The 144,179-nt window shown below is 37.3% G+C and overlaps 1 protein-coding gene and 5 non-coding genes across 6 annotated transcripts; 3 read left to right on the top strand and 3 right to left on the bottom strand.

The window, feature by feature from the left end:
• Positions 1 to 1,298: 1,298 nt before the first annotated feature.
• On the top strand, positions 1,299 to 1,370 carry TRNAQ-UUG (transfer RNA glutamine (anticodon UUG)). The gene has a single exon. It is a non-coding gene; the product is annotated as a tRNA-Gln (tRNA).
• Positions 1,371 to 3,896: 2,526 nt separating this feature from the next.
• On the bottom strand, positions 3,897 to 3,968 carry TRNAQ-CUG (transfer RNA glutamine (anticodon CUG)). Its single transcript has one exon. It is a non-coding gene; the product is annotated as a tRNA-Gln (tRNA).
• A 32,485-nt stretch (positions 3,969 to 36,453) lies between these two features.
• TRNAQ-UUG (transfer RNA glutamine (anticodon UUG)) lies at positions 36,454 to 36,525 on the top strand. Its single transcript has one exon. It is a non-coding gene; the product is annotated as a tRNA-Gln (tRNA).
• A 3,104-nt stretch (positions 36,526 to 39,629) lies between these two features.
• On the bottom strand, positions 39,630 to 39,701 carry TRNAQ-UUG (transfer RNA glutamine (anticodon UUG)). The gene has a single exon. It is a non-coding gene; the product is annotated as a tRNA-Gln (tRNA).
• Positions 39,702 to 43,343: 3,642 nt separating this feature from the next.
• On the top strand, positions 43,344 to 43,415 carry TRNAQ-UUG (transfer RNA glutamine (anticodon UUG)). The gene has a single exon. It is a non-coding gene; the product is annotated as a tRNA-Gln (tRNA).
• A 5,370-nt stretch (positions 43,416 to 48,785) lies between these two features.
• On the bottom strand, positions 48,786 to 137,515 carry sens-2 (zinc finger transcription factor senseless-2). Its single transcript, XM_028182607.2, has 6 exons — positions 137,112 to 137,515; positions 107,027 to 107,152; positions 87,438 to 88,083; positions 86,826 to 87,007; positions 54,010 to 54,267; positions 48,786 to 53,221 (listed from the first exon to the last, which is right to left on the bottom strand). The coding sequence occupies exons 1-6, from the start codon at positions 137,248 to 137,250 to the stop codon at positions 53,121 to 53,123; spliced, it is 1,452 nt and encodes a 483-aa protein (XP_028038408.1). The 5' UTR covers positions 137,251 to 137,515; the 3' UTR covers positions 48,786 to 53,120.
• Positions 137,516 to 144,179: the final 6,664 nt, after the last annotated feature.

Genomic DNA, 144,179 nt, shown 5'->3' with positions numbered 1-144,179 from the left:
AGCTTCGCAAGGCTATCAGCATAGTTAGGAAAAAAAAAGTTTCAATTCCTAGAAAAAACATCTGCCTACTCTCCGGTGAATCCCCTAATCAATCTCCACGACACTCACGGAAAAGGTGGAGTGGTATTATTCTAGACCACACGATATACATGGCTCTTATCTATACATATAAATAAAATTGGAGTGTCTGTATGCAATATTAAAATAACCGCTTTTTACAACATGCATATGAATATATATACGGTACACACCCTAAAATAACATTTATTACAATTTTTGACGAGACTTTCACTAATAGGTAGCTGATGATATAAGGAGTAATTTAGTCTTTTTTTTACTTTTTTTAGACTAGCTTCGCCCCACGGCCGCACCCGCGGTACGACAATAATGATAACCGCGGATAATATCGCGAGACTCAGTAATCTATATATATAAAAGAAAGTCGTGTTAGTTACACTATTTATAACTCAAGAACGGCTGAACTGATTTGTCTGAAAATTGGTGAGGATGTAGCTTAGAACCAGGAGAAGGACATAGGATACTTTTTATCACGTTTCCATTGGACGTGACATAAAACGTGGCATAACAAAACGCAACTGATATGGAATAAAAAAACGCAACTGACAGCTAAACGTAATATATTTTATGGTTAATTATAGTAGAATTTTGAAGTTGACCGGTTGATGTGTTTGAAACAAACCGTGTGGCGGAACAAAGTTTGCTGGGTCCACTAGTCTATACTAATATTATAAAGAGGAAAGATTTGTTTGTTTGTTTGTTTCGAATAGGCTCCGAAACTACTGGACCGATTTGAAAAATTCTTTTTCCATTAGAAGCCGACATTGTCCCTGATGAACATAGGCTACTTTTTTTTCTTTTTTTTTTGGTTTCATGTGTGTTTTAATGTTTCCGAAGCGAAGCGAGGGCGGGTCGCTAGTCTGTCATAAAATTAAGGTCAATTCTTGATGCTGCTAGTTCATTTCACAGTTATACTCGTAAAGTCCTTAAAGTATGCCCTTCGGTTTTCGCAGCAATAATTGAAATGTGGCAGACGTACGTAATTAAAATTATTTTTACGGCTTAACCATGCCTTTACTATTTTAATTTGATTATTTAATTACTGTATCACGGAAATCAGTTTCGGTTCTCGGTCGATCAGAATCTTTGTTGAAGACGTTCTGGGGTTCGGGATCTGTCAGGGACGTATAATCCAATACAATGTGTAGATTTTTTTATTATTTCTTTTTATTACTTGTGTAAATTTATTATGCTATATAGTATTGACATTCTGTATAGACGGTTCCATGGTGTAATGGTTAGCACTCTGGACTTTGAATCCAGCGATCCGAGTTCAAATCTCGGTGGAACCTTCTAATTTTGTTAACGAAATTTATTTTAAATTAAGGGTTTTTTTTTATTGTTCTAGCGTGTTCTCGTGTGCTTACTCAATTACGTAACACGCTTTTGCTGTTAAAACTTTAGTTAATTTGTCAGTTAATAAACGTACTTAATTTAATTTTCTTGACAAAATATACAGCTTACGTTACTTGCAACCGCTTTATTTATACAATTCAAGAACTAAACCTATGAAAATTAAACTATGTTTTTGTCATTCAAAATAAAACATTATGTAGCAATATGATTGTAATTTTCATTTAATTAAATTGTTATTTTTGCAATTTTAATGTGCGAGTGCATGCGGCAGAGATGCGAATATTGAGATGGATGTGTGGAGTGACAAGAATGGACAAGATAAAGAATGAGTATATCAGTGGAAGTGTGAAAGTGGCCCCGGTAATCAACAAATTAAGGAGCGGACGGTTAGCGTGGTATGGACATGTGATGCGTAGAGAGAAGATGCATGTGACTACGAGATGCATGGAAATGGTAGTGCAAGGTAGAGGGGGAAGAGGTCGACCGAAGAAGACATGGATGGAGTGTGTGAATGACGATATGAGAGAGAGAGGAGTGAGTGTTGAGATGACGGCTGATAGAAGAGAATGGAAGAGAAAAATTAGCTGTGCCGACCCTACCTACTGGGATAAGAAGAAAAAAAAAAATACAATTATGGTATTATGTATATTGATACAAAAATAAACTCAAATTTCGCTGACACACCTGGTGCAAACAGCCGTCGCTTAACCCAAATTTAAACCCTATTAAAAACCAACCTTAATAATTTAAACGCGAAATAAAATTCGGCCGCCTAACTAACCTAGCCCGCCCCACGTCCCGCGGGACCATTCGGCTGTAATGAAAAAGCATCAAATTCCATAATTGATGGGAGCGTGACATTACGATCTCATGGGACGTACAATTTATTAATCAGAAATAATAATTCACAGGTAACGTGTACGGCGCGTGAGTACTACGCTGATAAACATCGGTCGTTGAAGGGTTAACGTCGGGTTGTACTATATTTCGGAGCGTCGGTTAAATATGTGTGATTATACGAAGACCATCTGTTAAATAAATAATTGGTTGTCTGTAAATTCGGTTTACGGACGATAGTTTTACGTGATAACGTCAGTAGCAGAACATTCTGGTATCTACTGGCGGTAGGACCTCTTGTGAGTCCGCATGGGTATGTACCACCACCCTGCCTTTTTCTACCGTAAAGCAGTAATGCGTTTCGGTTTGAAGGGTAGGGCAGCCATTGTAACGTGGTTGTAACTATACTGAGACTTTAGAACTTATATCTCAAGGTGGGTAGTACATTTACGTTGTAGATGTCTATGGGCTCCAGTAACCACTTAACACCAGGTAGGCTGTGGGCTCGTCCACCCAAAGAAACAATAAAAAGAAAAAAAATCGATAAACGAAGATTAGAAGTAAGTATCGGCTAAATGTAATTATAAAATATGATTGTAAAGTATTAATGGCACATATACCAAATGAAACTTATTTAATTCGCCAACCGAAATGACAATATGTAGTTTTAAAAAATCCAAAAACTATATATAAATACGGTTTTGATAACATTATTTAACTACCGGTACTATATCGGTATCAGGTATATAGTGTAAATAATATTCTTTTATGTTTAAGTAGGCAATACAGAACAAATAGAGTTCGTTATTATTCAACGGGTTGTTATTTTGCACGACACCCGATATTTCGGCGTTGTTGCAAGCAATAAGGAGGTATCGGGTACTATTCAATAATTAATACTTTATCATTATATTCGTTATTCACTTTATTTTCTACCTATGCTGATAGTCTTAAGAGGCTTATCGGCTTTATCCTAGCGTCTAGGTGAGCTCTCGGGGCTCAAACCGAGCATGAATACTATTGTGTATAATATTAACGAAATTTACACTCTCACTGACATGTTCGCAGCGATTTGAATTTGTCACTAAGAGTTCCTCAGTAAGGAACTAGATGGCGCTGACTTAAATTTTATTTAACACTAGTTAAAAACTAAATGCACAGTGTAACCTGTTCAAAGAGACATAGATTTTTTTAATCCTCGTGTACACCCTCGATTCAGTCCCAAAGGCAAAAAGAGTTAGCTTTTTAATTAAACTAATCAGTTAATTCAGTTGGGTGTGGTCCTGGCGCTGTCTAAATGTACGGTAATCATTTTAGTGCTTATAATTTGGTTGTTAGATAATGTGGATTAAAAGTAAAACATATCGCAAATGGGCTAGCATTGGTTGTTTGTGGTTCCGTTATATGTTGTATTAGAAGTTAACTATTATTGTAGTGTTAATTTAGGAGACGACTTAAAGTGATATTACATAAGGTATTACGGTTTTATTTTACTTGATAGTGTGTACATTGAAATAAAAAAAAGTAAGCTAATGAAAATTGATGAATTATATTTACTACTACTTAATATAATATAATTAAATGAATGTAGTGTTTCGCAAAAAGGAAAAAAACACCAAAAGATCAGGTTCCACCGAGATTTGAACTCGGATCGCTGGATTCAGAGTCCAGAGTGCTAACCATTACACCATGGAACCGACTGAATGACTAGGGAAAATAATGGTATACATTCACAGTTTTATCTGACTAAATGACTTTTAATAATATTGTTTTTACCTTGAGGCTTTTTTAAATACATATATAAATAAAGTACTATTCACATAGCATCACTCAAAAAAGTCTTGACCGATTTTGTTAGTGTTAGCAACGTCGTCAGGTTTGAGACCCGTGAGCTCACCTACCTACTTGTAAGGTTACGCTGACATAGCCTCTCTAGCCTATCAGCTTAGGTAGGAAAAAAAAGACCGATTTCGCACTTACAATAATCGTAATAGATCAAGAGTCGTTATTTTGGAGCAACAAATAGAATTAGACAGGATAATGTCTGCTAGCTAGTTTTGAATTTGTATAGCTGTTGGAAATTCTACACGTGTAGAATAATACATAATTAATTTGGTTAGTATATTAACTTATAAAATTCAGTTGGTTTTACAATTACGAATATACCTATTAAATTACTTAGTGTTTGTTTTTTTATGGAGCTGATTAGACTACTTGATGTTCGTTTATCGATCAAAATTGAACCATAATAACTGACACCTTAACATCTTAATTCAATTGACATATTGTATTTTTTTGTTATGTTATTTGCCAAACAGGAAGCTACTAAACTATGTCAGCCTCGCTTCCCTATCTAATAAGAAATACATATAGACAATTTAACTAAGTTTAGTATTGGTGATTGGTAATTTTTACATAACGCCATTGAATTCACTAAAATATTCAAATATTTTCTGAATTGAATGCATTTAAATGATTTAATGATGAAAACCGAGCATTTTAAATGGTTTCACAATTATTTGAAGTACCCAGTTGTTTTTTTTAAACTTCTGTAAAGTATTTATTTTGAATTTATTCAGAATTTGCGTCAGATGTACCTACCTAATATATTGGACGAATATAGGATGGAAGAATATTGGACGCGCGAAAAATAGTTTTTTCGGGAACTGTTCTGGCTCGATCCCAATCTTGTCAATCTGTTCTCGGGACTCAATTCGATTCCAGCGAACGTTTATTTCTAATAACAAATATAAAAATAAATGTAACGTAGGTAACGCTATAACAACTAGGATTATTAGACAACAGACATTTTCTTGACACGTTCGGATTTAAGTTCTCTGTCAGAGTTGTCAGTCAAGTCAATTTAACGTAAATTCCGTGATCAGATTAGAATATTTTATTTAAATTGATACATACCCATTGTATTTTATCATTGGCTATCTATAAATAAGGCATATATCGTTGAAATAATAATATAATAAGTATAATATATAATTATTTATTTTAAATACAACTAGCTGACCCGGCAGACTTCGTGGTGCCTCAATCGATAAATAAAAGACCTAAACTTTTGTATAAAATAAACTTAAAACAAACAAAAGGAATCCGTCCGACGGGATACACATCAAAAGAAAAACAAAATTGATATTTTTATTTAATTCCGAGCATTTTCATATTTATCTTCCTTTCAAATCTTCTCTGGACTTCCGCAAATAATTCAAGACCAAAATTAGCCGAATCGATCCAGCCTTTTTCGAGTTTTAGCGAGACTAACGAACAGCAATTCATTTATATAGGTATATATATAGATAGATTGAAGCAATATGTCGTATTGGAACAAGCCTTCCATACATACTTATATGTTAGTTTTTGTCTATATTAGATCAATTGAGGCCGTCAGCGCAAAAGTGGCCTAAGCCTACCATAGTTATTATGGAGCAATGAGGTTTAAGTTTTCATGAATTTGAATTTGAGTAGGCAAAAAAACAATACGCGCAAAAATAATGTTTACAAAGCCATCTGACATCTGTCGGTGAAATTACGGATAGGCCGGTTTTGCATCAAAATTTATTATATAATAAATAAATTGCAATATACATAATTATTAGCATGATTATGAAAAATGTTAGGTTAGGCCACTTTTGCGCTGACGACCTCAATTAAACATACAAATGCGTATTTTTTGTGGAGAGTACTTAGCGAATTAGCTGCTCCTCCGGCGCTGGTGAGATTGATGGTAACCGAAGTTAACCAATCACCATCAGAAAGACCGTATGCTTGTCTACCTGCTGGAGTCATGGTCCAGGCGGCTGGCTGATCCTTCGGCTGGTCGTAGGACCGTCGAGGCGATTCGCCCGGTCCTTGTGGATTGGGTGAATCGTGACAGAGGACGCCTCACTTTCCGGCTCACGCAGGTGCTCACTGGGCATGGTTGTTTCGGTGAGTTCCTGCACCGGATCACAGCCGAGCCGACGGCAGAGTGCCACCATTGTGGTTGCGACTTGGACACGGCAGAGCATACGCTCGTCGCCTGCCCCGCATGGGAGGGGTGGCGCCGTGTCCTCGTCGCAAAAATAGGAACCGACTTGTCGTTGCCGAGTGTTGTGGCATCGATGCTCGGCGACGACGAGTCGTGGAAGGCGATGCTCGACTTCTGCGAGTGCACCATCTCGCAGAAGGAGGCGGCGGGGCGCGTGAGAGACGCACAATCCCGCCAAAATCTCTGCACGCGTTTTACGCAAGAGCATCCGGGTGATGGAAGGCCGGCTATCCTCGACCCACGCTGGTTCTGGCCCAGCGGGGTATTCCGTAGGGTAACACACTCTAACCGGCGCCATCTAGGCGGGCTTCGGACAGTCTGCCGACCGAGAGGGCTGGTGGTCGTGGCGCCGACGACCCGAGGGGGAGGGTGATGGGAGAGATGTGCTCCGCACTAAACGCTTCACTTTCCCCCCTTTGGCTTATCATGAGTTCTGTCTCATGCGAGGTTTGGACGTTGGCTGTTGAGCGACAGGAGGTTTTAGTCAGTTCGACTCTGACATACCCCGCCCAGTATCCCCAGAAAAGGGCGGAAGTCCGGCGATTTCCTCCTGAAAAAAAAAAAAAAAATTATGCTTCTCTACCTATGTTTTGAGAAAGTATATTATTTTTTTATTTCTTAAATGGGCTGATGAACTCGCGGCCCACCTGGTTTTAAGTGGCTACCGAAACCCATAGACATCTACAAGGTAAATGTTGCCACCCACCTTGAAATATAAGTTCTAAGATCACAGTTTTTACAGTAGAACGGTTGCCCCGCCCTTCAAACCGAAACGTATTACTGCTTCACGGTGGAAATAGGCGGGGCGGTGGTACCTACCCGTGCGGACTCCCGAGAGGTCCTACCAACAGTGATTACGCAAATTATAATTTTGCGGGTTTGATTTTTATAACACGATGTTATTCCTTCACCGCGGAAGTCAATTGTGAACATTTGTTGAGTACGTATTTCATTAGAAAAATTGGTACCCGCCTGCGGGATTCGAACACCGGTGCATCGCTACATACGAATGCACCGGACGTCTTATCCTTTAGGCCACAACGACTTCGAAATTATCTTCTTATTTTTTTATTTCTTAAATGGGTGGATGTACTCGCGGCCCACCTGGTTTTAAGTGGCTACCGAAACCCATAGACATCTACAACGCAAATGTCGCCACCCACCCCGAGACACTAGTTCTAAGTTTTATACAATACAATTTCGAAATCCGACTTTCTTGCTTTAATGCCGAGACTTATGTACCAACGTCCCTGGGGCGATGTCAGTTTATCCATCATAGTAAGTGAATAAGATATTTATTGGGCGTCCGTAATGGCGAGTCTCTCGGCGTGTCGAGCGTCGTTTTAAGCGCACACGTCCGTGGCAATGCTACATTTTTATTTTGTCAATATTTAATGTGATACAACCGAAAGAGGTGAGGGTGTAACGGGTAAGACTAACTATGGGAACGAATCTTTTGCATTTAAATTTCGAATGTCCGGTTCGATTTTTTATATTTATTTTTTATAAATAAATAAATAAATAATTTATAATAGGAGGATAGGGAAATAGGGGTGGTGTTACCTACCCGTGTGGACTCACAAAACGTCTTACCACCAGTAATGACGTTCATAGATTCCATTACATACAAACAAACGTACAAACATAACGAGCTAATAGAAGCGTTTTAAAGATCAGTAACTAACCCACAAACTATTTGTTTAAGATAACATACAGAAAACTGAAGACGTATCACAGAAGAAATGCAGCCTATTTAACATTATTTTCTTTTGTATGGGGGTAATTTGTAATTATTTCATATAGAAGAAATAAAAGCTCTTTAGCTCACTATTTATCTCATTGTCAAACACTTTACCCTTATAATATAATAAATAAAATTTATTTTTAAAACGATTAGATATCTTGAGATAGGTCCTACGATCGTAATCCCCATTTTCTTTAGTTCGAAACGTCCACAGGCGTACACATTGGGGAGGCGCTTAGCGACCGCTGTAAAATATTGTTTTTTACCAATATCCGATGTGGGAGAACATCTGAAACCTGTGTAGGCTAAGAGATAGGGCTAGGATGTTTAATGCTAACTGCGAAACCCAGGTTGAGGAAACAAGCACAGAAAAATATTAGAGTACCTCTAGACTTTACCGAAGTAATATATTTAGAAATAAATATCTATTTCGAATAGGTTCGTACTTATGTCACATAAATTTAATGATAATTATGAAAAAAATGATTGACCACACAATTATACTTCAACACGTGGATTACGATAAAACAAGATTAGATAAAACCTTTATTGCTTTGATGTCGCTCCTTTCAAACGGGTCTTTTCAAACCGGTGCTTGTTGTTAGATTGTCCCTTTAAACTCCATTCCACTTGCTGATGATGAAGCAATAATGTTAAAAATAACCTATTTTTGTCAGGAAATAAAATCGTAACAGAATTATCGTTGCGAAATACTAAACCAGTTATAGATAGATGGTTAAATCAGTCATAACATTAAACAAAGATGAAGCATAATTGTTAACAGTCCGCAAAAGATTCAAATGCCGACGCATGACGATACACGTACGTACGTGAACACAACTTATTCGTAACGCGAGAAATAACGAAATGGAAATAATAAACGCGTGATTTGATCATAACAGTGTCTTTAATTGTGTCTCGTGAAAACTGAAGGAATTACTATAATTCAAATTTTCAACCTACCGTGTTTTTACTTACGTTTTACTCCATATTCACAACTAGCTAGCGGCTCGCTCCGGCTCCGCTCGGGTCTTTAACAAAAATTTTAACGAATTTGACCTTTTATTTTTTTTAATAAAAGGACACTTATTGCCGTATAACTATAGTAGTTATACATATGCTGTCACGGCACTTTTTGTAAATAATAATGTGTTCTACAAAGTCTAGTACATTATTTTATTCTATCATCAATAGTTTTCGCAGGGCACGCGATGTAAAGAATATTTTAGGTATTTTTTTTACACCTTGGGTTACATTATTGTAGTTTTAGTAAGGATACCTATTTTTTTTTAAAAAAAGATTAAAATAATTTTTCAAATCGGTTCAGTAGTTTCGGAGCATATTCAATACAAACAAACTAATCTTTCCTCTTTTTAATATTAGTATAGATATGTGACTCGGTGACTAACCTAGGAAATAACAAAAAAACAAGTTTACGGTTAGACTGCTAACAGTCTGTTTGAGCAGTTTACTTAGCCGTATATTTCATTTTTAGAAAATGATTATAGAAACGATATTGAAGCCATCTCCTAGACAACAGAGAGCGGAGTCAATGTGGCAATATGAAATATGAAAACAGACCGAAGTCCCGGGGTCCGCATCCAGTTATATATTGATATCAATCAATATTTGGATACAACTCTTTCCGCCAGCCTTCCTCAGATACAATCGTGTTTAACTTTGTGGTTTGTTTGTTTGTTTGAATTTAATATTTAAGTGGGAGTTTTAGACAGATAGTATATTTCCGTTGTACTTAAGTTATCAAGCCGTGTGACTGCTAGGATAGTTACGAAAGACGATTTTAAATATTATTTTATTTTATTCTATAGAAGTTTTTTTGTTTATACTAATGCGTATTGTGGGAGTTTCTGGACGGGTCTTCTCAGTGGGTCGCGATTCCGATCCGGTAACAGATTCTGCGAAGCACTGCTCTTGCTAGGGCCAGTGTTAGCAACACTTCCGGTTTGAGCGCCGAGAGCTCACCTACATGCTAGGGTAAAGCTGAAATAGCCTCTCAAAGCTATCAGCATATATAGAAAAAAAAAGTGGGTGCTTGTGTTGTTACTAACATTCCTTTTTTTTGTGCTGTCCACGGACTTCGCCAGCCACGTAACGCTACGTGGACTCGTGATAATAATATTCTCTAATTAAGATAATTCAAAACTATTTACTGACCGGTAAAAAGCTTGCTTGTAGTCTAAACAAAACTAACCCCTCCATTAACATTGAAAAGAAAAAGAAACACAATTTTTCTTTTTTTAAATCATTCAAGGGTTGACACTCCTCGACGTCACTGAGACAAGTATTTACGATGCGCGAACGAAAAAAAAAAAAAAAAACTTCTTAAACAACCCACTTTTCATTTGAGACGCAATCTAAAGATGGGAACGACAAATGAGGTTCGGACATGACACCTCGACTATCTTTTGTCTCTTTTTCTTTATCTTTTTTAGGGTAGCTTCACTCTTTAATGCGCTTTTATTTAGCTTCATTAGTACAATATGTTAGTTTTTTTTTGTTTATTGCTTGGATCGGTGGACAAGCTCACAGCCCACCTGGTGTTAAGTGGTTACTGGAGCTCATAGACATCTACAACGTAAATGCGCCACCCACCTTGAGATATAAGTTCTAAGATCTCAGTATAGTCACAACGGCTGCCCCGCCCTTCAAGCCGAAACGCATTACTGCATCACGGCAGAAATAGGCAGGGTGGTGGTACCCACCCGCGCGGTCTCACAAGAGGTCCTACCACCAGTAATTACGCAAATTATAATTTTATGTATAGTATGTAACGGAATCTTTGAACTTGATTTTGACACCCTTCAAAACGTCGGATTAACTCGAAATTTGACGTACTTATCAAAGACCGATGACAATTCAATGCTTTTAAGCAGTTAGACCCGTTATTTACTTTCGGCAGTCAAAACAACAAACTTATTTAAGCGCCTTCTTTTTTTCACTTAGCAAATTGGAAACTGTTGTATTTGCCTGAATGTACATTAATGAATAATTTATGATACATAATGCTATTTAAACCAACAAATTTACAAAAAATAATAGATTACAAATAAACTAAAAAATAAACGCTTTTATAGAAAATCCAACATAAATAAAAAGATAGTAATAAACCGTGGGGTGCTTTTTAAGATATTATCAAAATGATAATTCTTCTCCTCATATCTGTAAGCAAAATATTTATAACTATTGACACATTTTTACTGGTGGTAGGACCTCTTAGGAGTCCGCGCGGGTAGGTACCACCGCCCTGCCTACCTCTGCCGTGAAGCAGTAATGCGTTTCGGTTTGAAGGGTTGGCAGCCGTTGTAACTATACTGAGACCTTAGAACTTATATCTCAAGGTGGGTGACGCATTTTACGTTGTAGATGTCTATGGCCTTCAGTCACCACTTAACACCAGGTGGGTTGTGAGCTCATTCAACCATCTTAGCAATAAAAAATAAAAAAAACTACGAAGTAAAAAACTAAACCAGTCTCTATCGGAATCGAATCCCAAGCCGCGTCTATCGTATGGCGGCACCCCTGAAGCGATTTGTTCAGTTGTCGCCGAAGCGTTATTGCGCGGCAAGAGTGATGGCCGCGGCGACTCCTTTAATAAAATATTTACCTCTTTACACAGACAGATTACAAGGGAACATCGCTTTAGGTTTTTTTTTATTTTTTATTTATTGCTTAGATGGGTGGACGAGCTCACAGCCCACTAGGTGTTAAGTGGTTACTGGAGCCCATAGACATCTACAACGTAAATGCGCCACCTACCTTGAGATATAAGTTCTAAGGTCTCAGTATAGTTACAACGGCTGCCCCACCCTTCAAGCCGAAACGCATCACTGCTTCACGGCAGAAATAGGCGGGGTGGTGGTACCTACCCATGCGAACTCATAAAAGATCCTACCACCAGTGATAAATTTCTTCGGGGGACACGCGTTTTATAGGCAACTAGCGACCCAACCTCGCTTCGCTTCGGAAACTGTAATTTATTATTGATTTCTCCACTATTTAATGGATGTTATTATACATATAAACCTTCCTCTTCAATCATTCTGTCTATTAAAAAAAACCGCATCAAAATCCGTTGCGTACTTTTAAAGATTTAGGCATACATAGGGATATAGAGACAGAGAAAGCGACTTTGTTTTATACTATGTAGTGAAAATACGATTGGTACTTCGAGCTAAGCTCATCTCTTTTATATAAGAATTTGAAGCCACAATTATCATTAGTTGGTTTTTAAATGGTAATTGATTTAAAGAGGTATGGTCCGTTTGCTTGAATATAATTTTGTACCAAATATTTTAATAGCCTATTCTCGCTCTCTTAATAAATATATGCAAGTCACGCGGCTTTGATAGCCTATCCATATATTAATACGTGAAGCAAAAACTTTATAGGTAGGTACACTTTTTTACGAAAATTGCCCGAACGGAGGAGTATGAAATTTCCCACACTTATAGAGAATATAGAGAAGGAGTGCAGAATGCTAATATTTTTTTTATTATACATAAAAATACTTTAAATCAATAAAAAAACATTACATACACTGCCATGTATTTGACACAACACATATATGTATTTATACTCTTTGCTTATTGTCAAACTTTTGTTTTATTGTTTAAGGTATGTGGTCAAATTGAGAATAGATTAATATTGTTTGTCTTTAATATTCTTTGTCTATAGATTAATCTTGACGAAGTTTGTTATTATAGAAGTCTTTGACAACAGAACCATAATAATGTTCAAACTTATAATTTCAATTAATTATAGTTGAATTTCGACAACTGGGGGACCACTAGTTAGTGATAAAATGGTAAAGTTGTTCTCAAAAAGTTGAAGGAAAATAATATGATAAAGATTGATGATTTCAGAAATCTATCATACCTTTAATATATTTCGTCAAATCTTCATATAAGCACCGTTATGTTTGGGTAGCGTCGCTTGCGAGATGGAATGAGAAAATCTTAATCCAATAGTGGATGACGCGACCGTCTGCATATGTGTACATTGGAGTACCTATGATGACGGTAGCGCTAAAATGTCGCTTTGAACCCTTTTCCTACGATTTGGCGTCGGAATATTATACATGAATTAATTTTGACATAAATTAGAACTAAAATACAAATTAACAAAATCTATTTCTGCCGTGAAGCAGTAAGGCGTTTCGGTTCGATGGTGGCGCAGCCGCTGTAACTATACTTGAGACCTTAGAACTTATATCTCAAGGTGGGTGGCGCATTTACGTCGTAGATGTCTATGGGCTTCAGTAACCACTTAACATCAGGTGGGTTGTGAGCTCGTCCAAGCATCTAAGCAATAAATAAATAAAATCTACTTTGGTTATTATTAGTTAAAGTCTTTGTTTTTATAATATTTACTAGTTGTGTTGTACAATTGTGACTTGGTACTCATGTCTTAAGCTAGGTGGCGGCTTTAACGTTGTTGATGTCCATGGGCTTCCATAGTTAACATCAGCTAGGCCGTGAGCTCGTTCATCTGAACCAAGTATTCACCAACGCAAACTCTTTAGTTATTCATATCAGTTAGCTGTATTAAAAGCTCGCGGTATTTTTTTTCTAAAACTTATTTTAGTTGCCTTGTATTTTGAAATCTAGATTTTCCATAAGTTTCCAGCGCCATTTTAGCGCCTCCTTAGACCCGCAATACACTCGGTGAGCACCTGATCGCAATCACATTATCTTTCGTCGCTGATGTGATAGGATTTTCTCTTCGAACATAACTCTTGTGACGGCTTAATTTTTTTTTTTCTGTGACCTTTTTATTTTTTCATTGACATTGTTACATGAAATAAAATTTTAAAATAAATCGGTGATGTCTGTCTGATTATACAGAGGAGTGAAAGGTTTAAGTGATATTTCGTTTAATACGCGACATTTATCTTTGTAATTAAACATTCGGCCTTATTTCATATTAGCATCAACAACTCGACGTTTTTAATTGAACTTCAATTAATTCTATGTAACCTCTATATGATTTATGAAATAAATTTTAATATGTTACAAAGGTGACATAAATGATAATTTGAATATTGAAACTCGAATATTAAGTGTATAATCTATGATTGAAACATTAGAAGAAGGAACATTAGGTATATTATAACATTTTTGAATATTGAAATATAAAAAAAAGTGCGTGCGTACAAAGTACACATGTCAGAAATAAAACTTCTTTGGCGAACTAATTTATAAGTCTTGCTTATATTTATACAAATCTAAAACTTTAGATTTCTGAGACTTAGAGGAAGGGAAAAAGGAAGATCTGTTCCCGCCAAAAGTCTGTCAAATATCAATCTCAAACCTCAGTGTTGGTAGTCACATTATGTTTAAATTTCTAAATTGTAAATGACTAATATTTTGCCAATTGAATTGACTAATTTAATTTCATGCTATTTGATGAATGTTCCAAATTATTTTCATTTCATTTAAATTCCTATTAACATTTTTCACAAAAAAAATATAAAATATTAGGCTGTATGGTATGATACATTTGCCTTTCCAGTTGGAAAAATACAACAACTACTACTACTACTGACATTTGACAAGTACCTACTTAAGACACTTCCGTTGCATACCTGCCTGACGTTACATCTGTAAAATTTTTACCCTCATGCGCCTAAATAAGGTTCACTTCAAAAACATAAAAACTGGTGAAGCAATAGCCTTAAATGTTGTTTCTCTTTATAGAGTAACTCAGTTTGTGCTATAGTTTTACTAGGCTAAACTTTATTTTGATGTGAATAAAATAATATATTATATATATTCCATTGAAATCGCTGAAGAAGTTTATTTGTTGTGATATTTTTTCTAAATGTTAAACTTTAAATAGCTCCTAAACTAAAAATATACTTTCATCCTTCGATTTTATATTTGAACTTTGACGAAGTAATAACAGTATTATTGGTTGACTTTATGTTTAGTGCTTGGTTTGTGATAGTTATTTTGTGTTATTTTGTTAGCCGTCGGAGGCTTATTGAATTTTGAACCTAATTTTAGTGATACTAAAGCAGAATGGGCTTGAATATATTTCTCAAACATTTCTCATTAGCAATATATATTTTTACGTACTCTTTGCTATGGCGTTTTTAGTAGGAATAATGTTAGGTCATAGTTTAAAAGTGAAAAAACGCGAAACGAAAATCTGATGATAAAGTTTATTTTATTACACAAAACAATACAATTAGTTGTTACAATATTGTAATCTTAAAACTTGAAAACAATATGTATACATAGAGTTCTTCAATTCAAGTTGTACTTGAAAATGTTGTCATATTTACTACGTAATACCAACATAGCTTTGACAAAAAAGAAAATCTACTTCAACAAAATAAGATGAGAAATATTATCAATGTATGTAGTTTAAGTTAGATATGCATTTTTAAAGATAGCTCAAAAACCAGTGGTCAGATCTTGATAAAATTTAACTGGGACAACAGGAGGAGCGCGATTCATCTGAAAATAGTTCCGAAGTAACACACATAAACAAATATTGAGAACCTCCTCTTTTTACGAAGTCAGTTAAAAATATACGAAAAATGCTAGTAGTTATAAATATCCATCATAATTAAGCGGATCTATTTTATAAAACTAATATACATTGGTCATTTGAGGAAACCTGACACAGAAAATCGATTCGGAATATCCTTATCGCGAAGTGAACTGATTGCTTTCATAGAGTTAGATTTTTCATTGTCGTATGTAACCACAGATTTTTCATTAAAGCTCGTGAAAGCGACGCTAACAAACAGAATTATCATTAAAAACCCCTACCGCGGTACCTACCGGGTCGGGAGGCGCAAGGCACGCACTAATTACCGAAGAGAATTCGATGCCATAAATCACGGGCATAATATAACACAGCGAGAGGCAGACGTCGCGTCGTTCGGGAATGCAAGCCGAATCGACTGGACCGGGGTCGGGCCTATTTGAATTCGGAATGGACTTTCGAAATTTGAATTCGGTCACGTTTAGTTCGTAGCGGTGGCCAGTATTCGAAGCTGACTAAGGTTTCTGCTTGAATTTTTTTTTTGTGAATAAAAATATTTTTCTTTTTGTAAGTAATATAAAAAAAAATGTAAAGCAAATCGAAAATGTTTGTTAATTTTTTTTTTAATAAAAATATGTTTCTATCATTATACATTACATAAGACCAAGATAAGCTTTGAGATATCATCAATGAAGCAGTAATGCGTTTCGGTTTGAAGGCTGCGACAACCGTTGTAACTATACTGAGACCTCAGCACTCATATTTCAAGGTAGGTGGAGGCATTTACGTTGTAGATGTCTATGGGCTCCGGTAATCATTTAACATCATGTGGGTCGTAAGCTCGTCCACCCATCTAAGCAATAAAAAAAAGATAGCATCAGTTTTAAATTTCCCTACCTAATCGCTAAGAGGCGATTCCAGTTACGCCCAAACTGGTCGATGAACGCACGGACCCAATCTAAGAGATTACTAACACTAGCCCTAAAAAGAGCAGTGCTTCGCAGAATCTACGCCCGGATCGGAAACGCGACCCACTAAGAGATCCGGCGAGAAACTCAGTGGGCTGTGTTTATGAAAAGCAACAGTATTCATCAAGAGTTGAAAGGAAAATTAGCAGATCGAGATATTTTCTCAACTGAAGCTATAATTAAACAAAATTCTAAATTTACAAATTTTATGTTAACTAATACCGACTCGTTAGATTACGAATTCGATTATATCTATGTAAAGAAAAAGCCATGTAAAGAAAAGCCTTTAAAACTTATTAGTTTTAAGTTCAATTTTGCATATTAAAATAATACTGTTTAAAATATTAATTTAAAAAAAGATTAAGTCTTTAAATATATTTTTCTTATTATATTACAGCAAACGAAATTAAATATTTTATTGTCGATTCATTCTGGAGTATTCCATATCTATATGAAATTTTGTAATCCAACTTCGCTGACGCGTTCGGAAAGCTCCCACCCTAGTCCCAGCGGGTTATTTATCAGTCGCTGAGCTATGTAATAATCTGAGGCAGGATTTAATTTGTCGGACTGATTTCACACTGGTGCGAGCGAGACGAACTTATGCGTTTTGTTTTATGTTCGAGTAGTAAAGCAGTACGAACGTTAGAGTCGTTAGTGGTGATATGGCGGAGCTTAATTGAAAATTGCAGCACCAGTTAAAGCGCACGTGGTTCGCTGTTTCGCGCGCTTTGTTGGAATGATATAATGTGGTTTGGAGTCGTTTTTTTTTATTGCTTAGATGGGTGGACGAGCTCACAACCCACCAGGTGTTAAGTGGCCCATAGACATCTACAACGTAAATGCGCCACCTACCTTGAGATATAAGTTCTAAGATCTCAGTATAGTTACAACGGCTGCCCTACTCTTCAAGCCGAAACGCATTACTGCCTCACGGCAGAAATAAGCTGGGCGGTGATACCTACCCGTGCGGACTCAAGAGGTCCTACCACCAGTCATCGCTTCGTATACGGTTCGCCTGCTAGTAAGCGGTCATGTTGCTGATGCCATTGGATCCGAGTCCACGTTGAACGTTTGGAGACCTTTAAAAAGTCTTCAAATTCCATGAGCTATGAGCTGACTGTAAGCAATTGAAGACATGAGTGGATGCAGGGGATATAATACAATTTGTTAATTTTGAGAAAACGGGAAACAGACTGTTACTAGTACTTTTTTTTCGTACACAACTCCTTTATCGCATGCAATTTCTAAAAGTAGCCTTTAAACCCTGACTGTTAAGATCTAATATGGTTTATAGGCATATAGCACCTTCATTCAGTGTAAATCTTAAAAATGGTACTTAACCCCTTCAAATAAGAGTCACCTAGTGGACAATCGTTCTTATGTCACATAAGATAATGGTTGAAATTGATACAACAATGAGTAGCTACGCGCATTCTCTTTATTGTTTCAAATAAATACGACTACTATAATCCGGCGGAAGAAAAAAGAAAGCGAAAAAAGCATCGAGGCTTTTATCTTATAACACTTGTATTTATTCCCTAGTAGGCAGAAGGTTTTAAAGGATAAGACGTCCGGTGCATTCGTATGTAGCGATGCACCGGTGTTCGAATCCCGCAGGCGGGTACCAATTTTTCTAATGAAATACGTACTCAACAAATGTTCACGATTGACTTCCACGGTGAAGGAATAACATCGTGTAATAAAAACCAAACCCGCAAAATTATAATTTGCGTAATCACTGGTGGTAGGACCTCTTGTGAGTCCGCACGGGTAGGTACCACCACCCCGCCTATTTCCACCGTGAAACAGTAATGCGTTTCTGTTCGAAGGGTGGGGTAGCCGTTGTAACTATACTGAGACCTTAGAACTTATATCTTGAGGTGGGTGGCGCATTTAGATGTCTATGGGCTCCAGTAACCACTAAACACCAGGTGGGCTGTGAGCTCGTCCATCCATCTAAGAGGCAGACGAGCATACGGTATACCTGATGGTGAGTGTTTACCGTCACCCATGGACCTCAGCAATGCCAGGGGCACAATCAAGCCACTGCCTATCACAAAAGGTTTCTTTATAACACACGGACCAAAACGGAACATATTGGATGTAGTTCCTCAAACCGAGAATCAGGGCAGACTTTTTTTTTCTTTTTTTTTCTACCTATGCTGATAGCCTTGGGAGGCTATTTCAGCTTCTCCTTGACGTGTAGGTGAGCTCACGGGACTCAGACCGGAGTGTTGCTAACTCTTGGCCCTAGCAAGAGCAGTGCTTCGCAGAATCTACCACCGGATCGGAAACGCGACCCGTTGAGAAGATCCCGCGAGAAACTCAGTGGGCTGTGTCTATGAGTTAATTCGCTGACCAGTGCTTGTGGTACCTAAAAGCACCTTTAATGGATCGAGAGGATCCGTAATGACCTGTAGGCTGTCTTGATGACTAAACGACCAATGAGGTGATAAATAAACTTATAAAAGCCGTAATTATTTTAACCGACTTATAAAAGATGAGTTTGTCAAATCGATTGTTTTTTATGTCCTCAGAATGTTTTTCTAAATGCACCGATTTTGATAACTTAATTTTTAATTTAAAAACCCCGATCGAGGTCTGATTACTGATTTTTTGTATAATAATGGATACCAATTTTAATTATCTTGAAGTCTGTTTTTATTATGTGTTGTTTGTCAAAGTCTAGTGTTGAAGTTCTAGTGGTAAGTTGTATTGTGGGCTTAAATGGCTAAATGCTGCTATTCTGCTTATAACCCGAAGCAGCTGTGTGCTACATTTTGAAGGGTGAGACATAATAGCTACTTCCGCCTCATGTTTCAAGGTATGCTATCTATCTTCTTTTGAGGTACGCTGATCAATACACGACGGACAATAAACAAACTTGTAAGACTTGTTTACTGGTGGTAGGACCTCTTGTGAGTCCGCACGTGTAGGTATCACCACCCTGCCTATTTCTGCCGTGAAGCAGTAATGCGTTTCGCTTTAAAGGGTGGGGCAGCCGTTGTAACTATTCGTGAGACCTTAGAACTTATATCTCAAGGTGGGTGGCGCTTTTGCGTTGTGGATGTCTATGGGCTCCAGTAGCCGCTTCACACCAGGTGGGCTGTGAGCTCGTCCATCTAAGCAATAAAAAAAAAAGTGGAAGGAAAGAGGCCTAGGGGGCGAAGTCCTATGCGCTGGGCCGATCAAATTAAGACGATATTGGACTCCAGCATCAATGTCGCTATCCACTGCGCAGTGGACAGGAATGTATGGAGGTACATAGTCCGAACAAAAGTGCTCCGAAAAGGTCACGACCCTCAGCATGATGCAAGGAGGAGGAGTACAGTTGATAAAACGAAGAGGTTTCCTATACAAATGTGTATCAAACCAAATACGACTTGAAGTGGTTAGCCGGGCTACACGGGGCTTCGGTCTGATTAATTAGTATGGGACGACAACGCTTAACCAGCGAAGGTTGATCTCCGGGAGGCGTTAATTGTTCTGTTTGGCGTATTAACGAGAAAACTCAGCTAATGCTTCCTCATCTTTAAATATGTAATGAAAAACTTCTTTAATTTTAAAAAGTTTATTTCTTAGACAAGTTCACTCACGTACGTCGTGGTATCTATGGGCTCCGGTAACCACTTAACACCAGATGGGCCGTGAGGTCGCTCGCCCATCTAAGCAATAAAAAAATTTAACATAAAACACCTCAAATACAATATTACTAAATTTCATCTTTGCCGTATTTATTACCAGCAACAATAACATCATTACGGATCGACCACATCGCATGACTTTATTTATTATAAATATTCAAAGGAAAAATTAAATTGTTGTATTTATTTAATTCTGAGCATTTTCATATTTATCTACCTTTTAAACCTTTTCTGGACTTCCACAGATAATTCAAGACCAAAATTAACCAAATCGGTTCAGCCTTTCTCGAGTTTTAGCGAGACTAACGAACAGCAATTCATTTATATATTTATATAGATTTTTATTTTAAAATTCATTCGAAATGACATTTAAAATTATCCTCATAATATTTTGACAATAATAATAAATTCATCATGTTCAGGACATCACTCAGGGTCTAAACAAGATGGCGGAGATTTGTGGATAATTCAGCCCGTCGTACAACTATTATGGTTGGTAATGTGTCCACAGATAATCGTCGTTTGCGAAATGATTAATTGTCTTAACACAAAACGGGAAGAATGCGGTAACCATGCTTTGTAATCCCGCAAATTACGTTAGAGAAATTTAAATGAAAAAAACTTAACTTAGCATATTCTTTATTGATTTAATGTATCTTTTATGCATTATTTAAAAAAAATATTAGCATTGTGCACTTATTCTCTATATTCTCTATAAGTGTGGAAAATTTCATACTCCTCCGTCTGCCCAATTTTCGTAAAAACGGATACAAAGTTTTTGCTTCACGTATTAATATATAGATACTCTTAAATGTGATTTAAGTACATTTTTGTTTTAGTAAATTTAGAACTTAGGTACATAATAATCTAACAATTTAGGTATGATCAACTCAATACTGGATTACAGAATTCAATTTAGATCAAAGGTCCACTTTCAATTTTGATTTCAATCAGCAGTGTACTACATGGCTGTTAAAAAAAACAATTTGAAATTCGAACACGCTATTAGTGACGCGGCAGTAGGTAGAACACTTGTTTCCCGCTCGTTAGTCCGACTCCATTTGTTTGCCGCAACGCGACCTAATCCCGGATTGTACTCGGATAATCCTGGATCACGAATCATGACACTATTGTTGTAAGTGTGAAACCGACACAAATAGGCCTAGGGCTTTTCGCGCCCTCCCAGTCCAAACATAAAATGGAAATACAAATTAAAGGCGTTCTATCTTTAACGACATAAGGTTTGTTTTACAAAAGCAGACTGGAACATTAATGTCTATGGCACAATAGATGCTCCTTTTTTGAAAATATGCTTTAGTTGCAGCGAAAATGAGTCTTTATTTCTTGACTGTTAGCGTATAAATTGATTTTGTTTTGATGAGTAGAACAGTTATTGAGCGAACTAATATTTTGCAGCGCGAAACGAAGTCAATAATTAAATTATTATTATGTATGTGCCCATTTTATTTGTATCCCCACGATACAAATGTTTTGTTCAAATATTGGTGTTTATTTGACAAACAGTACAGAAGATTTGGCTTACTGTGAACAAACCGGGCGTTTTTGGAAATGTCAATATGGCAGTTTCAGTTCTTTTTTTTTTTAACGCATTGATCGAAGCATTTTACTTCACTATAAGTATCATTTTAAATCTTCTTAATGTTTATATTGATTATTTAATGCAATAAAAGATACATTTAGGCCGTTTCGAAAGCAGATAAATAAATGTAGATACTATTACAAGTAACACGCTTCATCTTTTACGATGCATAAAAGATCGTAACCAAATCGAAAGCAATTCTCTTAATGGCCGTCGACATTTACAGAGTCGAGACAAATAAAAAGTAAATTTATACGTGTGTAGTTAAAGTGGGTCGTGTCGTGTCGTTTACGTAGCGTGCCCACGACGCCCGCGGGTGCCGTCAAATGTCGTACGACTGATAATTATCGAGCACTTACCGTGCTGTATGAATCCGGCTCGGGGTAAACACCGGGAGAAGCGGACGCGGACGATGAAGCGATAGATCTGTTTGCTCAAATTTGTATGGAGCTGGAACAGCGCCCCTAGCTAAGCAACAAAAAAAAAACGTAGGCAATGACGTAGGCAAACGTATGACTTGTCCTTCTTCAAACTAGGCTTGTGGAGAGTACTCAAACGGTAGGCAGTGGCTTGGCTCTGCCCCTGGCATTGCTGAAGTCCATGGGCGACGGTAACCACTCACCATCAGGTGGGTCGTATGCTCGTCTGCCTACAATGGAATTAAAAAAAAAGGCAAACGTTCCAATACCATACAAATTCGAGTTAATTTTTACGCGATCGAGAAATTAAAAACTCGCGCTAAGAACACAATGATTAACACCAGCTACGCCGTGAGCTCTTTCTTCCACCTGAACTCTTTAGCTATACCTTATTAGTTTGCTGAGTAACCTTGGGCTTTTTTCGAAAACTTTTTTATTTAAAATAATGCTCTTTTATAATTATTTCGAAGCCTAGGATTTTAATAATTATTTAGCGCCATTTTAGTGTCTTCTTAGACCCGATTAAAGCGTTTAGAGCCCAACGAGAAACTACCGTCATATCTATGTTAGTCTAGCGAATCTTCCTAGTAGATATGAGGTAATTTTTATCTATTTTTTATTAATTTATTATTATTCTAAATTTGAAAATGTTGATAACAAATACAGTAGTGTTCGATGACATATCCGATTGATTATCTATGACCTCTATCCATTACTCCTTGATTGTCTATGACCAATGAAACTGAAAAGCACAGTTTTGGAAATAGTAAAATGAAAATAATAATTATTAATTGATTTCAAAAAAAGCAGAAGGTTTTCAATTCGACTGATTTTTGTGTGTCTGTCACCTCATAATCGCTCTCTCCGATTTTGATGTCCGGCTTTTCATTTAAAAGCTAATTTCTCATGTGGTCCCCTTTAAAGCTTACAAAGATCCGATCAGTAAGTAGTCTTTTATTTAATGATTATTTACGTAAATATTGTTTTAGTACCATTATTTATCCAGTCTGGTCCAGTAGGTTTGCATGTACCGCGCGATGCGCTTTTTGGGGTTAAGTTTCATCTAACAAACGATACTCTATTCCAGTTAAGTCTTATCGATGCAAGGTTGCAGTGGTACTGTCTCGTTTTATATACGAGAACAGCCTACGAGCTTTCGAAGGACCGCGCCCACATAAACTTTTAATGACCTTCGGTATACTGCATCGTGGATCTGTGAAATGTATCGTGTAACTTTTTTGAAGGTAATCTAGAGAGAAAAATAATTGTCGGTCCAGAATTTCGCTAATGGCTTTTTTAGCGGTGTCTAAATGTACTTTAGTTGAAAAAAAATAAAAAAGTATTATTTGTTCGTGATCGTGTTTGTCTGAGTCTACCTCCTGAAATTGCCGTGTTGATTGTGACGAAAATTTATTTCCCAAATAGAGGACTTCACAGATTTGTAATAGGAAACTTTTAGGATTTCTCCATTAGACTTAAATTAATGAAAAAATAGAACTAAAGTCACCGCTGAGCTACTTCTATTGCAACTAATTAAAATTGGAACAGGATAAATCCTGTACGGAAGGAGAAGTTACGTGTTCTACAGAAGTTACTAGTCCTCTCCCTAAGGGGCTATTGCTGGGTACAGCGAAGTGTTGAGTGTGTACCAGGAAATATCTCGTAAGATTAGTAAGCATTTTGCCCTTTTTTTTTTCTTCTCACCTATGCTGATAGCCTCTCAAGGCTATATCAGCTTCTCCTTAACGTGTAGGTGAACTCACGGGGCTCAAACCGGGAGTGATGCTAACACTGGCCCTAGCAAGAGCAGTGCTTCGCAGAATATACCACCGGATCGGAAACGCGACTCACTGAGATGATCCGGCGAGAAACTCAGTGGGCTGTGTCTATGGGTGAGCTTGCCCAAAAGTACATCGTACTTATACTGATATGAGGAAACTCGTGGCATAGTAGCGTAAGGTGATGGCCCTAGGAAAGAGAATCAAATTTTATATTTGACAACAGAAAATACAATTCTAGAAAGTTCCTAAAAAAAGATTAACATGCTACATTAATTCAATTACAGCAGACCGGTATTTTGACAAATTCCGCGTTTAACACACTGTTAAACATCTCAAATAAAGTGGTATTTCTAATAGATCAAGCATTTTTAGTTTCTACTTTAGCAAGTAAAATAATTAAATTTAAAAATATAATATAAAAAAATATTAAAAAAAAATTGCTTCTGGGTAGAAGCAAATTATTTTATAATAAGAATACAGTAGAGGTAATTTTTTTCCTTAAAAATCCTCACGGCTCATGTGCTTCATCTGGCAAGACCTTAATAGTTTTTTAATTACAATTCAAGAATTTAAAGTGGGTATGGCTATTTGCTAGTCCTGTGCAATAGCTTTATAGCGTGTAAGTTAACCGTGAGTCGGCGTAGAAAAACTCTAAACGCATCCAGTGCTTGTTTCGACTTTCAAAGCAATAAAGAAAGCCATACAAAGCCATACATATCAATGTGGCCACCTGCTATTCGAACTAACCGCTACACTAAGTTCTTGTTAACAAGATGGCGCTGAGCACGCGATCAAAGCATCGGCATTAAGATTTTATATATCGCGCCATTAACCACTTTACCTAATGCAAAATACAACAACACAAAAAAATAATAATTAAGGGATGAGTGTGCCAAACGAGTTCGTGGCAAATTTGATGATAAGCAGTTACGCAAAATTCGTTGATACTTTAACCGTCAGCAAAGCAGGCTGGGACTGCAAGCAATTTGACATTACAATATAGCTGATGACATAAATGTAATTGAAGTTTTAAAACTTTGCGAGAACAAAAAAGACGAAGGCATCTTACTATCATGAGCACACGAGAAACTCCTGAGCATATGCTTTGAGCAAATTTCCAAGTAGATAGTTGACATATTCCGTTTATTATTCACCAACTATCTTTTTTGTGATCAACCGAGAAGAAGCGTGTTCTAATATAATAAATAATAGTTTAAAAAAACAAAAAGTACGCTTTTATAAAAAAAAATCAAGTAAAAAATGAAAAATCAATAATCCCTAAAAACACGCGTTTTATAGAATAACCAACAAAAAAAATTGAAAATAAATTTTAACAAATATGAATTAAAAATTAGTGTAAAATAAATAAATGTATTTGATTCATCCAAAGTTTGGATTCATGTTTGATTAATCTTAGATCTACCCTGTGTGATGCGGTACACTGCACCTTTCACCAATCATTGCTCTACCTATTTCTGCTGGAAGAAGGTTGCAGGAATTCTATTCGTCACGGACAAGGCAAGTCTAGAGCTTGTTGTGGACTCTGGAGGAGGTTTTTGCCTAGAAAATTCGGGTGATAATGTCGTTTCGTAGTCATCCGAACACACACACACAAATAGGAACCACTTCCAAACTATATATCAGAACACGCCTATATTTTCTTAGATGGGTGGACGAGCTCTCACAGCTTACAACAGGTGTTAAGTGGTTACGGGAGCCCATAGACATCTTTTTTTTTTTTTTGGTCAGGAGGAAATCGCCGGACTTCCGCCCTCCCCTGGGGATGAAGGGCGGGGCATGTCGGAGTCGAACTGACTAAAACCTCCTGTCGCTCAACAACCCGCGTCCGAACCTCGCATGAGACAGAACCCATGAAAAGGCAAAGAGGGGAAAGTGAAGCGTTTAGTGCGGAGCACATCTCTCCCATCACCCTCCCCCTCGGGACGCCGGACTGGCGATCGTCGGCGCCACGACCACCAGCCCTCTCGGTCGGCAGGCTATCCGGAGCCCGCCTAGATGGCGCCGGTTAGAATGGGTTATCCTACGGAAAGCCCATAGACATCTACAATGTAAATGCCGCCACCCACCTCGAGTTAAGAGTTCTAAGGTCTCAGTATAGTTACAACGACTGCCTCACCCTTCAAACCGAAACGCATTACTGCTTCACGGTAGAAATAAGCAGGGTGGTGGTAACCACCCGCGGGGACTCACAAGAAGTCCTACCACCAGTAATTAAGCAAATTATAATTTTGCGGGTTTCATTTATTGAAAAATATTCATTCAAATAATATTCATAAATATTCATATTATTAAAAAATAAAATTTTCAGTACTAATTGCATTCGTACTATAAAACCGAGCTATGATTATCTCAAATCGGGCATCGCGTGTAAACTCCACATCTAGTCTATCCCAGAGAGAATTCATCCCTCTCAATTATGCGTATTAATTGTTTAGTTTCAACACTGCACAGCTCTATGTGCCGAAATAATTTTCAATTTACGATAATTAAAGGAAATAAAAGTAAAATTTTCATTGGTTTCCCATTTCGTACTGAACATTAATGGATATGCTGAAGGTGTGTACATAAGTTTTTTTTTTGTTTTTTTTTTTTATTATATTTTTTATATTTTGTATTTTTTTATTTTTTATTTTATTTATGGTAAGTGGTTAACGTCGCTCATGGAGTTCAGCAATGCCAGAGGCAGAGCCAAGCCGCTGCCTACCGATAAGCACTCTCTCTACATGCTTTGTTTGAAGAAGTATATGTCATAGCGCTCGGGAAACACCGTGGAGGGGAGCTCATTCCAAAGCCGGATGGTACGTTCAAAAAAATATCTCTGGAAACGCACTGTGGATGAACGCAGTGGCTCCAGGTAGTATGGGTAGTATGTGGGTCTTATGTTTTATCAATTAAATTCCGTATCAGAAAGTAAACATTAATTTTGCACCAAAAAAAATGTTATTGAAATGATCTATCCCAAATGTGAATAGAACTCATTAAATTAAAATAATCTGTGGTCACAATTTAATTGAAGAACAAATGCCAACAATAAATACTTAATATGTCGTTTACAACTTTTTAGGATGTTTAGGTTTTTTGTGTTTTTAAGTCGTCATGGCCTAAAAGATAAATAAGACATCCGGTGCATTCGTGTGCAGTGATGCACCGGTGTTCGAATCCCGCAGGCGGGTACTAATTTTCGTAATGAAACACGTACTTAACAAATGTTCACGGTTGACTTCCACGGTGAAGGAGTAATACCGTGTAATAAAAATGAAACCTGCAAAATTATAATTTACGTAATTACTGATGATAGGACCTTTTGAGTCCGCACGGGTATGTACCACCGGCCTGCCTATTTCTGCCGTGAAGCAGTAATGCGTTTCGGTTTGAAGGGTGGGGCAGCCGTTATAACTATACTGAAACCTTAGAACTTATATCTCGAGGTGGGCGGCGCATTTACGTTGTAGATGTTTATGAGCTCTTAACACCAGGTGGGCTGAGAGCTCGTCCACCCATCTAAGCAATAAAAAAACAGGTTTATTATTGACAACTCAATAAATAAATTGTCAGAGTGTTGGTAGTCTGTCAATTAGTGTACGAATACAGACACCGATAGACACGAGTAGGTATACTTTCTGTCAACATTATGTGACTCTGAGGAAAATACTATCAAACTACAATGTTATCAAGGATCCGAAATAATCTAACAGCAAATGTATGGATCAACAATGAAGGAATTTATCACACTGTATCATGCTGTCATTTTTATGTCAAAAAAGGGAACTCAAATTTTTGAATATACTTTATTTGCTTGTACTTTCACAGAGATGTCCCCGAAAAGACTGCCTTAAGATATTCAATATCTTTGAATCGTTCGTAAATTTTGCATTACTATACGCTTCGGAAAGAATATGATAAAAAATACCACCTCTGAATACAGAATACATAAACTGAGGACTGTGTTGCCAAGGCAATGAATAGGAAAATCCAAACTCTAAGGTTAAAGCTGTAATCACGAAATTTATAAAAATTCTTGGTCGCCATACAATTGAAAGAGCGGGGGATCTTCTGATTTAATGTGGGAATGACTATGACAGATGACGGTACTTGATTTAAAAGATCTCTTCACTGAGAGATGTTTCATTTTCTATAATAAAGGCTTAAAATAATTATTTAGAATAAAGGACCTGGAAAGGCGTGCAGCTTTACATGTACGTACACGTGAATGAAGTGAAACTTCTTTTTTGATGTGTAGTATTGTGGTTTTCTTCATTTTTCATTCTTAAATCAGATTGCTCTTGTAATAGGGAATGCTGTGTATAAGAGATGCAACATCTTCAACATTTATATGATATATGTTTTAAATTATGGATAGAAAAAATAAATATATGTATTTTTTTAAATACTTCATTAAAATATTGGACGCTACTCGTTGCTAACGCTCGCGCTGTCATGTAACAGGTACATATATACTACGCGTATGCACTCGACTGCCACGCATTCACTCTCGCTCAAAGAGGTCGACGTGCAACCTAACCCATGCATCAGCCCGCTGAGTTTCTCGCCGGATCTTCTCAGTGGGTCGCGATTCCGATCCGGTAGTAGATTCATTCGCGAAGCAATTGCTCTTGAGTTGTTGGGTCTCCTTCGGAGGCGCTCGGGCAGTTGTTAGCAAATCCCACCCCTCCTGGCTGAGCCTTTGCTCGCCCATCTGTCCTGGTGAAGCTGGAAAGGCCTCCGGGCCACCAGTAATCTTTCAACCATAAAAAAAAACACTCTCGCTCTGTCTCTTTCTAGTATGGTAGCGTTAAACGTTTAACGCAACCTTGTTGGAAGCCGCATTAGAAGTTTTACTTCAATAACATACAAGTCTAAAAATAAAATTAAAAGTCCCAAAAAACTAATCATTAAGCCTGTTTTTCCTTATAGCTCCAAATAATTCGAGTTTCCTAGCAACACACGATGCGACCGTGAATGATTGATTCTATAGTCGGGGTGTCGCATAAAATATTGATGCTCTACGTCATAAACCTACCCTTTCGGAGGCGAATTGACCATCGTAGCTTTTTGCATAATTTTTTTGCTTCCACGCACCTTGATTCGGTTGAGTGTTCCGTAAATTTAAGACGTTTTTCACGACTTTGAATCGCTGGTATACATTTAAGCGACTTTTATCGAGAAATGTATCTTGTTCGACAACATTTTATATATCAAATATATAATAAATAATTTCTGTAATGGAACATTCTCGAAATTATTATGATTTCGCGGTAGTTCTGTCTTGTTGTAGTTTTTTTTTATTGCCATCTGGCCTCCATATTAATCTGTTTAAAAATATCTGGTTTACGGGTAATGTGGCGGGTAGCCATCATACAACGCAAGATATTTGACACATTCCTGAACCTCGCTTACGACATTTTCAAGGTAAGCTTGCATATATACCTACAAGTTCAGAACAACAACATTCGGACCGTCGGTTTACCGAGCAAATATCACCCGCTCGGTGGAAGATTTTCCTTTCGTCGTTTAATCCTCCCACAGGTAACGATCTAAGTGTGCGCGTGTGCTGTCCTTAGCACGAAATGTGTCCTTATATAAGCTATTGTTAAGCTATTGTTTCAACCATTAAGAACTTTCTTTTTCTGTGGGATGCCACAGACCTGTAACCTTAATCATATACGAGGGGTGAAAGGTTATTTGGTTTAAGCATTTTGTCACTTTACAGGAGAGTCATTTAAAGTTTGAAATTTCGAAAAAATATCATAACAAAAAACTTACTGGTCTTAGGACCTCTTGTGAGTCCGCACGGGTAGGTACCATCACCCCGCCTATTTCTACCGTGAAGCAGTAATGCGTTTCGGTTTGAAGGGCGGGGCAGCCGTTGTAACTATACTGATACCTTAGAACTTATATCTCAAAGTGGGTGTCGCATTTACGTTGTAGATGTCTATAGGCTCCAGTAACCACTTAACACCAGGTGGGCTGTGAGCTCGTGCATTCACCTAGGCAATAAAAAAAAAAACTTCTTCAGCCATTTCAATGGAGTAAACTTAATTCAAGTCTAATTAAAAACATCGAACTGTTAATGCTAATACCAAATAAATCACACCTTTAATTACAAAGATAAATTAATGTCGCTTATTAAGCGAAATGTCACTTACCTAAACCAAGCAGTCTTTCACGCCTCGATATTATAATCTTTTATATTGATTTTTAGTTTATTTCTACTCAATTACTAAAAGAGACAATTTTTTTTCGTGACTTTTACTACGAGATCCCTTAAACTAAAGAACTAACTCTGTTCTGTAATTCTAGTTATAGATAGAGAGAAAGGAACTCCCCTTTAAGCTTACGGACAGGCACGGACGTATAATTTAAACCCGGACGCATATTATAGGACGTCTCAACTTTTCATCAATTTCCCCGAGTTATTTTCCCATTACATATTTCCCAAATTTTCCCAATGACATTGCAATGTGCAGTTTGTCTAAAATTCATATCGACGGAAGAAAGCGGAATTGTCGTAACTTGAAAAAACACCAGAGCCCCATATGTATAATAATAATATAATATAGTAAAAAGAGATTTAGCATAAAATGCAAGTTACGACATTTTCGCTTTCTTCCGTCGATATAGTAGGCAGGGCTGTTTGAGCTCACAAGGTTTTCAAGCCAAAAAAATATCGTTCAGAACAAATAAAAGAAACAATATCAGTACACAGCGTGACTCCTATAAAATATAGCGTATATCGTATAAATTTACCGACCTATCACTTAGCAACGTATTGGCACTCGTAAATAATCGTATAACCAAGGTTCAGTCTGTCGTATTTATGACGATATAAAAATTCGATGCGACCGATCGTATTGTAAGTAATCACATTTCATTTAGATATTACGATGACGCGTTATTAGTTTATTATTGACGTTTAGTTTATGTTAGATACGTTCATCTGAAGGTTCTCGCGAACGAGAATCGTTGGTAATACACTGATGCTTATTAACTAAGTGAAACTTTCAGAGTATTACAATGAGATCGATGGTATTAATTTATTGCAATCGTTGTGTTCTGTAGGTAAACGTTCAAACTGTAATTATGCGGCTTTCATTTGAAGACGGCCCTCCAGTTGTCATTGTTTCACGGTAGGCACTGGCTTGGGTCTGCCCCTGGCATTGCTGAAGTCCATGGGCGACAGTAATCACTCACCATCAGGTGGGCCGTATGCTCGTCTGCCTACAAGGGCTTCGAGAAGGTTATCCCCATATAGCCTGCTGCTATATAGCCATAACCCCCATATTCCCAAATATGACGATAACCCGAAGATGATAATATTGTTATGCCGGTAAGAGTAACACCATCTAAGGCCGAATAGCCGGACGAATATCGAAGAATCTATTAACATCTAGAGCGATCGAGGAGTACAACGCCATCTATTGTCAGAGAGCGCAAACACAGATCGAATGTATTCGACTTGTGAGGAATATTCTCGACGATTCTAGGGATTTCGTTTCGACTATTTTTATAGTTCGTTGCAAATATGGCACGCAGTCAGTAATCGGAAGTGTTCGAAGCGAAACAGCGATGATCTTCTCAGAGGCTCGCAATTCCGATCCGGTAGTAGATTCTGCGAAGCACTGCTTTTGCTAGGGATAGTGCTAGCAAATGTGAGCTCACTTGCCCGTCAAGTCGTAGTTGGAACAGTCTCTTAGGCTACCGTAGAATAATAGGTTGGGAAAATAAAACTTCGCTCGCAAAGATCGCCTAGACCAGTCTTTCCCAAAGTGGGCGATAACGCCCCTTTGTGGGCGCTGCAGGCCTAAAGGGAGGCGGTAAGAGACTCAAAAAAATGGGTGCGTTGTGTGGAGGCTTGGGAGGCAATTTGTTATTTCATCTAGAAAGACTCTTAGACACCGACTGAGCTTTCGCTATAGTAGTTTTTAAGTAGGTGAAAAAGGGGGGTGCTAAAAAAGAATTTATTCTCAGTGTGGGCAGTAGACAAAATAAGTTTGGGATCCCCTGGTCTAGACGGTGGAATGGGCACGTGGAAACCATCGCACTAAAGCAAAGCCGGAGAACGTTCTGTAACATCCATCGGTTGTTCTTTGTTTTAATTATAACGTGTAGAACGAGAACGCAATGTCTTTTTCCTTTGCCAACCCGATGCGCCAATCGTACTTAGACTTAGACTATACAGAAAGCAAGACTAACCGATCGATATAAAAATCGATTTGTCCCAATTTAAAATTGTCTATTAAGGCCAAACAAAGATTACTTTAAACTAATGTATTAAAACAAAATAATGACGCTCGAGACATCAAAAGTTTCAGAGTCAGCCCTGACTAAGACGCTTTGCGACCGAACATTTCCGAAACAACACTAGTTATATACTCACACTTTGTGAAAACTTTATCCGCCGCAGATAATGCATTCACCGAAGGAAATTCACAACATCCACGTACATTTAATATATTGGTTCACATTTTATCACACACAAATTCTTCGTGTACATTTCTATCAGCCAGGAACGTTATTTGAATGCTCAGGCTGTAATTGATTCGTTGCTTTGCCTCTTGAATTTCAATGGACTCGATTAAATTGGTGTAAGCGGCTCTTCGAGGGCGCTGCAAATCAAATCTGGAGGGGAGATACGTTTTTAAGAGACATCTTCATCTATAGATTCAAACAAACAGCTAAAAATACCTGGTTGTTACAGCGTTACAGGTTTTGCATCAAATTAAAATTATCAGCCAGTAAACGAAAGTATCCAGTTGTTATATTCGTAAATGCAATTTGTGTCGTGAATTTAAGACATATTTATTTGCGCATAGCCTACCAAATAGTAATACATTTGAAATTACCCGAATATTCCGTAATAAATATATATACCTATATATATATATTTCTTTGCTTAGATGGGTAGACCTTCAACGACAAACGTTCAAATTGTTTAGGAACGCATAGACGACAAACATTCTAACATTAATTTTATATCGATAACTTTAATCCGTAGATGTGAAGTATGATAGTTGGAGGTCTTAATTCTATGATATAAGGGCTGTTAAAACTACTGCTACTAGCCAATGTAGGTTTTTGTCAAGGTGGAGTTACCTAATAATTGAGTACACTGCCGCTGCAGATGGAAGATTGAGAGAGAAGATTGATTGACTCGAACTATCTGTAGATTGAGGAGTCGAAGGTCATAAGCTGTATTTCCAGATTAAAATATTGAGAAATGTTTAAGTTTCATTACGATTCTCTGACTTATTTGTAGCTTAGTAAAATTATCTGGCTCCAATTAAGATCATTCATGATTTCAATTAATATTAAATGCTTCATAGTGATGCCAAAAGTTGCGAGAGTCTTATACATCATATTATGAAACTAAACTAGTTGTCAATGTGTATTGTATCACATGACATGAAGATTTGCGGATAATCTATCGAATTCAATAATCCCACCGCTAAATACCATTCAAACTCTTGAAAACTCTAAACGGATTCGACGTCTCAACTAAGCGACAGTTTTAAAGTACCCTCGCTTTTCTAACTCGATTTCTGGCTTGCTCCAACTTCATCGGTAGCCATCTTTATGTAAATGCGCCGACAAAGATGTTTTTCAGTTGAGGAGACAAGAAATATTGGTCGTGTTCCTTGTAGATAAGACGCGCCGAATGGTAAATTTAAGTTTGTTGGGGAATTCTCCCAAGACAGCTCTTTTCATTGGTGTCGTGACGGGTTTTTGAATGTCGAAGATACGCGTTTAAGTTGATTTGAAACATTGCGAGGGAATATGCACGTGTGTGTGTGTGTTAAGAATAATAACGTCTGTTGTAAATGCACGTGTTGGATGTAATAATGATCTAATGGTTTCTGTATTTACTCCAACTAGTCTTGGAATTAGGTTAATCTGAAATAATTGTTCGTAAAAAATAATTTTAAGTAAGTAAGTAATTTTATGGCTTTTATTATAGGCAGACGTGCAAATGTGCTGATTCTCCGTCAGCAATTAGGGGCACAGCCAAATTGCTGCCTAACTAGCCTACGCAAGCCTAGTTTGCAGAAGCATATTATGTCATAGCATACTGAAAACATCAGCAGCAGGGCACATTTAGAATCAATGATTCAAGACTTTTTTTTTGTTGACTAGGATTCTTTTTTAAGCGATTTGATCTGTAAACGAGTTCAAAGTCCAGTCGGATTTCATGCCCAGATATCCCCTGGAGTTCGCATTGATCTCAACCCAAAAATAATTATTTTTAATACATTAAATGTAAACCAGCCAATATTTTAACATTTTAAAACTCCCACCAATATATTTGTTTGAGGTTAAAGTCGTCACTTCTAAATTGATTATGTAATATCAGACTACACTGGCTATGCCGAAAACTCAATCTACATTATATTTAAGCGATTTTGAATTTTATTCTTAGTGGTTTTAGGATGAATTTTGTAGGAAAGCATCAAGATAGGGTTTTCGCTGTGACATAAGGTAATTTGAATTTTGATCGGGTATCGCTGGGGCGGTATTGGAAATTTATATAGCTGATGGAATTGAACGCGACTGTGGATTAAAGCTCCACAACGATGCGAAGTAAAGTTACCTATCTAAGCTAAGTTCGTTTTTTTTTAAAGAAAACTTTTAAGTTTTTAAGATTGCTTTTATTTATTTCATTGCAATAAACATTTTCATAGCTGTGTCTATTGTCATTGATGTAGGTAATGACATACAATCATTTTCAAAACACCTATAAACTAACTTTAAAGTTAAGTTTGTCGTAGAACATTTTTTTTGTTGTTGCTTAGATGGGTGGAAGAGCTCACAGCCCACCTGATGTTAAGTGGTTACTGAAGCCCATAGACATCTACAGCATAAATGCGCCACCCACCTTGAGATATAAATCCTAAGGTCTTAAGTATATGTAGTTAGTTACAACGGCTGCCCCGTTCTTTAAACCGAAACGCATTACTGCTTCACGGCAGAAATAGGTGGGGTGGTGGTACCTACCCGCGAGGACTCACAAGAGGTCCTAACCACCAGTAATTACGCAAATTATAATTTTGCGGGTTTGATTTTTAATAATACACGATGCTATTTCTTCACCGTGGAAGTCAACATGGATAGATTTATTTATATATATATGATCTGCAATCGATGGCTTTATATACTTTGGACACACACAGACAGACAGACACAGATACAAGACAAGAGAAACCAAAATCGTGAATACCAATTATCTTTAACAAATATTGGTTCTCTCTGGATATACAATAGACAGGATAAGTAACCAAGATTAAAGGGGCATTAAAGAGTCTACAGCCTCATTTAATCTTGCAGAGATGCTCCTCAGCATTGAACTGTCCAGTAAACGCTAGTTCATTTATAAAATATCTACGCGATTTCATTACGGATGACGTCATTTGGGTTTCAAATAAGACACCTAAGCCATGCCCCGCCGTGCCAAGCCACATCAGCCCGCCGAGTTTCTCGCCGGATCTTCTCAGTGGGTCACGATTCCGATCCGGCAGTAGATTAATTCCGAAGCAGTTGCTCTTGAGTTGTTAGGTCTCCTTCGGAGGCGCTCGGGAAGCTGTTAGCAAATCCCACCGTTCCTAGCCGAGCCAATGCTCACCCACCTGTCCTGGTGGAACTGGAAAGGCCTACGGGCCACCAGTAATTCTACAATCATAAAAAACAATAATAAAAAACACGAGCTTATCATAGTATGATGATACTTCCATGTTGATCTCAGCAACGATTAAGTACTGGTCATTATAATAAAAGTAAAAGTGATTTCAATATGGTAAATTAATCATATAGTGTGACCAGAAATTTCAACGCATGATGCGATTGAGTGAAATTAGTGGTAACAAATTATTGAAAAAATACGGTTCTATTAAACAATTTAGATAGGTGAATAATATGAACATCTTAAAAATAGAAAAGGACATGCTTTAATGCAATTAAAATGTATAGGGTTATTTTGTGTCTATTCCAGTTATTCTTGTGAACGCAATGAAATTAACTTATAGTGATGAATCCTAGATGTGTGTGCAAATTATAAAATTTACGGATGTTCTAAAGTTGGTGAATTACACTGGATGATTACGTTACATATTCAGGTCAAGCGTTTAGTAAAAGCGCTTTAAAATTTCATTAACGTTACACAAAAATGATGATAAAATGATTGTTTTGATTGATGTAACTTATAGCTTATGTTGAGATTATTGCTGACATAGCTGGCGTTGCTGACGTCCATGAGTGACGGTAACGACTTACCGTTAGGTGGACCGTACGCTCGTCTGCCTACAAAGTTCATAAAAAAAAAAATCGTGCCGATTAAGAGAAGCTGAATCTAAAGTGAAAACTGACGCAATAACGTGTTGTTAGATATTCCGTTACTTTCTTCTTGTGTGTGGCGTAACCACTTGGCTTTGCTTTGGTGATTTTAGTGTGATCACCAACTGGTTCCATGGTGTAATGGTTAGCACTCTGGACTTTGAATCCAGCGATCCGAGTTCAAATCTCGGTGGAACCTGAGTTTTTAGTATTTTTATTTGAGTTTTGAACGAACGAAACTCGATGGAAATTCTCGAAGCAGTCTCGTGACGCGTTATTGGTTTAATTTGATTTTTAAAAGTATTCCGTTTTACTATATTTTAATAGTCATTGATGAGCACGTGTCTGTAAGTGTGTTTATGTACGTTGATCCAAAAGAAAACGTTTGTAGTTATTAATTTTTATTTACCTGACAATTTAAATGAAATAAACTTAGATAATTCAGACGAGAACTGCTTATGAATAAAATATAGATTACTAGGAGCTATTAGCGGTTTCAACCGCGCAGATACGGAGGAGTTTCAGTATAGTTTCCCGTGCGAATGATTTTTTTTTTCGGGATAAAAGGTAGCGTAAATGACTCTCCTGACTTAATAATATTCAAACTTAAAAAAAATCACGTCAATCCGCTGCTTTGTGTCTCACGAATTCTCATGCTGGTATTTCTGGTGGTAGGTCCTCTTGTGAGTCCGCGCGAGTAGGTACCACCACCCTGCCTATTTCTGCCGTGAAGCAGTAATGCGTTTCGGTTTGAAGGGTTTGAAGGGCAGCCGTTGTAACTATACTGAGACCATAGAACTTATATCTCAACACACACATCTAAGCAATAAAAAAAACATATAGGTATATGGATAATATACTTTTACGTTAGCACTGATTCATTTAATCGATAGCATGATTTCAATAAATATTCGCAAGTACTATTTTTGTGTGCAAGAAAATTTTATAGCTACATTAACAAAACTATGAAAGTATACAGTTAATTGAGATAAACCATTTGAAGCCTCACAAGTCAGTGACCCATACAAACGAGTTCTGTAACTTGTTTGAGGTGACGTAATCTTTCTTAAAAGGTCTGAACTAGAATCGATATTATTATTGAAAAACACATTGACATTAAAATTTTAATGAAGCATTACATTTGTAAAATTATTTCTCTATGCAAATTATTTCAGGTGAAATAGTTATTATACTGAACGAATTACCAATTACGAATTAAATTAAATGTGTGTGTTTTTTTTTTTTTTTTTTTTTTTTTTTTTTTTTTTTTTTTTTTTTTTTTTTTTTTTTTTTTTTTTCACTTATTTTTATAGAAATAGTGTGAACATTTGGAAATAATTTTTTTTTTCCACAGGAGAAAATCGCCCCACCCGCATGGCAGGTGAGGTATGTGGGAGTCGAACCTCACTAAAAACTCCTGCCGCTCACAACCGGCGCCCTACCTCGGACCGGGCGGGAACCCAGTCGGAGCTATTGAGACGGCGGGACAGGGCTTACGCAGAGCACATTACATCCATCCCGCCGTCCCCCAGACGCCGGACCGGCGGCCGCCAGCAACATGACCGCCGGTTCTCTCGGTCGACGTCACCTTCCCCCGGAGCGGTCGGGGGAACGCGACCTATCACGCCGCTCCACGCCTAGGTTCCTCCCCGCACAAAGCGGGCGGAGCCCGAAGCTCTTAGGGGACCGGGTTACGGACGGGACCCCGATCCCGACCCCCTGCTCGGCGGCGGCGGGTTTCTGCATAGTGAGGAGAACTTTGCCTCACTCGCCCCGCCGCCTCCTTCTGCGAGATGGTGCACTCGCAGAAGTCGAGCATAGCCTTCCAAGACTCGTCGCCGCCAAGCATCGACGCCACGACGCCAGGCAGCGACAAGTCTGATCCTATCTTTGCGACAAGGACACGGCGCTGCACCTCCCAAGCGGGGCAGACAGCGAGCGTACGGGAAAGAATATAGGTTATCTTTTATCCTACTACCGAGCATGGGACTTCGCTCACGCTGCGTAAATTGTAGAACACCCGCCGAAGATGCGGACGGACAGTGACTTTATAAATATTACAAAAATTATTAGTTACTTAATGAACAAACTCTATTGACTGAAATCTTCGCGATCATTATAACGAACGAAGTATGAAATGTAAGAGGTTAATTTCTTCTGAAGTTCCATCAATAACAATGGCTTACGTAATACCAGTTTTTCACGTCAGTAAAAACAATAATGACATTATAAATCCTGGGGTGTACTCGAGGGCGGGGGTCAAAATCTCCGATCTCCCGGGGCCGCGCAATCATCGCGGGCTGGCGCATCAATTATTCACCATACTGATTGCGTCCGAGACGCACGTGGATGCTCCTGAATTATATATGCGCGGCGATTTTGGTTGGATGGACCGGATTTGGGGTATTTTTTTCGCTTAAATCATTAATTAAAAAAAAAAAACCAATGAATCATAATTTCGACTTTGCTCCACACCCCCTTTCAAATTCCTCTATGTGATTAAGGTTAACAAAAAAATTGCAATGTGTGTTTATCTATTTATCTGTTTTTGGTGATAAACGCAAAACAAAACCCATCTTGCATTTTTGGAGTTTATTTAAAATATGGAAAATGATCGCGATCGAGCCGCGTTCCCATCGGTCGACTGCACCCCTTGGTCTGCAAGCGAAATAAACTGTCCCTTAAGAAGGTGAAACCTTATAAACTTGTATACGTTCCGTTATGACGTGGCCCTGAAGAAAGAAGAACTGATACGCAAGTATCTTAAGAAAGCGTCAGAACGCTACTTTGATGAAATGGCATGACTCGACAACGCAAAGCCGCTATCGCCCAAAACATGTCTTTTCGGATCCCCCGGATCCTCTTTCAGTGCTTTTACGCTCTTCAAGCACCGGTCACCGTCCTCGTCGACTACAACGAAGAGTTCGCCATAGACGCAGCCCACTGAGTTTCTCGCCGGATTTTCTCATCGGGTTGCGATTCCGATGCGGTAGTTGATTCAGCGAAGCACTGCTCTTCTTAGGGCTAGTGCTAGCAATTCCCTCAAGTTGAGCCCGTGAGCTGTCCGACCGGTCCGCGCGAAGTTCGAATAACCCCTAAAGCTACCAACGATTAGGTAGGAAAAAAAAAGGAAAAGATCATAAAATTATTTCGTGAAACGTAAATAATTACAAAAACGCCATCAAAGAAATGAACACTTTTAAATAGTGTCTTCGTTGCATCGTGTATGACTTCGCATACGTTGAGACACGAGCTCGAAGAAGGTTGTAGGAAAAAAATATTATAATTTTATAAACAAAATTCAGGTTCCACCGAGATTTGAACTCGGATCGCTGGATTCAAAGTCCAGAGTGCTAACCATTACACCATGGAACCGATGATGATTAAAGCTAAATAAAAGTGTTTTTACTAACACAGTTTTCTCTTATAGGTACTATTATAAAAACAGTATTTTATGAGCCCAACCTTGCTTCTACGATTGAAACTGTATAGAGTCGTTAGACTGATAAGATCCGTCAAGAAACTCGGTGATCCATTTTTATTATTATTACGTTTCATTTAACTGCTAGTATAATCTTAGGCCGATTCTCTATTTTTTAACCCCTTAACTAATGGACTTTACAAGACCGCACCGATGGAAATTCTAATTTTGTAAATTTTTTGCCGTTGGGTAAACAGCGACCCGATTTGATGGGCATTGTTTGTAGCGGCGTAATAAAAATTTCAATGAATGTTCCAGTGAAGGCTTTCAAATATTCTGTGTATAGTTCTGTGTCCAGGGGCCCTAGTAAGCGCTTAAAGACTCTCTTGTCATTTTGAAATAACAGAAATAACCAATCAAGCATGTTACAGTTTTTGGTCTTATTACACGCTTTATATTAGCTTCACTTGTATGTATGTTATTGTATGTTTTTTATGATATTATTGAAATAATAATTCTTCTACTCATATCTGTCAGAAAAATATTTATAACTAATAACAATATGCACCCCACTCTTTTTTTACAATAAAATATCTATTTTTTTACACTATTTTCAATTTAAATTTATTAAAATTTATTTTCTATTTTTTGGTTGAATTTTATATAAAGCGTGTTTTTTTGTTTTTTTAAACTATTATTTATTTGTAAAACTGTTTTTGCCGGGAATTATTAACTTAATGCATCCCTGTAGTGCGTGATAACAGGCGTTTAGCGTCCACTCGGACCTCTGGGGACGAGCCTCCTTCGCGTTCCTCTTCTAAATCTAACAGTATTCAACAACGCACTGCTCTTGTATCTCGGGATCTTGTTGCTAAACGCGAAGAACATATTGTGGAATATTACTTACTTTCTATTGGGCTTATAAAGCCTATATACATATATACCTAGTCAGGTCATAAATTCTGTCACATGTTTAATGTAAAATAATTAAATCAAATTTATTCATTATGTAACCATTCATATACCAAAATGAACTTAACAAAACATAGATTCTTATGACACTAAAGTTTATTCAAAATGACCTCCGTGATTTTGAATACAGGTCTTCAATCTGCGCGGCCAGTCGTCTATCGCAGCACGAACGAGGTCCATGTCAATATCGGCGGCTGCCTTAATCAAGGATGTCTTGAGTGACTCCAAATTGGGATGAGGCTTTGAGCACGCCTTTTCCTCCAAGTGTTGTCATATCTTGTAATCTAACGGATTCAAATCTGGACTGGAGGAGGGCCAGTCTTCGTGCCGGATGAAGTCGATTTCACGCGCCGCCAGCCAGTCTTGTGTGCTCTTCGCTCTATGAGCTGGCGCCGAATCTTGTTGGAATACCCAGTGCCTGTTATTGAACATGGTATGAGAAACAGGTTCCACAAGGTTCGTCAGGACTGTATTTTGATACACAACTGCATTCGTTTTTACACCTTTCTCACAAAAATGTACCTCTGTTAAGCCCCAATAAGAAACTCCCAACCATACCATGAGCGAGGATGGAAAATGACCTCGTTGGACACGCGGAATACGGTTGCTCGCTTCTTCACTACTGTGTGCGTACACCTTATCATTTTGTTTGTTGTAGCTCTCTTCTACGGTAAAAATTTTTTCATCCGAAAAAAGAATTTCCCGATATTTTTTTCCCGCGTACCGCTTCAACAAAGCGCGGCATCTCTTCAGTCTCAGGTCCATTAGACGAGCATTCAAACGATGTCCTGTTTCTCTTCGATATGCCCGAAGCCCTAAGTCTTCATTTAACACCCTTTTCACCGTGGTTCTGCTTAACCCCAGCTGAAGGGCCAACAGTTTCTGCTTACGTTTGGGATTTCTTTGAATTCGCGCCTTCACAGCTTTTATCACTGCTGGAGTCCTAACAGACCGAGGGCGACCACTTCTTGACCTGTCATCTACACTAGAGTCTTCATTGTATCGTTTGATGGTACGATAAACGAATCTTATGGTTATATTCAAATTTTTCAGTATGTTAAAAATTTGAATTGGCGCGTAACCGCAATGATGCAACGCAATAACTGCAACACGGTCTTCTTTAAGCGTCCACTCCATATTTAAAAATGAGTAAAATTCGAAAAAGTATACATTTTTATTTTCATGAACAATTCGAAATTTGAATTCAATAAACTTTTTTATGGCCAGCATTCTAAAAGAAAAGTTTTTACTGTGTGACAATACTTATGACCTGACTAGGTATATATCAAAATACGACGACAAATATTTGAATATGGCCCTAAAAGGAGTGCGGTTGGTCTCTTCGTACTTTAATTCCCCTATTCAATTATAGCCTTTAAATTTCTTACCGGATTTGAATGTACCGCTAGAATGCTTACATCGTCTCGATTGATAAAAGCAATTGTTTTAATATCTATACTAATATATAAATCTACAGTGCTTTTTACGGATGTTCCGTTATAACTACTGAACCATGCATCCGATTGAACTTGAAACTTTGTATCCCTGTAGAAAATACATGTACTTAATGGGTAGACTAATATTTATATATGAGTGTTGGACTCCCTACATCAGTTGCGCCCCGCAATTATATGGGCACGCTGGTCTTGAGTAGCGGATACAACATAGTCACCATATAGATAATGACATCGCTCATCTTGGGATATTAATAATAATTGTAAATTACACTAGATTATTAATACTTCGCGGGAAAAACAGGTTTAAGAATAATTGTACAAAACTTTGCAAATGTACAGTATCAACAGCTTACCATACCATAGCATACCCTGAGATCATTTGACGGGTGGTGGTATAGAATTGCGAACCCTAATGGTAATAGGCACTACCGAAGTGCCTATTTTTTCGCCCCTAAATATATCAGGATTCATTTCATTTTGCTGAAATTCGCAAAAAACCCGTTTTGTGACCTTTGACCTCGGTTTTTTTTTCAAGTGTCGGATCAATGAGGACTTTTCAGATTTCATTTATAATAGTGTTTTTTTTTAATTGCCCTTGTAGGCAGACGATCGTACGACCCACCTGATGATGATTGGTAACCGTCGCCCATGGGCTTCAGCAATGTCAGGGACAGAGCCAAGCCGCTGGCTACCGCTTAATAATAGTGTTTTGAACAAACCTACCATTTTTCAGCCGAGTGTGAATTTTTGTAACCTCATCCCTATATTTTGGTCAAATTTGACCGGACTAAAAGCCAATTTCCATTACAATTGAGATTCTGACCTCATATCACAAGGTTAGATTACGGTATTTAGGTTGTAATATTTATGGCCCGGGCTGGTTAGGTAATGGACCATGATGTTATATGCTCTATAACATTAACACGGGCATTGCCGTTGTGATAAACTGCCAATAGTTGCACCAGTCAAGATGTCATTGTGTTTTATCAACAGTACATAAATTGTTTACGCAGTTTTCGTGTATTACTGGTAATTTGCACAAACACTAGCGTTTATTTAGTTTTATGGATCACGAAGATTCAAGTAAGTGTTTTACTTAAGCGTTTTACGATTTTTAAAAATACATGATTATCTATAGTATTTTAGCATTTATAAGCTACATTCATCGGTTCCATGGTGTAATAATTAGCACTCTGGACTTTGAATCCAGCGATCCGAGTTCAAATCTCGGTGGAACCTGATTTTTTTTTTTTATTTAAAAGAAGTTAACAAATAATTGATTGTGTTTCGATGAAAAAAGCTTTAAAAAAATGTTAGTCATATCTACAGCAGTATACATATGCTGTAGATTTGGTTAGTTTAGTGGCTTAAATATTTCTCATTCTCATTTTGTAAAGTTTCCTGATAAATATATTTTATTCATTTCATTTCATTTTCATTTACCCATAATATTTGGCATTTTCAATTGTTTTCTTAAAACATATTATAGTGTAAGATTTATGTACTGTTATCTATGTAACAGGGTAGCTATCACAATATCCTCTATATTTTCTGCGAAGCAGTCATGCGTTCCGCTCTGTAGGGATGGGTAATCGTCGGGATACTTAGGGGTTCCAGGTGGGTAATGAGAGCGTGCACCCATCTAGTGGGATAAAAAATCTTTGTCCATCCAAAGGGCTTGTCTGTGTTCAAAGATATAATTCGAATCTTCAGTCCTTGAATATACAGTTAAATATTAGATAAATAATTGAGGACAAATGAATGGCACTCGCTCATCTGACCCGAAACTAGAATTCCTTGTATTGTGAATCCAGAGGCTGATAATAATATACATACTAAGCAACGTTATACATAGTAAATATATGTATACATAACCAAACATAACCAAAGCCACAAAGATCAGGCTCATTAGAACACTAATATTCTCAATATTTCTATACGCTGCTGAGACGTCCTTCTCCTTCCCAATCCCATATCCTTCTCAATCGTGTCACTCTTGACACGATTGAGAAGGATATGTATACATATTAAACACCCAGGTGAAAGTAAGCCAACGCATTGGTCACAATTGCTTGCTGATTGCTTGCCTGAGTTCCATTCTCTTATTACTTTTGTTTGCAGATTATCATGCGGTCCGCCTAACAGTAAAATAATACTTATGAACGTCAATAATGTCCGGGGGAATAGCGACTACCTAGCGTTAAGGATTTTCAATAAACGTTATTTGAAGAAAGACATTTCATCCCAATCAGAAAACATCGTGGAACATGCCAGAGAAAACGTATATTCTAGCCTTATGGTATTGTTTTAAAATCTTGCTGCCCGTGGTCTTGAAAGACGATTGTGGCATCGCCACGACTGGTGAGCGAACTCACGGGGCTCAGCCCGAGAAGGGTTGCTAACACTAGCCGTAGCAAGAGTGGTGCTTCGTAAAATCTACCACCGCATCTGTATCGCGGTCCACTGAGAAGGTCTGGTGAGAGACTCAGTGGGTTGTGTTTTTTAGTTAAGGTGCACGTCGAAAGTCTGTCGACTGGTCTAAAAGACCTGAGAGTCGAGAGTGGATCGGAACGATCCGAGATATACTAGTTCCGAGCAAAAATATTCGAACTCATTGATCGACTCAAGATACCCGCACAGTGATAGATGTACCCTTCCTTCAGCAGTAAAGAGTGTACTACTTACTTCTACACGAAAATTGCAGTTTATTTTATGTATCTACCTACCATCTACGCGAAAATAGCAAACAGTTACCTATTTACAAAATGAGCGCTCATCAATAACTCGTGACCATTAAGTTAATGATCAATCGATCACAACAACAAACAAACCGATACCAAACAAACAGACGAGCCCCAATCAGTTTGATAGTTTAATTGGATTGGATTAAACGCAAGTGATTCTAAAAATAAATTTTAAAGGTTTCTCCTGCGGATTTTATATTGGTTTTGAAACCAATACTTAGATACGTTTTTGTCCTAAATGATACACCCGTGTTATATTTGACATACGTCACTAATACAAAGTTTTTATAAAGCTACCCGCAGCGCGGATCTCAAGCAAATTAACCCTCAGACACAGTCTACGGAGTTTTTCGTCGGATCTTCTCAGTGGGTCGCGTTTCCGATCCGGTGGTAGATTCTGCGAAGCACTGCTCTTGCTACGGCTAGTGTTAGCGACTCGTCAGGTTAGAGCCCCGTGAGCTTACCTACTCGCTCGGCGAATCTAGCATTACCCCTTTAAGTCACTAGATTAGCTAAGAAAAAAAAGCGGATTTCTCGTTGTGACATCACGAGTTCGCACTAATATTCTAAAGCTGTAATAAATACTGCATTAACATAATTCCATATACCCGGTCACCCTAAGGTAACTTGATCTATCCACGGATATTAAATCGTATCCCTTCCCGGGATAATGGTTAAATCGAATTAAGATCAACGTTACATTTCTGCATTTATTTACATAATTCACGTTAAAACATCTCTCGTTCGTGATGGCTTTCTTGCTTTGGTCACAGCTTAGGAAACTTGAAGCGATCACGATTCGGAATTTTTATTTATTCAATGTGCCACAAAAAACTTTTGTTATTGTTACACTACCATCGTATATAAGACAAGGTTACCAGAGCCCCTAGACATTTACAACGTAAATTCGCCATCCATCTTCCTTTCCCATGGAAGGCAATCGTGAACATTTGCTAAGTACGTATTTCATTAGAAAAATGTTGAAAATAAAGGCTAATTGAAAATGGGCCACAGCCAGTCAGTAGCTTTACAACATCTGGCCGACTACTATACTCCTTAAAATCTTGTAAAATGAACATTATACCTCCAAGGAAAAATATTTAATTATATTTTTCGCAAAATACCTAAAGTGTATCGTTTTATGTTATAGAAAAACATAAACGATACAGTAAACATACAATTTGGCATGGTAATTTGATCTGGAAAATGCTTTTTTGAATATACTTTAATTAGTTATCTCTAAAATTTACTTTGTGGATAAGCAAAAAATGAAAAAGGGTCCAGTGTATGCATCATACTAATCTCATAGGATATTTGCCTCTACTTGCTTAGACACTACGTTCCTTCTCCACTGTACAGGTACTGGCGAGTTGAAAAGCTGTTCAGTCGGTCTCTAAGACAAAAGTATCAAGTGTCCGTCACATTGAATTGCTTTAGAAGTTCGAATACATTTAGAGTACCTACCTACCTTACGTTCGGTGTTTCACAGAACATTTTAACTCGGGACGAAAATATGATGATTTTGTTTCATTGTTGTTATGTTTATTGTTGCGTTGAGTATTATTAGCATTGCAGTTTACTTGTCAAGCAATTTCATGATAGCCCTCGGAGTCTCTCGCCGGATCTTATCAGTGGGTCATGTTTCCGATCTGGTGTTAGATTCTGCAAAGCACTGCTCTTGCTAGGGCCAGTGTTGGCAACACCTCCGGTTTGAGCCCCGAGAGCTCATCTACACGCTAGGGTAACGCTGATATAGCCTCACAGGGCTATCAGCATAGGTAGGGATTAAAAATAAATCATAATTTATTTTAACAGTAGGTTTTTTTTTTCTATCACATAGGGCCTTTTTTTTTTTTTGGAAATGTTGCTGCGCGACCGAACTGAAAAAAAAGTGATAGTAAAAACCGTAAGATAAAGTCCGTGGAATAAGGCCTTGTTTTCCGCACAGCGATATTTCACCGCTCGATTTTTTTCTCGTAATTCTTTTTTATTTATTTATTTTTATATGGAACTTCGTTCACACATCTTTTTTTTGGCTTAGATGTGTGGACGAGCTCACAGCCCACCTGGTGTTAAGTGGTTACTGGAGCCCATAGACATCTACAACGTAAATGCGCCACACACCTTGAGATATAAGTTCTAAGATCTCAGTATAGTTACAACGTTTTGTTAGAGTATGTAGTATTAATTCTTCATTGTCTCTCAAATAATTCTGGCTTTGGTCGTTTTTTTTCCTCTACAATATGTTTTTCTCTGGATTGCGCTCCCTCTTGAGATTAGAACACTCACTGATCGTTTTGTGGTCAAATTGAGAGTTCCGTAAATGATTTTAGGTAAATTGACAGAACCGTCTCAAAGTTTCTCCTATCTAGAAAATATTGTTAGCGAGAATCAGGCATCTGTCAAATATCTTGTCATAATCATCATTCACCTGCCCTTCTCCCAGTCAGCTGGGGTCCGCGATGTTTTCTAGTTCATATCCTCAGAATATCATTCTTATCATTGAATGATATTCTCCATGGAAGAATGATATTCTCCAAGAGAAAGAGATTTCCGTTTTATGATAACTGCAAATTTATTAACAAAACATTTTTTTTAGTTCCAGCTATCACTGTTATTTGATTTAATAGGTTTTTTTCTCGATTTTTATTAACTCGCTTTCGGGACTGGATTCAAATTTCTGATTTTTTTGAAACTAGCTCACTGATGAGTTAGAGATATGGAATTTGAATGGGGATAAAAATCAGACGAGAAGAAAGCAGTGAAATTATTGAAATCCGTAGAGATGATATTCAAGTCTGATATACATACATATGTAAGATCAATTATATGTTTGCATTTTCCCATATTTAAACGTATGTATGTATACGGTATATATTTTTTGTAGATTTTAATTTCTTTTTTTTTTATTGCCCTTGTAGGCAGACGAGCACACGACCCACCTGATGGTGAGTGGTTACCGTCGCCCATGGACTTCAGCAATGCCGGGGGCAGAGCCAAGCCGCTGCCTACCGCAAAATTCCACGTCACTGTCTACACCAGCCTCGGTAAATTGGTAGAGAATGCCTTGGACATCAAGGTCGCTGCTATTTCTAACGCTACCCTTTGTTTTTTAAATTGAATCAACAAATATCTAAATTGGACGCTTTTTAAAAAAGTGCCTTTTTTAATTGCATGGATGGGTGAACGAGATTATGGTCTACCTCGAGTTAAATGTTTACAAGAGTCTAGATATCACACAGCGTGAATTTTGACATTAAGATTTGAGGTCTATGTCTTTATAATTACGTAAAATATTTTTTTGCGAGTTTCATTTTTATTACACGATATTATAAAGAATAGCATCGTGAAAGTCATTTGTGAGCTCATGCTCAATGCTGACATGAGAGAAGGGAGCATTTCATTACAAAAATATTCAAGTAAAACAATCAAATACTTTGCAGCTTAGTACAGAAGTATCAGACGTGTCTTATGAAGGATTTTTGTTTTTTCCTACCTAAGCTGATAGATAGACTTGAGAGGCTATTTCAGCATAACCTTAACTAGTAGATGAGCTCACGGGACTCAAACTGGAGTGATGCTAACTAACACTGACCCTAGCAAGAGCAGTGCTTCGCAGAATCTACCACCGGATCTGAAACGCGACCCACTGAGAAGATCCGGCGAGAAACTCAGTGGGCTGTGATGACTGTGGGATTTTTGTTATAATGATTGTATGATCCAACTGACTTTCTCGTTGTATCTTGTAAGCTGTAAGCTAGTATAGCCCCTTCATACTACTAGCATGGGTAGGCAAAAAAAAGGTTGTATGGTAAGCGTTTAAGATAGATAAGGTAGATTTACATATAGAAATGAAAACACTTAATTAATTTTCACGAGTGTTTATTGAGGTGACATATTTTAATACAATAATAATGATAATAATGTTTAATAATTCGTAAAATTACGACACATTCATTGCACGTTTCTTTGGATTTGTTTTATTATAAGATAATAATTATGATAGTTCTTATTATACATTATATACAAAACGATGTACAAAAGACATCCGAGAGGGAAAACAACAAGGGAAATTTCGAGATAAAAAGCCTTCATTTAACATCGTTTAATTATAACTAAATATTTACTGTGTGTTTCAAAACGTATCTTTAATTTAAAATATTGATCAAAATGTCATGTTAATTTTATGGTTTCAAGGTTTCGATGATATAAAATTAACACTTTTTTATTTTTATTGCCCTTGTAGGCAGACGAGCATTCCGCCCACCTGATGGCGAGTGGTTACCGTCGCCCATGGACTTCAGCAATTCCGGGGGCAGAGCCAAGCCGCTGCCTACCGGGCCAAGCTGCTGCCTACCGAACCATAACATATATAGCACATGAGAAATCTTTAATAAAACACTATTATACTATTAATTGTAAATTAATATTATAATTGATTGAAGGTTCGTTCTTAATAGCTTTTGTCGCAACGTTTATTTGTGTCACTTCTTGCAAAATAAACTTTCATAGAGCACCGAATATTTCTTACAAACTCAAAGGAAACTCAAATGATTCATATTAAGATCATGCAATTACAATATTATTATTGTTCTCAATCAATAAGAACCCTTTTATACATTGACAAGATCCTCTTTATAATATAATTTATGAACGTTTTTTTTTTCTATGAATTATGTAGATACCACAGATTAAATATTTTTACTATATACTCAGATGGCATCCGAAAATCCTTACAAAATAGTTACATGCCATTAATCCTATTTACAATTTTACTAATACAATTAATGATGAAATCGAAGAATGACTGTACATTATATAATAACAAGATGACTTTAAACTATACATAATTATTAATTTACTAATTAAACAGTTTTTTTTTTTGGTATTGACTTATTAGAACCTAAAATTTGTCTTAATTTTTTTAATACAAAAGCCTATTAATATCTATTATTTTATTTTAGTATACAATAACATGTATAAAAGCTGTGTTGCGTGTAAAATATTTAATTAAATTTATAGTACAAAAACATAATTTGTACTTTTTTCTTTCTTTGTCTTTTTTTCTTTGGAATGTTTGTTTTTTTGCTTGTGGTAACATTAACCAAATATTTGCTTTGCGTTTATGGCACCTGATTTCTTGGCGGGAACGCATGGCGTCAAGCCGTATCAATAGTCTTATTTCGGTAATTTAGTATTTCTTCAGGGTTAAATTCATAGTAAAGGCGACATATTAAAAATCGTGCGTTTCTGAAAATGCGGAAATGTGGGAAATCAAACCAATAGCAACATGGTTGCTCCGATTCCATAGAGTATATTCAACTCTGGGTTGTCTTTACCTGGTTGTCTTTACATACACAATGTGTTGACTTATCAAATTCCTCTAACTTCATTCTTAAACAAATAAATTCCGTTCCATTCCACTCTTCATCTGACAGTGATAGGGCCTTTGCTACAAATGTTGGCTATATCGGCTACGTTCCCATTGTCTATCTAATGCGCGAGCGACAAGTGAAAACTTAAAATAAAAAAAACATGTACAGTAAAATTATGGAATAAAAATAATTTGTCTTTTGTAATTGGAATGATAGTTTCGATAAAAGTGATTTAATCGAAGAGAGACGGGCGCGGTACTTCACTGCTTCATATTTTCGTAAAACATTGCCACTAGACACGCCTGAAGATTATATTTATACTTGTAGATACGAATTAACAACAGTATGCGCGGCAAACTTGATCATAGACGCTCAGTGTGCTTAGTACGAGTTTTTTAACGTGCTCGATAGCGTAAAAGTTAACTTAAATTTGTATGGAGTTGCAACGTTTGCCTACGTTTTCCCGCTAGGGACGCTGTTTCAACTGCACACAATTTTGAGTTAACTTTTACACTATCGAGAACGTTATAAAACTCGCACTCAGCACATAGAGCGTCATCACGAGTACCCGTAAATAGATTATAGATCTGTTTTTTTGTAGTTTAGTGTTAGAGGTCAGGTTGGGGGCGTTATTATTATTATCGCGATCTTAAAAAACACGCATGAAGTTCAAATCGGCCAAATCAGCTCGTAATACTGTCCTCGTTAACTCGAAAACCAAGTTATCATAATTCTTAGTAGTAAATAAATAGAGCTCAGTTTTATAACTCCCGGATTAAAAGTGGCGTGCAGTTGCGAGATGCAGAGGTCGTGTACACTCGAGATATATTCGTGGAAATTAAATTAATATTTTTATATTAAAGTTTTCGTCAAACAGAACGCGTAATTAGCGCGCGTCTATAAGCGCTATAGCGTTGGCGCTCTGTTTGACGGTATGTTACCATAGTAGTACAACACATCTCGGCGTCATAGCGCGCCGTCAGTTTAGCGCTTTGACGCGCGCTAATTACGCGTTTTGTTTGACGAAGCCTTAAGCAAAGCAAAGTTGAGTTGCTCCGTAAATTTAATAAAACCATTCTTAATTGTAATAGAATTGTAAGACAAATGAATGACTCGTGTATTTCTTTCATGACAAGTGATTTAAACGAAATTATATTATAAAATGAAAATTAAAATTATGTAATCTATCTAGATGACCTATACGAGTATACAGTTTTAAAGGATTTATTTCAGAGGTCACCGTGTGAGATCATATTAAAAAAATAAGATTTCTAATTTTAATTGTAAACATGACAAAATTACAGCGTCAAATTTTACGTAGTTACTGATTGATGCAACAACTAAATTATCCTACACTTTAAATCTCAATATATTGTTCTGCGTTAGATGAATGCTTTAATGAGTATTCGACATACTATATTTCCACCAGTGAATTAACCCATAGACACAGCCCATTGAGTTTCTCGCCGGATCTTCCCAGTGGGTCACGTTTCCGATCCGCTGGTAGATTCTGCGAAGTACTGCTCTTGCTAGAGCCAGTATTAGCAACACACCCGGTTTGAGCCTCGTGAGCTCACTTACACGTCAAGGAGAAGCTGATAAAGCCTCTCAGCCAGTAGAGAAAAAAAAATGTTGTGGTAAAGATTGGATCTAAATGATAACACGTACCTACGATGACACGAGAGCATTATAATTGTTACAGTCTTATACCAAAAATCGTTTTTGTTAAGCACAAAAACTTTACACCTATTTATTTCAACTAATCATACATTAAAGTTTTACAAACTCGATGCAACAGCGTATTTACAAAGTGGGCACCATTAAAAAAGATCGTGTATATATTCTTATATTATTTCTAACCAACTTTTTTCATTATCTAGTTTATATAGTGTTCTTTGCATGTCAATGTATCGATTTTGGTATGCAAGAACTATTAAAAAAAACAATCCTCATAATGCGTTTTGTCTTATATCAAATACCCTAGCAAAGTTATTTCACATTAGACGTCAATCGGATATAGGTAAGACATTATTTGAAGATTTGCAAAGTTTTAAAAGTTGTTTTTAATTAAGACGATCATCCGATTACTGCTGAAATTTTAATGGTTAGTAAATGAAACATTTGGGATATGTGAGGAGGGGGCGTTCTAAAAAGACTTGGATGGAATGTGTGGAAGAGGATATGTGAGAGAAGAGTTTGGCTGACAGAGATGACGTATATAGATGAGATACGTATAGGCCTGAATGGAGAAAGAGGACATGCAGTGCTGACCAATCGTAGAGGGATAAGAACAAGAAAAGATAATATTAAACAGTTTTTTAGACAACAGTTTTAAACACAACAGTTTTTTTTTACAGCACTGATAATGTAAGATGTCATACGAGGCTAATCAATGAGCTGTGGTGATGGCCGTCGCTTATTTTGATCACAAATAACGTCACTTGTAAAATAAAAGCCGTCTATTTTTTTGTATTTTTCAAGTTCCTTGAATCGTTACGGATTAAGTGCAATAAGTTATAATAACAGCAATTCTCCTCAAAGGACTAAGAACTAATATTATTAATAATTTTGGTACAGTACCTACTGTTTGTTTTCTTTTCGTTATCTAGAATAAAACTGTTGTCAGTTACATTGACTCTGTCCAATACTTAATTAGCGCACAAGAAGATTACATAAGCTATTAGAAGTACTATTGATTGTATATCCTGGAACATCATTTCCAGAATTAAACAATTTTCTTCTTTGGATTTATTTGGGATACAGTGATTAGTTATATCTTTGGTGATTTTGCCTTAACGCCAGTTGGGCGGAAAGGCGGTTGTAGTTCAGGACGGCAGCGGCTGGAGTGGTGGTACTGCGGTGGTCATGTGTGGCGGCGCTCCGAAGTCGGGGTGCGGAGGCCGCAACTCGGGATGAGGGCGGATATCTGAGGGCGAATAACAAATTACAACCGTTGGCTCATCATAACTTAATTAATGTTTTGTTTTTTTAATGCTACCTCTAAATTCATTATGTGCTTGAGATCTTATCTAGCCGACGAATAGTGACCAATGTCAAACGCCAAACAGTTTTAGTTTAAAATTCTTTAGAACGGTGAACCCAGTGGCCAGTACAACTCATAAATATTAAATCTTGAATAAGGCCATCTTGACACTTGAAAATAGATCTCAATTCTCTTCAATTGTATAGGAAATATGAAAAATTTCATTTTTTGCGGGTTTAATCGCGATTACACAATGTTATTCTTTCATCGTGGAAGACATCGTTCATCGCCAGTGCGTTTCCAAAGATCTTTTTTGCCACGTACCATCCGGCTTTGGAATGAACTCCCCTCCACGGTGTTCTCCGAGCGCTATGACATGTCCTTCTTCAAACGAGGCTTGCGGAGAGTACTTAATGGTAGGCAGCGGCTTGGCTCTGCCTCTGGCATTGCGTCCATGAGCGACGGTGACCACTTACCATCAGGTGGGTCGTAAGTTCGTCTGCTTAAAAAGGCAATAAAATAAAAAAAGACATTCGTGAGCATGATCTAAGCACGTGTTTCATTACATAGGTAGTTGCCTGCGGAATTTTTACTCCGGCATAGTTGCTTCGTTCGATATGAACACTCCAAGCGTATTATCCTTTAGGCCAAGATGACTTAAAAAAATCATTAGCAAAAGTACTCACTCACTCAAGAACTTGTAAGAAAATTGAGAATTGCAATGTCATTACCTATTCTATGGTCAGGTATTTGCATATCTGAGTGCATGGAGTGAACATCTGTATGCGAAGGTTGCATAGGCTGGGTCGCCCTCAAATTGGCATGCTGCGTCTCTTTATGCCGGCGAAGGTCGACTTTTCGTTGAAAAGCGCGTCCGCAAAGCTCACAAGCGAACGGCTTGAAGCCGGTGTGCTTGCGGGAATGTGTGATCAGATTCGAGCTTTGACTGAAAGCTTTGCCGCAGACCTGGCACTTGTGGGGCTTTTCACCTGTGGACAAAATGAGGTATTTAATTTGTGTTAAATTTGTATTAAATTTGGTACGATGCTCAAAAACAAAGGGACATTGGAGCCTGGTTTGAACTATGTATGTACCTATATATTTACCTACGTTGTGGACGTAATTATTCGCTAAACTAACTAAGGTATGTAGTAGAGTTATCAAAGAATTATTCCATGAACGATGGTGACCATTCAAAAATGATTAGGTACATTTCTATTATGTACTTTTTTATTCTCATTGTAGACAGAATATGACTGAATAATCAAACTAGAAATATCAAAGTTTCAAATTAACGTTGCGAAACAAATATAGTGTCTAATTCAACCTATTTATTTAGCTGATTTTGGAATTTTTGTTCTATTTAAGGGAGGTGAACTTAATCCCTGATCTAGCACAAAGAAAGTTCGATCCGCTCGTAGGAGACATGTGGGTGAACTCAAGAGCAAGCAGGGTTGACTGACATCTTAAAACTATTAAATTTTTATTGGAATTCTGTATGTAATTAATGTTATTTCGTTCCCAAAAAATTATAAAATGTCTAAATTTGGACGTCCATCGATTTACTTTCACTTTTCTATTACATTTATTTCTGCTTTTGTTCATTATTTCAAAACTTTTTGTATGGCTTTGTGTCTTTCGAGTCGCAGATTTCATTAAGAATACTACGGCTTATCTAGTATATATTAACCTCTATTTATAACTTAATAGCTGTTTATTAGATTTATAAGGAAATATTATTATTAATTTATTACCCAAAAATATATGATAGGATCTTTTAACACATAAACTTCATAGGAATGTAGCAAACTTATTGTTCATCTGGGTCACTAGACTTTTTTCCCGACCTATTGGCTGATAGCCTAATAATAGGTAGATAAATATGAAAATGCTCGGAATTAAATAAAAATAACAATTTTGGTTTTCCCTTTGATGTGTCCTCCGTCGGACTGATTCCTTTTGTTTGTTTTAAGTTTATTTTATACAAAAGCTTAGGTCTTTTATTTATCGATTGAGGCACTGCGAAGCCTGCCGGGTCAGCTAGTACTAACTATAAAATGAGATGTACAAATTGAACAGCCCTAAGTATCCGAAAGTGGCCAGTGCCACGTCCGAACATATATTAAATACACGTCCGCGTAATCTCTGCGTAGTCCGGCGTATTAAGGATTCGAAGCGCGGCTACTACGTGCTTCACTTATAATCTACAAAGCGCTCTTTCTTATTTTAGTAAGTTCGAATTAAATAGAATTCTAAATCTTTAAATTTGGAATCAGTTAAACAGTTTTTAATGTTTCGTGTTCAAATAAAACTAGTGATGTGATGACATTTTGATGGATATGTTTTACGATAAAACTGGATACCGATGAAATATAATTGAATCGTAATCGATTTTAACTTTCATTTCTCTCACTATTGATAACTTATATTAATAGTGCATAAGCAGTCGCGGAAATCGTGAGGAATTTAATAGCATTCTTGTGTGAGACGCTGCTTTGATGGAGCGAATGGAAATTTACAAATGCCTCGCTTTATTTGCGAGTTTTACAGTATACAGTGTAATTTAGAAGTTTTAAGTCATTATACATGCTTAGGGAGTATGTGGTATACTAGACAACTGCTTTTAATCTCAAAATATTAAATAAAGTATTCTTGGTTGAATGACCGAATTTCAACCATAATCATTGATACCTCAAGACTTAAACTCACTGTCTGTTTTATCTTGTAAAGTGAACACGAAATTAGTAGGCTAAACAAAAAGAAAATTAATATAGAAAATCGATTATCGAAATGGACTATTTATATATATTGCAAGTTCGCACATGTTAGGCATTTTAAATCTATTAAAAAACGTATATTTCAATCAAAAATACCCGACATTTAGCGTAATATAGTTGACAACATAAAACTGAAGCTACCTTTTTTTTTTTTTTTTTTTTTTATTGCCTAGATGGGTGGACGAGCTCACAGCCCACCTGATGTTAAGTAGTTACTGGAGCCCATAGACATCTACAACGTAGACGCGCCACCCACCTTGAGATACAAGTTCTAAAGTCTCAGTATAGTTACAACGGCTACCCCACCCTTCAAACCGAAACGCATTACTGCTTCACGGCAGAAATAAGCAGGGCGGTGGTACCTATCCGCGCGGACTCACAAGAGGTCCTACCACCAGTAATTACGCAAATTATAATTTTGCGGGTTTGATTTTTATTACACGATGTTATTCCTTCACCGTGGAAGTCAATCGTGAACATTTGTTGAGTACATATTTCATTAGAAAAATTGGTACCCGCCTGCGGGATTCGAACACCGGTGTATCGCTTCAACACGAATGCACCGGACGTCTTATCCTTTAGGCCACGACGACTACCTGATTAACTCTTTATACCTAACGTTCGATTTAAAGTATTTACTGATCAGGATCGCACTTTATATCACTTAGGGATGTACCAGCTTGTTGTAATAATCGAGTGATTAATTAATTATAATCGGTTTAATTTTCGTCAAAGTACCATTTAGATTTTGGAAAAACGAACACTAAACATTTAGGTATATGTTTGTACAATATTATTCGCACTGATTTTTAAATCAAACTTTTATCGCCTTTGAATCAGATTAAATACATAATGATATATTTCAAATAATACAGATTTATTTCATCTTAGCCGATTAATGCTTTTAAATACTAATTATAATTACCTAGTCAGGTCATAAATTCTGTCACATGTTTAATGTAAAATAATTGAAACAAGTTTATTCATTATGTAACCATTCATATACCAAAATGAACTTAACAAAACATAGATTCTTATGACACTAAAGTTTATTCAAAATGACCTCCGTGATTTTGAATACAGGCCTTCAATCTGCGCGGCCAGTCGTCTATCGCAGCACGAACGAGGTCCATGTCAATATCGGCGGCTGCCTTAATCAAAGATGTCTTGAGTGACTCCAAATTGGGATGAGGCTTTGAGCACGCCTTTTCCTCCAAGTGTTGCCATATCTTGTAATCTAACGGATTCAAATCTGGACTGGGGGAGGGCCAGTCTTCGTGCCGGATGAAGTCGATTTCACGCGCCGCCAGCCAGTCTTGTGTGCTCTTCGCTCTATGAGCTGGCGCCGAATCTTGTTGGAATACCCAGTGCCTGTTATTGAACATGGTATGAGAAACAGGTCCCACAAGGTTCGTCAGGACTGTATTTTGATACACAACTGCATTCGTTTTTACACCTTTCTCACAAAAATGTACCTCTGTTAAGCCCCAATAAGAAACTCCCAACCATACCATGAGCGAGGATGGAAAATGACCTCGTTGGACACGCGGAATACGGTTGCTCGCTTCTTCACTACTGTGTGCGTACACCTTATCATTTTGTTTGTTGTAGCTCTCTTCTACGGTAAAAATTTTTTCATCCGAAAAAATAATTTCCCGATATTTTTTTCCCGCGTACCGCTTCAACAAAGCGCGGCATCTCTTCAGTCTCAGGTCCATTAGACGAGCATTCAAACGATGTCCTGTTTTTCTTCGATATGCCCGAAGCCATAAGTCTTCATTTAACACCCTTTTCACCGTGGTTCTGCTTAACCCCATCTGAAGGGCCAACAGTTTCTGCTTACGTTGGGGATTTCTTTGAATTCGCGCCTTCACAGCTTTTATCACTGCTGGAGTCCTAACAGACCGAGGGCGACCACTTCTTGACCTGTCATCTACACTAGAGTCTTCATTGTATCGTTTGATGGTACGATAAACGAATCTTTTGGTTATATTCAAATTTTTCAGTATGTTAAAAATTTGAATTGGCGCGTAACCGCAACGATGCAACGCAATAACTGCAACACGGTCTTCTTTAAGCGTCCACTCCATATTTAAAAATGAGTAAAATTCTAAAAGTATACATTTTTATTTTCATGAACAATTCGAAATTCGAATTCAATAAACTTTTTTGTGACCAGCATTCTAAAAGAAAAGTTTTTACTGTGTGACAATACTTATGACCTGACTAGGTATGTCTCCACGAATCCACGCCTATTCACATTCAAAATTTACATATGTTTACAATTTTAAATTCCACGTGTCGAGAATTCGAATAATAATTATCAAGTATTCAACCTATGACTCATTTAATTTTATTCAAAAATATTTTTGTATTAAGCACCATATATCACCATTATACTATATAATGTTACTTGTTATTTGTCACTAAGCTATCGAGAAACATATCTGGCTTTAAATATACGTATATTGTCCAAGTGGAACGAAGGCCAATACGGTAGAGCGCGTAATTACGAACAAATCACGGCGCGCCTCCGATACCTAGCTTAGGTATAGCATTTCGAAAAAGGGCCGCTTTAGTCCGTCAATCAAGGGGTCTGGCGATTGGCGACTTCATTAGTGCGAGGGAGAGCGCCGCCGCGTCCCGCTCTAACACCAGTGTCGCGATGCGAGAGCAATTTATATCCGTCGTGCCATTGGGCCGTGATTGCGGGGACTCCTCCCTGCGTCGCGTAGCAACCAGGGGGAGGCTACCCACTCCACTCCCCCCCATCCCGTCCCACTTTATGGATCGCAATTTTCCTTTGAATTGGAAATCAGAGCGTTCGCCACGAGCCTCGCTCGTTAGCCGTCTCTCCATCTTCACGATACTTCCTTTTCTACAGATTTTTACTGCCGTACGTAGAGGAAGATGTTTCGTTTGCGGCCTCTCGCAAATTGTGATGTTTACTTTGGTCGGGCTTTTTTTTGCTTATCTCCCTTCGCTTCTCATTTCAACGGCCCTAGAATAACGGACAACCTTATCGCTTCAACATAACCTTATTATTATTACGTCGTTCGTAATTTGTTTTTGTGGTATTACGCGTATTAGTTTTGAGATAATTTATTAGGGCTTAACAGGAAATCGTAGAACAAAACTAATGAACGTTTTTTGTGAAGCCGGACTTGTGTTCTACATAACTGACCATCCCGATTATTTCATCAAACCTACTCTGATTTAGTCAAAGTTTTAAATTCAATTTCCTGTCGCACAACATCCCTAGATACAACATAAACAAAACCGCAAAACCGAGTGTGAAACATTACGCGAACTTATTACAAGCCGAAACGCGTAAAGTCCGCTCCGAGTTCGCGAAATCGTCTCTGGAGTGCGTAAAAGCGTAATTACACCGCGATATTACTCGGGGGGGAAGTCGGGGATAGGGGGAAGTATTGGCACTTAATTGTTTCGAGGGCCACGGCGATGAATGAATTGAAGTGCGGATCTCCGATGAATTATTGATTTGTACGTGTTACGTGATTGATTTGCTCCGGGGTGAGTATTCGTTATTTTGATGGTAGCAAATGAGTGGCGACGTGAGCATGGTGATCGAACTTAGTAACTGATTTTAATATACTTATCAGAAAACTATAGGTACAGTTACTCCTAATTAATAAAGGCGCTTTTTTTTCTAATAGTCTATTATTATTACTAGTGGTCCCGCAGAAGTCGAAATTCGACTATACCTAATTGATATTATAAATTTGAACATTATTATGGTTCTATTGTCAAAGACTATTTATTATACTTCTATAATCACAGATTTCGCCAAGGCTACACTTTAGACATATAATATTACAGATAAACAATATTAACCTAGTCTCAATTAGACCATAGACGTAAAGCAAAAGTTTGACAATAAACAAAGATAATTAAATAATCTATACTAATATTATAAAGAGGAAAGATTTGTTTGTTTGTTTGTTTCGAATAGGCTCCGAAACTACTGGACCGATTTGAAAAATTCTTTTTCCATTAGAAGCCGACATTGTCCCTGATGAACATAGGCTACTTTTTTTATTTATTTTTATAATTTTTTTTTTGGTTTCATGTGTGTTTTAATGTTTCCGAAGCGAAGCGAGGGCGGGTCGCTAGTATAACATAAAATTTGACAATAAATAAATAATATATGTGTCTATGTCAAATGCACGATAGTGTGTGTAATATGCTTTTTATTGATTTAATGTATTATTAATGCATAATTTAAAAAAAAAATTAGCATTCTGCACTCATTCTATACCTATATTCTCTATAAGTATGGGAAATTTCATAGTCCTCCGTCCGCGTAATTTTCGTAAAAAGGGGGTACAAAGTTTTTGCTTCACGTAGGTATATAGATTATTATTTCATTTATAGTACACAACGTGAAATCAATTATACAGTCGGACGAATTGTCGGAGTTGTGACGCTAGCAAATTCCGTGATCTCAATAAAGAACTATATGTTTCGTGAAATCCTTCATTTCGCTTTAAGAGTCGATCGTTTCGGGCGTTACTGGGTGCTTAAACGTCCAAGTTATGGTTTATAAACTAGTTATAGACGTTACGATCCTCGCGGAGAGTTTTCACAGATTTTTATGGGCACAATAACTTTTTGAATGAGATGCTTCCAATGTTCTAATGGTGTTTGAGTTCTTTTCTTGAGTTTAAAATATTTCATTTTCTGTCTTGTTGCTATGCATTAATGAGCTATCTTGCTACTATAACCTTCCCAAATTTAGTTTACACTTAGTTGGTTTTATGTTTGGTATTTACGCCATTCATTATAGTTTATGCTTCAACAACTGTTCTGTCAGCTGGATTGAGTTTCAAATTTGTATTTATTTAAGTATGTTCAATTGAAGATCTTGGATCTCAGTTTGAAAATGCTTTTCATCTTTCGTTCCTGCGAATCGGAGTATTTATTTACCTTCATAACCATAAGCTTTAAAAGCATGAAATATTAACATTTCATAGCCGTCTATGTAGCGATATCCGCGTTAAGTATTAAGTTCCCGGGTTGTGATTGAACGCATCCGGGTAAGCGATAACCGTAAATCCTGGGCATACGGATCCTGGATAGCGTTCTGCCAGGGTCGGATGGAGCTTGAAGAAATTCGTGGGCAGCGAATTCGAGTATTAAATTATTTATTTTTTATTATTATTAACTTTTTGTTTTTTTAAAAAGCTTCCGAATATGGAACGTCTTTCCATTAATTTAAATTAAGTCAGCTAGAAAAACCCTAGTAAGTTTTTTATGCTATTTATTTTTTATTAAGATGACTTTGAAATCCAGCATCAATGTCGCTATCCACTACGCGGAGGACAGGAGTGAATGGAGGAACATAGTCCTAACAAAAGTGCTCCGTAAAGGTCACGACCTTCAGCACTGAGGAATACGACGAACGGAGGAGGATGAATGTCAGAAGCAAATACGCATACCAGATATAAATCTGATAAAGTTGCTAACTCCGTCAAATTCGCTTCCGTGGTATACTAAAGCAACGAATAATTAAGGAGTATGATAATTAAGTGACTCGAAAATATTATCTGAATAAACATTGTAAATAAACATCCATCCTCTGCTAAAAATATTGTTTTTGTATTCAAAACTTATTATCAAGCTTAATCTAATTAGTTTTAAGTCAATTTAGATGTTGTTTTCCTTTTGAAGGTAGCAATGGGTGTAAATAAGGATTATATTAATGGGATTGCTAACTTATTTAGATTTGAGAGTCACCACCTTGGCAATCGGATCGCTTTTAAAGTGACGGTTGATTTTCATTATCAAGAAGTGAAAACTATAAGACTGAGCTTTAAGAGCACTGTTGTCTATTTTAAGAAATTAAAATTTTCTAGAACCTTCAAAAATGATGAATTGTCATATATTTATTATTCATTCCATTTAAATTTTTTTCCGGAAGATCGAAGCTCCTAGAACACATAAAAAGATATAGAGACTACAAACAATTGTTATTAAGCCAATTGAACATTAAAAAAGCAAATCTAAATAAAATCTGATCTAAAAAGAACGAATGAAACACTTACACAGATTATATTGAACGGATTCAGAACGAAAAATCATTACCGCCCATTATCGGGACACTAAAAACGAGATTCGCAATAAAACAGACATTAATATAATTAAATTACAGAATCCGCCCCTGGCGTGGCTCATCTGCACAGTATCACACAGCCGGATTTTTATGGGGACTTACTTTAGGTGGTCGTGAATTAAATATACGACGCTTCCAACTTAAAGTGGTTCCAACGGTAAGATTTTTAAGAAATATTGTATGGAACGAGTGAATGTCTGAGTTTTTTTTTCGTCAAATTTTTGGTACACGCTTTCCTCTGAGCATTCAAGTTTTGCTGTCAACAATCTGTGATTGCAGTGCGAGTGGAGCCCGTCTAAAAAATGCACTTCTGCTTCGAGAATCATTAGATTTAGTTGTTGCTTGTACCATCATTTTCCTGCCCTTCTCCCAGTCACCTGGGTTCGGCGCCACATGTTTTCTCTTTTATTTGGTGCTTGTACCATTTGAATAATATTCCGGATAACACACAACTGATCAGATAACAACTATGACATTACCTCTTGAAATGTCTTTATGAAAATTTTACTGAACACATTCCGGACTGTTTGGACACTTACGGATAGCTTACACAATTATTTAATGGATATAATGCAATTTCAATAAAAGCAGGGTTCATAGCCGCTTGCACACATCATATCTCATAACGAAGCAATATATTTCAATAGACGAAACCGCCCCATCCTCTAAAAGTCCAGGAGAATCGTAACCGAAATTTAAGAGACTCACCCTGGTAACAATTTACGGCATTGTAAAAAACTCTGCCAAATTGAGATGGGGCACTCGGAATTCGGTCCGAATTTGCATACCCATTGTAAATTCAGGCTGCAGGAGACACTGTGTGATTGATGTTGCATAAAACGTTGGATTTGACGGATAGGCTCCGTGTTCTCGGAGGCTTTTGAGGATATTGGCCAAAGAGTTTTGGATGTGATTATGGTGTCGTTACATTCAAGCCGAGAAATAAATGAAGATAATTTAATAATTACTTGTAACTTGTACATAACTTTATAACTAAACTTGAGACCTTAGAACTTGTATCTTAGGGTGGGTGGCCCATTTGCGATGTGGATGTCTATGGGCTCCACTTAACATCAGGTGGGCTGTGAGCTCGTCCAGCCATCTATGCAATAAAAAAAAATTATACTTAATGTTATTGAACTTCATTTCCACTGCATCACATTATGTAAAAGTCCTAATTTTCCTGTGTCTTGTGAACTTTGGGTCGCAGGTGGAAAACCACTTCAGCGTCTGGTCTAGTTAGCCAGTGAGGACGGCACTTAGCCGAAACCAGGTGCAAGATTAAAAGTGCACCGCAGTGCCTAAGCTAATGCATGTCCCAGTTTTGAAACTGCAACGACAAGGGACAAAATAAAAGCAAATCAATACGCCTGTACATTATCCTTGTTTTAATGTTTATTTATTTATTTCATTTACTTCAGATCTTGCATCCATATTACATTAATTAACAATAACATTCCATATAGAATACAAAAAAAAATGAAAGTCAAAACTACCTTAATATAATGTAGGTATCAAAATTTGTTATTGTATTCTTAATGTGAATAGATTAAATATCCGAAGCTTAATCATTATCTGTTTGTTATGTTTAACCTTTGATAGTTTATACTCATGTGTTACCTTTAACTTTATAGGTTAGAGGTCGGAATTCGGTTTTATATTCATTTAGAATTTCAGCTCAATGTGTATTGTCAAATTGATATCGATATTTCATAGTTTTAGCATCGACTTCACCTTTATTATAGGAAGCTGTATAGCAGCTGCTTTAAAGAAAATTTCAGCTGCGGCCCGCCTCTATGCAATCTCTCTATGCTTACCTATCTCTCTATGCTTATCTCTACGCTATGATTCTATGCTCTCTTCAAGCTATTATCACAGTACTCGAAAGTTTTCCTTCAAAATTACATTTTAAAAAACAGCCCTAAATTTTGGTAGTTCATTTGTGCCTATTTCAAAACAGCGGAATCTACTATTCAAAACATGAGTCATGGCCGTAAGAATATGACTATAAAACTTGTACCTATCATTTACACTTAAAATCAACTCAACAATCAGCACATCAAATATCAGCAACAACACCGAACCTTACTCGTAAAATTATGAAAAGAAATCAAATATTCCGTATCAGTTCTTTTCTTGAACCCTTCATACATACAAAGTTCCAATATAACGTACATAACATAATATCTCAACAAATCCACGCGAGCCGAGACGCTGGCGTGATTACCGGGTCGGTAGTGAAGTGCGGATTTTCCCCGGGAATCCGGTTTACGATCCGCATGCTGCCACCCTCCCACGGGGGGAGGGATGACCATCTACGTATAATGTGTGCCGGATTTGAAAAGGTCGTGTGTTTGGAAGTGACCAGGCTTTCTCGTGGTTGTGACCTTGTTTTTTCTTTGTAAATTTAAGTTGAAATTCACTTTACGTGTAGGTTGGACCAGGGATGTTGTTTATTTAGTTATTTCTCGTATACATATAGTTGATATAGGTGGTAGAGGCAGTTTTAACTCGTCATGAAAGACTTTTTGTATATAAAAAACCCTTTGATTTTTATTTAATTCGGCGTCTCTGTAATTCGTTTTAATTTTATTCTTATCTTGTAAGGCAGAAAAGGGTAATCTTTGACCTTATCAAAGAATGTGCAAAAAATAATTGAGTTCTTAGTCAAATGTACGTTTACAAACACGTTTTGCTATAAAGCTTGAGTGTAATCATTTATTTAGCAAATAAAACAAATCTGACGAAAACTTGATTGGCGCTTAGTTTTCCAAGAAATTTTCGAATAGGTATTAAGTTTGAAATAATCACTTTTGTGATGACAATCTACCGCATTAAGCACTCGCTCTGTAGAGCTATCTCTCCTGATCTTCATACCACATCACCATCTCACACAATCACTACATATGATTAAAGCACACGTCAAAAAAAATCCGTTTATCATTAAATTACAATTATTCTGGCAGGAAAGCGGCGACAATCTCGAGAATTTTGATTGAACCAACAAACCAAGGTGGTTGGCATAACATAGGTAACAACGAGTCAATCACTCGGAACTCTCTGTAACAACACTCGGCCCTGATGGAAAACGTCCACGAAATCCTGAGTGCTTCTCAAACAGCCGTCTTTGAAGCAATTCCCGGTTTTTGTGCGATAAACTGCTTAGTAACCCAACGATAATCGAACTGCGGTTAAGGAAAAAAATACGAAAAATCTATATAGGTATATTTGGGTTAGCGTTTAGGACGATAATTTTTTGTGTTAATTCTGTTATCGTGTATTGTTGGTAGCACAGCTTTGTAGTAAGAAAAAAATAATTATGAAGTTCATATATGCTTTTATAAGAGGACTAGGATTACCCACATTTACTTCTAGTTTACAATTCATTTGCCATAAAGAAATATTTTATTCTGTGAGAACGATTAATATGGACGTTCTATGTGCTTTAGTTCTTTATAATGTAGCATTGGTAAAATAATTAAAAAATGTACATTTATTCAGTGCAGTACCGATTGTTTCGCATTGCTGAGCCGGTAACCCTTTCCAAGCCTCATTATTTTTCTTATCTTTATTTTTATTTTTCGTACGTAATTTGTGTTTGGAATAAATGTTTATTATTACCTATTATATATAAAAAAACAATGTCAAAAAACATTCATTACCTAAACGTATAGAGCCGGGCGACGCATCCATGAACCACGTACGGACCGGTATACGAGACGTTTACGATACCATATCCGAGCAAAATTACAATGTGTGCTGTGTAAATTCCAGTACAAAGTACTAGTAGATTTAACGTTGCTACAATGTAAGGTTTTTAGGTTCTTTATACTCGGTTTAGGACAGAGGACTTTACATGAATATTCTGATCAGCCGTTCGTAAGATAATGATGAACTACGTGAACCCAAAAGCACTTAATTCTAATTCCCTATTCGCTCGTGTCGTGGCGTGCAACCTCTTTGACAGGACATAAGACCTACAACGACTAGACACAAACTAAGACACTTGACAAGAATTCAAAAATAAAGAGAGAAATGGAACGAGGGCTGACGTCACTAGCGGCTGGCAGTACTTTTTTTGACTTCCCAAAAGACAGACACGAACCAGACGACAAGAAACGAATTGACCGTTCTCACATGTACATAAAATAGACGACAAAAGAACTAACCGATCGTTGTTGTAACTATACTGATATCGCAAGGTGGGTGGCGCATTTACGTTGCAGATGTCTATGGGCTTTTTTTTTTTTTTTTTTTCGGGCCAGGGGCCGAACCTCCTACGAGGTCCCCGCGCCTAGGGGGCGCGCGGGGTATGTGAGACTCAACGATCTGCAGGTGTTGAGAGCAGATCGCGGGCCCAAGGATTTTAGGGCCCACCCACTAAACGACTCCCCTGCACTCTTACACCCGACGTCCGATCTCCGTCCGGGGTCAGAACCCGTTCAGAGTAGGGGGGTTCCCGCGGTCAACACTACAACCAGACACGCGGCGCCACCCCGAGGACGCCCGACCGACGGGTCGTCGAGGCGATAGTCGACGACCAACGACGTCAGTCTCCGCGGTACGGCGGCCCTACCAGGCCGCCCGGGCGGTGCCGCTGGTGTTCCGGGATACCCCGCCAGTAACCATTTAACACCAGGTGGGCTGTGAGCTCGTCCACCCATCTAAACAATAAAAAAAACAAAAAAAAACCGCTCGTAATTTTTATCCAAATTTGCCAATTCTAGGCATATTCTTAAAATGGGTTGGCATGAAGTAAGCCTGCTTTCCGGACCCAGAAATCAGCATGTATTTATGAATGAATAGTCTACATAGTGGAATATGCATCGCCAGCAACACGAATTGTTTAGAGAATTAAAAATTTGAAACAACGACAATACTGAATCCATATTATACGAACGATATTTTTATGTGTAATAATTTAGGTAAAAGTTATTTTAAAAAACCGAAAATTTGTATGTTATTTATTAAGAAAAAGGGTTGGTTTTCTGTTTGAATGTTTATTCTGGACATGGGCTTCTAATAGAGATTGTATCGTCGACAACTGTACGATTTAAATCATTGTGCTAAATGAAACAAGCTAAATTCAGAAGTAAACAACTATAGATATATCCAGAAGTACCTAAACGAGGAAAACCAACGCACGAAAACAAAGACCACGAAACAAAAATTAATCCTTACATTTTACTTGTCACCGTGAAAATTATCACGATGACCCCTCCCTAAGAAAAACTAATAAGGTCCTACCGTAGTGACAGTTGACAAATTCGTTAATTCCCTTCGCCCTCGGGGAATACTCGCCCGCGTAGGAAAGCGTTACTCTACAATACTAAAACATTCTTTACTGGGCAGCTTTGTCATATACTCCTAGTATATATAAATGTGAAGATATATACATATATGTACAATTACAAACACAAATTTCGTCTTCGGCTGAAAAGTTAGTGAGGCAGTCCCTTTTTTTAAATATTTCTGTTTTTAAGACAAACCAATGAATATCTCTTGAAAGACAAGCTCGAACTCTGACTTGTGTTTGTACCTTCTCTCTTTAAGGCAGAACGCATACTTTGCGATAGAAATAGGCAGAATTGTATTTAGGTACTTGTGCAAGCTAATAACCTCAATGTCTATAATTATTATAGTATATGTATATATTGCCTTAAATTCGGATGCCCTGTGTTATTAGACCTAGAGACTGACTTACCTACATTCTTTACAACGTTTAAATTTTTACAATCAGACAAAAAGCGAACAGATCTGTACATCATACTAATGCTTACCCGAACTGGTAATCGAACGCACGATTCTTGGTACATCAGTCAGTTCTCAATTACCAATGTGTGTTTTTCTTTTTTTCTTTTTTTTGTAAATCGTAAAAAGAGATGAAGTTACATGCATTTAACATCGATATCAACACTCCTCGTATTCTGGCGTTGATCGGTACTAAATTGTCACTATAATTTAACTCACCAAGGAATTTAGTCGAGAAAATTCTAAGATGGCGGTAAAGGAATGCGCCGGATTGCCGGACGGAATGTCCGAGTCACTTCACTTATTGCGACGTGTTTGTGACTCGGGGAGTCTCAGTATACGGGATATTTGTGAGATTTTACCGAGGCCGTATTCTGATTTCGAGTGGTGTACAAGTAGAATAGTTTTAAATGAATATTTTTTACTTTTTTTTTATTGACCGAGGTAATCACGGATCGCGGCTACTATAGCTAACAGCCACCGAATTAAATGGCGCGCAAATTTGACAGATAATACTAGCGTTTTAATTTTAGCTGATACTGTTATAAATTATGATTATTTTAATACAGAAACAGTTACGACGGCGTGAACAAAAAATCTTGAGAATTCTTTATTTTAAACCGCCATTTTCTTTTTTAAATTAAGTGTGCTATACATTTGACGCTCAAAAACATAACCTTACCATCAAAATTTATAATAAACAGCTTCATTAATAGATTAATTATAGTATTTAATTATTAATTATGTTTTTTCCCCAAATAATATCTGTATTCTCGTCATAGATAAAACATAAAATTCTTTTATAGCTTTTTTGTGGTCTAAAACAAATTTAAAATAAATCCCCAAAAATGCAGCTGCGGAATGCGCGCGATTGCTATTCGCACTGGTCAATTATTAAGTGTACATAGCCTATGCACCGGGTTGCCGGACAGAATGACCAAGTGACTTCACTAATTGCGCATTGTTTGCGAACTGATAAACGATTATCGACCGAGCTATTCATATTCCTTAAAGCTTCTTATAGTATTACACGACATTGAAAAAACAATCAATTATTAAAATCATAACTCCATAATGTCCATACAAAATCTCATTGTAAACGAAAACGACATGTAACTAAAATCAAACAGGCCCTCTTCGAAATAAAACAGAATAATATCCTAGAATCTGTAGTTGACGGCAGTTTCGGGTGTTTAGTGCTGAGGAATGCGAGAGTCAGCGCCGTTTATTGCGTACGGACAATTGGCGCTCCGCGTTTTGGATCCTTTGTCCATGAGTTTTGCAATCTGAATGTTGATTGTCACTTGCTTACGTGAATAGTCGGAAATTTCTTAATACCCCGATTAGACTGTCTCATACATGCCTTTTTCAAAATTATATTATTGCACGCTCAGACGGAACGTGACACTTTTTCGCGCGTGCAGCCGGTGTTCATCGATTTGTAAGACGTCATCACGTTAATTCCTTAAAACGATCCGGATACTGTTACAAACTTTTTAATTTAATAAATATATTATATATATTTGGTAGATTGCCGCTGGTGTCTTTTTCTAGTTTCACCAGGACGGAAGAATTAATTTAAGGGCTTAATCAGGAGTGGGGCTTTCTAACGCTGCCCGCGAGTCCAAGGCGGCTTAATAACTCAAAGACATGTGCATCACTAATTCTTCTACTACTGGATCGGAATCGCGAGTTTTTTTTTTATTCTTATTGCTTAGATGGGAGGACGAGCTCACAGCCCACCTGGTGTTAAGTAGTTACTGGAGCCCATAGACATCTACAACGTAAATGCGCCACACACCTTGAGATATAGTTCTAAGGTCTCAGTATAGTCACAACGGCTGCCCCACCCTTCAAACCGAAACGCATTACTGCTTCACGGCAGAAATAGGCGGGGGCGGTGATACCTACCCGTGCGGACTCACAAGAGGTCCTACCACCAGTAATTACGCAAATTATAATTTTGCGGGTTTGATTTTTATTGCACGATGTTATTCCTTCATCGTGGAATTCAATCGTGAACATTTGTTGAGTACGTAGTTCATTAGAAAAATTGGTACCCACCAGCGAGATTCGAACACCAGTGCATCGCTTGATACGGATTCACCGGACGTCTTATCCTTTAGGCCACGACAACTCATATATAGTTAGTATAGTATAGTTACAACGGCTGCCCCACCCTTCAAACCGAAACGCATTACTGTTTACCTACCCGCGCGGACTCAAAAGAGTAAAAATTACGATATGACAGATTACGATGAAGTTTTTAAGAAATCTTCAAATTGGCCTAGAGGATGATCCTGTGAAATTTCGTATTAATAAGTTCAAAGTCGAATCAAAAATCGACCAACGAACGGGTTTTTCTAGTAACCGATTTTTCGCGACATCGAATATTAGTTTTATGAAACCTCATAGACTCGTTATATAAATTACACTAAAATCATAAATTATCTATAGCCCATCAGAACAAAACACGATACAATAAAAGACAAGAAAAACTACCGGGTGCGTTTTTATGTGGCCGTAATAAAATAATATTAAGGTCGTTTCGAACTGTATTATTACGACAAATAGATTGGCTGACATCAATGAACTGTAGTGAAGGGTTGGGTGGCCGTTCGCTAGGATTATATTTAATAACGCTTACATTTAGAATGTACGATTTGTTTGATACAAGAAAAAGTCGTTACGACTATGGACCTGATATTAATGTAAGATTTATCACATTTAAAGTTCTGTAATTGTATCTGTGTGTATTGTGATGCTCGTTAGTCGCAGATATGGTCCATTATTGGTAACAGATAGGTATATGATCCCGCACAGGTAAGTACCACCACCCTGTCTATATCTGCGAAACGGTAATGAGTTCCGGTTTGAAAAGTGAGGCAGCCGTTGTACAAATCAATGGAGATTTCGATTGGATATCTCGAGGTGGGTGGTAGCATATACGTTATGATGTGCACAGGCTCCATTAGTACCACATTCGCCATGAATTCGTTCACTCATCTAAGCAATAAAAATGCAAAGCTGTATATCTAATTGTATCTGTCTTCTGTCACTAATGCTGTTAGAAATATTGGAGAATTTCATCCCAATGCTGCTGCAACACAGCCTCTAACTTGCGTTTCGGGTATAAGAAAACTACAACTACGCATTTCCTTTTTACAATTGTCGTAACGTTGCAATATAATCTTGATTACCTTTTAAGCATCTTTCATTGTTTTGTAAATATTTGTCTACGACGGGCCTGATTCATTTTTCCAACTAATAAATAGGTATATTTATCGAAATACTTCGTGTAAAAATGATTTATTTTAAATAGTCAAAAGTAAACTGAATGGAAGAACCAAAATCAACAGGTTTGAGTACAAAGCCAACTAACTACACAACCTTTATAAGTTAGTGGTATGAAAATGTCTTTATATATAAGTCAATCCGATATCGTGTCGGACGTCTTAAATATCACGGCTACACTATTCCATAGTATTACGTATGATTCGAATGAAACTCGACAGTTGAGGGAGTCGTGGTAACATTGGTTCAGGGAGGCTTAGTTTAATATTATGTAGATTTGTAATAAATATCACTTATATTAGATTCAAGAACATTTCGATATGCATTTAAACGCGAATTCGAATTTAGATTTCGGATTATTTAATTAAAATCAAACAGTTAAATTTTAAATTTCTTTTTCTTTCGAAAATACGAACGTGCCTTGAGAACTCCATGATTTGGTTGAAACACCCATAAAGCGGTTATAGCATTGTTAGCACAAGGCTGTCTGTCTGAGTTTGCTTTAAAGGACGCTCACTTTGGAAATTTTTGAAGCAATTATCGCTCGATTATATTTTGGATCGATGTGTATTATAAGTTGCAATTATACATATGCAATAAAATGCGTTAATGCTTTCGGAAATATTTCTTCGTATGTTCTAGTTTTTTTTTTTTAATCGGTAACACAAACTGGATTAGTTTAAGTAGGAACATGGACCCTGATACTAGACCAGGAAATCGCTTGGAAGAAGAAGATGACAAGAAATGCCGGTATCCCTACAGTGGAAGTTCACTTGTTTGCTCTGTAATACATCTCGCTTCTACGGGCTGAGCGGGCGAGCTATTTTATACTCTTGTATATTTAGTTAAATAACATTATTATTAAATAGAAATTTTAGCAACTTTATAAATTCACAACACAAAACATCTCTGCGTAAACTAGGCGAAGATGAATGAACCATATGACTTACGGAAATTGTGATCATTCCCGTTATGGGGATAATTTTGTGGATGCAGTAATTAGTTTCCTTGTATGTAATTAATAATCGGACTTAACTACAAAGTAATTCAAAATCACTTCAGTGAATTTCAGTATTATGTTTTACAATAAAATATTACCGAATTCACCACACAAGGAAAATTGGTTTCGTCTTCCTAAATATATTTTAAATTAATTGTAAATACATACCTACTTTTTTTTTATGCATTTGGTTCACAATAAGCTTCCAGGCTACAAAGAAATTGACGTTATTTCTTCTTATTTATTTCAAAATGCCGTTCGGCTTCTTGCAACACCGTTATTGTCGGCGTCAAGTAAAACGTTGTTCATATCGAGTGATATTTTTTCAATTACGAAAAAATATGAACAACGAGGCTTGTGGTGAGTACTTAACGGTAGACAGCGACTTGGCTCTGCCCCTGGCACTGCTGAGGTCCATGGGCGACGGTAACCACTCACCGTCAGGTGGGCCGTATGCTAGTCTGCCTACAAGGGCAATAAATAGATAAATTGCTCGTCAGAAAAAAGAATCACTAATTTCTGAGAGTTTTTCATATCGCTCAATATTTTCATTGCCAAATTATCGCCAGTCTTCGAGGCTATTAGGCTATAGATTGCTTGATTTTATGTCACATCAGAATTGATTAGGTAATAATTGTAAATAATTATTAAAATGAAAGCGCACGCTTGGACACATACTTCTCACGGCAATTATTAATATTGTTTTTAACATATTCAAGTAATTAAATTTCACAATCACTTATACCTAAACGCATATAAAATAATGCACACCCCCACTTTTAAATGTTACTGTATTTTTGTAACGAATGCATCCATTTTTCGAATTATTATTATAACACTTAACCGGTTTGCGTATTCCCGCGATTAGAAAATTAAGAAAGATCCACCTTATGTCTACACTGTTAGAGACGAAATTTGAAATGCGAATAATTTGCAGCTGTTTACCGAATACTTAATAATAATTTTAGTTCTTATCCAGTTAACACAAAGGTCAATCTTCAAAATCACATTATCTATTTTGAACAGAACACTTATCCAGCTGGTGTTAAATTGTGCCAACGTTATAATAGAAATTTCTCATTCGAATCTATTGGTAATAGAAATAAAGTTCAAATTTCGAAAAACGTTCCGTTTCGAACAGTTTGTTTGAAGAAGCACTTCGCCAACCTTTTGCGATTGTACTTCCGTCGAATCAAAACACTCGTACCACTCACGTAGCGACAGAGTCCAATCAAAACATAAGTAATTTGATTAACGAATGCACGACAGCTTTTCGAAATTGGCGCCATTATGTTATTTTTTTAATGTGTCTGTTGACTTTTGTTTAATTTTGAATTAGTCGCAGTCAATTTTTTCGAACCGTAAAATTGAAGCTTCGGTAATGTGTCCATTGGCTGTATTTTGTGGGTAAACCATTTTAAACCAATTCGACCGTTAGTTCGTAGACCTATCTCCGGGATATATAAAATCCTACGTGCGATATTTTCTATCAACTTTAGCTCGCTCGGTAATACGCCAACGATCCAATCAGCTAACGCGGTTAATCTGTAAATTGACAAAGAAACCAGAGACCGTAAAAATATGAAAAAGCATCGCCACGAGTCGGTCACGTGCCGGCACGCCCTTGCACCCGACCGACAATCAACGAAATGCACCAATTAATGCCCGCCCGACTATTTACGGTGCAACGATTTTTCGACATTTTTTTTATTGTTTCAATGGATGGACGAGCTCGCGGCCACCTGGTGTTAAAACGTTACTGGAGCCCATAGACATCTACAATGTTAATTCAATTATCAATTTACTGGTGGTAGGACGTCTTGTGAATCCGCGCGGGTAGGTACCACCGCTCTGCCGTGAAGCAGTAATGCATTTCGGTTTGAAGGGTGGGGGGTAACCGTTGTACTATACCGAGGCCTTACATCTCATATCTCAAGGTGGGTGGCGACATTTACGCTGTAGATGTCTATGGGCTCCGGTAACCACTTAAGACCTGGTGGGCCGTGAGCTCGTCAACTCACCCACTGAAACAATAATAAAAAAATCGAGTAACATATTTACCATTATTGAGAATAATTTTAAATTGGTCACCCTGTTTCCGTGAACGGTTCATTGAAGACTTATTAATATAGATAGCAATTCACAATTAAATTTATTGTTTAAATAATGACATCCTGCGTTCATGCACTCTACGCGTGTTGCGATAACCGATGCTTGTTGAGCTCACATTTAGATGTAAACTCTAAATACTTTAGGTCAAACTAAATTGGAAATATTCGTTGTTTGTCATCATATTTTGAACTTTATGCTTTTGGTATAAGAGTTAATAAATTTTATGTTTTAATAGGGGTGCTACAAAATATTAATGAATGGGTTTTTTATAACGCTTAGTTTCCTGTTTGCTAGTTTACGTTAATAAGTACACTGAGGAACTATTATTAAATTAAGTTTCCAATTTTAAGTTAATTAAATAAAGATTTAGTCCTATTAGGACTAGGAGTATTAAACTATGAATTTTAGCGCAAATAACACCGCTTGTGTTCAGCACTAGCCATTATTTTAAATTCAACTTGGACAAAACTATTTTATAAAAAACGGGAATTTTCTTAAATGGAGAATTTATTTCGAACACTCTTATTAAAATAAGGGCATTTACAGAGTTAAAATTTTGTCGAGTCGAAAAATCCTACAAATCAACCCTTGACGGAAATTTAAATAAAGTACTAATGATTAATATCACGGAATCGGCCTACCGAATCTGAAGGGAATTCCTGCGGGGGCAATTCGGGTGCCTTCGGGAACGTTCGGGCGTTTTCGGGCGCTGCGGGGGACTAGCGGGCTAATCGCGATAATGTGTTTATTGAATTACGTGGCGCGTGCGACTCTGGCTTCGGTTACGGACGCGCTCGTGTCGAGAGGCGGGCGAGGCGGCTAGTTTGAATAGTGATTTTTGTAATACATTAGCTGTACTGGTTAATAAACGTCACGTGACGCCGTCTGACTGATTCGAAGCAACGGATTTATCGTTCGATCGCTTTGAAGTGGAGTCGTGACCTCGACGCAATCTGTAAATTGTCTGTTTAAGTTTTTTTGTTTTTTTTTTGTTTTACTATAATATTGTTATTATGTAATGAATGGAAACGGTAGTGCAAGGAAGAGGTCGACCAAAGCAGACATCCATGGAGTGTGTCAATGACGATATGAGAGAGAGAGGAGTGAGTGCTGAGATGACGGCTGATAGAAGAGAATGGAAGAGAAAAAATAGCCGTGCCGACCCCACCTAGTGGGATAAGGTGGAGAAAAAGAGAGTTTTACTATAATATTGTGTATAATGTGATATCGTATGCAATGTTTGTTGCTCGGATGATCGATTGTCAAGGTTTAGATTTTAGTTAAGTACCTGACACTGAAATTATGTAACATTTTTATTTCTAACTAGCTGACCCGGCAGACTTCGTAGTGCCTCAATCGATAAATAAAAGACCTAAACTTTTGTATAAAATAAACATAAAACAAACAAAAGGAATCCGTCCGACGGCGGACACATCAAAGCAAAAACAAAATTGTTATTTTTATTTAATTCCGAGCATTTTCATATTTATCTACCTTTTAAACCTTCTCTGGATTTCCACATACAATTCAAGACCAAAATTAGCCAAATCGGTCCATCTGTTCTCGAGTTTTAGCGTGACTTACGAACAGCGATTCATTTTTTTAGATATACATAGTGTCTACTTTAAAGATATTTTTTTTTCATTTACGAATTCCACAAGAAAACGTACGAAGGGAAGTCTTAAATTTTTTTTTTTTGATCGCGTATTTATCAGAATATGTAGAAAAACAATGCAGGTGTCGGATTACCATCGGAGTACGAAACGCGCCGAACAGGGACGAGGACATTAATTTAATTATCTAATTCTCCTGGGCTGTCTAATATTGTATAGGAGGAGAAAGTCGGGGCGCGCGAGTTCGTCTGTCATTTTTTCGCGTGAGAAAAAAAATCTCATATCTGATTTTCGTGTTGGCAGCCCCGGAGGGATTGGGTTGCGAGACGCAAAAAAAATATATACAATAAAAATCTGGATTCGTGAAGCTACTTCGCTATAGGAATATAATATTTCGATGAAATTTAAGCCTTCGTTCGGAAAGAGCTTATCACAAAAACCGTTAAGCATCAAAACCGTCAAGCTGAATCAGTTTCGGAAAAAGAATAAAGTAAATGAGACTAAGCTTGATTCAATGTTCCTGGGTTTGTTCATTTTAGAAATATTCTAATGAAATCACATTGAGATTTTTAATTGTGGTCCTTGGTGACCAACATCTTTTTCATGAGTGTCAATGTATTCTTATCATCGACTATTAGCGACGAAGATCTGTTGTTAAGTCATTGTGTATACTATAACACTATATACTTTTTTGATCAGCATGCCATGTAACACAAAATAATCTAACCGATGCGTGAGGTCACTGCCCTTTCTGTCTTTGGAGCCGCCTGTCGCTTTCACTCTATTGCGGTTCTACGTAATAGAAGCTAGGATAGGAATAACTATTTCTATCTTACTTAAGAATCGTATTAAGACGATTTTATTCGCTCGTTATTTATGGATGTTTGTTTGTAACTGAGTCTTTGAACATAATTTTTAACGACTTCTAGAAGATTCCGATTAACTTGAAAATTTGCTCAAACATCAATATCTAGTGACAATATATTAATTATATAATTTCGCTCTAATATTCTGACCGGTATCGACATGATTTAAAAAAGTATGTTAGTTCGCATGTTTTTAAACTACCTACATAATATTTTATTTTAATACATACACAGTACTTCATTGACATTCCCATAAAAAATCAGACTCCACAAACACCTGAAACAATCGGTCAGTTGAGACTATGTTATTCCATTTACTGGTGTATTATTTAAGTGACAGAAGCGTAGAACAGTTTATAAATATCGAATAATTCCTTTGAGTTCAGAACTTTTCAGTATTCAAACTGTAAGAGCCACTGAAATCGAAGCTATTCCGAGAACTCTGAAGTCTTTAATTAAACTCAGAGCACGTATAGCTCCTTGATTCAGTTCCCCGGGGGGGTAAAGACACCTCCCCTTCTGACCCACCACTCTGCCTTATGGACCGCTTAGATTTCCCCCCTCGCGTTATGTGGACAGAATACTTTCAGGTCTGGAATCTTGTACGAAGGATTCGAATGTTAGTTCTATTATTGTTTATTTTTGTTCTACGATCAATGTTCTGGAGTTATTTTTAGTTTGGATTCGTTTGCGTGATACAGTTATAGAAAAAAATGCCGCAGATTTTTATTAAAATGGTCATGAAATATTTTAATATAATAAATGTTTGAGTCCACTGATAGCTTTGTAGAGCTTTTAGGTTAGCTCATTGGCGATAAAACAACTTTTGTTTTTCGATAACATAACATGAATACACCCAGCGATTGTTGCAAATTAGATAGTATTGTATGTTTCTCTGGTCTGTATTTTGTGCTAGTTTCAATTAAACTTGATTCAGAATGAAGGATTATTAATTCTCTCGGATAACACTTGTGTTGCCATACGGCTAATGTGTTGCCACACTAGAAACTATTATATTAAAAGTGTTATTGATTACTCAAAAAATTGCATAAAGTAAAAGACAATAGCTTAAAAAAAATACCAACCAAATAATTTTACGTTTGTTTGCTCAAAAATAGCGGGGAATATCCGCACTCATTTGCATGCCAGTTTAATTTCAGCTCGGAATTGCGCAAAACGTTCCCAATTACGCGGAGCAAGCCTTTTTAAAGTTCCTACCGAGATGTCTTTGCTATTCTTAAGGGTAAAAAACGTTTTAAAAAGTAATCAAAGAAGCTGTGAACAGAAAGTTAAGGACGCTCCGTCGGATCGTGCCAATTATGAAGTGTTTTATATCTTTTAATTTCGTTCTTTGCAATCTTTTCGACGATGAGAATCTTCGGGAAAGAATCCTCGATGTTTCAAAATTCGTTTTTAATTCAATCCTTTTCTTGACTGCCTATAAAGGAGGTAAGGCATTTTGAGTGTTTATGCGAGTATTGTAAATATGATCTTTTAAATTTTAAATGCATGTTTTTTTTTGTTTTTCTCTTAGATGGGCGGAAGAGCTCACAGCCCACCTGGTGTTAAGTGGTTACTGGAGCCCATAGACATCTACAGCGTAAGTGCGCCACCCACATTGGGATATAGGTAAGTTCTAAGGTCTCAAGTATAGTTACAACGGCTGCCCTACCCTTCAAACTGAAACGGATTATTGTTTCACGGCAGAAACGAGCAGGGTGGTGGTACCTACCCGTGCGGACTCACAAGAGGTCCTACCACTAGTAAAAATTGAAGTAATTTTTTTTAAGATTTAGTACTTTTATAAAGTCAACGGATAGCACCTAAGACTTAATTAAAAATATATTCATGAAACGTGAAGTAAGTTATTATATTTTTAGATTACGATGAACTTCGATATAATATGTAGTTTATGTTCAAATCAATTTGAATAAATAGATTGTTTGACAAAACAGAAACATAAATACCGGGATACATTTTTAATATCAATTACACTTCGGATCAAACATTTTAATTGCCTCTTTGATGCGAAGTAATTTCGCAAATGCCTTTTGAATTCTTCAACGCAGACCGCCATTGTGGTTTTTTAAAAAAAGAACAAGAAAAAAAAAGCGGGAAACGAAGCCCGCAGTGTAATTATTCCGAAAGCTAATGTGCCACTTGTTTATTCCCTGACTAATTAAGAGAAGGTAGAGTTTTAAAAAAAAAACACTTAACAATGAGCAAATCAAATATTCAGGAGACGCAACGGGAGACTTCCGTCCTAATATCTTTTTTTTTTCTTAATCACGGCCTTAAGGATGGCAGGTTAGAGAAAATTGCACTTTACTTTGATCTGTGGGGTCGCCATGACAGTTATTTAGGGACCAAGTTCCTGAGTATAAAAATGATATAAAATACTAATTATAATTGCAATTCAATCGTAACACTCTTGTCTCTTTGACTTGATTTGAATCGATTCAAAAGGAATCAGGTTTTCAGTAACATTTACTGATTTGCTTAAAAAGTATACCTTAATTAAATCTATATATTATTATAGATATTTTTTTTTATTACTGAGATGGGTGGACGAGCTCACAGCCCACCTGGTGTTAAGTGGTTACCGGAGCACATAGACATCTACAACGTAAATGCGCCACCCACCTTGAGATATAAGTTCTAAGATCTCAGTATAGTTACAACGGCTGTCCCACCCTTCAAACCGAAACGCATCACTGCTTCACGGCAGAAATAGGCAGGGTGGTGGTACCTACCCGCGCGGACTCACAATAGGTGCTAGCACCAATAATTACGCAAATTATAATTTATATTATAAATAGACAAAGACGAAACGGCTGACTATCTTACTTGTTTTTGTCATTAACGATCATTAGTGTAATCATTAAAAATGTTATGGAAACAGAAACTTTTCTCCATCGTTTACAAGACGAAATTATTGGATTGTAATGGGTAGTTAATGCGTGTAAAAAAATTCATTTCCAAGTTAATCGGACGTCTTTCAGATTTCATTGTATAGGTACGCATACCGAGCTCATGAAAGCGTGTTAAAACGTTATTTTGATGAAAATATACCCGTTTTGAATCGCAGAATAATCTATACCAGTGGTCCCGCAGTAGTCGAAATTCGACTATAATCAATTGGAATTGTAAGTTTGTACACTATTATGATTATATTACATACTTCTTTAATCACAAATTTCGTCAAGACAACACTATAAAAAATATTAACAAAGACAAACAATATTTAATCTATTCTCAATTTGACAACAGACGTCAAGAACAAAGTTTGACAATAAATAGTATGCATGGGTGTGTGCGTCAAATACATGGTATGTAGTGTGTGTAATGTTTTCTTTATTGATTTAATGTAACTTATATGCATTATTAAAAAAAAATATTAGCATTGTGCACTTCTTCCCTATATTCTCTATAAGTGTGGAAAATTTCATACTCCTCCGTCCGTGCAATTTTCGTAAAAAGGGATACAAAGTTTTTGCTTGACGTATTAAGATATAGACTAATATTATTAAGAAGAAAGCTTTGTTTTCTTGTTTGTATTGAATAGGCTCCGGAACTACTGAACCGATTTGAAAAGTTCTTTCACTGCTTAAAAGCTACACTATTCCCTTACTAAAACTCCAATAATGTAACCCAAAGTGAAAAAAAAATACCTAAAATATTCTTTACATCGCGTGCCCTGCGAAAACTATTGATGATAGAATAAAATAATGTACTAAGACTTTGTAGAACACATTATTATTTACAAAAAGTGTCGCGACAGCATATGTATAACTATTATAGTTACGTCGCACTAAGTGTTATTTTATTTTAAAAAATAAAACAACGTCAAATATCGTTGAATTTTTTGTTAAAGACCCGGAACGGGCCGCTAGTGCTGTATAAAATTTAAATTAAACCGGAGTATAACAGTAAAATCTATTTCACAAGAGCTAAATTACAATAAACAATATAAAAGTTATATTAAATCGCGAAATTTAAAAAGCCTAGTATCGACTATTGATCTAAGCATATACGCGTTACTAGTTAACAACGAATCGAATTAAAGCCGCCATTAATTATTCTCAGTCGAACTAACGCTAACTACATAGTCTCTAAACGAGCTTACTGCCAGGTACAAGTTCGGGGATCCTGAACTTCCGTCAATTAGCGTCGAATTAAACCGGCACGGGTGAGGTGACAAATCGGGCCCACAGTCCTCAGTGCAGACGTTGACTAATCGCCGACCATTTAATTTAGGCGGAGTAATTATAAATAAAATTTCGACTATAAATTCAGTTGGGGTACATAAATCAAGAACTTGGGACACTGATTAAAACGCCGTTCTGACAACTATTCGCTAAGTTGATATCGTTAATAATTTACAAGTTGAGGGTTTCGTATTAGGGGCGATCAGGTGTGATGCGTTTACTGTATTTATGTTGTGTTAAATGTTATGCTTAAGCGTTGTTTGGTGATGTTTTGGGTGTATGTTTACTGACGGAATTGGTAAGGTTATCTTTGAAATAGCTTAAATAAAAATCAACGCTATAGTTTGTAATTTTCTGCAATGCATGTCTTTACCTAAATAGAAAAAAATATAGAACTCAAAAAAATTTTATTGTATGTGTTCTATAGCGTTTGAATCGTTTGGTTGAAATAACGAGAACATTCTATGCATTCGAAAAGAATAGAGAATTTATTCATAGACTGCATTTATCTTTAAACCCTGCAGCAAGAAACATGTGCTCAATAACTAACCCAACCCTTCGTCTTTCGTTCTTTTCTTGCGAACTATATTTTTGTATATATGTCTCGCTCGCACACACTGTCAAAGCAATGAAACGGCGAATCTATGCGTCTGAATCACAGAGCGTGCCCCCACCCTTATCTTAAATGAACTGGGGGATAGTAGGTAGTAGATATCGCTATAGGTATGGCTTGAAACGAAGATGGAAGTCGAGGGTAACTTCAATATGCTGCTCCGCTTAGAATAGATAGGAAAAGGATTAGTTAATTCGATTTTTGGAATATTTTCACATATTCAAGTTGAAAAGGTAAAAATATACTTTATGGGAGAGTCTTTTTAAGTTTGGTATTGCCCAAACACAAGGAATTTCGCATACTGTAATCCTGTATGGGTAGATAGATACTGCCATCATACCTATTTCTCCAGTTTCAAGGAATAGTCACATCTCAAGTGGCATTTAGCCACCAGATACTAAAGAGTTCCGTAACAGACAGACCGGCCGCGATATTGCTCACACATCTATCCAAAAAAAAAACTGGGCTAGATGAACCTATGAATGTGTAAGGCTTAGGTTGACAAAAAATCGAAACAGGAAAGGTTATCTAAACGCATCTAATAAAGAGTTAGAATAATACAATCCCCAAAATAAATTCATTTGGGTGTGTTTAAGTTCGCATCAGAAGGACAATAGTCAAACCGCAAAGTAAATACAAAACACAGTCTTGTTGTACGCTAGAGATAGTCAAGTGCAACTATATACAATTTTCTATTCAATCCAAACCCTTGCCTTTGTCGAGCACGTATAAGAAAATCATGAGACCATTTGAGGGGCACGGTACCGACGAATCTTATCCGTCGACTAACTGTGGCCAGACGTACACCGCATCATCTTATATTCATTGGACGGATTTAACACACAGACCGTTAGTTCGAGCAACGCTCAAATATAATTTCTATTATACATAAACCATTTTACCATTTATGCGTGTGTCAGTACGAACGTTGTGACTTACTTTATCTTTCAGATATTATCCAAGACGAACACGATCGGAACAATATTGAAGTTTATGTTATTAAATTTTTGGCTTGAAACTTCGGTTGAGTGCTATATATAATATTTGGTGGGATAACTATTTACTCCATTATAGTATCATGAAAACTAAATTGTATTTGTATAATTTTATTCTGCAAAAATTGTGGAAAAATATATGACAAAATAAAGTACCCGCTAAGCAAGGCTTGAAAGTTAAACTTGTAATTTTAAAAGAATGGAACATGAATAATTAGACTTTAAAACATAGCCCTTATTGCATTGACCAGTGAAGAAGATCACAGCCGACCTTACGTAATGCGGTGAGCTGAGTCAGTAGAAAACACAACGTGAATGCCGACACTCGCTTTAAGGTCGAAATCTCAATTGCTTTGTATAACATAGCGGTAGGAATAGGCAGCATTAAGTATTTATTCTTTTAAGCTTACAACATGCCATATTATCTGTAGCATATGTCAGATGTAATAAATATGTAATAAATAATAACTCGGAACAAATCACGCACGGTCATCCGGCCCTAGCTGTGCTATGGACAGAAACAGAAGACAGAGATAGAGAACAGAGACTGAAATACATACTTATATACGTTTAAATATATAGATAAAACACACCTAGACAAAGAGCAACTAAGCTGTTCATCAAACAATGTTTGTCCACTGTGATTTCGGCGAAACAGTCAGGAGCGCTGGCTACTGCACCACGGAGTCAGTCAAACGAACTGAATGCTGTTGATTTTTATCGTCGGTGTGTAGCCGAGTAACCCAATCGTCAGTATAATGTAACCGCGAACGTCTCACCCGTTTCCTCCCGGCTTAACCGATAATAAAACACCCAACTCATTTCAACGGGGCACTGAAAGTTTCCATAATATCATAATCATATTTGATACGTGATCTTGTACTGGTGGAAGAGCACGTTCTATGCCCGCAGTAGTAAGGTCACTATTCTGCCTATTTTAATTATATGTTTCTGCAAGAAACTTGACCTTAATGTTAGACACATTGGTTAAAAACCCCTTAATCCAATGCCTGATCATAAGGAACGTAAGAGTTTTATTTAACCAAGGTATGTTATGGTAGGTATGGTAATTTTCCAATAAGATCGCAATACACGGTAATTTACCAAACAAGACAAAAAAACCATTCAAAATTTTCGTATCGCTATTACTTTAACCGTGGAAACAGCAGCGAGCCCGTCTTAGCTGTTAATGTACATTAATTATTGCGATGTGGGGGGGCGACGTTTACAATGTTACCGTTTTGAATTATGCCTCTTAATGGGTTTACAATGGAAGTTTCGGTTGAACTTGTCATTGTAGATTTATCTTGTTGATTTGTGTGAAGGTTTTAATTAAAGAAGTCGCAGACACGTCTAATACAGAAACAGTTTTATGTGTCCTTATTAAGTTTGCATGAGAAAAATAAGTCTCGGTGTGGTTTTTTTTTTTTTTTTTTATTGCCTTTGTAGGCAGACGGGCATACAGCCCACCTGATGGTGAGTGGTTACCGTCGCCCATGGACTTCAGCAATGCCAGGGGCAGAGCCAAGCCGCTGCCTACCGCTTAATACTCTCCACAAGCCTCGTTTGAAGAAGGACATGTCATAGCGCTCGGGAAACACCGTGGAGGGGAGCTCATTCCATAGCCGGATGGTACGTGGCAAAAAAGATCTCTGGAAACGCACTGTGGATGACCGCAGTGGCTCCAGGTAGTATGGATGAACTCTACTCCGGTGGCGGGCGGTGCGATGGTAAAAACGAGATGCTGGTATCATCTCGAACAATTCCTCAGAGCACTCCCCATGGAACATACGGTACAAAATACAGAGGGAACCGAAGTCCCTCCGCAGACCCAGAGGCTCCAAACGATCCGAGAGAATGGGATTATCGACAATCCGAACGGCCCTCCTCTGTATGGAGTCAAATGGAAGAAGCTGGTATTTGGGAGCCCCAGCCCAGAGATGGGAGCAGTACTCCATGCGAGGCCGGACTTGTGCTTTATAAAGCAAAAGTCTTTGTCCAGGCGTGAAGTACCGCTTCGCTCTGTTGAGGACTCCCAGCATTTTGGACGCCAACTTGGCTTTGCCTTCCAAATAACTCCGAAACTGGACATCGCTCGAAATGTCGACCCCAAGTATCCCGATACTCTCGGAAGGTTGCAGGGATACTCCTTGGAATTGCGGCGCCATGACAAAGGGGTCCTTCTTCGCAGTGAACGCGCAAACTTGTGTCTTTATCGGGTTGAATTGAACCAAGTTCAATTCGCCCCATTCGGAGACTCGCCCCAGAGAGTTCTCCACTTCAGACACAAGTTTTGATCGTCTCTCTTGCACCACGCTCCGAGAGAGACTCTGATGGCCGGTATATCGCGCATCCCCCGTGCTGTCATCTGCATAGCAATGCATGCCATCAATAGACAGCATGTCATTGATATACAGGATGAAAAGCGTGGGGGAGAGCACCGAACCTTGTGGAACGCCAGCGTTAATGGTCATGGTATCAGAACAGTCACCGTCTACAACGACCGTGATGCTCCGCCCATCCAAAAAGCTAGCGATCCACTTGCAGAGACCCTCGGGGATTCCGTAAGATGGTAACTTCGATAGAAGTGCCCTATGCCAGACCCTGTCGAAGGCCTTCGCGATATCAAGGCTCACAGCAAGAGCCTCGCCCTTGCTTTCCAAGGCTTCAGCCCACCTGTGAGTAAGGTATACAAGAAGATCGCCAGCTGAGCGACCGTGACGGAAACCGTACTGTCGGTCACTGATCAGCTGGCGATCCTCCAGATACTTCAGGAGTTGTATATTAATTATTCGCTCCATCACCTTGGAAAGCAAGGAAGTTATCGCGATAGGCCTATAGCTCGATGGGTCCGACCGGTCACCCTTCTTGGGGATAGGGTGGACCTGGGCAGTCTTCCATGAAGACGGAACCCTGTTAGTGCAATAAGAGAGGCGATACAAACGCGTTAGCGCAGGCGTCAGCTCAGGGGCGCACGTTTTCAGAACCACTGCAGGGATGCCGTCTGGCCCGCTCGACTTATGGACGTCCAGGAGTCGGAGTTCCCGCCTGACTGCACACTGTGTAAAGCAGATCTCTGGCAGGGAACTATCACACCGGAGGATGTTCGGTGGTGTGGCACCCCCGTCGTCCACAGTCGAGTTCGAGGCGAAGAGTTTGACCAGAAGGTCAGCCTTCTCTTTCGCACTATGGGCCAGACTGTCATCGGACTTGCGTAGTGGTGGGAGACTAGACCTGCAAAAGTTTCCTTCTGCAGCTTTGGCGAGCGACCAAAAAGCACGGCTCCCAGAGGGATAGCTCTTCAGTCGCTCGCTCGCGGTGTTAGGTAAACAGAGTCCTTTGATGCTATTTCGATTGCCTTGAAACATGAAGTCAAAATTTCGGTTGATATAATAATTATCTTAACTCTTGAAAGCAGAATGCTTGAATAATTCGAGACAGAAATAAGTTTTTTTTTTTTTTATTGTTTAGTTGGGTGGACGAGCTTACAGCCGACCTGGTGTTAAGTGGTTACTGGAGCCCATAGACATCTACAACGTAAATACGCCACCCACCTTGAGATATAAGTTCTAAGGTCTCAAGTATAGTTACAACGGCTGCCCCACCCTTCAAACCGAAACGCATTACTGCTTCACGGCAGAAACAAGCAGGGCGGTGGTACCTACCCGCGCGGACTCACAAGAGGTCCTGCCACCAGTAAAGTAAAACGGTTGTGGTAACTAGTACGATTCGCAACTCCCCACTAATGTTTTTAGTTTGTGTGTCAAACGGGTTAGGGCTCATTTAGTTTCAAGAGATAAATATTATTGTCTGTAAACGAATCGATAGGCAGTTAACCGTTTAACCGAGTCAAGAATAAAGACGGTATGTTGGCTTTCATTTTAAAAACGCCCATATCAAATTCAATGGCGAAGTTGCTCCGACATACGTGTACCGCAGACTCAATGATTTTGAGAACGCAAATTAGTATAAATATTTGCTCATTTAGTTAATTTTATCCTAAAAGAAAGCGGCCAGAAATATCCAAATATGTCACGAACACATTTGAAAGAAAAATCTGAAAAAAATGGAATTCGCGCAAAATCTGAAACCTTTTCATTTGTTTTAGGTATGTTAAAAGGTCGCAAATTTATCTCGTTTATCATTAAAGCCCTAAGCTGGATGTATAGGTTATCAAGCACTCACCGGTGTGTATGTATGTGTGTTTCTTCATATCAGATTTCTGGTGGAATCTCTTTCCGCAGTACTGACAAGGGTATGGCCTGGTGTCGGAATGAATTAACAGGTGAGTGGAAAGAGTGCTCGATCTCTTGAAGGTTTTCCCGCACTGTTTGCACTCGAAGAGTTTCGCCACGCTGTGTAGTGCCCTGTCAGGGATATCGTTGTGAGTACGTGGTTCATAATTCTAAATCAGCGATTCCCAATGTGGTCCACATCAACCAATGTCTACGAGAAATAAAAATGGCTTTGGTGATTTACGTTTCTACCTGCTTCTGCCGTGAAGCAGTGATGCGTTTCGGTTTGGCAAGCGTCAAGGTAGGTGCAGGCGTTTATGTTGTAGATGTACCTATATGAGCTCCGGTGACGACTTAACATCAGGTGGGCCCTGAGCTCGTCTAACCCACCTAAGAAAAACAAAATAAAAAATATGTGAGTCGATCTCATTTGGAGGGGGCTTTTCAGCGTGGGTTTGGTAACGGTAACAGAAAACAATATTAATTCGGGGATTAATGTTGAATTAATAAGCAATGTATTAATGTTGGCGCAGTTTTGATAGACAGGAATAGTAATACACACCTGTGTTGACTCAAACTGATTTCATGGCCGAATGTCTTACTGCATTGTTCGCAAGCAAAGGGTCTTTTGCCGTTATGAGATCTCCTCGCATGAACTTCCAGGCCATGGGGTGTACTGAACATCTTCTCGCACTTAACACATGAATACACATCTCCGATCGGCAATGGCCTGGTCAGAGGTCCTGGAGCTCCAAGCACTGCCGCTCGAAGCCTCAACAATTCCGGCCCTGCAGCTTGTACAGCATGAAGATATAGGTTACTGTAGCCTCCCCATCCGTGGAGACCAAGGCCGCCAGCGTCTCTCAAGAACTCAGCAAAAGGTAAAGGTGGATATAAAAATGGTCTTTGAGGTTGAACTCTTGGGGCATCTGGTCTCAACAAAGCGCTGACCGAGAATGCTTCTGATCGTTTTGGTGGAGGTGATGAGTCGGGCTGTCTCCGTGGTGATGAAGGTGGAGAATCCACTTCAAGTTCAGGTGAACTGGATCGTACTGATCTTGGCGATTGAGGAGATGGAGCCCAGCATGGACTGCCGCATCGTGAAGCTGGTGATGTGCCTTCAGCTCTAGTCTCATTGTTGTGTAGTTCTTCTTCTTCCTCGTCCGTTCTATCGCCAACTAGCCGATTGATGCCAAACTTGATTTTTTCTGCAAAGACCAAAACTCACATTCATATTCAGGTTGAAAATCAACAAACGTTTTTAATTATATTCGAACAATTCAAATAAAGCCGCATTGTGACTTCGATCAAATAAGACAATGTTTACAAAATCCACTGTGCAGTCTAACTTATTACCACAATAGACCTCGCAATTGTGCTCGCACAATAGCGAACTGGCCCCCAAGCGCAGTGAAACAGCGCAGGTGCCACACTTGTCGCTCTCGATGAAATGGGCCGTATCATGTCGCAGCAGCAAATTGACTCTCATCTGTTCTCAACCCTCGCCCGGCCCCCGTAATTAACACATCGGGTCGTTGCGACCCCAGTTCTTTTTTACAATTCACTAATCCGCGGGCGCGAAAGGTCTCAACAGATAACAATAGTTTGTTGTTTGGTTAATATTTCGCGCCTCGCTGCCTGATGTTATTTGATGATATTTATACATTTTAAATTTACACAATAATAATATGAAAATTAATTTTTAATAATTTATTGTTATTGGAAGAATTTGCAAACGAATATACCAATAGTTTTGAACTACAGTGGTTCGTCTTGAAATTTCTAGAAATATTCCTTTGAGGTGGTGATTATTGTGTATTGCTTGTATAGATCTATCTGACCATGTGAGTTTGTCCAATATTTAAGGTCTTAATCAAATGTAAATCGAAACAATTACGATTTACGATTATATTGTTCGAGAGGCAGTCAAATAATTAAAAATCATCGGAGAACCATCGGCGTGGACTCACGCTGTCTAAAAACAAACATCGATCTCTAGACGAGACAAGTTACACTAATGAAGAGGGACCCCCTACATCTGAAACGCAGCAGCTGTCGGCATTTGGAGCGGAACCAATCGGCAGGATTCGGCAAAACTCGGCAATGACTCTTCGCCCCTTTCACGACCGGGACTCTTCAACAATGTGCAGCGTTTAAGGGTTGGCATTGTACACTTGTTTGTTTGTCCCCCTACGCGACACGGTTTTATTGCCCCATAGCATTTATTACATATTAATGGTTATTTAGATTCATTGTTCCGTTACTACAGTATGCTCGAATTTATGGTCTTGCAAAATATTGAATGTGTGACCCCCACGAAATGAATGAAGGAATCGTAATTATAGATCCCGATTCATTGTGTTAGCTTATTGGATAATTCAAGGCTTGATTTGCGTTTTGATCACGTCATATTGCAACCTACTTATTTTTTTTTAAATTAGAACATAGAATCGGTATTTAGAAATATGATATGACATTCCCTGGTGGTAGGACCTCTTGGGAGTCCGCACGGGTAGGTACCACCACCCCGCCTATTTCCGCCGTGAAACAGTAATGCGTTTCGGTTCGAAGGGTGGGGTAGCCGTTGTAACTATAGTGAGACCTTAGAACTTATATCTCGAGGTGGGTGGCGCATTTACGTTGTAGATGTCTATGGGCTCCAGTAACCACTTAACATCAGGTGGGCTGTGAGCTCGTCCTTCCATCTAAGCAATAAATAAAAAAAAATCCCTCGTTTCTTTTTACTTCTGACCTATTTTGATTACCATCTACTGATTCGTCATAGGTGCTAAGCATATGTTTTAACAAATCCAAATGTAATACTATTTGCATGTTTATAATGATTTTCACTTATTTTCACAGTGGCTATTCTATTAAGCAAGCAAATTAATTAAATTTCAAAACGAAAATAATTGGATTACATGTCTCTGTCTGCGTTTTTTATGCAAACAGCACATTACCGTCATTACGAAGCGGCTACTTGTGCGCTTAATGCAATTTTAATTATAAAAGGTGCGCCGCAAAGCGAAATGTAGGTACTAGTGCATTCAGATTGATATTTAGATAGCTTTTAACAAATTAAAAATAAGCTTTTCCGTGTTTCGAATTTCTACGTAAGTTCGGTTAGAGGGTTTTTTTTTTTTTACTGTTGTGCTGTTTTTTTTAAAGCGTGTTTTTATAAGGATTTTTTTCATGGCTACCCGTGTCTACTTCTCGAAATAAGTCTGCGGGTATCAACCTGTGCGAGCTGACATCTATTATCTATATAAATAAATAAATAATAAATAAATAAATATTTACTAACAATCACGCCACGTTAACTGGTCCCGTGATAAGTTCGTAAAGAACTTGTGTTACAGGTACCAGATAACGGAAATAAATGTAAGATTTTTATTATACACATACATATATTTAATATACATCCATAACCCTGGAAAATACATTTATATTTATCATACAAATATCTTTCCTTGGCGGGATTCGAACCCGCGACCCCCTTGTGTAGTGACCATGTCACTTACCACTACACCAGACGGTCGTTAAAATATATAAAATATTATTTATTATTTATATTAAAATGTTATATATATATAAAAATGAATTGCTGTTCGTTAGTCTCGCTAAAACTCGAGAACGGCTGGACCGATTTGGCTAATTTTGGTCTTGAATTATTTGTAGAAGTCCAGAGAAGGTTTAAAAGGTAGATAAATATCAAAATTCCTTTCGTTTGTTTTGAGTTTATTTTATACAAAAGTTTAGGTCTTTTATTTATCGATTGAGGCACTACGAAGTCTGCCGGGTCAGCTAGTAACAAATAAATATTAGTCGATGTCTGCACCTTTATGACTTGTAATTACTCATTCAAGGCATTAATGTTCAAGAAATTATTCGATTTCTATAATTGAGTGACTCAAAAGTTTCCTTCAGTTTTTGCAAGTCGCAAACAGGACTCAACAACTATTGCAGGATCCACAGGATAAGATATCGTGAACGTCAATTATCTCAAAGCATGTTATGAAACATAATCTATATTTTTTAAATTGAAAATTTGACGGTAGTCAACATAATATTCAAATTACGACAAACAAAAACATCGACATTCATATTCGTTTAACAGATCGTTAATAATGATAATGATTAGATAATAATGTATTGATAGGCGAAATTTCAATCATAAATAATAAATGCGTGAATTACTGAATTTAATCTACGTCATATTCATTCAAGTATTGAAAACGTGTTTTTTTAAATACATTGTTTCATGGGACAGACGGGACAGACAGTCTCAGTTGAAATAAAGAGACCACTGACGTCCATAGAGATAGTACTTTAGTCGATGGCTAAGCGTGTTGTCGGCTGGGTAGACAAAATTGTAACAGTGGTTGGTAAAGATTGGCTTAACAAGGATAGGCCGCCAAGGATAGAAATAAGTGGTGTACCTGAGCAAGCTTTTACCCGAAGAGGGTCCGTACAGAAATAATGAAAATAATAATCAATAAGAAATTAATATACGAAACTAACTTTTAATCAATTAATGTATGTTCAAATTATGCTTCTTTATTGCATGTTAATTTCTAATTATGTTGTTAATTAAGCTATGTCTATTTATTTGTACAAGAAAATAATGTAATTTAATTGCTAATTTTTTTAATTTTTTTATTGCTTTTTTGTTTTTTTTTTAAGGCCAAATGTGTGGACGAGCTCACAGTCCACCTGGTGTTAAGTGGTTACTGTAACCCATAGACATCTACAACGTAAATGCGCCACACACCTTGAGATATAAGTTCTAAGGTCTCAGTATAGTTACAACGGCTGCCCCACCCTTCAAACTATGGAATAAAGAAAGCTTTATTATTATTATTAAGAATGTTGCATTATTGAAACACGGACAGATGTGCCGCTGCCGCACTAGATGTAAGTTTGAAGCTTCAATTAATCGGCGTTATTGAAAAAAGAACTCGAACGTTCGCATTCCGAATTTACATGAAAGTATATTAAATGAATATAGACAAATTTTTGCAAAGTCACGTACGTATTATAATTAATCAAGATTTATATTGTAATAGACTCGGTACTTATACGGGACGCATGACGGATCTAACAAAAATTTAATAAAGCCAGGACGAATGTTGGAGCTTCGAGCTTGGATGGGAGGGCTGTCTGCAGTGGCGAATTAAAAGAATGAATTACGACTAATTTCATTTTCGGGCTATTGCATTTCGAATAGTTATTAAAATAGTATTTTCTTCAATTCCCATGATTCGTAGAAGTAATTAAAACTATTTTTACGACTTAATCTCGTATCGAATATTTTACAGTCGTGCGTAACCACGAATAATGTAAAGTACACGAGCATACGACCCACCTGATGGTGAGTGGTTACCGTCGCCCATGGACTTCAGCAATACCAGGGGTAGAGCCAAGCCGCTGCCTACCGTTAAGTAATCTCCACAAGCCTCGTTTGAAAAAGGAAATGTCATAGCGCTCGGGAAACACCGTGGAGGGGAGCTCATCTAAAAAGCCTGATGGTACGTGGTAAAAAAGATCTCTGGAAACGCACTATGGATGAACGCAGTGGCTCCAGGTAGTATGGATGCAAGGGCGGATCCAGCTTTGGCGCCAGGAGGGGGTCACATAGTCAAATTTAGATGCGTTCGTTCCCAAACGTTATCCATTATACAAAGTTATTATATTATATTAAATTAATTAAATATTGAAGGTATGTAGTTACATAAAATCTGTATGGTGACAAAATATATAAATAAAATCATTATATTCAATTAGTGGTCCACCTAAGTCCTGGACCCAGCTCAGGGGGTGGTCATGACCCCCATGACCCTCCCCCTGGATCCGCCATTGTATGGATGAACTCTACTCCGGTGGCGGGCGGTGCGATGATAAAAACGAGATGATGGCATAATCTCAAACAATTACTCGGAAATAATATAATGACAATAAAAAATGCGAGAGTAAACCTTAAAAGAAGTTTTAACTACGGTAATTTATTTATTTTAATTTATTGAGTATCTTCTAATACCGTATGTGTAGATTATATAGACTACAGCGTGTTTTTAGCGGGAATAGACATGCATTTTGACATAACGGGTAACAGATGCTATACAAAACAATTAAAGCTTCGTCCACATGTTTTTTTTCCTACCTAATCGTTGCTAGTGTATTTTTTTCCTAACTAAGCTGGTAGCCTTGAGAGGCTATGCCATCGTAACCGAGCGAGTAGATGGTGGTCTAAGGAATTATTCCAACTACGCGCGGACTGGTACTTGAGCTCATGGGCTCAATCTGAAAGAATTGCTAACCAAAAGCAGTGCTTCGCTGAATCTACTACCGTATCGAAATCGCGACCCACTGAGAAGATCCGGCGAGAAACTGAGTGGGTTGTATCTATAGGACGATCACGTGTTTCAAAGTACTGAAATTACGATTTAATATCTACGGATTTCGTAGTAGTAAATGTAAAATTGAAAATCGAATTAAAATATTAGTAAGTGACTAATAAGCACGTAGCGGCAGATAAGATACCTAACGTAGGCCCGCATGGAATCGTTCGTAAGATAATCATTTAATGAATGTATAAATCAAATGTTATCATTCAGTTTTAATGTTTTATTTTTTTATCAATCTTATAACGCGTTAATCTGTTTATCGGCATAGATTAGTAGATTAGTGAATCTAGCGTTGTAAACGACGATTTATAATGTATTGGAAATTCTTCAATAAAGTTAACGGCCTTGACTTGGAACATTTTTAGGTTTTTTTTATTTCTGAAGGTTCCGTATTTTTTTCTTTCAAATATTAGCTTCCGTTTATGCTTCTATCGAAATAAATACATTGCTATTTTATAAAAATGCCTGCCAATGCCTGCCAGCTGTGTGTATTCACGAAGAAAGTTTGTGTGTTTTTTAATTGTCGTTGATTGGAGGTAGACATACATACAAGTCGTCGTGGCCTAGATGATAAGACGTCCGGTGCATAGGTGTTGAGCGATGCACCGGTGTTCGAATCTCAGGCGGGTACCAATTTTTCTAATGAAATACGTACTCAACAAATGTTCGCGATTGACTTCCACGGTGAAGGAATAGCATCGTGTAATAAAAATCAAACCCGCAAAATTATAATTTGCGTAATTACTGGTGGTAGGACCTCTTGTGAGTCCGCACGGGTAGGTACCACCACTCTGCCTATTTCAGCCGTGAAGCAGTAATGCGTTTCGGTTTGAAGGGTGGGGCAGCCGTTGTAACTATACTTGAGACCTTAGAACTTAACTAGAGGTGGGTGGCGCATTTACGATGTAGATCTTTATGGGCTCCAGTAACCACTTAACACCAGGTGGGCTGTGAGCCCGTCCACCCATCTAAGCAATAAAAAAATAAAAATAAAACGGACCACCAGATACTGAGTAGTCACCGAAGTCCTTAGTCATCAACTGCAGAATAGACCAGGATCAGATTTAAGCCCCGCTTGAAAAAAGGTCTTGTCTGTTAATGATAAACTATAAGCGCATCGTTTTCTTTCATCGATATTATGTCACCTTCGAAGAAGAACGAGGAGAAAGAATCAATTTAATTGAATATGTTGAAGATCATTTTCTTTTGCTTGTGGCGGGTAGCCATCGTACAACGCAAGATAATTAACAGATGTCTGAATCTCGCTTACGACATTTTCAAGATAAAGCGCATATATACAAGTTCCGAACAACAACATTCGGACCGTCGGTCTACCGAGCAATTATCACCCGCTCGGTGGAAGATCTTTCCTTTCGTCGTATGTTCCCAAACTGGTGACCTCCGACGTGATGTGAACACGCAACCTTCTGATTCATCATCGGCGCATCATGACCTTCGGCTACCACAATCCCCGCATTCTCGCAGATAAAAGCACGTCATTGAGAGTCGTCCCACAGCAAGCCAGCATCGTAGCCTCAACAGGACCATCGCAGCCGACTCACCGCGCTTCCTGGTCCTACGGCACGCAACTTCACTGCCTCATCACGCCGCTACAGTTCATCGCAGCCCACGACCGGATCATCAACGCTTGGGGTCACACATCTCCGGCGTGGCAGCTCTGCACACATGGACTACTGGCGACACGCACGCAGCATTCAAGCTCAGTCTCGACTCACCGCAGACTTCGAGCAGCACTGTCGACAATCACGCAGCATTCAAGCTCAGTTTCGACTCACTGCAAACTTCGAGCAGCACTGGCACTTGCAAGCTAATCTCAGCACGGACGATATCTAAAAATGACACGACCTCCAGTCTCGGAGGGGAGTGATGTGGCGGGTAGCCATCATACAACGCAAGATAATTAACAGATGTCTGAATCTCGCTTACGACATTTTCAAGATAAAGCGCATATATACAAGTTCCGAACAACAACATTCGGACCGTCGGTCTACCGAGCAAATATCACCCGCTCGGTGGAAGATCTTTCCTTTCGTCGTATATTCCCAAATGCTCTTCTTATTGCTCATCGCACCTCCCGCCATCGGAGCAGAGTTCATCCATATTATCTGGAACCACTGCGTTCATCGACAGTGTGTTTCCAAAGATCTTTTCTGTCATGTACCATCCGGCTTTGGAATGAACTCCCCTCCACGGTGTTCTCCGAGCGCTATGACATGTCCTTCTTCAAACGAGGCTTGCGGAGAGTACTTAATGGTAGGCACCGGCTTGGCTCTGCCCCTGGCATTGCTAACGTCCATGAGCGACGGTGACCACTTATAATCAGGTGGGCCGTATGCTCGTCTGCCTACAACGGCAAAAAAAAAAGAGGTACATATGTTTATAATAATACACTTTAGCATTAGTGAACTAATTCGTAATCGGAATCCATACTTAGCATCTGACGGACTAAAAAAAGTTTTATGAAATGTGTATAAATATATACATTTTTGTAAAACATTGTAATCCTAATGGATTTCTTTCCAATAATCCATAAAGCAAAGATTACATTAATTAAAGTATATGATCGAAGGTTAAGTCGTGTTTAGCGTAGGTACGTGATATTATACCAGCATATAATGACCTGGTATTACAAGATTTCCATCTACACAAAAAGCTTATTTTATATTAGTTATTATTTGTTTAATAACCGGTATAAAATGGAATCCGGTGTCCATATATTTATGACGTGAGCAGGGTTCAATTTATATATTTATACACGTTCAATAAAAGTGTTGATTTGATATCTGTGTATTGATTCCTTAATCTTTATGGCTGTGTTTTTGAGAATATCCAATTTGTTAGATAATTGTTACGTGTTACCGTGTTTTATATAATTTAAACACGTGGAATAGTTTTTGTTGGGCTTCAGAGGTTTCAAAGCTTAAAAGTCCAAAGTTTGTTCTGCTACAGAAGCAAGAAAGAATAAGCACAGTTTCATGAGCCATCCGAGAGGCACCATCGCCCTGCCTATTTTTACCGCGTAACAATCATGTGATTGAGAGTGGAACAGCCTACATATAATTCAATAGAGATGTAGACGTCACATTTCAAAGATGGCGGCGGTCACGATATGATGTCTATGGCTTCCAGTAACCAGCTTACACCCGGCGGGCTCTGGGTTTTTTCGTCCATATGCCCAAAAAAAAACGCATAGTAATACCGTTAGCAATTGGCGTGTTGGACACCAGTTAGCAAATATTACTCGTGCCTCGTTTGCGTATTAGATTATTTAACCAGGTGCCGAACCGATGTCATTATCTGACCATACGTCACCATAAAACTGCCAACTAATAAAGATAGCGACACACCGAGCACCCTGAAACGAATTTCGCAGGTTTTATTACTTGGTCTCTAATTGATGTGAAACATCTATAGCCGCACGTAAAACCGATTTCTGGCATGGCGACGCATGCCGTGGCGACGCGTCGCCATGCGCAATCGACTGTGCGATTCTCTCCCACTCAGCCATCTCTCTCGCTACACTGAGCTCGGATACCTATAGTGTATACTCCGTAGTGTATACAGTGTTGTTTACTACAGTACACATAACCTGTGTTTTACTTGAAAACAAATTATTTTTTCGTAATATTTTATATTATCATTATGACATATTTAGTTCCTATCACAATCTGTTCTTTTCTGCATATTAATTTTACAAAATAATGTCGATGTTTCACATCTGCCAGGCGTCCCGTGACGGCTCACATTTTTTTAATAGTAATTACATATATTAGACATTGTTCTTTTTATTTTGTCGTTTACGTCAATTAATCACCATCGATTGACAAATATGTAATCAAAATGTCTAAAAATAATGTTTGAAAATAATTAATTATTTTTATTTTATTAATTTAATTAATTAATTTATGATATGATAAATTGGAATTTTATCGTTACGTCCAGTATCCCGCAGCCGCGTCACCAATCCGTCCGTTGTGGACCCGCCCTAATCCGACGCGTCACGTCCGCCTAACGTGGCATTATACATGTCAACGATGCTTGCACAATATTTGATAAATCAGGACTTAGGCGGCGTGATCACAAGAATGATAACTCAAGTATGGATTACGAGGCCACGCCCGTATTTGAGAATATCGGACTGAGATATTACGTGAAAACTCCAAAAATGACAGGCTTCTTCTACGATTCCTCTTTGATTTAATCTTGTTTTTTCTTTGTAGAACTGGGCAAAGACATCAGTTGTAATTTTAAGTGATCGTCAACTTTTGTACTTTTTAGTAGATTTTTTTTTCGCAAGCCTCAGTTTTGTATTTGATTTCTGATACAATTTAAATCGATATAACATTTTTCAACATGCTATACAATCTTTTGAAATAGCCCTAACCTTAAAAACATGCCCTTCTCAATTTGTTTAGCTCCCCAATCAGTTAAATCACCTTGGACGTTATCGCGCATTTTAAACTGTCAAATTTACTTATATATTTGTTGATTTTGATAATAACATCAAAGATTTTCTGTATCGGCATTCTTAATAGTGATTTAGACAATGTCAGGTAACGATAAATATTTTCATAGAACTGTGACGTATGGCTCCGTAATCCTCAGTTACAAAAGATATTCGACTTTCGTATCATGAAATGCATGTAATAAAATACATTTGGAGTTCTTGAGACTTATGACGTTTCGTGACGTAAGTAGACCTGTTTCGAAATTGTTATGTAAAACTATTCTCCCAATACATTTTTCACGATCACGCTCATCATAAACTCACTATTTTTGAGTATTTTTCCAAATCCATTCATTTTTACAATCACGATTAAAGGGATTTTCAATATCGCGTTACCTCGTATCGTTTCGGATTTTCCACAAAATACTCAAATTTCAAGCAAATCATGAATAATGATGTATTTATGCCGATGACTTATGTATGTGTATTTTCAAAAATAAAACTGTTCGATTTTCTTACATTTTCATAGTCTTGTGTTTCCTAATAACTGACTCGGCTTATGATTGTCTCGTCCGAATTTCAATAAGTTTGTGATTGTTGTGTAAATTTTAATTTTTTTGGGACAATTTTATAACTTTCCCAAATTCTAATTTATACTTTTCAGACATTAAAGTCTAATTGGTTCGATCGTTCCACTGAAAAGTATGTTTTTTTACTTCCAATGTGTGGCTACCGCCTGTGGGTGTAAGTATGATAGGGTAATTGGGGTTTTCCCGATGATTCTTCTCATGAGCATGGACCGACCTATAAGGGTTGAGGCCGTGGCCCCCCACTACCGCCGCTCTAGCCGCGCTGAGTAATCTGGAAGCAACCTTGTCGGCGGTCCGCGGATCCCGGCGTCGGTGATCGTCCACGACCCGTCGGTTGGGCGTCCTCGGAGTGGCACAGGGAGCCTGGTTATAGTGTTGATCGCGGGAGCCTCTCTAGTCTACCCGGGTTGTGATTTCAGGCGGAGATCGGACACAGAGTGAGAGAGTGTAAAGTTTTGGTGAGTAGAGCCCTAAAAACATCCTAGAGTCCGCGGTCTGATCCCAAACATCAGCAGATCGTCAGTACCCCGTACATATGCTCGCTCCCTAGGCGCGGAATCTTGGCAGAAGGAAGGAAGGTTGAGCCCCCTGTCCGAAAAATAGGGTAAAAGGCTTTACCCATCATGAGACATTACATCGATGCTCCAAAAAGTATTGTATAACGGCTGTACCGTGGTTTAAGTTGGTATAAAATGTTTTTGGTATAGGAATACGCAGAATCGTGGTACCTTAGCTGTAACAGTGTATATGTATCAGAAATATAACGATTATCTTTCATAATGATATTTTCGTTTTTCCACCAATTATTGGTGACTGTATTGAAATAACATTATTTTTTATCTTATCGTTTGTATTACGTAACATGGTGACCCAGCTTTATCTGGCGGCACGGCACAACGGTCCCGATTCCTCTGTCGATTCCACGAACTATTTGCTGAAACAATAGCACGTTTCATGTTTACGTCTTGAACAAACAAGTTTGTGCTTTCACTCAACAACAATCTCGGCGAAGGCGCCCTTACCTCAAGGGCATAAGAGCGCTATTCGCATTGAACGCAGATTAAGGAATGCGAGATTAGGTTTGTGTCGTGTCAAGATGTGGGGGCGGCGCTTTTGAGATTAAACTCTCTTTTGATAATTGCTGGTAAACAGAAACGTTGTAATTCTGTGATTGTCGCGATGTAAAGAGGTTTATTTTTTAATGATTTCCAAATTTGTGATTTGGGTTAAACAACTAGACGTTAATCTTAATTGACTGTCGCGTTTGTTTAAGAATACTCAGGGTTTGTTTTGAAGTTCTTTAGAAAAGGAATTTATATTTTGGAATTAATTATGTTAAAACGAAAATTAAAAGTGAAAAAATAGTAGATTGCATGTACAATCTTTTTTTTTTTATTGCCCTTTTAGGCAGACGAGCATACGGCCCACCTGAAGGTGAGTGGTTACCGTCGCCCATGGACTTCAGCAATGCCAGGGGCATAGCCAAGCCGCTGCCTACCGCTTAATACTCTCCACAAGCCTCGTTTGAAGAAGGAGGTTGAATCGAATGGTGATTGATTTGTGTGTTGAATTTCAATGATTTGAGCTATTGCCAATGGCTTAACCTCTGAGCAGCTTAGTTCTAGTTAATTTGCGTACAGGCGTCCATGGCCTAAATATGAGACGCTTGGTATATAGAGAGAGGTCTTATAGAGCAATGGGACTGTTCCGAGGTTCAATTCCGAATGCAAGTATCAATATGTAGATAGATACTATGTATTTAGCACGTGCTCATGAAGGACTTCTGCTACAGTTTTTTTTATGTTTGAGAGATTACTGGTGGCCCGGAGGCCTTTCCAGTTTTACCAGGGCAGGTGGGCGAGCAAGGGCTCAGCCAAAAGAGTTGGGATTTGCTAACAGCTACCCGAGCGCCTCCAAAGCAGACCTAACAGCTCAAGAGTAGTTGCTTCGCGAATTAATCTACTGAGGGATCGGAATCGCGATCCTAAACATCAGCGGCTGATCAGCTCAAGATGCCTAATGCAAGAGTTATTGGATCTGATGGATCCGTAAGGACGTGCTCTACTATAGTCTCTTTGCTAAATCAATTGATTGAAATATGATTTGATAATAAGATATAATAGAAAAATAATATTAATGTTGTTCACAAAAAAAAAAAGGTTTTATTATTTTTTATAAATGATAACAAAATATCGCATTATTTTTAGTTTCCTTTTTTCCTAGCTTTGTATATTAAATTTAATGGTTTTGTTTCAAGTAAGATCGTCGCTCTATTATTTGTTACGCGACAGTAATTTTTGTTTAGGAGCCCTACTGTGCATACACAGGCTACAAAGACAGTAGTCATTTCAATTTTCATGGTCCCGTGTCACGCTAGCAGCCACAGCTAAGCTATAAACGCAGGGTTGTCATGTACCTTAAGCACAGGGTTGTATTAGGGACTATATATTGCGTTTTTATTTATTGCTTAGATGTGTGGATGAGCTCACAGCCCACCTGATGTTAAGTGGTTACTGGGGCCCAAAGACATCTACAAAGTAAATGCGCCAACCACCTTGATGTATAAGTTCTAAGGTCTCAGTATATTTACAACGGCTGCCCCACCCTTCAAACCAAAACGCATTACTGCTTCACGGCAGAAATAGGCGGGGTGGTGGTACCTACCCGTGCGGACTCACAAGAGATCCTACCACCAGTAATTACGCAAACTACAATTTTTGCGAGTTTGATTTTAATTACACGATGTTATTCCTTCACCGTGGAAGTCAATCGTGAACATTTGTTAAGTACGTATTTCTTTAGAAAAAATTGTACCCGCTTGCGGGATTCGAACACCGTTGCATTACTAGATACGAATGCACCGGACGGACGTCTTATCCTTTAGGCCACGACGACGTCGAATTTGTTGAGAGGGGTACCTACAGTACGTCAAGCACGAAAATCTATCGAGTTCTTAATGTAAATGTATCGAGTCCACGATAGGAAGCGGATCATTAAATTAAACGGTAGTATTCGATAGCCAGCCTTCGAGATTTATGTTACCGTATGTCAAAACAATTTTCGTGCTTTCGATTATTATGAGTACCTACTAGAGGCCCCGCAGTAGTCGAAATTCGACTATAATTAATTGGAATTGTAAGTTTGTACACTATTATTATTGTATTTTATACTTCTATAATCACAAATTTCGTCAAGGCTACACTATACAAAATATTAACAAAGACAAACAATATTTAATCAATTCTCAATTTGACAACAGACGTCAAGAACAAAAGTTTGACAATAAATAGTATGCATGCGTGTGTGCGTCAAATACATGGTATGTAATGTGTGTAATGTTTTCTTTATTGATTTAATGTACCTTTTATGCACTATTTAAAAAAAAATTTTTGCATTGTGCACTTCTTCTCTATATTCTCTATACGTGTGGAAAATTTCATACTCCTCCGTCCGCGCAATTTTCGTAAAAAGGGATAAAAAGTTTTTGCTTCACGTATTAATATATAATAGATAAGTTTCGAGTTTCGAGAACGCGAGGATTCAATTGCGAAACGAAAGTATGTAAGTTCATTCGTGCCACTGAAATTAATTCTTTTTATAGACGGTAGAAGCGCTATATAAATCCTATATATCATTTTTTTTCGATAGCGATACGAATACTTTTTCGATAGTCATCCGTTAGTCACACTACTACAGCTTAGACTTCGACCTCTCCAGATAAGTGGCGGTTTTAGCGTTGTGGCATTCATGAGTGCTCACTGTCAAGCGGGCCGTGAGTTTTTCTACGCATTTATATCAAAGAATAAGTCTATGCGTAACACAGTAGAGTGTAGTGTTATCCGCACGGGTAGCTATTATCTCTCAGCGTCTTTGTTACAAAGAAATAATGCGCTTCGACTTTTTTATTTTTTTTATTGCTTAGATGGGTGGGCGAGCTCACAGTGCACCTGGTGTTAAGTGGTTACTGGAGCTCATAGACATCCACAACGTAAATGCACCACCCACCTTGAGATATAAGTTCTAAGGTCTCAGTATTCCAAGGTCTCAGTATTATATCAACTTAAATAGGATAGTCGTCATATACCTAATGTAATTGAGACTCTAGCTTCATTAGCTCTCTCATTTTAGACCAAGTAGGACTTGAGCTCATTTGGGGAGAAAAAAAGTGAGTTCTTCTTTTTTTTCCTACCTATGCTGATAGCCTTGAGAGGCTATTTCAGCTTCGCCCTAACATGTAGGTGAGCTCACGGGGCTCAAACCGGAGTGTTACTAACACTGGCTCTAGCAAGAGCAATGCTTTGCACAATCTACCACCGGATCGGAAACGCGACCCACTGAGAAGATCCGGCGAGAAACTCAGTGGGCTGTGTCTATAGGTTAATTCGCTTGTTGAGGCCTTCGCCGTAAGCGAGGGGTTCAACGAGGACGGTAACCGGTGCTTGTGGTAAAATCACCGTTAATGGATCGGGAGGATCGGTAATGACGTATTTTGGACGACGTCAACTTCAGAAGTAATGTATTCGCAATCGCAAGCTAATTCCTATAGATGTTTGCCTCTTTTTAGTATCGCTGTTTCATTACACTGTTTCAAAGTTTGGGGGTGCTAAAGAAGTTTTCACTTCAAAGACAAACAAGACAAAAGATTTACCTGTAAGATTCGAAAAATCAATTAGAGGTTTTCCGAATGAAAACCTAAAGACCTGCATTGCAGCCCTGGCTAGTCGTATTTGTTCAGAACTGACCGACCGGACTTGGTCAAACAGTGTCGTGAATAATAGGGTAAACAATAGTGTGCCGTGCAGGCTTGATGGTAAATATTGACCGGTTTGGCTCGCACAAAACTTACCCTTTGATTGATCGCGTTGTAGAATTAAGATTGTAACCGTAGGATAATAAAAACTGCAATTGAAACTATTTTTACGGTTTATTTTATTGCTTAGATGAGTGGGCGAGTTCACGGCCCACCTGATGTTTAGTGGTTACCGGAGCCGATAGATATCCACAACGTAAATAGCGCCACCCACCTTGAGATATGAGTTCTAAGGTCTCAGTATAGATACAACGGCGGCAGACCCTTCAAATCGAAACGCATTACTGGTTCACGGCAGAAATAGGCGAGGTTGTGGTACCTACCCGTGCGGACTCACAAGAGGTCCTACCACCAGTCTGGCGTTGTTTTATTTACATTCATATTATATTCGATGTATCAAATACTTTGCAGGAACCAATAAGGTTACTTAGAATTATCACTAATAATAATGTGAGATTAAATCTTAAAAGCTGTTTTAATTATATCTACGACTGCCAAAAATCAAATAAATTAACATAAAATAAAACGGAATATCCGGCTATCCGATATTTGTGCTTGGAGCGCTGTTGCTAAAACTAAAATTCTCGAATTGTAACAATGTAAATAAATCTATCGATTTGTAGACATGTCGATTTCCGTTTTTATACACACTACGTCAATTACTTTAATACTGTATTATTACATATTATCTTATCGGTTGTATTTCACCGATTTATGGTATATATAATTCGTTGTATACTGAAAACTTCTTCAAAGTTGGGAAAGTGTGGTAGGTATACAATGCTATTGAAACTCCTACTTCAAGTCCCAAGTTGGATGACTGTTTTCATTCTGACATATAGAGCGCATGCCTTGAGGAGTTAAAGAAAACACGTCCAAGGAAAGCGATGAAACTTATTTGTGTGCAATAAATAATAAGAATAAAGTTTTTTTTTTCCTACCTAAGCTGATAGCCTTGAGAGGCTATTTCAGCGTAACTAAACTAGTAGGTGAGCTCACGGGGCTCAAACCGGAGTGATACTAGCACTGGCCCTAGCAAGAGCAGTGCTTCGCAGAATCTACCACCGGATCGGAAATGCTACCCACTGAGAAGATCCGGCGAAAAACTCAGTGGGCTAATAATAATATAATATTAAACTGTATTGTAAAAACTTCAAACCGAATGTAATTTTTGCGGCAAGATGGACATAAATATTGTGAGCAATGCCAGAGGTGCAGAAGAGCTGCTGCCTGCTGCTTATTGCAGTTAAAATAGAACATTCATGTTCCGCAAAGGCGTAGGCATATTATTAAATTTATAGTTTAGTTGTCACATTTTGACGAATGTAGATTCATTCATCCCAAACAGAGAGACCGCGTGTTATCTTCAACATTAATATTTACTTACTCGGTAAGGTACACATGTCTGAATCGGATTTACAACGTCCCATCCTGCTTGTGGAACATAACGTTGACATAAAAAGAAATACTTCTAGGAATTTTACTGTTATTAAAAAAAGAGATACTATTATTTAGGTCCGACTAAATCCTTATATGCATCATGGACATTGGCTATAGATGATTTGTTGTATTACAACCATATACTTTTCCAGTTTATAATAATAAAGAAGTGCGTGATGATAAAATATAGTGTACGTACATATTCGATTTTTTTTTTAATGATAATATCCAATACAGATATGTCGGATATAGTTTAGTGAAATTACTAAATTCGTTAAAATTACTAGACACGACCTTCAGCAATGAAGAGACCGACTCAGAATAAGATGGAAGTTATTGAAAAGATTATTCTATGTATATTTATAGTATGCTATATTAGTTAGTTATTGAATAGTTGAAGGAAAAGCGGGCACATCTGATATTAAGCCCATAGAAAAACTATGTAGAGTCATTGACGCAGTTCATTTTAATGTTAGTATTAAGCTCGTTCTTAATAATTTAATTTTGTTTAGATATTAAACATCACCATAAAGTCTGTTATATTGGTCCATTTCAACAGCAATTAATTAATCAAATTACCTTTCAGACACGTAGCACATATTAGAATAAGAACTAATAAATAATGCCCATGATCCACAAAACGGTAATACCGAACTAAGCCGCTAATCCCCCGAAACTGACCCGTCATAAATAACAATTTTAATTTCTCTGCCAACGGTACGTTTATCGAAAAAAAAATTCGTGTTCAACACAAAAATTACAACGGCCATAACACGTAGAGTTAAAGTGTCGATAAATATTGTGAACTTATCGGCGTTATCGATATAGCTTTGTCGTTTGCCGGCGCAAATCAAAGTTGTAAAACAAATGTAATTTTGGTGCCTGATAACGCTGACGGGCGGCCCGATAAGATATGTCATGCCGAAATCTGAATCCGTGGGATTTGCCGAAACGCAGTGTTATTGGAATTTTGATATATGAAGTGCACGTGCACTCATTATTAAAAGAAGTTGAAAGGCGGAGGCGATCGGCTAATGTAACTCTACTGGTAGTAGGACCTCTTGTTTACTGGTGGTAGGACCTCTTGTGAGGCCGCGCGGGTAGGTACCACCACCCCGCTTATTTCTGCCGTGAAGCAGTAATGCGTTTCGATTTGAAGGGCGGGGCAGCCGTTGTAACTATACTTGAGACCTTAGAACTGATAACTCAAGGTGGGTGGCGCATTTACGTCGTAGAGGTCTATGGGCTCCAGTAACCACTTAACACCATGCTGTGAGCTCGTCCACGCATAAAAAAAAACAATAACTATGGGGTGTTCCAATAAGGCGTTTCATTTTGAATAGCCCATTCATTTCAATTGTTAACATGAGTGTAGCTGTCACTACTTGAGAGATGATAACTAAAAACCACGCTATTAAGATTGCGTTTCCACCAAAGATATCTGAGGATGGGTAGCGAGGGATATGTTCGTTAAGAATCAATAGAATCGCTTAACTTACTTAGTCTCGCTCAGTGCAAGTCTAGTGGTGACGATTCAGTGGAGCTATAATAGGTTTTTGTACTGGAAAAATACGATTAAAATTAAACCGATATATGCCTCAAAAATGCATTGTAATTATTAAAATTCATTAAAAAAATGGTGAAAATTTCACAATCAAAGAACGAAAAACTATAGCATTATTTGGATTGTCATGAACCACCTTCTCGGTTAGCAGTTGTGAATCTGGTGGAACAATTTTGTGAATTGAAGAATCAAACTCGTGCACTACGCTCAAAAGTAACTAAGAATATTGCTGTTGTAGACAATGGTATTGAGGTAAATACAGAATTGTCCAATTCTCGTTGATCTTTGAAATCGGGCATTCCACAAATAATATTATCCCGTATTTTGCATAAAGACTTAAGCCTTATGGCTTTCAAAGTACAGTTAACACAGGAAATTTAGGCCTACCGACCGTCAACAGTATCGTATGCCGGTCACCATCCTCGTCGAACCGGTCGCCTGCGACGAAGGGCTCGACGAGCAAATTAACCCATAGACACAGCCTACTGAGTTTCTCGCCGGATCTTCTCAGTGGGTCGCGTTTCCGATCCGGTGGTAGAGTCTGCGAAGCACTGCTCTTGCTAGGGTCAGTGTTAGCAGCACTCCGGTTTAAGCCCCGTGAGCTCACCTACTTAGGTTACGCTGAAATAGCCTCTCAAGGCTATCAGCTTAGGTAGGAAAAAAAAGTGTCATATATTTGCTGATTGGGTTCTTAAAAGGATTGAAAGGATCATCTTGAGTGTGGCCCACTTCCACCTCGGAGCTACGTTAACAAATATAATGGACCTTGCTGTTTCGAAAGTGAGGCTGAAGCAATGGTTATGGAGAATTCAGCCGAAGAACTACAGCTACCTAGAATCTACAATATAAATCAATCTGATTAAAATAAAACATACCTCTGGAGTAAGTGTCAAGGTTCTGAGCCGGCGGTAGCGACGCGACCCTCGGTTCGGGTCTGCTGACCGATGCACTCCACAAAGATTGACAGAGACCGTTGCGGAGGGCTTCGCTGGCTGATAATCCTGTTAAAAAAAAAGTTTTGTCAATGTACAAAAATTATTATCGAAATATGAACTGTTCTTAATTCGATAAAATAGTGCGCACGGGCGTGATTTAGAACCATCCAGTAGCAAATGTCATCAAGGTTATTCATTTCGATGACGGGTACATCATAGACCCCACGCAGTCACCCAACAGAAAGAGAATGAAATTTATTAATTATTAATGATTATTGATACATTTATATAAAAATCACTTCAATTACCTCGCTGTTACACGTAGGTAAATGAATCAATTTTCACACTACACTATGACCCAAAATATCTTTCCAATAAAAAATTTGTTGCACCGTTCATATATGAAACTTAAACAAACATCTTTTCATTTGCAGTTTAATGATATCTACGATCTACACAAATCATTTCAGGTACTTATTCCGAACATATAAAGAAGCTATAAGCATCAAATTGTAAAGCAGCAAATAAAAGAGATAAAGCACAAAGGAAAATCCAATCGAAACATTCGGCGATAAATAAATATAGTAACAGACCAAGCCAATATTATTTGTGTTAAAATTGTAAATCGTGTATTCGGACAGCTGTGTTAATTTTAGTTTCATTCATATTATTTTATAGGGCACTTCCTTATTAATCTCAACCTAGAACAATTATACGGTCGCTAGCGCCCATCAGTGAATTAAATTTCATTTAAGTCTTATATTAGGTATGTCAAGTTGGAAAGTTTTTACTGACATTATTGGGGAGACGACTACACAACACACTTGCTTTTGACTTATAAGGTTGTAAATACTGTGGTAAATGGCATTTTTACTCTTTCTATTTGCTGGTATCCTAAAGGACTATTTCAGATATGCGCGAACGTGTAGAAAATACTGTATCCTGGTAGGGCACAGTATAAATTCGAGATAACGGTATTACAGTTATGACTTCGACTCATATTTCGACTTAGTGACGACATTCTCGATGTTCGGTTTTTTGGAGACCGCAGCTGTTGCACATAAAACACGAATAGAGCAAAGATCCTGTTGAAAAAAATCTTTTTCCAAATTTTACTTCCAAAAACAATTACCCAACATAAATACAATACTGATAATCGTCTTATCGTTACATGTATTTGGGTAATCACAACTGCAGCTACAAGATATTAAAAATTATTGATTGTTTTAAAGCAAGATAATACTAATAAAATGATGTCATTATCACTTGTAATTTTTTGATTCTGTCTTTGATAAATTCGTTTAGATTACTTAATTAAATGTGCTACTAGGTTCTTAAAGAAGCATTTTTGTTAAAGAATTTTCGCTTAGAATTCGTTGTACCACAAGTAGGTCAATCATGGAATAGGATAGGAATATAGAACGAAATAAAATAAAAACCATTTAAGAGAAAACAATAACCGTAAGAAATGAAAATACATGGAAGGGACGTTGGATGACCTATGAATAAACTGAAACAAAAGCAATTAAGAGAAGAGAAATTAGTTGTAATTTTTTTTTAAATGCGTTACCACCTCGTTTGAAGCTATTGGAAAATAAATAATGATCTATTTTTAAACCTCAGACTTCATGTATTAGATACATAAGCACAAGAGACTCTGAGACTTCATACCTGATAAGTTTTTGTTAACGCAATTAAACAGCTATAATTATCTAATAAAAGGTACAATAAAGGTCACAATTACTAAACATAAATTACTAATGAACGGAATATCCCAGTAGCAGATCATTTTAATGGAGTCCTTCAGAGTGCAAATAATAACTAGCGTGAAAAGGCAGGCATAAATTTTGCAAGTAGTTCCAAATAGGCTTTTGTAAAAACATAATACAGCTTTATAGACCGTCTCAATATTTTTCGCAATATTCCGCTACTGCACGGTAATTGTTAATATGATTATTTTCACCGTCTTTCTGACAGTAATTTATCTAACCAACTTTATGCCCCGGCTTGCCAATTTTAGGCTGACCGTTTCAATAAATTAGATATGATGGTGAGCCCCAAAACTATTGGCAAATTAAACTAGTATTCAAATTCAGCATAGGATATTTTGGGATTCCAGGGATTGGTCAAAAATCAGATTTTTCGCAAAGAAATTAGGCATCGCAAAATTTAGTTCATGCTACTTTATATAAAAACTAGCGACCCGCCCTCGCTTCGCTTCGGAAACTGTAATTTATTATTCATTTCTCCGCTATTTAATGGATGTTATTATACATATAAACCTTCCTCTTCAATCACTCTTATCTATTAAAAAAAACCGCATGAAAATCCGTTGCGTAGTTTTAAAGATTTAAGCATACATATGGATATAGGGACAGAGAAAGCGCCTTTGTTTTATACTATACTAGTGATAAATAATTCGAGATAGAAATTTTGGTGAAAGAATTCAATGGAAACTTTAAAGTAACAAGAAGAAAGTCCCAAATAAAAGGACAGGATAGAAACAATAAGAGCAAGGGCAATCAGTGCAGCATCCTAGAGGAAGAGACCGATTCGGTGGCGCCAGAGAGCCGGCTCCCTCGCGGTCCACGAGACAACTTGACTTATGATATGATTGGTTTCAATCATCGAATCATTGTGTTAAATTTTATTGGGTTAATCGTATCTGAGATAAAGGGATGTGTGCGATGTGATTTAAATTGGATAAGATATAACGCAAAGTGAAAGGTCCATTTTATCTTGTAAGTCATAGAGCTTAAAGCATTAAATTCTACGATCTCAGAATTGGCAAATAATAAATGTAATGTAATATTACATTGGATAAATAATGACGGTGACTGAAAAAAATACTTAAGCTGTTTTTACATTTGTTAAGAAACATTTTTAAGAACAAGATTCTGAAGTTCAAGTTTTTTACATCGGACCTTGAGCTAAGAAAATTCCTAGGCTTTGAATTTTATCAAGGCTTATCCGCCCAATGACGCCAGTACAAATTAGGTTAGATTATCGACCAGGAATAGCAGTAGCTTCGGTTCACGTATCTATTTTTAAGTCCACAAGGCTATCGTTGCATCGTGTGACTCATATGATATGATGAAAACAAAAGGCGAGCCGAATGGCGCCAACTACGGTCGGGAATCATTGACCGACGTCCGGGCGCGGGCTCATCATTGAATTGACGGCGACAACACCAATTGTAGATCGTTTCCTGCGGTCCAAGATGCTGCAAGGGATAGACCCTTGGCGAGAAAGATCCACAAATTAAAAGTTATGGAGCGTTTTGATTTGACGTAGCAAAAACGTATGCTGACAACAAAATAGCGTAACGTATGCTTATTGGCATGATTGGCTTGTGAAGGAAAGCTATGAGCTAAAATAAAAATTCCAATTGTACATCTTTTTTTTTTTATGTTTGAAGGATTACTGGTGGCCCGGAGGCCTTTCCAGTTTCACCAGGACAGGTGGGCGAGCAAAGGCTCAGCCAGGAGAATTGTACATCTGCGCAGATACGTAAATGAGCAAATTAATATTTTATTATGAAAACTTCAGATTAAGACTTAGATTTAATATGGACATAAATTTCGGACGTACTGAACTGTCTGTCTATGATATAAAAGACGAACAATAGCTGAGAGGAAAAACAGTGGTCAAAATACAACTAAATTGTGGCTGTTATCTGGTTACCGTTGATCTGAAGGAACTTAAGACTGTTCTGAGAAGTTGCAAAAGGTAGGATAAAATTCTGAGGACTTAGTAAAAGTTTTTGGTACAATTAAACTTGAGATGGCGATTTATTTAAACCTTTCAATTTTTCTTAAATTTTGACTTCAATTTACTATTGTTTCACGTTTACATAATCTTAGTGTTTTTGAAATATATTATTCTGATTAGCGCAGATTTTTGAACTTTTTGTTTTCAATTCCAATCTTGAGAATATTTTATTGAATTCACCATTATAAAGTAAAGGTATGTATTTAAAACCCAAAAATATATGTGAAAACCTCAGAAATTCCGATATATAATGAATATTTCGAACTACTGCGTGATGTCAGTCTACAATAACACCACTCCCATTTCATTCCGTTGGTGTCCCTAAAAATGAAAATGGGATTCACCAGATAATGAGCATTCTTTGAACGTATGGCAAATGCTAACTGGCGTTGACTGGTGGTAGGACGTATTATAAACCCATTCGGGTGTGTACCACCATCCTGCCAGTTTTTGTGGCGAGCTCGGATATTCAGGTTAAGGGGCGGAGCAATTATGGTGCATTAAAATAGAGATTTTGATCTCGTGTTCCAAGTTTTTTTTTCCTACCTAAGCTGATGGTCTAGAGATATATCAGCGTAAACTTAACTAGTAGGTAAGCTCACGGGGCTCCTCCCTATGGTCCGATGCCTTTGCAACTGATTGGTTCGATCGTTCACTCGTTCTCAAGTTTACGCAATAAAGAATTTTTTTTTTTTTGATCACATCTGAGATTTTTTTTCTCTAGGAAGATTTGTCAAAGTGTCATCAACGCGTGTCATATGTAACGAGACTTATCAATAAAACAATCACTTTATTGCTCAAATGTAGCCATAGTGTTAGTGCAGCACTCCAGACACTCACTAGTTTACAAAAAAAAATACTTTGACCAACTCTCCGCTCCATCTTGTATTTTGGGTCTTAAGATAAATGACGCGTGCTGATTCTTTCGTGTAGAATTTTAAACTGGATTTATGTACCGACACCGTTGTGCAGACTCAAAATATGTATATAATTCATAGCATTAAACAGATTTTTATTTGAAAATATACGTTTAAATTACCATATTAAGTCGCTTTATCATTGACAAGCGCCCGCTGAGTTTCTCGCCGGATCTTCTCAGTGGGTCGCGTTCTCGATCTGGTGGTAAATTCTGTGGAAGCACTGCTCTTACTAGGGCTCGTGCAACACCTCCGGTTGTAGCCCCAGGAGCTCACCTACACGCTAGAGTAATACATACTGATATAGCCTCTCAAGGATATCAGCATAGGTACGAAAAAAATATATTTGAAAATCTTTGATGACGTCGTTGGTTTGCAAAACAGCTGTATAGATTAGATAGGCAGAGAGACTACCGCACGGCCCAACTGGTGTTTAGTGGTTATTGGTACCTTGGCATATGAGATGCTTACGAAGTGCCTATTCGTGCAGAAAAACAATGAACATTTACGCAAAATTCTAAAACTGACGAAGTTTTTTGTTTCGTTAACGATACCATTTTGGTTTGGTTTGTGGAAGTTGTTCATGTAAACGTGGATTTCTTTAGACAAATCGATATTTGCCTAAACTAAGATACGAATGAATATTTCATTTAAGCCGCGGCGACAAAGCTTTTGAATTAATATACAAATGTATCAACAGTTACATTGAATGCACAATGCTCCAAACATTGTAATAAAGTTGACCCTTAAAAATTAACAGTAATATTTAATCGCATTTCACGAGAAACAATCAATCATGTGACACATTTAAAAGACAGTTTTGTAATGAAATAACTGGAAAAGTTAACGATAACAGCAAGCTCTTTGAAACGTTCCAAGAATTCTTGTACAGCAAATGCATATATATTTAAAACTTGTTTTCATTTTAACGAATCCGACATTTTAATGTTAAACTATTGACCTTTTGATAACTAAGTCTGTTGGCATGTTGATCGAGTCTTACCCGTACCTTAGTTTAGTTCTAACAAAGATATTACAAGACGTTACTTGAAACTTGGACCCGCCAGGCCAAGAAAAAAGTAGGCCTGGAAAAAAGCAAGTAGAAGTCGTCATGGCCTAACAGATAAGACGAACGGTGCATTCGTGTTGAGCGATGCACCGGTGTTCGAATTTCAGGCGGGTACCAATTTTTCTAATGAAATACGTACTCAACAAATGTTCACGATTGATTTCCACGGTGAAGGAATAGCATCGTGTAATAAAGATGAAATCCGCAAAATTATAATTTGCGTAATTACTGGTGGTAGAACCTATTGTGAGTCCGCGCGGGTAGGTACCACCACCCCACCTCTTTCTACCGTGAAGCAGTATGCGTTTCGGTTTGAAGGGTGGGGCAGCCGTTGTAACTATACTTGAGACCTTAAAACTTATATCTCAAGGTGGGTGGCGTATTTACGTCGTAGATGTCTATGGGTTCCAGTAACCACTTAACACCAGGTGGGCTGTGAGCTCGTCCACCCATCTAAGCAATAATAATAAAATATATATACTGTTGAAGCACTCTGTCCCACTCGGAGCCTTCTTTTCTCTACTTAATCGATCCCTCACTGATGAGGATCACGACTACATGAGATTTTCCTCCATAGTGTTGGGTCATGAGTAGCATGGACCGCATGGTATAGATTACGACCAACCGCTTTCTTAACCAGATCTGACCATCTAGCTGCGCTTGCCTTCTCTCTCTCTCTTCGATCAGTCCCTCACTGCTGAGGATCGTGACTCCGCCCGATTCTGTCAACCAGCTATCTCCATCGATCCCATTTTGTAGCTTGCTGGGGTGCGACCCAAAATGATTAACTTCTCTGATTCATGTCTGGGAGACCGCATGGTTTTTCGGGGGCTTTAAGAACCTCAAAACTTCGAGCTTAAACGCAAGGTCTAGTTGATAATGTGGTAAAGGCACTTATTTACGACATTTATAGGTTCAGTTACCAGATAACCAGTAAACCACCCGTGTATTCCTAATGTACTAAAATTTGTACACACAGCATGCTGATTGTTTTAATAAATAGTTGTATTTAGCGACTTAGTTAATATACAAAAGCCGTTCGCCTGCCCTTTACACTAACACCTAATGATACGTGGACGGACCAATGCGATGAGATTAGACGTATATTCTTACATAGGACTTAAACTATTTCAATATCACATACATTCGGTTTTGTGGTTTACCTATGAAAACGTAATTGAATAGAATCTTTTATTGCTGTACTTTTTTTTTTAATTTCTTAGATTGTTTTTAAATGACGATAGCTTTTATTCAACATCCGTTACTAGTGAAACCAACATTCCTAGTCCAAATAAATCTCTATTTAGTTCAGTAATTCCAGATATGTGCGCGAAGAAACACATAAACAGACATAGATAAAATAATTTAAAATAATGGTGTTTTTTTTTTGCTTAGATGGGTGAACGAGCTCACAGCCCATCGGTTGTTAAGTGGTTACTACAGCCCATAGACATCTACAACGTAAATGCGCCACCCACCTTGAGATATAAGTTCGAAGGTCTCAAGTATAGTTACAACGGCTGCCCCACCCTTCAAACCGAAACGCATTACTGCTTCACGGCAGAAATAAGCAGGGTGGTGGTACCAACCCGCGCGGACTCTCAAGAGGTCCTACCACCAGTAAAACATTAGAACATGTCTCCTATTACTTTTCTTTAGTAGTTACGTAATACTTTCCTTCAATATAGTCATTAATATCGAATTAGTCTATTCCATGATATGTATCGACTTCGTTGCCTATCGATATAGATAAATTTTGTCTTTACTGATTCATTACTTAAAATTCCAAATCGAATATTTAATAACAAAAAAACGTAACTGTAATCCGTGTTCCTGATTTAAATGATAAATAACTACAATTAGCACAAACCATTTTCAATCTTGTCCTGAGACCCACAGAATTGAAATTCAAAGCGCTTCATACAAGATAAGAGTAAAAAAAATCAAAATTTTCGAGTAAATGATCTAATTAATCAATCAAAGCAGGATTTGTTAACAAAAGATTAATGTCATTTGAAAAAAGATTTACATGTAAACACGTACTAATACATTGAACGTTGTATCAATCTGTGTGAACTGCTGGGATTAAAAACATTCACGCGTCGAACACCGATAACATAAAAATTTGGATAATTAACAACTAATTATAATGATACAGACAAATCTAAATTATAATTACAAGATACGACAAGTAAACAATATGATTTGAAGTTCAACTTATAACATATTAATACAGTAATAACTATGACGTTACTAATATAAGCATAGGTTTTGTCATTTTAGTGAAAAAAAACATCAGCCCGTAATGGAAGAGAAAGCAGTTGGGAACGTTCACCCGCCGCGCATGAGTTCGTTGACTTGTACATCAGCTGATTTTTAATTGCATGTCAATTATACGTAATACATTACGTGTTATAGAACGTTTTTGTTTTAAAATATTGAATTGAACATCATCACTGGTCTTCATTTTTAAAAACGGTACCTAAATTTCGGTTTTTTTTTTATTTTATTGCTTAGATTTGTGCACGAGCTCACAGCCCACCTGGTGTTAAGTGGTTACTGGAGCCCATAGACATTTACAACGTAAATGCGCCACACACCTTGAGATATAGTTCTAAGGTCTCAGTATAGTCACAACGGCTGCCCCACCCTTGAAACCGAAACGCATTACTGCTTCACGGCAGAAATAGGCGGGGCGGTGGTACCTACCCGTGCGGACTCACAAGAGGTCCTACCACCAGTAATTACGCAAATTATAATTTTGCGAGTTTGATTTTTATTGCACGATGTTATTCCTTCACCGTGGAAGTCAATTGTGAACATTTGTTGAGTACGTATTTCATTAGAAAAATTGGTACCCGCCAGCGGGATTCGAACACCGGTGCATCGCTCGATACGAATGCACCGGATGTCTTATCCTTTAGGCCACGACGACTTCTATATAAAATGACGGTATTTTGATTTATTTGCAATTAAGCTTCTAGAATATTCAATTTAGTTACATGTTCTTAAATTTATATAATTAAAAATACGTTATAGCAAAAGCGCATCGTTTTGATACATGACGATTTTATGCAGTACGGAAAATGTGATTTTCCATTTTGAAATTGCCGGTTTTACCACCCTAATCTAATTAGTGTTATCACAAACATATTCTATATGCGTTTGTAGTCAATTTTTATAGCGATATGAATGCGGTTTTCAGTTAAGTTTGAGATTAGCTGAATTATTAATACTAGAGGTCCCGCAGTAGTCGAAATTCGACTATAATTAATTGGAATTGTAAGTTTGTACACTATTATGATTGTATTTTATATTTACTATAATCACAAATTTTGCCAAGGCTACACTATAAAAAATATTAAAAAAGGCAAACAATATTTAATCTATTCTCAATTGGACCACAGACGTCAAGAACAAAAGTTTGACAATAAATAGTATGCATGCGTGTGTGCGTCAAATACATGGTATGTAGTGTGTGTAAGTTTTTCTTTATTGATTTAATGTATCTTTTATGCATTATTTTAAAAAAATATTAGCATTGTGCACTTCTTCTCTATATTCTCTATAAGTGTGAAAAATTTCATACTCCTCCGTCCGCGCAATTTTCGTAAAAAGGGATACAAAGTTTTTGCTTCACGTATTAATGTATAGATACACTAAAAATCATAGTTATTTCAGTTTCTTATCCGCAAAGAGACCGCACCACTTTAAATTGTACGCAATTGTACAAAGCACGGTTCATTAATGGATCCGATCGTTCATTCATCAAAGCTTATTGGTAAGCGATTACATTGCGAACAGAAAGCAACACGCATAAAGCTGTATGATTGCGAGTATATTTGTTTGATTATGAGGAAGGAAAAACAATTCAAGATAAAAATTTAAGGACCGAATTTATTTTTTATGTATACATTTGTTTAGTGATTTATTTTAGTAACGTGTTTTATTTCGTTAACGAGGTGCTCCGGCAGTTCAGAGTATTTTAAATTATGAAATAACTTGAATTAATATCTAAATTCCTTTAAATATTAAATTACATTTTTTGCGAATTGCGACTGTTTTTAAAAAGATAAAAAATATATGTTTTCGATTCCCGTCATCGTTGTGAGATAAAGTATTATGTCTTAACATAGTTTTGGTAATTCTCGAATGAACAAATTTAAGCTGAACAGACTGACGAATGTATCGACTGTATCGTTCACTCGCTCACTCCGTACCTTTCTATATGTATCCGCATAACGCTTTTTCGTTACGTGACGATTTCTATCAGCCGTAACCGGAAGCCGTGTTAACTAATTACATTTCTTCGTTTCATAAACTAGATACTTCATCTAAATAGCTATATAACTAAAAAAAAAATGTGTGCAATTCACTTGTGGTAGAAGTGAAACCTTCCAAAATTAAAATACAATTATCCTAAACGTCTTAAGTATATGTAAAATTTTGTCATTAGTAAATAATTGTAAGGTAGCGCCCTCTGTGAATTGATATTTTAATTTCACGTATAATCCTAAATTAAAATTCACTACAAGAGCTTTCATACACACGTTAGTATTAAAAAATCTCACAGATGGCGCTGTATTAAATAGTATGTATATTTCTGTCTCATTCTTTGCTGGCTTCATCCTACACATTTTTGTATTTGTGTCTCTTACCTGTCGTTTTTTCTGTTGCATCCGGTTTGAAATCACAACGATTCTAAAGAAGTTTTCACTTCAAAAATTTTTTTTTTATAACAACTATGTCTCGAAGTGTGACAATTTAATTAATAGTAATGTACAGTAATTATTTATTATTTACCATCTATTCAGAAGATGATGATTAAGAATATTTTACCATAAAGTTCATTTCCATGCTTTCATATCGCGTAATCTCGGTGTAGAGTTACAAAAAGCTTGGGTGGCCAAAGCACAACGTATTATTGACTACAACTCAACGAGAATAATCTTTATAACAGAAGCTTATTCAATACGATGACATTTATCTTATTTCACTATTTCCTTAGATTTTATGAATCACAACTAAGAATATCATCAAAATTTTCATTTTGATGTTAATCAATGAAAATGTATTGTTATAAGCGAAAGCTGAAAGAATCAGTGACAATATGCAAAAAAATACTATTGGATAGGTTTTTTTTAAATACGAGTTGAAATTTTTATTTTTGACAGTGCTTAAGTTCAGGTGATGCCGTGAGCACAATCAGAGACACTGATAAAAACGATTATAACAATAATACCCAGTATATAATTAAAGCCTTTTTTACGGTATAATCTCCCATTTTTTTTATTTTTTTTATTTTAACGGTATGCAGCGGCTTGGCTCTGCCCCTGGCATTGCTAACGTCCATGAGCGACGGTAACCACTCACCATCAGGTGGGCCGTATGCTCGTCTGCCTATACGGCAATAAAAATATATATATATATCTTGAATGTCTTCCGTGGTGACCACGAAAACCGTAAAGAATTTGAAACGTTGAAAATAGTATAATGACTATAAAACACGCTAATTTAAACCGTAAAAGTTGTTTTAATTATGTAAAATTAGGTACTATATTGATAACCAAATGAACAATGGCGCGCGCATCTGCAGTACGCATTTCACTGAATATCTCTTATCTGGTGACACGCCGTCTGCCGTCCCGTGCTTATCATTGCCACACTGAGCCCCTTGTTTTGTTAATAAGAATCTTTTATTTTTAATTGGTTCACTCGTGTATGCGAGTTCGGAGGTCGCGGTTTCCTGGTTTACGAGCTAAATGATAAGAACGGAATTTGTTTTTGTGTAGCGGATTAGGCTTGAAGCGGTGCGTAACGGTCACTATTGGAAATTAGTCAATTAGTGAATCAAACTACGTATATATAAATACATATATGAAGTGTAAAATAGATTAAGTGAATGCCACCATCCTCCATAAGACATACATTTTGAAATCGTCGTGGCCCAACGGATAAGACGTCCGGTGCATTCGTGTTGAGCGATGCACCGGTGTTCGAATCCCGCAGACGCGTGCCAATTTTTCTAATGAAATACGTACTTCACAAGTGTTCACAATTTACCTCCACGGCGAAGGAATAACATCGTGTAAAAAAAATGAAACCCGCAAAATTATAATTTGCGTAATTAATGGTGGTAGGATCTCTTGGACAGACAAGAGGTCCTACCACCAGCACGGGTAGGTACTACCACCCCGCCTATTTCTGCCGTGAAGCAGTAATGCGTTTCGATTCGAAGGGTGGGGTAGCCGTTGTAACTATACTGATATCTTAAAACTTAAATCTCAAGGTGATTGGCGCATTTAAGCTGTAGATGTCTATGGGCTCCAGTAACCACTTAACACCGGGTGGGCTGTGAGCTCGTCCACCCTTCTAAGCAATAAAAAAAAAGTCTGAGTTTTTATATGACGACAGTTTTACTCCTCAAGCCAGAATGCATTACTTTTGCGCGGCTAAACAAGCAGAGCATTTGTGTAGATACAAATGCGGGATCACAAAACGGCCCACGACCAATAATAATGCAAATTATATAAGTATTTATGCAAATTATAAATTGGCGGGTTTTGACTTTTATTACACGATGTTTCAATTCCTGCTTCGTGATCAATCAGGATACGTATTACGTAGGTATTTCTTATGAAAAATTGGTCACATAGCTGTTATTTCGTATACCCTACGTTTTTCATTTTTGACTTCATGTTTGGAGGTGGGTTAGTGGGAAGTATTATCGTTGTCATGTCCATGTGCTCCGGTAACCCCTCTACATGAGATGAGCCGCGAGTCGCGAGCTCATTCACCCATCTACGCTCCTAACCCATGCATCAGCTCGCTGAGTTTCTTGCCGGATCTTCTCAGCAGGTCGCGATTCCGATCCGGTAGTAGGTTCATTCGCGAAGCAACTGCTCTTGAGTTGTTAGGTCTCCTTCGGAGGCGCTCGAGCAGCTGTTAGCAAATCCCACCCCTCTTAGCTGAGCCTTTGCTCGCCCACCTAACCTGGTGAAACTGGAATGGCCTCAGGGCCACCAGTAATCCTTCAATCATAAAAAAAAAGAAAAACCCATCTATGCCATAGAAACATGCTCTTCCACCAATAACCGTTGCGATAATAAATGCGTTTCGGTTCGAAGGGTGGGACAGCCGTTGTGACTATACTGAGACCTTAGAACTATATCTCAAGGTGTGTGGCGCATTTATGTTGTAGATGTCTATGGGCTCCAGTAACCACTTAACACCAGGTGGGCTGTGAGCTCGTCCACACGTCTAAGCAATAAAAAAAAAAAAAAACCTGAGTCAGCTGATAAAGTTACCCTAATCAAAGTTCAGATGAGTCAAAGACAGTGTCGTGATTAAAACGCCTACAGCCTCCGCTAGCGAGATGTCCGTGAAATCTAATCATCTCACATCCTGTGTTCAAGATGCAATGAAAATTTAAGACGCAAATGAATTTACTTGTATTGTATTGTTTCGTGTAACTAAATGAGTTTTAAAATAGTTTGCAAAATGGATAACAAAATTAGTTTTTATGGTTAATTTTATTGGTTTATTAAATACGATGCTCTTAGAACTACTAGACATGCCGCCCGGTCATGTTGGCATTAAAGTAACTTAATATTAATTATCAAATGATGAATATAATTACCACCGAGATGGGCCGATATTTTTCAGTTGTTTTTCCTTTTAAGCTATAAGAAAATTTATACAATAAAAACAGTCTAGAATAATGTATGAAAAATTACCCACCCTGTATATTAAATGTAAATATAATATCAGTTCTAATAATGACAAAATCGAAAGCTTAAAAAGTGTGTGTTTTCCATTATTTTCGATGTGCGGGTCCGGCTCTAAGGTTGAGGATAGAATTTTCTAGCATATACATATTTAACAATATGAAAATAATAATATTGCTAACAAGAAATCGAAGTCTCAATTAATGCAAAAGAAACGTATCACAGTTTTGCTGTAGAAATAAACAAAATACTAACCGTGTGGGCTCACAATATGCTTCCTCAAAAATGTTATGTACAATAAAGTTTAGCAAAATTTAAATTCATAAAATCAAAAGTCTAGCTTTAAATTTGTGCCTTTTCAAAATTTACGTATTTACAAAATTGCATATTCCAAATTAAACACGACCTAAGTAAATGAATAAAATTATCCGACTGTGTAGGGAATTACAAATTTTCGTTCATCATATAAATATATCATCAACATTTAAAATACGTTCGATTTATGGATTTCTCAATTATTTTTTTATTTTCACGTTGGTACTTTAATAGTATATGTAATCTCCTATATCTTTCTATTGCATCGAAGTTTATTATCGCTTTATTATCACTGCTTAGAGCAAGTTCGTGCTCTGCTCATGTCAGGTTTCATTTTGTGTCCCATCTAGTTTTGGAGTGTAATCTGGTGTTCGGTGGTTTCCGTGTCTCTCTTCAAACGATATTTGTATAGAGGACTAAGTGATGCTCATAAATAATAACTAGGCGAATTAAACAAGATACTAACAGTGTGGGGCCCGCAATTCGCTTCCTCAATTTTTTTATGTACAATAAAGGATAAGTTTAGTAAAATTTAAATTCCGAAATCAAAAGTCTAGCTTTAAAGCTTACGAAATTGCATAATCCAAATTAATCACGACCTAAGTAAGTAAATAAAATTGTCCGACTGTGTACGATAGCAAAAATTCCCGTTCATCATATAAATTTATCATGAATGAAAAATTATCATAAAAATCTGGATAATAAAATCTAACGGATATATTCCTATCGCATAGATAATCAGTCCCAAACAATTCCAAATAATTAAGCACATAATTACTTCAATGAGTTACTTGTCTAGCATCCGTCTAAAGTAGAGTCAGTGCCAAATCGTGTTAGCCCGATTCCCACGGGCCGCGGACTCCTACGCATGTCTTAGTCACGTCCACTGTGTCATCTGCTACATTAATTGATCCAGTAACTCTTAAATTAAATCGTTGTTCATCAATCTCCATGGTTGTGTGAATTTGTTTTTTTTTTGTGTTGTTTGCCATTGAAACGACCTTGACTCTTAGTTTGAATATTTACTTTCGAATGGAATCTAAAGATGTCCGAAATAAAAGCTAAGCGCGAAAGGGTGAGATCGGGAAATTGAATAATAAAACCTTAGTGGCAAGTATTGAAAGCACTGAGTCAAGAAGTTTTTATCTACAAGTTCTTGAATTAATATTGTGTTAAAATACTTTGGATAAAGAAGCATTTCACAGTAGCCTCTGGTTAGGATCTAAGTTCGAAACTCAAAAGTGTTTTATATTTATTAAATTCATTTCAAAAATTTTAAGAAACATGTAATAATAATTCCGGTGATAAAAAATAGACAGTGAGCTGGTTTGTTTATCTATTATAGCACTAATATATTATAGAGTAGATGCCTAACACAGTAATATAGTAATATTGTACTACGATACTGATAACGATATTAAAATACTAACATATAACTTCTTTTTTTTCTCTACCTTATCCCACCCACTAGATGGTCGGCACAATTAATTTTTCTCTTCCATTCTCTTCTATCAGCCGTCATCTCAACATATATAACTAGTATATTAAAAACTGACTCATGTAGGATCAATGAATTCAATGTATTTTATACGTGTATTTTTTCAATAATAACAAGATGTAGCTAATTTCAGACCCATAAATGGATAAAAGACGTGAACAAAAAACCAAACGGGTCACACGTACTCATTTATATTCTTAATTTTTTATTGTACTAGTCCAGAAAACCCTTAAAGTCGATATCATTGTCAAAAAACCATTGCCCATTCTTTGCATACTGTACAGTTTTGCAAGACCTTCCGATTAATTGTGGGCTAGAAGCAGTTTTGATTGTCGTGTGAACAACGGAACGGGTTAAGAGGTGTTAATTGTGCGAGATTGAATGTTTTCTCAGGGTAGAAACTAAATTGAACGCAATTGTACATCTGCAATGCTTTTATAAAAATAATTGTTCAAATTCGAGTACCGTGGTTTTTCTAATGTCAAGTAGAATATAGTAGTCATATATGGTAGTAATGTAGAATATATACTGGTGGTAGGACTTCTTGTGAGTCCGCACGGGTAAGTAACACCACCCTGCCTATTTCTGCCGTAAAGCAGTAATGCGTTTCGGTTTGAGGGGTAGGGCAGCCGTAACTATACTTGAGACCTTAGAACTTATATCTCAAAGTGGGTGGCGCATTTACGTTGTAGATGTCAATAATGTGACAATAAAAGAAAAAAAAAGGCAAGGGTGTAACTTAAGAAATATATCGCAATGCCACATAATGAGATATTATTTAGTAAACAAGGAAATTGTTTCCGTATGTTCGTATGATATAAGAATTAAATTGGTAAGGAAGTACTAATTTAGAAGAGGCAGAGAAAATGTGAGTTTTAATAATACTACGAGTTTAATAATTCACAGTGTGACCATAAAATTAAATTTAATTCACAACGTTTAAAAAGAACTATACTTATAAATTAACGTGTTTGTTGTCTCAAATTTGAGTTACAGAATAAAATTTTAATCATCGTTGACCTATATTTTCTTAAGGAACACTTTAATTCAGTCATGTGACATACAAATCAAAACAGTAACTAATGCCCGTGGGACAGCCAACGTTTTGAGGTCAAAGCCGTGAATCGTTCTGCGTATGGCAAGATCGTTAATAAAAATTTAACTACTGATAAACGCAATTGTGCCGTAACAATGTGACTGACTTTGCTTTAGATGCTTTAAAAATGAAATCACTAAATAGAATTTTTTTTTATTGCTTAGGTGGATGGACGAGCTTACAGTTCACCTGGTGTTAAGTGGTTACTGGAGCCCATAGACATCTACAACGTAAATGCGCCACCCACCTCGAGATATAAGTTCTAAGATATCAGTATAGTTACAACGGCTACCCCACCCTTCGAATCGAAACGCATTACTGCTTCACGGCGGAAATAGGCGGGGTGGTGGTACCTACCCGTGCGGACTCCCAAGAGGTCCTACCACTGATAATGTACTGATAATGTAATTTAGGGGTTTATTGTGGTGATATTCTATTTAAACCTATTTGATATTTGGTTTCTGTTTTGTTACAGGAAAAGCTTAGAATCTTATCTAGATACACGAATGTATGGAGAAAACCACAAGTCATTAAGAAACCTACTCTCTAGTCTTAGCCTCGTAGTCGTCGTAATCAATTAGATTTACAGGTAACTAGGTAAGCATTTCGGTAACTGTAAGTACTAAGGTAACTCTTCTAGAAGCTCCGATTTCAAAGGTTGAAAAGCTCTTTCTGCGAATTATTTGACTTCGGAGGTAAGTTTCAGAGCCAACCTGTAGAGCTAGATCGCTAAAAGTTGTCATAAAAGTTGTCACTTTCAGAAGCTTCGCTACGACCTCTGACCTATGGACCTCTTATGTCTGTATCATATATTTCTTTAAGGTAAAGAGAATATTTCACAATCGGGGATAACAACGTTCTACTAATATCCTATATTGCCAATGTCTGTAGCGACTAGAAATACCCAGTTATTGGCATTCCAGTCCTACGAAGGCTACAAAAATGTAATTGAGCTTACAAATTTTGTGTTATTATTCCATTTCCACCATCAAAATCAAGTATTTTCTCTATTCACTATCAAGCATACAAAATGTTCCACAAGTCCAATTAATCGAAGACCACTATAGGAATAATTTCAATCAATTTCATTGGCGGTTATGAATCACCGGCGGCACTCATTGGTCACAGGCGACCGCTGTTTGAAGTTTAGCCGCTCGTTTCGCAACGCATATTCAACAGGAAGAGTCTAACGAGGTTAAGATTTAAGCTTACGGGTCAATAATGGTTGTTTAGAATGATTTGGTAATACGAATTGACCTATTTGTCTTGATCTCAGCTATGATGTGTTTCTGGAGTTTTCGTAGTTCTTTCAGGCTGGGTTTTTATGGGATATATGTTTACGTTGCAGAACTTATGAGGCTTAATTTTAAACAAGCTTGCTCTTTAAATTTAAACTATTATTTTGGAACCAATAATTAAATGTAATATATGATAGATGTTTTCCAAATCCTAAATAGCATCACCTCTAGATTTGAGATCGACCTTTCTATTGATTTGTTATGTAACGACGCTATTTTATCATTCCAATCTATTACTCAATAAATCTTAATAAAGCTCTTAAATGCGTTTCTTTTCTCAAAAATCCGAAGCAATGTTGTTATCAAGAGATTAAAAGAGACAGAAAATAGAAAAAAAGAAACAGATATATAGAGAAAGAAGAAGAAGATTTGAAATGCACACAAGGTCTTAAGCCGACCCAGAAATTAACTCGAAAACCGTACCCAAAATCGTAGCAGCAATCAACTAATCAACTCTTCGTAAATTCAAAGGACCATTAATTATGAATTCGGGCAGTAAATCGTCCTTTATACGATGTAGGGATTTAGAGAATCGCCACGTGTACGCCATTAGTCTAATGGAGACCCGAATCTTTCACATCGTTCAGTACCAATTTTGTGAGGAGTTACGCGAGAGGATTTGCGGTTCCGACAATGGGCAGATAGTTGCTGAATGCTTTCGGGCCATTTGTTTACTAAAAATCACAGGATTAGCAGTTTACTACGAGCAATTTTAAAATTTAGTGTATTTCGTGGCATGTTTTTTAACACATAATTTTTAATTGGGTTACTTGCTGTTTAATGGTTGCATTAGTTTTATTTCATAGAAATTTGATGAAAAATTTATACTAATATTATAAAGAGGAAAGATTTGTTTGTTTGTTTGTATTGAACAGGCTCCGAAAATTCTGAACCGATATTAAAAATTATTTCACTGTTTGAAAGCTGCACTATCCCTGAGTGACATAGGCTATAATCTTTTTTTTTTTTTTAAATTAGGGATCTTTACCGAAGCTCCAATAATGTAATGCAAGGTGCAAAAAAATACCTAAAATATTCTTTACATCGCTTGTGCTGCGAAAACCGTTGACGATAGATAGACCGATGATTCGATATTTAATCATTCTTTATTATGATGATATGAAACAGATTTGGTATTTAATTTATTTTGTATAATTACAGCTTCTTAGTTCTGTGAAAGATGATAAATTAGTTAATTTACGAATTATGAAATGGGTTGTGTTTTCAAAAGCTACTATTCTGGCTTTTAAGGGTAAGGGTAGCTAGTATGTGATCTCGTCCGTCCATCTAAGCAATAAAAAAAAGACCCTACTCGTACTAGTACTACGGTACCTCGATTAGATCGTAGAGTATACTTGTTCTATTATCACATATCCCTTGGTCTTATTTGTGACCGTGTCACATGTTCACATTAACATTTACAAGCAGAGTTATGATTTAATGCTTCGCAGGCGTCAAGTATGAGAACCGGATGTCGGATATGTCCAAGGTCATGCGATTTTTCTGTCGTCGTTTTGTCGATTACATGTGTTTTGTTGATTTTTTTTCTTGGTGTCCGATGGTGTTTTATTTAAATTGAAACTTAATGCTTAGACGTTAAAGTTATAGTTTGAATTTATAGGTTAAGGTTATAGTTTGAATGCGTTTTTGATCTCAAACTGTTTTACGGACTGTTTTGTTTTATTTGTGTATATGATATTAGATGTGATTGCATGAGATTTAAAATACGTTAAATCGAATATGGTAATTTATGCTGATGAATCTAGTATCTATACTAATATTATAAAGAGGAAAGATTTGTTTGTTTGTTTGTTTCGAATAGGCTCCGAAACTACTGGACCGATTTGAAAAATTCTTTTTCCATTAGAAGCCGACATTGTCCCTGATGAACATAGGCTACTTTTTTTATTATTATTTTTTATTTTTATTTTTTGTTTCATGTGTATTTTAATGTTTCCGAAGCGAAGCGAGGGCGGGTCGCTATATATTATAATTAGACCTATAATTTCAAATAGTTTGCTTCATACGACCTCTGTAACCTTTTATTTTCATACCGCGGGAAGTTCAAGTTGTAATGAACTTATTTGACATTAAATTAAAATAAAAATTGCATCGTAGAGTTCATTACTAAGCACTGTCATCCGAATTCGCAATTGGAGTGATTGATGTACCAGATAGTTAGCAAACGCAAGATCGAAAGACGCTTAATGTTGTGGCTTCGAAATATCAGACCATAGACTAGAATCAAAACTGTCGAACAATTGTTCAGTTCATAGACAAGCTTAAAGAACTGACTGCCAAGCATATACTTCAGTGCTCCCAAGTTCCAATGACAGGTTGACATTAAAAGAAGAACAAAATTGAAAAGAATATATAAATATCATCACATTATTAAGCTTTGGTAGTTGAATGCGCGCAGTCGGTAATATAATACTAATCATAAATCATATATCGTATAGTGTTGGTTCGTCGCCGGTAATTCATTTAGGGCCGTCGCACGAATGTGAGCAAATTAGATTTCCGTTCGACATCGTGGGTCGTGCCGGCTACGGCTCCGAAATCAGAGGCTTCCGAATAGTTCGCTGATTACGAGGGAAAATGTTGAAGCGCTTGCGGTTAAGTTTTATCTCGTGAGCATTACGTATACTGGATTCGAGATTATGGTAAATATTATATGAATTAATTTACTTCGGGGCCTTAGCCGTAATACTAATTAGTACTCAACAGAATTGCGGCAAAAACTGAGTTTCGCTTTCGTCTGACAGTCATAATTAATAAATTGTCAATTGGATTTGTTTAAAAGCGAAAGTCATCAGCTTGATATCGTATTTTATGATTCTTACTTCAAAACCGCTTGGGCTCAGCTCTAATTCGAATGGTGCTCTTGGACAGTTAGTTGATTTTGGACTTTATACGTACAAAAGAATCTGGAAAGTCTGAAAGTGGCACCCGTGACAGAGAATTTGAGAAGTGCGCGTTTGGGATGATATGGACATGTGATGAAACGAAATGACAATGAGGTTAGTAAGAGAATTTAAACTTTGAATGTGGAAGGCTTTAGACGAAGAAGTAGACCTAAGAAGAAATGGATGGATTACGTGAAAGACGGTATGTGTAAGAGGAGAGTGAGTGAAGAAATGTTATATGAAAGAGGAGTATGGAAGGAGAAAACACGTTACGCTGACCCCAGGTGACTGGGAGAAGGGCAGCAGAATGATGATGATTTACAAAAGCATAAAATAATTTATAAAAGTCTAGACATTAGTAGAGTTTATAGAGGATTAAGGATGAGGTTTAATTAGTATCCAGTCTAAGTTGTAGTGAACTCGTGAAAATTTTTAGCCGAAATAATAATTAAAAATCATTTCACATACTCTATCATTTCCTCAAAACCGGAGGGGAGGGGTAGGAGTTATGGGGAGGAGTAGGAGTGAAAATACTACTTTTAGGTACGCATGGTGGGGAGGTTGTAATAATAGCTCAGAGTAGCCTGAATCAAACGTTACACGATAAATAGTTTAAAATATTACCTAGGTTATATGTACTGAAAATACAAATACGAGATAAGAAAATTACACTTAAACCCGGAATACCAATAGCCGTAACAAAACTCTAACATCGACCGAGAATCTCAGACGGTGTGGTACATTTACCAGAGTTCTTAACGTGATGTCTATACTAAATTCCTTTAATGCCTAATATCGTATGAACAGATGAGCTTACTGTAAATCGGTCTTGGATTTTTTCAACTATGGTCTTTACACGTAATAATGACAGCTGCAAAACTATTAAAATAAGTATAATATGAAGGCATTAGATGAAATCATATTAAAATCAATGTCTCTCCAATGTTACTGGCCGTACAAAAATAATAGCAAACTCAATAATAGACGGTGCTCGATCAGGCAAATCGGATTACAATCGGGATCAGATGTCTCGGGGAACGACTGGTAAAATTATAGCGATCCGGCTTACATCTTCTTAGATATTAATTGTTTTCTGTGATCTTGCGTCGAGGTTTTCGTGTATTAGATTTTCTGAACGGACTCTTTCCTGTGTATCGTTTTGAAATATTGATTGTGTTGCAGTCGTTGTTAGAATCTATTATATTATAGTACAATAAATAATAAATATTAAAGGCTGAAGAGTTTATTTGTTTGAGCGCGCTAATCTCAGGAACTTACTGGTCCGATTTGAAAAATTATTTCACTGTTAGATAGCCCACCTATTGAGAAAGGCTATATAACATCACGCTAAGACCAATACAGGCGGAGCACCAATAAATAATGTTTCAAAATCGGGGTTTTTTCCCCTTTTGAGAGCTTCCGCTGCGTGCGCTGCAGAAACGGTTAAAGTTTCGCTAAAATAATGTATGACAGAATTGTTCCCCTTTAAAAGATCTAAAATCCGCGACAGCATATGACTGTATGTTAAGATTGTATAACATTTTTGATGCTAACCAAATTTGTTCTACGAGTAAAATAAAGCATTATTTGTGAACTATTCCAAGTGGACGAAGTTGCGGGCAAAAGCTAGTATTTAATACCGGGATCCGAGTAACGTTCCGGATTGCCATAAATGTGCAGTTCGTTATGAAATTTGGTCCAGATATATTTTTGGTTTCATTGTTTTAAAAGAAATTGACCACATTTTCTCTACAGAATTTTTGATTTTGTTAATGTGGTCTGAAAATGTACTTATAGTAATATTTTAGTAACTTTTAGTAATATTTTCTAGTCTTTATATGACATGGATGTGGCTCTGATTCATTGTCCAAATTCATATCGTTTTCGTTCTTCAACTTTTGTTGCTTTTAGTTAATTGATGAATGATGAATGAATACAAGTTATGAATGAGGCTTGAAACAGTTCGGAATACGATGAGTGTTCTCAATTAATTAGCCAGTGAACTGTTATTAGTAATTTAGCGTTGCATTCCACCAATGATAACTATTTACTTTAATTTTTTGTCCGTATTTTATTTATTTATACTTTATTTCAGTTTTTTTTTTAAACCATAACATTTTGTTAGTAGGAATTACTTATAATCTATGTTAGTAATTTAAAAAATCTAACCTTAAATCTAATCTTAAAAGATCAATGTAATTGTATGTACTTTAACTATACAATGCTTTGCGTTTTTTATCTAATTGAATAGAAGATTTGTACAATTGTTGGCGTTCCAGAAAAGTGTTCTGCAATATTACCATCAATATTTTACAGTTGTGGCACGATCTTTCATAAATTATTTAGTTCGTTTTTCTTCCGTCTGTTTTGAACGTACCTTTCCAGGGATGAACAGTTTGAGTGGGAAATCTAAGCATCTAGCGAAGCGATTCATAGGAAATTGTCGCTGTAGCTCATGGTCATAGACGAAGCCAAGGACACAGCAAAGCCACTGCCTAATTAAGGTTATAAATTATAAATCATGCTACAATCGCTATGGTCACGGCTGATTGATTCTTAAAACATCGACGGGCCATTTTTCATTTGAGGCCGACTATGCCGCTAATTCTAAAACTCCACTAGGCCGGCACGCGACCTGCCGAAGTCACCCCACATAGATTGTTCAACGTGCAATTGTTCAATTACGACCGGGGGCTATAAGTTCAAAATTGAAGTTTAATTTAATCTTCATTCATTATAGCAGTGCCGTCCTTTAGTTTTAAAAGAACAAATACAAATTATAATCAATAATATATTCACTAAAATAATCTTCTGTCTTAGATTTACGAAAACTGTACGATATAATAATAATTATAATGCCGACCGGGTGAATCCCTCAGACATGTCACCTCTGGTTGTTCTATGCTTGCACAGACATAACCAAGCAGCCAGAATCCTCCACCAAGAGCCTTTGAGTATAGCCTCATCGAACAGAGGCTATTATAAGTACCAGGTGGACGCCGTACTCGAAAACGACCGCGCAAAGCTCTACTGGGACCGGCCCATCATCACGGATAGGACTATTCTTGCGAATATGCCTGACATCGTGCTAATAGGCCGGGCGGAATCTCGGGTATTTCTGGCGGATATCACCATCCCCTACGAAGAGAACCTCGTGCGCGCCGTGGCAGATAAAAATACCAACTATCTGGACCTGGCGCACGAGGTGACCAATATGTGGAGGGTGATATCTACAGAAATAATTCCGGTAGTTGTATCGGTGAATGGTTTGGTCCCTAAAAGCCTCTCAAAACATCTCGAGAGGCTTGGTCTCAACAAAAAGTCTGTGGTGTCCCAGATGCATAAAGCAGTCTTGCTGGACACTGCCCGTATAGTTCGCCGGTTTCTCTCCCAATAGTCCCTAACGCTCCGGCCAATTGTTGCCCACCTTGCCGGAGCGTGTCCTACCGTCTTCCCGGGCGAGGCAGTGTTTGATGCAAATAATAATAATAAAGGGTTTGCTAATTACAAAACTATGATGTCATATGTTATAAGATTTCGTCTTGTTATCCAGTGGTCGTTATTAAACAGCTACCTATCTGGCGTTAAATGTTTACAAGTGCCCATAGAAATCAACAAGTACCTAAATGCTGTCCCCTTACTTGAGACATGAATAATAAATCTCAGGTTCTATAGAATAATGATTGCCACGCCCTTCAAATGGAATACATTTCCCGGCAGAAATAGGCGTGGTGGTGATATCCATGCGGGCTCACAGGACTGCCTAAAACCAGTGGAGGCTATGCATGTGATTCATATTACGAGATTCGTGCATTCTTTAATGGCTTGCCTGTGCTTTGGGCATTTCTCATGTTCACGGGTCAAGTGGACATTCGTCATCAAGTCTTGAATTTTCATGCTACGAATTATTTTGTCTTGGGTTTGGGAGTAATTCTTAAACAGCTTTTTGAGATAGTACTCATGAGAATCACTGGACATTCACTGGTTGAGTGCTTCAATGCTGCGAACTCGCCCCTTTTTTTTTTTTTCTTTTTCTTTCTTTTTTTTTTTTTTCCTACCTATGCTGATAGCCTTGAGAGGCTATTTCAGCTTCGCCCTAACGTTTGTAGGTGAGCTCGCGGGGCTCAACCGGAGTGTTGCTAACACTGACCCTAGCAAGAGCAGTGCTTCGCAGAATCTACCACCGGATCGGAAACGCGACCCACTGAGAAGAGAAACTCAGTGGGCTGTGTCTATGGGTTAGTTCGCTCGTCGAGCCCTTCGTCGCAAGCGACGGGTTCGACGAGGACGGTGACCGGTGCTTGTGGTGCCTAAAAGCACCGTTAATGGATCAGGAGGATCCGTAATGACGTGCTTTGGGCGACGTCGACGGTTTACCATTCGGTCTACTGGGTCGGGTATGTAATTTCCAGCGGCTACGATGAGAGGGTTCTCATGTCGTGCCGCCTTCTCAAAATGGCGCAGCGATGTCGACTGTAGATACTTACTAAATGAGTCGAGCTCCAGGTCATCGTGGAGATCCACATTCCTAAGGAACCATGGCGCTCCGACGGCTATCCTGCAGAATCGTGATTGAATAACCTGAAGGGATTTCAAGTGGGTGCGGGCTGAGTGAGCGAACACTACGCTTGCATACGTCATGACGGGACTCCCCTTAAGGATACGATAAGTCTAAATGTGACCCAGTGCATAAGTAATAAACCAACAATGGAGCATTAAAGAAGTAGGAAACACATTGACGACGAAGACAAACTTTATAATTTATATAGTAGAAAAATTATTCAGATGCGAGATTAAAGTCTCTTTTCTAAAATGTAATGTGCTCTGAGGAATTGTTCGAGATGATACCGTCATCTCGCTTTTACCATCGCACCGCCCGCCAAAAGAGTAGGGTTCATCCATACTACCTGGAGCCACTGCAGTCATCCACAGTGCGTTTCCAGATATCATTTTCCTCAAATTAAAATTAATGAGACTTAATTAACTTATAACAATAATAGCAACAACCATCAAGTGGGATATTTCCTCCATTTTTTATTTACAGAAATTCTGCAAAAGATAAAGATATAAGATTGATATTAGTTTGAAATTATTTTTAGCCAAATTGCTTATTAATACGCTTTTATTAGCTTCAGACGTATGTATGTTAGTATGTATGTTTGTAACGGAATCTTTGAACATGATTTTGACCGCCTTCAAAACGTCGGATTAACTCAAAATTTGGTATACTTATTAAGGATCGATGACAATACAATAATAAAAAAAAATTAAAAAAAAAAGAAATGAAGAAATTGAAATTCGACTTAAAAAATGAAAAATAAATAATAGTTTAATTTTTTTAACAAAATACGCTTTTATAGAAAATCTAACTAAAAAATTGAAACTGAATTTTAATAAATTTTGTGAGAAAAAATGATTTTATTGTAAAAAAAGCGTGGGGTGCATCAGTAGTTATAAATATTTTATGAACAGATATGAGTAGAAGGGTTATTTGGATAATACCCTGAAAAGCATCCCACGCTTTTTTACAATAAAATATTTTTTTCTTAGACTATTTTTAATTCAAATTTATTAAAATTTATATTCTATTTTGTTAGTTTTTTTTTAACTATTATTTATTTTTGTTTGTTAGTTTCACCTTTCCCCATCCAGCACGGCACTTACATACATAATATATCCGGCATTTATCAATTCCGGTCATTTACAACGAGGATAAGTTTCGTAATTAATAAAACAGGATAATTTAGTCCTATAAAATAATCTTCGTGTGAAACCTTCTTCTTACCCTTTTTTGACTTACAAACACCCAGAGATGTTTTTTTTTATTGCTTAGATAGGTGTACGAGCTCACAGCCCACCTGGTGTTAAGTGGTTACTGGGGCCCATAGACATCTACAACGTAAATTCACCATCCGCCTTGAGATATAAGTTCTAAGGTCTCAAGTATAGTTACAAGTTATAGTTATTAGTTTACTTACATAGCGCAGCAGTTGTCATAGAAAACAAGCTTTTTGACACATGCCTGAATCTCGCTAATGAAAATTTAAAGATAATCTTACATATTTACAAGTGCCGAACAACAACATTCGGAAGACCATCCATTCGAAAAATGTTCCGTGAGTTAATGCACTTAATTTTTTAATAATCTAAAGGAATTAATATCTTGAGTCGTTTTCCGGATAAAAAGCCTCTAACTCCCTTCGGTCCAGAAACCGAATACTCTAACCGACAATCACGTCTAATATGTTGCTTCGAAGTTGCGTGAAAAAAAATCAATCAGCACACTTTCCCAATTATAATAGACTAGCTTTTGCCCGCGACTCCGTCCGCGTGGAATAGTTACTTTGGAATAACGCTAAATTGGGTTAAATTTCCACTTCATTTACGTAGATAGTGAAAATATTTTCTTAGAACTTATATCTCGAGGTGGGTGGCGCATTTACGTTGTAGATGTCTATGGGCTCCAGTAACCACTTAACACCAGGTGGGCTGTGAGCTCGTCCACCAATCTAAGCAAAAAAAAAAAAAAGTAAAACATTGTTTATCGGTGCTCCACTTGTATTGGTCTTACCGTTATGTTATATAGCCTATAGCCTTCCTCAATAAATGGGCTATCTAACACTGAAAGAATTTTTCAAATCGGACCAGTACTTAGTTCCTGAGATTAGCGCGTTCAAACAAACAAACAAACTCTTCAGCTTTATAATATTAGTATTTATAATAGATTACTAGCGGCACCCGCTGACTTTGCACAGTTAAATTGAATTGATATTGTACTGAAAGTATATCACAGTAAATGTTATATAAATTTAATAAAAAAAAAAAATCCTTAACTTTAGGCATATTAGGATGTTATATATAATATAGGACGATGTGACAATCTCGCAGCTACGTACTGTCTATTTTTTACCAGGAAACGTAAGATTTTATTTGATAATAAAAGTTTAAATGTGAATTTTTTTTCTCATTAAGTTGGTACAAAAATCATAAATTAATAGTTGACTCATATTAATATTATACATAATAATATATACTCACGCAGCTCTGTGACTGAAGTGTTTTCATATACCTATAATTATGGTACAGAAAGGCATGCTCCTCATTTTTTTCTCAAAATAATAAATCACTTTCACGAAACAAAACTGTACAGGATACGGAAAAAACAGTAGGAGAGTTTATAAAATAATTGTATTGCTAAAACGACTGACTTACCTTTCGTAGCGAAATGCGTAGCTGCTTCGTGACAGAAATAGGCAGGACTGTACCCACACGTGCGTGATCATCCTTCGTAACGGATATTAGCCCACTGAGTTTCTCGCCGGATCTTCTCAGTGGGTCGCGATTCCGATCCGTTGGTTGATTTTGCGAAGCACTGCTTTGCTGGTGGTAGGAACTCTGGTGAGTCCGCGCGGGTAGGTACCACCACCCTGCTTATTTCTGCTGTGAAGCCGTAATGCGTTTCGGTTTGAAGGGTGGGGCAGCCGTTGTAACTATACTTGAGACCTTAGAACTTATATCTCAAGGTGGGTGGCGGCTTTTTCGTCGTAGATGTCTATGGGCTCCAGTAACCACTTAACACGAGGTGGGCTGTGAGCTCGTCCACTCATGTATGCAATAAAAAAAATGGTAAGTCCATTGTTAGCAAATCCTTTCAAGTTGAGTCCATGAGCTCACCTACGACGTGGTTGGAATAGCCCCTTAGGCTACCAACGAATACGTAGGGAAAAAATAACGGAGATTACTAAAATTACAATATTCGATGGTTTTCATTTTACTGTTTGTTGTCATCTATACTAACATTATAAAAAGGAAAGACTTATTTGTTTGTTTGTATTGAATAGACTCCGAAACTACTGAACCGATTTGAAAAACTCTTTCACTGTTTGGAAGCTACACTATTCCCGAGTGACATAGGCTATAATCTTTTTTGAAAAAAATTAAGGATCCTTACTAAAACTCCAATAATGTAACCCAAGGTGTAAAAAAAATACCTAAAATATTCTTTACATCGCGTGCCTTGCGAAAACTATTCATTATAGAATAAAATACAATGTACTACGACTTTGTAGAACACATTATTATTTACAAAAAGTATCAGCGTATGTCTAACTATTATAGCTATACCGTAATAAGTGTTGTTTTATTTTAAAAAATAAAACAACACTTATTACGGTATAGCACTTATTAGTGTTGTTTTATTTTAAAAAATAAAACAACGTCGAATATCGTTGAAATTTTTATTAAAGACCCGAGCGGGGCCGGAGCGTGCCGCTAGTTCAAAATAAAGTTACAAAGATTGCTCATTGAAATGAGTCCGATATTTACGGATTTCTTTAAGGGAAATTGTTTCTGCTTACACCACCTGAATTCCGGCTCTGTCGTGTCCCTAATTATTTGTTTTATTCTATTTTACTATTTTTACATAATAAAAAAACGTTCCGAGCAAAAATACAGCCAAGAAATTTGCTTTCAAACGATACAAAGAGCAAATGAATGCAAACCTTAATCGTTTATCGATGGACCAAACTAAAACTTTGAAAAGCATGCATTAAATTTACAATACCGCTTACGCGATTCGGTTTTCACGTAACACATTTATTGTGATAGAATTATAGCCAAATTTAGTTCGTATAGGTGGTGGAAGACCTATGGCACGGCGCACTGATGACATAGTCAAGACGTGGATGAGGTTACCAGGCGTTCTATGGCATAAATAAGGGAGGCCCATGACCAGCGGTCGGTATCAAAGAATTGAATATTATATTGACGTTTATTGTAATGTACATAGTTCGTACAGTCGTCTAATATATTTAATTTTGGAACATTATTGCACTTTTAACATGATCGTCTTTTTGTTTGCAAGTTAATTTATTTCTATCTCAGTACTATTGCTATCAGCCTACCGACGTTCACTATTGGATTTAGGCACTCCCCAAGGTTCACCGTAACGCTCATTTCCATTAAAAACCGTCTTAAACGCCTGGATTGAAACTGACAGATGCTAACAATACATGCGCTTGTGTTAGAATAATTCATTTTATTGAATCGATTTTCTATCACATATTCCGCATCAATAACAAAATCGTAGAACTTTGAATTCTATAATAATTTATCTTTAAATTTCTCTCATGTTCACATAAAATAGTAAATTTTGTGATCCGATAATATATTTTTCAAAAAACATCAAAAGTATGTATGTATTTAGTTGAGTTTTTTAACTTTATTAAATCGTAGCTTGGAATAAAGTTAAAGCATTCACACTTATGTTATTAAGAAAATATTTGTGCATTGTTTCCTATGTAAATCTAAAAAAACATGCAGCTCCGTTACTTTGTTTCTCAATTAACAAATATAGTCAAGTCAATCCTCATACATTAGCTAAAGCACAGTATACAACGTAAACAAATATTAAATAATAGCTAACCTACCTTTAGGGGTAACCACTCTGAAGGCGCTGTTTGTCGACGACCTGGGCGATTCTTCTCGCACGGCCACCCCTGGAGAATCACTACCACTCCTCACCATCGAAAAGTCCAACGGCATCGGCGGCATAGCACTGACTTCCATAGTTAATTAATAAACGGTACGAAACATAACATGGAAAATAAATTAGGGCGATTCTTGGATCGACCCGCAGTCGGGATACGTGTGACCGACGCGAGTCGCAACTGCGTTTTAAGCGGCGATACACTAGAGCGTTTTAAGTCCGACTGTCGGATCAGTAAGGCCGAGAATCAGTAGGATCTCCATAGAGAATTGGACCTTATCGCTATCGGTGTCGGGCTGGGGGCGTGGGCATTGCCGGCCCGCCTCTCGAGCCGTGGCGCCGCCATGTGCTCGGAGTGACAATCACTTTGTATAGGTAACACAATAATAATATGATTCCTGATGGATTTTATTGTGCTATACATGCATCCGTTCGAGATCTATGTTCCGAGTGATGGACTGGGAAATAGGAAATGAGGCTATGGAAACTTTTGGAAATCGTCTGCTTACTGTTTAGTAGAATAGAATTATAAATTTATTTACGTGTATCGATATTTAGTTGTTTATGACTAAATGAAACTTTTTACGTAAATAATTTATTTTTTATTTTTATTTATGTCACTAAAACCATAATAACATGAAGCTATTTTGAATTTTAAATAAATATCTGAAAATGTTTGTAACAAAATATGATATACAATTAATTATGTAATATTGTAATGATTAAATTGCTTGGAAAAAAATGTACCATTTTAATTTTAATTTTCCTCAGTTTCAAATTACGATTTCTTAATTATTTATTTAAACAAATTATTTTTGATATATATACTTTTATTTATTATTATATTTATTATTATTATTCTATTTTTATATATATGTATTATATTTTAAATTTTTTTTTTTTTTTAATTTTTTTGTTCCTTAAGCTGACAGACACGGTCATCGGAAAAAATAGATATCACAAAGTGAATGCAGTAGTCCAATTACATTGTAGTAACACAGCTGCCTTATCTCATAAGTCCAAATGTGTGTTTGTTTTTATCAGAAATAGTCTGGTTAAAGCAATTATTGTACATTTGCGAGCTCATTTTAGGACAAATAAATTAATAAAATTTACGCGCGTCCCTTTTCATTAATTTATAGTAGTAGTTTTCTAAAATGCATGTTATATAAAAAATAATTTACTATATTTTGTTTCTACCCTCAGAATTTTAACTGCGGCTTAGTCTCTCGCCCCGTATAAGCACCCTCCACGTTACGCAATTACAGAAACTTCAAACCTTTTAAATTATGAATCGACACAAGATACATTTCGATACGATACATTGTGAATTTGTTAAATTTAACATTTCAATGAACGCACTGAGTTTCTCGCCGGATCTCCTCAGTGGGTGGTGATTCCGATCCGGTGATATATTCTGCAAAGCACTGCTCTTGCTAGGGCTAGTGTTAGCAATCCTCTTGAGTTGAGCCCGTGAGTTCACCTACCGGCCCGCGCTTAGATGGATATCCGTAGCATACCAACAATTAGGTAGGAATTTTTATTTTGAATCACAAGACTTCCTACCTACCATTCGTAAAATAATTAATAGCAGTATTAAAGAAAGGCGGCAGAACAGTTGACTCTTATCTTATCATATATCTGAATTTCGCACTAAGCTCAAGTGGTTACCAATTCGCCTTCGCCGCAATACTCATGTCCTTTCATTACTATACTGTACTCTCTTTAACCCCCATACCCCTACATATCTCAAAGAACGTTTCGAGTTCCTAGGTGTTACGCATAATTTTTCTCTGAGATCATCAGATAACCTGAGACTGAAAATGCCGGTGCATTCATCATCATTCTTTGACAATTCATTCACCGTCCAGGCGGTTCGATTGTGGAATGCTCTGCCGGATGCAGTGAGAAGTGCTCCAACTTTAAACTGTTTTAAAAGAATGTTGAAGGAACACTACTTATCTGCTTAGTGCTGTTTGTTGCATCATTATCATTTATAATTTCCATACTGTTGATTTATTATGTGTGTGTAAGTATATTAGTATGTATTGTATGTAAGTATGTATATTGGTATATATTATATTATGTAAACGGTATATATCTGTTTATTATATGTATATATTTTCTATAATAATGTATTGTATATGGTACACCGCAACATACCTGCTATATTTTTTATATTTTACAGAATTTCTGTAAATTAAACGGTTGTCTGGAAGAGATCGCTTTTAGCGATAAGACCGCCTATTGTACATATGTGCTTTTTGACTGTTTTTTTTAAAAATGTAAATTGTGTTGGTGTGCAATAAAGTGTATTCTCTCTCTCTCTCTCTCTCTTTTTTCCCCCCTACCTATGCTGATAGCCTTGAGAGGCTATTTCAGCTTCTCCATGACGTGTAGGTGAGCTTCGGGGCTTAATCCGGGAGCGGGAGTGTTGCTAACGCTGGCCCTAGCAAGAGCAGTGCTTCGCAGACTCTACCACCGGATCGGAATCGCGACCCACTGAGAATATCCAGAGAGAAACTCAGTGGGCTGTGTCTATGGGTTAATTCACTCGTCGAGCCCTTCGTCGCAAGCGCCGGGTTCGGCGAGGACGGCGACCGGTGCTTGAGGTACCTAAAAGCACCGTTAAGGGATCGGGAGGATCCGTAATGACGTTTTTAGGGCCTGTTGACTCGTGTAATAGTGTATAGCTTTAAAACATTTTTTTTTTATTGCTTCGATGGATGGACGAGCTCACAGCCCACCTGGTGTTAAGTGGTTACTGGAGCCCATAGACATCTACACCGTAAATGCGCCTTGAGATACATATAAGTTCTAAGGTCTCAAGTATAGTTACAACGGCTGCCCTACCCTTCAAACCGAAACGCATTACTGCTTCACGGCAGAAATAGGCAGGGTAGTGGTACCTACCCGTGCGGACTCACAAGAGGTCCTACCACCAGTAATTACGCAAATTATAATTTTGCGGGTTTGATTTTTATTACACGACATTTAATTTTGTCGAAGCGGATCTCTAAATCCCTAAATACCCTAAAAATGTTCATCTGAAATTAAACGATTAGTACCCAAATAATAGTGAATATTTATTCAAGTTTTTAGTCAACTTCGGAGCAGAATTACAATTCTAAATCCATCACTAAGAATTCGAGGTTATGCAAAAATTAAAATTATTAAATACTAGCGGCGCGCTCCGGCTCCGCTCGGGTCTTCAACAAAAATTTCAACGATATTTGTCGTTGTTTTATTTTTTAAGACAAAACAACACTTATTGTGGCATAGCTATAATAGTTAGAAATATGCTGTCGCGACACTTTTTGTAAATAATAATGTGTTCTACAAAGTGGTAGTACACTATTTTATTCTATCATCAATAGTTTTCGCAGGGCCGGCGATGTAAAGAATATTTTAGGTATTTTTTTTACACCTTGGGTTACATTATTGGAGTTTTAGTAAGGATCCCCAATTTTTTTCAAAAAAAAATTATAACCTATGTCACTCGGGAATAGTGTAGCTTCCAAACGGTGAAATAATTTTTTAAATCGGTTTAGTAGTTTCGGAGCCTATTCAATACAAACAAACAAACAAATCTTTCCTCTTTATAATATTAATTATAATTATAATTATATAATATTATATAGTATAGATTTACGTAGGTTTTCTCGGGTCAAAGTTATTATTTAAATTATTTCTCAAACATCATAGCGACGCTTGAAAGGCAAACGTGACTAAGAGACAATAACTGCTTTATACATAAATGATAGGCAATAACCATATTCGATGCGCAAAAAATATATATTTATAGGTATATTAAAATCATTTTAATCCTACAGCTAGATTCGTTAAAATAGAATTATTTTCAGGTATTTCAACTTTAAATTAGTCTACTGTAAAGTTCACGCATTGTCGCTTAGTCACGTTTGCCTTTCAAGCGTCGATAGGTATATCAGAAAAATACATTTATATTTTAAATCGGATTGTAGGAATAATATTTTTCCAATCGATTTCCGTTACAGTAGACGGACCCGCTCACGTGGCCCTGGGAGACAAATAGATTGAAAGCCTTGAGCTTTTGCTCCTAAAATCAAATAAACGAAAGCTTCGAGACCCAAAAAAATACATGTCAATTCTAACATTGGTCCAATCATGACAATAACGAACGAAGCGAATCGATTTTAGTTTAATAGCATTCTTTATATATATATATAATATTAGCTGACCCGGCAGACTTCGTAGTGCCTCAATCGATAAATAAAATACCTAAGCTTTTGTATAAAATAAACTTAAAACAGACAAAAGGAATCCGTCCGACGGGGGACACATCAAAGGAAATCAAAATTGTTTGTTTTTATACAATTTCGAGTATTTTCATATTTATTCACCTTTTAAACCTTCCCTGGACTTCCACGAATAATTCAAGACCAAAATTAGCCAAATCGGGCCAGCCGTTCTCGAGTTTTAGCGAGACTAACGAACAGCAATTTATTTTTATAAATAGAGATATAGATTACTTTAAATATAATATAGACTATGTCTTTTCCAGGGTTATGGATGTATATTATATATTAAATATATGTATGTGTATAATAAAAATCTTACATTTATTTCCGTTATCTGGTGCCCGAAACACAAGTTCCTTACGAACTTATCACGGGACCAGTTAACGTGGCGTGATTGTTAGTAAATATTTATTATTTATTTATTATTTATTACAATCTAGTTTTGTCCTAAGACTAAAATCGTGTAAATTAAGATGACGGGTCTGCATTTTTAATCAAGAAAAATTAAAAGCCCAAATTAGAATCGACAGAAATGTGAAAAATAACTCGATTGTTCTAAATTAATTGAAGTATGAACTAAGATGTAACATTTTTTTTTGTGTTTTGTTTTCATCTCGCATTATTAACATCATGATATGTACATACGACTTCTAAGTCTAAGCCTTTGAAGACAAGTTTTTCCATTAGAATCGACGTGGACGTTTTTAAGTGAAGTTTGAACAAACCTATACTCAACATAGACCGGTGATCGAAGAGGTTATGATTATCATATTAATCGGCAACTTCTACAATGTCAGATAAATAAGAACAATATCGTTATAATATAATATGTCGGCTTAGTAACACCTCCCCACCTCTTCCCGTGGGAGTCGTAACAGGCGAATAATTGTTTCATTGGAGAGTGGACAGTGGCTTTGATTATTATGCCAAATCGTTACTGGTGGTAGATAGTCTTGTAAACACGCACAGGCAAGTACCGTCATTCTGCTTCTATCTGCCGCGAAGCAATGCGCTTGCACTTGCGCCTGTTTCTAATTAAGATGTGGGACAGCCGGTATAAAATACAATGAATACATCTACTTCACGTCAAAGTCGCTGGCACCATTGACTTTGACATCTATGAGCTCAGATATCCACTTCGCAACAGACGGGATATGAGTTCGGTCATCCATCTACCCAGGCGCCGTAACTATAAACCTAAATCGCACTTTTAGAATTATAGAGACCCATTACGAAATTTTTGGATTTCGACTTTAATTCAAAAATGGACCTAGAACAACCTTTTTCAGCGATTCATAGTAAACAAATGACCAAAACTAGCTTAGAAAGGGACAAACTTATCCATTGGTCTCTTTCACTCCGTCCCCTTCCTCTACGTCTTTTCGGTTTGAAAACTTTATTCGATGTTTTACAAAAACACATTTTTTGGGTCGAGTCTCTATAATTCTAAAGGTGCAAAATGATAAACTAAGACGAACTAGGCGAAACATTCTAATAATCAAATTCAATTTTCATACTATGTACGAAATGTGGAACGCTATTATTTTTTTACATAAAAAAAAAATATATATACAATCATACAGTTCAAGATGGAATGCCCCGGAATAAACCTACTCGTCGTGTCGGTGTTTCGTTCAGAAATTAAAAACAATGAACGCTTCAATTTTTCACAGTCACCCGGAAACTGCGCTAATCCGGCTGCTCCTTAATTCTCTAACTTGTTATGAAATTGCTATCGTATTGCATTTTCAATTATTTAATAATCATTCATGGCCTAGTGGACATGATTTAGAGCAATAATTAATATCAGTTTTACCAAGTCTTAATGTCCTTATTCTGTCACCCGCTTTAAAAAATATCAAATGGACGGTCATGGTTAATGGATTATTGTGATGTCTCACCTAACTACCCGGATATGTCGGAATGCGGTTGCAACCTGTGCCGTTTCACACGATTTTCCTTCGCTTAATTATGCAATTTTTCTGTGTGAGCTTTTGAACTGGTTAAAAATCATGTGAAAAATGGACCCTGGATCAAAACCTCACTACAGCAGCATCGCTAGGTATGAGTAAATGGGTATATTATCCTTTCGAACAAGACGACTGGTGTTACGATAATTATAATACAAAATCACTAATCGAATACGGAATTAGGTCGCGAGACTCGCTCTGCGAATACTAATTACACCTCGGCTTTGCAATGATAAAGCAAAGCCGTCGTATGGGATATTTTTATTCGGGCCAAAATGAAATTTCGTTGTGTTTCCGACACACAATCATCAGTCTTACTATAATCAGAATACGATCCCTTTTCCCGAAAACGATGGGACGCGGCACGAAAAATTTTACTAGAAATTTCATGTAAAATGATCCAAGCATAATCTCTTCGAGTAAATCCCATTATTGTGATGATCCCCTCGATTGTGGGGCATATTTTCCCCCGCGTAGGGGCACAGGGGGAAGTATGGAAATCGTAATTCGGCTTCGGACGTTCATTTTTGGGATTTACACGTAAATTTGGATGCGGAATGAGTTCGTAGACTTTGTTCTTCTTTAGAATTGGCATTTATATGGTTCATTGCTGTTATCGCCAATGAATTATAGCAATTCTTCTATTTGGGTCTATTACAATTGGCTTTTTTATGTTTGAGGGATTAGTCGTGGTTTGGAGGCCTTTCCAGTTTCACCAGGACAGGTGGGCGAACAAAGGGTTCAGCTAGATGGGGTGGG

Source organism: Bombyx mandarina, chromosome 04 (assembly GCF_030267445.1).
Source record: "Bombyx mandarina strain Sakado chromosome 04, ASM3026744v2".
Taxonomy (NCBI): Eukaryota; Metazoa; Arthropoda; class Insecta; order Lepidoptera; family Bombycidae; genus Bombyx; species Bombyx mandarina.
Note: the sequence above shows the minus strand (reverse complement) of the source record. Positions and strands in the feature narration are given on the sequence as shown.

Excerpts from the sequence above, each read along its gene's own strand:
- sens-2 (XM_028182607.2), bottom strand. The coding sequence starts at position 137,250 with ATGGAAGTCAGTGCTATGCCGCCGATGCCGTTGGACTTTTCGATGGTG. Across the intron at positions 54,268-86,825 it reads ACACACATACATACACACCG|GTGAAAAGCCCCACAAGTGC; the intron begins GTGAGTGCTTGA and ends TTTTGTCCACAG. Across the intron at positions 53,222-54,009 it reads AATACCTGACCATAGAATAG|ATATCCGCCCTCATCCCGAG; the intron begins GTAATGACATTG and ends ATTCGCCCTCAG.